This window comes from Rhipicephalus microplus, chromosome 7, assembly GCF_043290135.1.
Source record: "Rhipicephalus microplus isolate Deutch F79 chromosome 7, USDA_Rmic, whole genome shotgun sequence".
NCBI lineage: Eukaryota > Metazoa > Arthropoda > Arachnida > Ixodida > Ixodidae > Rhipicephalus > Rhipicephalus microplus.
In genome coordinates this window covers 31,695,469-31,825,657 of record NC_134706.1, presented here as the reverse complement: position 1 = coordinate 31,825,657, position 130,189 = coordinate 31,695,469, and the positions used below count along the sequence as shown (strand labels likewise).

Here is a 130,189-nt window from a genome sequence, read left to right as displayed (position 1 = left end):
TACGCCAATTAACTACAGAACAGATTTATTCAAGTATTCTTTTTTTAGTTCGGAGAATTGATGATTGGAATCGGTTACCTCAAAATATAGTAGAATATTCCTATCTACAAAGTTTTCAAAAGGCTTTGTTAGAATATTTGTGAACGACTTGTATTGCTTTAGAATTTGTTCGCTCTTAAATTGTCTTGTTGGTTACCCGTTGCCTGAACATGTTCAATGTACTATATCACTTCAAATATTATTTTTTTTACTTTGGCTTTTACTTTTTTTACTTTTTGAATTCGGCTTTTACTTTCTCCCACCGGCACCACCTTTGAGGTCATAGTCTAAGACTGGTTACACACTACGACTACGACTACGACTACGAGGGATGAACGGGTGCCATTGTAAGGAGCGTCGCCCCTAAAACAGAGGAGAAAATGAGCTGACGTCGAATAGTCCTGTAGTCACACGTGGTGCGAGTCAATGCATTGTGGTTAATGAAGCATGTTTCCAGGAGTCCTGCTACCTCACTTTCATTCCTTAGCCGGCGTCCGGGGCATAGCCAAGGGGTTATAAATGGGGGTTCGACCCCCCAATTTTTTCATTATTGCTTGCATATACGTCCACACTTATAAGCGTACGCACCATCACACATAAAAAGTATAATCGAATCCCCCTCTATACGAAAAAATTGGGTTACACCCCTGGCCAGCCTAGTCCTATTGTTTAGGCAAAAAATATACCTTGTCCAGCAGTGTTTAAGAAGCTCCGTCTAAGAACGCATTGCCTGTTTGGCATTAGCAACCTTTCCTTGCTGAGCCTTTCCTGGCCGTTTCGCCGATTTAATTCTTTTGCTTCGCTATCCCGGCATCGTACTTGTAGATGATCCCACACCAATCGTTTGCAGGTCTGTGTGGTCTTTGGTTGTCGCGAACAGGGTTTGTATGCTCAGCGGACGCAAAGCTATCCGAACAGTAGGGAGTTTTAGTGCTGGCTACCCAAGTGGCTTGCATACCCAAGACGCTGGGGCGGTGGTATTGCGCATGCGCGAAACGCCAAACATATGCGTCGCAAGATCGCTGGGGCGATGGGGCCATGCGTCCGCGCGGCCATAAACAACGCTGCCACCACTGGCCTCCTAGCGGAGATAAGCTGCCCCAGCGCACATGCTGGCGCATCATGTTACCTTTACGGCGAGCAAAGCCGAGGCTGGCCAGAGCCACTGCTTTGACTTTTAAGTTTTAAGCGCAAGTATTATAGTGGCTAGCCACTATACAAGTAGCATGGCACAAAGGCGCGAAATCTCGGACACCATGGATCGGCCGCCTTGTAAGGTCCACCTTTGCAAGAACTCACGGTATCCGCACTGCGGATACTCTAGCCGTCGAGTTAAAATAAGCCAAAGTGCGAGCACTTACAGCAATTACACGGGTTCAGCCAGGTTTCCAAAGGTAGAATGGCCTGGAACATAGAAACTAAAAAGCATATGCCAGCCCCCGACCAGCTGAATAGTTGGCGCCATCTAGCGTGGCCATAGGGAAACCGACAACCACAACATTGTTATTGTAGAAACATTGTGAATTGTACATCTGGTGCAAAAACTGTGCAGCGACAATATTACAAATGAGTAACCTTTTTATTCATTTTCACCTCAAAAAAATTACGCGTAAGCTAACATGTTCATGACTGTGGTTGCACGAAGTGTCACAAGATGACGACAGTATCGTTACAGTAACCTTGTATTTTTCACTTTATTGCGTATACCAGGATACTGTACAAAATAAAAAGTGTCTTTATCATTATTTATGTTTAATTTCACATTTTCAATCATAAAAATACTTAAATAATACTTACGCGACAAGACGCTATGGCGCTGCGAGCGCGTGTGACCTTCGTGCGGTTTGCGTTTGCGTGTGTGCCACCGTGGCGCCAACTAAAAAGGCATTCTGGTTGGGTATGGGTTGGGCACGCAACGCCGTGCGCTCTCATGTCCGCAACGCCCCAAGAGAATGCGTACCCAGCACTAAAACTCCCCAGTATCTGACACACCTTGAAGAACACGGGGACTAGACTCAATGGACGTCGTCTTTTTCGTGACGCACTTCCCGTTCCTCTACGTACGTGAACAGAATTTCACAACTTTCACTAACTGAACCTTCTGTGCATGTTGTCCACTGTAGATGAATATTCTGCATCTTATGAAACAAAGGTTTGACATGGAACAAAATTTGTTCTCTACTTTTTCTGAATGCAAAATAACAGAAAACAAAAGCAAGCACTGTTTAGATACGTTATTTTTGGCCATGCAACAAAGAATCAAAGGTCTAACCCCTCAGCATTGGCTCAACTCCCGGGATCTCATTTTCCCCGGACACGGCAAAGCTCCACACAGCTAGGTGAGGGAAGGGATCGAGATGCCCCTATTGGCTCGGGTTTGTGGTGACACCACTTACCGAACGACTGCTTTCGCAAACTACCTTGAGGGCTATTAAATGTTATAAGGGTTGTGAGAACTATTAAAAGCATTTTAAAACGACAAACGATATCAAACGGAAAAATGTGAATCAGCTGTAGCGAGAACACATGTATCACGAACCATTCTGTGCTAACGTTAACAAAGTCTAAGTGATATTTAGGAATGCTATGGAGTTTCACCCTGCTAGGTACAATGTCAAAAGCATATTGTTATTGCAAATGGTGGGAACGTCTCAGGCGATCTCTGACGCCAAGCAAAAATGATAAATCTAAATTTTCGTGCGCCTCGTGTTTAACCTTTTATGCTCACACCAGTTGCGATTTACGAAGCTTAATCATTTTGCTTCCTTCTTCGCGTTGTCACACAACTATTGGAACTGAATATGGTTATCTCGTGAGCGTAAAGAATGTCATTATGTAAGCAGAGACAAGTGGTAGGGAGACTAATGTAAGCTAGACAAAAAAAGTAAGAGACGTCGGATCTACTTTTGGCACACGCCAACATTAATTGCTCTTTTTTTAACATGATCTAGAGTTTTTCACATCTTGTTTTTAGTATTGTACCTCATGTTTAGTAGTGGTAATGAAGGGGTTATTGCGATGGCGTCAAGTTTATTAGGAACTATTGTGTTGTCGAATGCCTGAAATGCCTTAGAAAAGTCTATGAATATTCAGACAGTCGCCTTACCTTTGTCAGTCGTTTTTTTAGGTAATCTAAACAGCTGTACGTGCGAGATTCGTCGAATAGGTATAACGAAAATAAAGTTGAAAAGAGCGAAGAATAATACATCTTCAATCAGTTTCTAAGATGACATCATGCAAAATTTAAATAAGACAAGCGGCCCTATAATCTGTATAGGAGAGTTTGACCGCCCTTTTGAGAACCAAAATAACTCTGCCACACGCATAACACGTAGAATAGCACCACTACAAAAACTGAGGTTGCTAATGACAGGCATAAAAATAAGAATATGCTGCGCAGGTATTTAATATGGTGAATCTTAATGGGAACGAAGCCCACCCTTGTAATCTTAAGCGTTTTTAATTACCGAATTTTCCTTATTAAGGAGTAACAGAAAAACGAAAAGCCCGTTCAATGTGGTAGGCGGTGTACAGCATGGCGTGCAGTCGAAGGAGGGGTGAAATCACCGTAAAAAGCATTAGCTATGCGAAGCGAATTCTAACGCTATTGATTTGAGTGATTCTTGGTGTGATATTCAGGCAGTATTGGCGTAAAGAGGCTCTAGCTCCTTCTTACATCTTCCTAATTTTAATACGACGCTCAAATATTTCTGTTCGTTATAAATTAACTCTTCGTGTATATGGGTGAAGGAAGGAGGAAGTTGTTTTTTTATTCATTTTTTTAAACGAGCACGCAGTTAAGTATTGAGAGGTTGCATGCGCTCTTCTCTTACAGAAAGTTTATCGCGAATTCATTGCTTTCATAACGTTCCCTCTAACTCGGGGATTTTGCGGTGCTTCAATTTTCATCTGTATTTTTACTGTGAAAGTATTAGTTCTAATGTCACGAAAGTGCCATTAAGAACTGCGCAAAAATTGTGTCTAGGAACACTACGTTGCACACTTTATAACTAGTCAATCTCTGAAAGGCTAGCAAGCACGAAATATGTGTCTTTAGAAACTCTGCAGAACGACCTAATTTTAGAAGTCTAGCGATTGCGAACGTGTATGACAGACAGATCAGTAATATGTAGCTGTTGAAAATACCGGCTCCCGGTAGGTCGGCTGAGTTCTATATTGTTTCATCAATGAAGCTGCGCGTAGCGCTGTTGAGACCAGGCAGCCAGTAGAGCAATTGATCATTCATACTGAAAGCCATAAAGGGTTCGACAAACAGTAACTCGCTTTTGTTCACGCGAGAAGAAAAATGAGTTCCTTCGCAAAGCGCGTAAGGTGCGACTGCGTGCTTCCCAGTTAGGACTATCCGGAAGCGATGACAATCCAGCCTTTGTCAATTAACATCTTACCATTGCCAATAAAAAGCTGTTTAGTAAAGCGCTTGTTCTAAAAAAGGGAAATAAATGGCGGTTTCTCTGGACAGAGAATTGTCATATCAAGGCCCGAAAGACAGAGGACAGCGGAGTATTTTGGATTAATACGGAATCGGATCTCAACTTATTCACGTGACGTTGACAAATTCGGTTCGCTTTTCCCACCTTATAGCTTTCGTCTTGTATCATCATGTCGTTGCTTCCTCTTGAGGAAACTAAATCCCTACTTGCTAATTCTACTTGTTCATTGCTGCACATCAATGCGCGTAGTTTGCCAAAAACCTACGATAACATTATTGGATTCACTGACTTACTCTGTCATTCCTTTTCATTTTTATGTATTACTGAAACATGGCTAGGATCTTGTGATGGCAATCTGTACGGATTTCGATCGTTTAACTCTGAATATTGTCACCGCGATTCGGGTCGCTACGGCGGCTCGGCCATATTTATATCACGCGAGATAAAGTACAAGCGCAGGACTGACCTATCTTTGAATATTCCGAACTGTGAATCTGTATGGATTGAGGCTGCCTTCCCCGCCTCTGTTAATCTAAATAAAGTAATCATTGCTTGCATTTACCATTCTTCATCTTCGTCTATTCCGCATTTTCTACATAATTTAGCTGCTGTACTCGACATTATCACCGCAGAAAATAAGCAAGTTGTTTTGGTTGGTGATATCAACATTAACCTAATGGATACAGATAACAACAGCACCATAGCATATAGTGATTGTTTTCTTGGCTTCGGGCTTGAATCCTTAATTTCATCCCCTACTCGATTTTCACCCACTGGAACAAGCACGCTCATTGACCACGTATTAAGCAATTTTTCACCAACCCCTAGCGCAGGAGTCATCAATGTGTGCATCACTGATCATCATCCTGTCTTTGTAACTTTCGTCGTAAATCTACCTCGCCTTAGCACGTGCCATATCACGTCAACCTTCGATCAGGAAAACTTTATCAAGGCAATTCAAGGCTCTGAGTGGTCTTCCATTAGCACCTTAGAAAATCCTGAAGAAGCACTAGGCAACTTCTGCTCCCTATTTCTTAAAGTTGTGCATGCAAACACTAAAACTGTTAAATGCAAGAAAATATATAGGTTTTAACGTAATCCCTGGTTAACTCAAGGCTTGTTAACTAGTATGCGGAAAAAAGATAATCTCTACAGGAAAATAAAAAAAAACAGCCATTTAATGTGAATTTGAGACTTAGGTATAAAAAATATATTAAGATGTTGAATAAACTGCTGAAAAAATCAAAACGACTTTATTATGAAAAAGAATTTTGTAAAGCAAGAAATGACCCAAAGAAAAAATGGAAACTTTTCAATGACTTTTTAAACAGACCTCAGGTTAGTAATGTCATTGATAAAACTAGCTATAAACAGCAAATCTGTACTGAGTCCTCTGACATAGCCGAGTCTTTTAGTGATTACTTTTATGAAGTATACAATGATAGGCCCAAAGTATCTTCGTTCACCCTTACCCGCTGTATCCATTCATTCTTTCTATTTCCTGTTACCACTGACGAAGTATATTCTACAATCCTGAGTCTAAAGAACTGTAGCGCTGGACTAGACAATGTATCGGCGTTTCATTTAAAACTTGCTGCTCCAGACATCTCAGAAGTCTTAAGCAATATAATTAATGTCATTTTTAAGCATGGTATATTTCCGAGCTCACTGAAAAAAGCCAAGTTAATACCAGTACACAAAAAAGGTGATACGACAGATGTCCGTAACTACCGCCCTGTTTCTATTTAGTCTTTCATCAGCAAGCTTATTGAAAAATTATTTGTGAAACGTATTAACAAGTACCTCAATAAATTTAAGCTGCTAAAGCCTTGTCAGTTCGGTTTCCGAACTGGTAGTTCTACGAATTTAGCATTGCTATCATTAACCGATTTCTTGAAAACGTCCATCGACAACGGTAATTTCACAGGGTCTGTATTTCTTGATTTCACGAAAGCCTTTGATACCATTAGTCATAATATTTTATTTAGCAAATTAGAGTCCTTGGGTATCACTGGCCCATCCTTGACCTTCATAAAAAACTACCTTCTTGATCGTGAACAATCAGTCTGCATTGGGGGCGTTAATTCTAATGTTAAAATAATTAATCAAGGGGTCCCACAGGGTTCTATTCTTGGACCCTTTCTGTTTTGTATCTATAATAATTATTTGCCTGACTGCCTTGGAGATTCTAAAGTTATTCTTTGCGCTGATGATACGACCACTTCCATCTCGCATAAATCATTACCTACTCTGATCAATATGTTGAACAAAGAACTGACTAATGTCGTTGAATGGTGTCGCATAAACAACTTAATTTTAAACCCGCTCAAAACTCAGTTCATGGTTTTTAAAACATCACAAAAAATGCTACCTTTCATTTTACAAGTGTTCATTGACAATCATTTCATTCCTGCGTCTAACTGTGTGTTTTCTGGGCGTAAAATTAGACCCTCATTTAAAGTTCACCAATCATATTCTTTAAGTCAAACAAAAAACAGCATTTGGTATAAGATCATAATTCAAATCTCGTCCTTTTTTTCACTTGAAGCCTTATTGTCTTTATACTTTGCCTTCATACATAGTCACATCACCTATGGCATTACATCATGGGGAAATACATATAACATTCATATTTCGTCTGTACAGCACATTCAGAATCAGGCCATTCGCATTATTACCAACAGTTCATCTTATTCTAATGCTACCCCACTCCTTCAGGCTAACTGTATTCTTACTGTGTCTGGCTTATTCAATTTTCACTTAATCATATTGTTATATAAACAACTTAACAAACAGCTTGTGTTTGATTTAATCGCTGCTAGTTTACTTACTAACACCAATAGCACTACATTCGCCCACAGTCACAACTTCCTTTTACCTAAATGTAAACCAATTATGGCCAAATGACGTCCGCCTTCGTGGTCATTAAATTGTGGAATAACGTTCCCTATACACTAAAATCATCGTCATCTTTTCATGCATTCAAACATGATCTTAAAAACTTCATCTTGCATAACTAGGTTGACAACGATGATTACTTAACGATTCTTATGTATCCGGGCATGAAATTAGAAAGACTTTGCAAATTTAGATTATTGCTTTATGGCGTGATTGTGTTTTACTTGTATAACTTATTACTATTGTTCTTGTGTCGCATTCTGACTGCCTTTTTTGTTTTCTTGATGTTATTTTATGTAAGTTCACTGTTTACTTTCCACATGTGTTGCGTATTTTACGTGCCGTTATAATTAATAATTTTATTGTTATTGTTAACATAGGGTCCCACTGCAGTCGCTTGACTTTGGGACCCTCGTCTGCATACTACATTCTACGAATTTTGTATTTTGAATGAATGAATAAACTGAACTGAATAAACTGAGTGTTTTATACTGTTAATAAGATGAAGCCAATTCATGATAGAACCCATGGCCGATATTAGATATTGACGAAACCGTGAAATGGCTAGAAAAAAATTTTAGACGGCACTCTGTTCTTGCTAGGTGCACCGCATGCTTACGAGTTGTGCAGAGCACGTCCTTGAACAATCGTCAGACGAAATTGCGTGAAATCCCCCTCAAAAATTGACATTTATTTTCGTCTTATATAAAGCACTTCAGATTAAACGGAACGTAGAAAGGTTGTGGGCAGATTGTACGAAATGTCTTGTTTATCTCCTCTGGGAGTTCCTCCACATGCTGCACTGTCACCCAAAGCGAGCACCAGGATGGTACCTCTGCAGGACGTAAAAAAAAATAGAAATCACTGAGCACATGATCCCACAATGCTTCTGTAACATGCAGGACAGTATAAATTATTGACAAATAGTTACACATCAGCTGGTCCTCACTGTATGATCTAGTGTGTTCCAAACAGGTTTTCGAAACGTAACAGGTGATGTGTCTGAAAGTGAATGTGATATACATTATTGCATCTTGAAGAATAAGGTACACTTCAAGGTCGATGTGCGACCATCTGTGACATAGAGAGGCAATATGAATATACTGATGTGGTGGTAGTAGTAGTTTACTTCTCAGTGCGCCATGTTTGGTACGTTGGATTCTAATGAATTGTTTTTTTTGTTCAGAAATTGAAGAAAATGCTTCCAGAACACATGATATAATTAGTCATGAATCTAGCCTGGTAAAAAAAGTACGACAGTTCCCACAACATGCTTATTCTTTTCAACAACAACAACAACAACAACAAAAGAGACTGCTAGGATCATTCGCGTTCAGTTTGTTTGTAAAGATATGAATTGAAAGAGAGCAAATTTGTGGTGACACTATAGCGTAACGAAGCTTCAAACTGTAATCATCTCTCTCTTTTACTTGAGAAGCACTATTCTCGACAACGAAGAAACCGCGAGCGAGCTCTGTCAGGCTCTCATAAATTAAGGATGCACCAAGGCGTTTTCCAACCTCCAGTGCCGTCTGACAGCGCGTCCTACTATGCGCCACTCTAACCCTAATACAACAATCGAAGAATACACACCCGGCAGCGCGACTGACCTTGCCGCTAATCTTGTGCCAGCTATATTAAAGAGATTTCAATACTTGGCCTCTTCAGTGGTGTATCTGGCTATTGTGTGCGCAATCAGCAGCTGCCGACACGACCCCCAAGGTAGTCTTGTGACGTGGGTACTAGCTACCAGGCTCTTTGCAGATTTTCTCTTTATGAGACGTTCCCAGCCGAGGTCTATAGTCACTGCTCTTTCTGGAGGTATACTGCATATGGCGTGCAAATAGCGTTGCGAAGTATTATAACGACGATGATTTGTTTCTCTCTCCTCTACGAGTGTTCCGCCTGCAACACCACATCGTGCTTGACCACATCGATGACAATGCTCAATAAGCACTTAACTACTGTGAACATATGTTTCAGCTTCGTGTTGTACCGATTTCTAGGGCAAAGATTTCTGCCACATTTCTCTCTATGAGCAATAGCATGAGAAAACGCTGAAGCGACGAGTCACTGCCATAAAACAAACACACGTCCTTGAAAAGATCAAAAAGGCTGCGTAGAGCCAGCACTGGTCAGGAGACAGCCTAAGTAACGTCGTGAAATTGCTTTAAAATTATTTTTAAAAAAAAGTATAGATTTTGCAAAGAAAGCACTAACTCCTACCTTTCACATCTGATAAAAGTAACGTACTCTCATCGTACGTGCGTATCAGGTACTCCGGCTTCACCTTCAAGTTATATCTCACGTATTCTGCAATGATAACAGAAGATTTCTTCAGTGACTGAAACCCACGAGTATGCAACTAGGATTCCTTGTAATGGTAAATATACTTCCATAATCCAAGCAACAGTCGACATGCTCAAAGGCAACTCGCTGTATTGATACATAAAGCTGCCTTGGCGATTCGAATCACGCGAAGAACGTACAGTTTAACCCCTCGGTATGACATTGAGCGTGTTCTTGCAGAATAATTTTTAACTTAGACTCTTCACTAGTTATTGTGCTGATTTACGGGTATTCATCTTGCTTAATGTTGTTGTCATCATACAGATACGTTGAAAAGTTGAATATCTATACAGCATGATTTTTTTCGAACCTTATTAGCATTGTTCATTAGGAGTTTGTCACAACAGAGGATATAGAATGTGTGGGGCTAACATAAAAATTAAATGGCTGGTAATTTTGTCAAATAACCCTTTAGACAATATATATATATATATATATATATATATATATATATATATATATATATATTGTAGGCATTCATTAAGCACATCTATTATCTTTACACATATTCATCATCATGAGTGGTCGTCATCTTCATCTGCTGTGGGGACTTGGCTTGTCTGAGTTCTGTGCCTTGGGCGTGGTCGCTTCATCGTGTCTTTCGGGCCTAATAAAGGTTGCCTTCACCGTTACATCACAAGTGGTGGAGTGTGCTCTACGATCTTCCGTCCTTTCCCAGCCCGATCTGCCTCCTGGAGCTCCGCTCAGGTCGTCGTTTGTGCCAGGTGTCCGGTAACATGCCTCAGGACGAGCCAACCGGCGCTTCTGCGTCTACCTCCACGGTCCCGGCTACCGCGGCCTATCCATCGTGGATTATCACCACGCACCAGCGTGAGCCACCCACGTTCGCCGGACTTCGAGGTGAAGATGTGGAGGACTGGTTGGACCAGTTCAATCGAGCGAGTTCCACTAACAACTGGGATGATCCTACCAAGCTTCGCCGTGTTTCCTTCTATCTCACAGGCGTAGCGAAAACATGGTTTTTCAATCATGAAACGGACATTACGGACTGGACACGTTTCAAGCAACAGCTTCGCCCAATTTTCGGCCCCACGGTGGTTCGTTCAGCTCTCGCGAAGAAGACACTGGATGCTCGCAAGCAACAATGCGTTGAGTCCTACACATCGTACATAGAGGATGTGCTTGCTCTCTGTCACCGTTTCAGCCCGTCCATGTCTGAATCAGAGAGAGTTCGTCATCTATTGAAAGGGATCGGCACGGTCACGTTCATTGCCTTGGTCATTCAAAACCCGGCTACAGTCGCTGAGGTTGTTGCCACGTGCCAACGCCTAGAGGAACTTGAATCCCAACGGTTACCGCAGGACAGCGCTGAAAACACCACCACGACTGATGCCTCATTGCGTGCCATGGTCCGGGCGATTATACGGGAAGAGCTGCAATCTTTCGGTCTCTCAATGTCACCGAGTCCACCTCGCCCCTCCAACACTGCTTTGCGCAACGTTATCAAAGAGGAGTTGGTGTCCATGACCAAGCCAGCGTATGTAGACTCTCCAGTACCTCGACTCCAGCCGACGTGCGCACAAGTCCTCGCTGGCTCACCACCCGTCGTACAACCGATGACAGCACACTCGACGCCTGTCCCGCTGGCTTCGTTGACTCCGAGTGCACCTAGCCAGCCCTTTCACCCACCGTGGCGGCCACCTCGTCCGATCTGTTATTACTGCGGCTATCGGGGCCACATTGCACGTGTCTGTCGGAAGCGTCAGCAGGACGAGCGTCGTGAATTCGACACCTACGGATGGGATGATGGGACAAGCTGGTACGCTTTCCAACGTCGTCCTTATGATCCGCCGCTACGTCGCTCACCGTCTCCAACTGCGACATCTGAGCCAACCAGTTCTTACCGCTCTACTAGACGCCGCTCACCCTCACCCCTCCGCCACTCCACGTCTCCATTGCGACCTGTCTCGCAATTCACCAACCGACGCCCGGAAAACTAACCTCTGCAGCTTTTGGAGGAAAAGCTGCATCGAACGAAAAGACATAAATTCCTCCAGTGCGTCCATATAATACGATATCTGTTTTAATAGAAGGTGTGTACGTGGACGCTTTAATAGACACTGGTGCTTGTTTGTCTGTGATTGATCGTTCTTTGTGCTCACGTCTGCGAAAAGTCACCACCCCTTATGATGGACCTACACTGCACGCTGCTCAAGGGGACGCCATTAGACCTGCCGCTATGTGCACCGCTCGAGTTTTCATAGCTGGTCTTCTTCATTTTGTGCAATTTGCTGTGCTGAGTTCGTGTGCCCACCAGCTTATATTAGGCTGGAATTTTCTGTCTACGGCGAACGCTTTCTTCTGCTGTCGAGAAAATGTTGTTCATATGATGGAAACTGACTATGCCTTGTATGCGGATGACAAGCCCGTTCGCTTGCTCGCTGCTGAAGATACCGAGCTACCACCTGTTCATCAGCAAATAGTTGCCATCACTTCTAATGTGATCGACTCTGGTGACGTGTTTGTCCAACCATCTGCACGCTGTCTCGCAAGAGGTATAGCCCTTGCTTCAGGTCTAGCGCGATTCCTCAATGGCTCCGGACTTCTCTACGCTACAAACTAGACTTGTGAGAAAATTCTCATTCCTAAAGGCGCCACAATGGCTTGCGTTTCTGAATCTCAACCTGTCTCTGTTGTCCCGCTTATGCCAGCGTGTTCTGATCTTCCTTCTATTGGACGTTCACCAAGCGTTTCTGTTCTTGCTGCGACTATTAGTCCAGAACTGACCTCTTCACAGACAGATGAGTTGCTTGCCTTCCTACAAAATCATAGGAGATTGTTCGATGCCCATTCCTCATCTCTGGGACAGACGTCCATTATTAGGCATCGAATTCAGACAGATGGCACTTCCATCGTACGCCGTCGACCATATCTCGTCTCTTCGTCCGAGCGTGAGATCATTGAACAAAATGTAGCCGATATGCTGCAACGGAACATTATATGCCCCTCCGCGAGTCCTTGGTCATCCCCTGTTGTTTTAGTAAGGAAAACAGATGGCTCCGTGTGATTTTGCGTGGACTACAGACACTTAATAAGATTACCCACAAAGATGTTACCCCATGCCGCGCATAGACGATGCTTTGGATTCACTGCAAGGTGCTGAGTACTTCTCAAGCCTAGACCTGCGTTCAGGTTACTGGCAAATACCCATGCACGAGGATGACAAAGAAAAATCAGCATTTTCAACACCAGATGGGCTGTACGAATTCAACTTCATGCCATTCGGCCTTTGCAATGCTCCAGCAACGTTCGAGCGGATGATCGACACAGTTTTACGAGGCTTGAACTGGAAGACTTGCTTGTGCTATTTAGACGATATCGTTATTTTCTCGTCAACCTTTCTCAGCACTTGCAACGACTGGACGAAGTTCTTACGTGCCTTGCAAACGTAGGCCTTCAGCTGAACACCAAGAATTGCCGTTTTGCCAGCAAGACGATTAAAGTGTTAGGCCACATCGTAAGCAAGGACGGTATTCGTCCCAATCCTGACAAGATTTACGCTGTCCAACACTTTCCGCGTCCTGAAAAAAGCCAAAGATTTGCGCAGTTTCCTCGGCCTCGCTTCTTATTTTCGCCGATTCATTCGAGACTTTGCCTCAATAGCTTCACCATTGCACAAGTTGCTCGGATCAGGCGTCGCCTTTGTGCGGTCTCCTGAATGGGAAGCGGCGTTTGCCCAACTGAAGTGTGCACTCACATCCGAACCAGTCCTCTGCCATTTCGACGAAACCGCGCCTACGCTCCTGCACACAGACGCTAGTGGTCGAGGCATTGGTGGAATTCTCCTACAGCGAGACAAATCTTCACGTGAGAAAGTCGTCGCATACGCGAGCCGTGCACTGACCCCTGCCGAAAAGAATTATACCATCACCGAAGAGGAGTGCCTAGCGGTCGTATGGTCGATACAAAAGTTTCGACCTTATCTCCACGGCCACCACTTTACTGTGGTTACGGACCATCACGCCTTGTGCTGGCTCTCGACAATCAAGAACTTGTCCGGCCGCCTTGGTCACTGGATTCTTCGCTTACAAGAATACGACTTCACGATCACATACAAGTCGGGAAACAAGCATCAAGACGCCGACGCAATTTCGCGTTGCCCGCTCTCTTTGGAGCCACTTAACAAACCCGCCACTGCCGCACTCGAGAAGCTTTCGGCCGTCTCTTCCCTACATGTTTCGTCATTAGCTACTGTGAACCCAACTTCTCCAAGCGAGTGTGGTTTGTTCTTATCGCACCAACGTGCTAACCTTTACTGTCGCCGCATCATAGACCGTCTTGACGGGACTTGCCGACCCCTTAACGCCCGTCTTCGCCGACAGCTGACGCAATTCAAGCTCAACAACCACGTCCTGTACAGTCATATCTACCACCCTGATGGTCAACGCTGGGTGCCCGTTCTACCTTGCTCTCTTTGGGCTCAAGTCCTCAATACATATCATGACGACATGTCTGCTGGACACATGGGCTTCCAGAAAACGTATGACCGCATAAGATGTCACTACTACTGGTCAGGCTTGTCCACCTGTGTCGCGAAGTACGTTGCCTCATGCGCCCTTTGTCAGCGTCGCAAGCTACCTACATCAACTTGAAGTGGACAATTACAACCTCTCCCGTGTCCCCTGCATCCATTCGAGGTAGGCATTGACCTGTATGGTCCGCTTCCTATGACTGTCACGGGCAATCGATGGATAGTTACAGCTGTCGACCACCTGACCCGCTACGCCGAAACAGCTCCCGTGCCTTCTGCATCAGCTTCGGAAGTGGCCGACTTCATCCTTCGAGCAATAATCCTTCGACATTGGCAAAACACCGGAATAACGCATCGAACGCGTTATTATGTGTTATGGAATAACGCATCGAACGGGTTATTCGAAGGTCGTAGGTTCGATTCCTGCTCACGGCTGGTTATTTTTTCATCCACTTTTCTTTCTTCTTATTTACATTCCATTGGTTCTAATAACTTCCCCTGTACATTCCTTGGCATTACTGTCTGTTAGATCTCATATATATATATATATATATATATATATATATATATATATATATATATATATATATATATATATATATATATATATATATATATATATATATATATATATATTGTGAGACGACGTCAGGTACGAAGGAGCGACCGTTTTTTTTGTCAACCCAGACGCGCGAGCCAGCAACCGAACAAGCAGCGAGCCGCTACGATGATGATGATCACGGTGCTTTGTATGCGCAGGTGAAAGTGAAAATGATGAGCAACACAATCAGCGCTCACACTATTTCCCCCCTACACGAAAGCGGTCTGCAAGACGTTCATTTAGTAAGTGTATGAGCGCTGGATATAAGGTTTCAGGCGAGACACATGGACGATCTCGGTCCCGCGACGACGGCGATCAGAAGCCGAAGTAACCGGCGCGACGCGATAATTTACGGCCGATGTTCGTTCAAGCACGGTGTAAGGACCCAGGTATCTGTGAATGAATTTTTCACAGAGGCCGGGTGTGCGAACAGGTGTCCAGAGGAGCACTTCGTCGCCTGGGTAGAATGACACAACTCGACGTGTCGCATCACAACGAACTTTTCGCTGGGCCTGAATGGTAGAGGTGTTGGCGCGGGCGATTGTGCGGCAGTGGTTGACACGGGCAGCGAATTCTTCCGGAAGGGACGCAGATGGGACAGAAGGCGTGGACAAAAAGCTGGTGTCTAGAACAAAAGATGGTGCACGGCCATACACAAGAAAAAACGGGCTGTAAGTTGTAGTGCGTTGTATGGCAGTGTTATAGGCAAACGTGACGAAAGGTAGTATTGTGTCCCAGTTCTTGTGATCGGGTTGGACATACATAGAGATCATGTCTGACAAAGTTCTATGAAAACGCTCAGTAAGACCATTGGTTTGCGGATGATATGCCGAGGTGGTCTTATGGATTGTGTCAGAGGCCTGTAAAACTTCAGCGAGCACACGAGAAAGAAATGTCTTGCCACGGTCACTCAGGAGAACACGAGGGGCGCCGTGGCGCAGGATAATGGCACGCAGAACAAAGTCGGCTACTTCGCTGGCAGCTCCAGTAGGAAGAGCTGCCGTCTCAGCGTAGCGAGTAAGATGGTCTACGGCAGTAACAATCCAGCGGTGACCGGCGGCGGTAAGCGGAAGGGGTCCGTATAAGTCTATGCCGACGAACTCGAAGGGAGCGGATGGGCACGGGAGAGGCTGTAGAGGGCCGGCGGGAAGAGATGTCGAACGTTTTCGGTGCTGACATGATGAACAGGAAGTGACGTACCTGGAAACACTAGTGGAGAGGCCAGGCCAGAAGCAGCGAGTCTTAATGCGATCGTAGGTTTTATGAAAACCCAAGTGGCCAGCCGTCGGGTCGTCATGAAAGGCTTCTAAGACTCGGAGTCGAAGTGAGCGAGGTATGACCGGGACCCATCGGCTACCGAGAGGATGGTAAGTTTGTCGAAGTAGCGTTCCGTCATGAAGTTTGAAACGCGTGAGTTGTCGTCGCAAGCGGCTGTTGGGAGCACGAGATGAGCCGGTGAGCCGATCGATGATTGTACGGCAGTATGTGTCTGCACGTTGGAGCGAGGTGAGGTCTGCGGATTGAAAGAAGTCATCCGGTGCAGTGGGCTCGATGGGACTAAGACTGGTCATCTGCGTGGTCTCTTGGCTGGGAGGTGCTGCGCAGCAGGTAGATGCGTCATGATTTTGCAACAGCGGACAGCGTGACAAAGCGTCGGCATCTTGGTGTTTGCGGCCCGACCGGTATGTGACACTGTAGTCATACTCCTGCAGTCGGAGCACCCAACGACCGAGGCGTCCTGACAAGTTTTTTAATGATGACAACCAACAGAGCGCATGATGATCCGTGACGATCGTGAAGCGGCGGCCATACAAATAGGGGCGAAATTTTTGCACGGACCATACGATAGCGAGACATTCCTGTTCAGTGATGCTGTAATTGCGTTCCGCTGGGGAGAGAGTACGGCTCGCGTAAGCCACGACTTGCTCTTGTGAAGCCTGGTCACGCTGCAGCAGAACAGCGCCGATTCCGTGCCCACTTGCGTCAGTGTGTAATATAGTAGGGGCTGTGGGATCAAAATGGCGAAGAACTGGCCCTGACGTGAGGCATCGCTTCAGGGTCTGGAAAGCAGCTTCACAGTCATCTGTCCAAAGAAATGATGCACTTGTGGTCAGGAGTTTGTGAAGAGGAGCCGCGATAGTGGCAAAATCACGGACAAAACGGCGGAAGTAAGAGGCTAAGCCGAGGAAGCTGCGAAGGTCTTTGAGCGTGGTGGGCTTAGGAAAGTGCAGCACAGCGGCCACTTTGTCGGGATCAGGTTCGATGCCAAGCTTGCTGACAACGTGGCCTAACACTTTGATGCTGCGGCTCGCAAACCGACACTTCTTGGTATTTAGCTGGAGACCGGCTTTGGCTAGACATGTGAGCACCTCGTCTAGACGTTCTAGGTGTTGCGAGAAGCTGGATGAAAAGATGACGATGTCATCCAGGTAACAAAGACAGGTCTTCCATTTTAGGCCACGCAGCACCGTATCGATCATCCGCTCAAATGTGGCTGGGGCATTGCAGAGCCCAAAAGGCATCACATTGAATTCGAAGAGACCATCAGGAGTAGCAAACGCTGTCTTCTCTTTATCAGACTCATGCATCGGGATCTGCCAATACCCAGATCGTAGGTCGAGACTTGAGAAATATTCTGCACCCTGTAAGGTGTCAAGTGCATCGTCAATTCGAGGCATAGGATATACATCCTTGCGCGTAATTTTGTTTAGTGCCCTGTAATCAACGCAAAATCGCACTGATCCGTCCCTTTTCTTAACTAGGACAACAGGAGAAGACCAAGGGCTTGTGGAAGGTCTGATAACGTTGCGTGCGAGCATGTCATTGACTTGTTCCTCGATGACCTTGCGTTCTGAAGACGACACGCGGTAAGGGCGACGGCGGATAATACGAGAACCGTCTGTGGCGATGTGATGAGAGGTCACTGTAGTTTGACCTAAGCCATCCGAACAAACGTCAAAACAAGTCTTGTGTTTTGTTAAAAGGGCCATTAAGTCATTAGTTTGCGTTGGAGTGAGATATGGACTCAAAGTGGCTTTAAGCGCATTAGATGAGCCTCCTGGTGGCGTACACTTAGCGACTGACGGCGGAGACGATACAGTGACGACACATACCGGTGCTATGTCGATAAGGCTGGCAACAGTGGACCCCTCTGGCAGTAGTTGTGGCTCTGTTGTCGTGTTGTAGGCGGTGAGACTGGCATGACCACGCGAAAACCGCACTAGACAACATGCGATGGCGATTCCTCGGAAAATGCAGCGCTGATCGGGGACAACCACTGCGTCACCGTCAATGGTATCGCTGGATCTAATGGTGAGGATACGTTCTTGGGCCGGGGGCAGTACAAAGTCTGCAGCTGCAACAAGGTGAGGCGACGAAAAATCGTAAGCACTAGAATTTTCAGTGTCCGTAATGCGAATAACGGGCGGACCACACGAAATGACAGCGGAAGCGGCTGACAGGAAGTCCCAGCCCAATATAATCGGATGAGCACATGAAGAAAGCACAGCCAATTGTATATGGTGACGAATTCCGTCGATCAGAACACGAACAGTGCATTGTCCAATAGGGTAAATTCTATTTTCATTAGCACCACATAACACCGGACCAACATATGGAGTTTGCACTTTTCGTAGACGATGACATAGTTCGCGATCAATGACCGAAATGGCTGCTCCAGTGTCCACGAGTGCGTCAACCGAAATGCCTTCTACACAAACAGTTAGTAAATTTGCAGGGCGCGCAGGAGGAATTGGGACACTTCGACGACAGGCAGTTTCTCCTCCAAAAACTGCAGCTGCTAGTTTTCCGAGTGGCTGTCGAGGGGCATCAGGGCAGAACGTAAAGGCGAAGTAGTACGGCGGAAGGGCGATGGTGAACGACGGCGGGGTGAGCGGGAAGAACGAGGTTCACCGTGGGACAAAGGAGGCGAAGGCGAACGTCGTGACGAGGGAATGTAGGTTCCTGGAACGTAGGGGTCAGACCTCGCAGCCCGGTCACTCTCGTACGAAGAATAACCTCGTCGTTCATCTTGCTGGCGCCGACGGCAAAAGCGGGAGATATGTCCTCTTATGCCACAGTAGTAACAGACGGGGCGCGTAGGGCGCCAGGCAGGGAAGTGTGGTTGTGGTGGTGCCTTGGCTGCCATCGCGGCCAAATGGTCGTATACGACGTCCGTAGTTACAGGTGGAGTAGGTGGAGGAGGCCGTGACACGACTTCGGCATACGTAGGCACATGTAAGGGCACAGGGGGCGGGGCACGTGCGACGCTCGTCATCGACGCCAATTCGTCCTTTATAATTTCCCGCAGGTTAGGAGGGGGTGAGCGGGCAGGTGAAGTCGGTGCGCTGGCAGGAACAAGGCTGTGAAGTTCCTCTCTCACTATGGTGCGAATTAGAGCTCGCAGCTCATGCTCGCCAGTAAGACGAGTGTCATAGGAGGCGTGTGGAAGGCGCATTGAGTAAAGTGCGTCCAGGCGCTGGCAGGTGGTAATAATGTCCTGAACTGTTGTCGGGCTCTGCATGACAAGAGCATTAAAGGCGACGGAGTTGATGCCTTTCATTACTTGCCGAATACGATCGGCCTCCGGCATGTCCTTTTGGGCGCGGCGGCAGAGGGCGCTGATTGTGTTGCTCATCAGTGTGAGCGCTGATTGTGTTGCTCATCAATATATATATATATATATATATATATATATATATATATATATATATATATATGTGTGTGACGCTATGATGAATGGGCGACGTGGCCTGGCTCATACCCCTTGTTTATTCTAGTGTCACTTCTTCCTTCTCGGCTTCTACCAATCATCGCTTCATACGTCACACGGTTCTCCCTCCCCCCGAAAGAAGGCATGGATTACGAACAAGGAAAAGTACACAAGGAGAGGTTGAGAAGTCACAAATGTCAAAATGCACAATTGGTTTCATGGCCCCGTGGTGTTCCGTAAACTTGCAAAACTTCAGGAAAGAGTGCAGCAGTCCGGTTAACGCAGGAGTTCTGGTGGGCGAGGCTGATGGTGGCGTCCTGGATAACACAAGAATGCTTTGGACGTAGAGATAGCGGAAATCGCAGCCGGCATTCTTGTGAAGAACAAACGAGGTTTGGACGCCTTGCAGAATGTACAGTTCAGATATCGTAGGCATCGAATTCTTCGTCGTGGCACAGGTCGTGCAGGCAGCTTGCGTGCGCGTTGATCGAGGTTGATTGGGCGCTGCCTGTGTTTCTGCCGAGTACAAGGGGTGCTTTTGGAAATTTTTCTATGGCGATGTCGCAGATGGTTTGATGGAAGGCACATTCTTGATCTTTGGTGGAGAATGTGTCCACCATGATGGGCCTTTTTGCGATGTTCTTCAAGCCTTAAGAGTGCACTCGATGAAGTTTTGTTTCGCCGTTGACAATGTTGAAGTATGCGTTGACGTTGTAATTTCTTCGTTTCGTCAACTTTCTTGTGGTGTGACATTGATCGTGTTGCGCCAGGATTCTTAGCGAGTCCTCCGCAGGCTTCTACGACTCAAACCAATGCAACTGTTTCCGGCGCAAGATAATGTGGCCGGTTAGATGCACTTAAATCTTCTGTATTTATAAACCGTTCATTGTTGGTCGTTGCCTGAAGCATACTTATGTCATCAGAAGTCGCACCTGCGGTTTTGTTTTCATTATATGCAGTGAGGTTGTATACTGGATTCACGTCGCTTCGATCTTGTGATTGATGAACACTCGACGCTTCTGCAGAACACTTTTCTTCACAAGATGCTGATTGTGAATGCTTCTGTCTCTGTGGAACTGCTGAACTGAATACTTTGAACGAATGATGTTTCTGTGAACATTCGTTGTCTGGTTTGGTTTCATGTGGATTTACTAACTCGTCATACGTAAATGCCGTCACGCGTCCGAAGCCGTCTGGGCCATGGGTGCGACACGAAGCATCAAGTGATTCGGGTTGTTCAGTAATACCTGAAGTATTATGGTGCCGTAAACACATTGGAAATGCCGATTTATTTGCTCGTGAAAAATCCAACCGTAAGTCCGGTCTTTTGGCAAATTGGTCTACATTCCTATCGGCATACGGTGGCATTACTCTCTGCTGCGACGTGCAAGTCCCTAGTTGGTGTTGTAATGCGTGAAGTGTATTTGGACGAGTCATACGATGGTACTATGGTGGAATATTTACTCTGAAATCTTGTTTGGGAAATACGCTTACTGCGGGAAGACTTCGCGTAACTGTGATGGTTGAGTTGATGAGACTTCAGCTGATGAGGTATGTACAGGTCTTCATCGTATTCTTTGAAACGGGTGATCATTTCTTCTTTGATCTTTTTCAAGACTCATCGTTCTCGAAGATGTGGGTGAGGTAAAATTTAAATGCCTTACCTGAGATGTAGTCAGTGAAGTTGATGATCATCTCCCGTTCCGACCATGATGCAGCGGTGGCATGGAGCTCGAACAGGTTGAACCAGTCCTGTACGGGTCCGTCGTCCGCTGATCCGGTGTACTTGGGGATGTCGAGGTCAGCCGATGGTTCTGTCATGGTGCTGGTCGTTGTCCTTCTAGGCGATGATTCGGTAGTCAATGTATGGTCAGGGTGTCTTCTGGGGAACTTCGTCGATGATGAGTGACTGATGAAGTGGCAGGCAGGTCTCCATCCTGCCGACTTGTGTGACGCTATGATGAATGGGCGACGTGGCCTGGCTCATACCCCTTGTTTATTCTACTGTCACTTCTTCCTTCTCGGCTTCTACCAATCATAGCTTCATACGTCATATATATATATATATATATATATATATATATATATATATATATATATATATATATGTATGTGTGTGTGTGTGTGTGTGTGCGTGTGGTAGTAGTAGTAGTAGTAGTAGTAGTAGTAGTAGTAGTAGTAGTAGTAGTAGTAGTAGTAGTAGTAGTAGTAGTAGTAGTAGTAGTAGTAGTAGTAGTAGTCGTGTGCGAGAAAAGAAACAACACCCGTATTTTGGGCCAGCTGTTCTTATTCCCCCTTCGTCCACCTCTTTCGCTAGCTCTTCGCGCGTCAGAGCCACAATGCCACTTTTAATCGTCCCATTTGACCATGACTGCAACTGCGTATTTTTCGCCGTCTTTGTGCGCAGCCGCATCGCCGAAGCGCCGTTCTTGTTCAGTCGTTTCAGCCAAGACTTGACCCTGACTGTTTTTCGCCCCTCATTATGAATGGAATGGGATGTACAGGGCCTGCAGGCTAGGCCTGTCGGTACCCACGTGGGAATAAACCAGGTGGGCGCGGGGGACACTCTCCTCTACGTCGGTAACAGATCTCAATAAAATTTCTCTTTCTTCCTCTCTCTCGTGTGTTTGAGGTCTCTTCAGTGGTTTCAAAATTAAGAGTAATACTTGCAATGCATTGTTGAAAACCTACGCGCAAAACCGAGATGGCTGTTGTTGCATTATCAGGCATGTATTTAGCTTGTTTTATTTAAATGCTAAAGAAAGAAACAGAAGATCCCACGGGCCGGCGAATATTTTTTGGTGATCATGGTGCTCGTGCGATAATTGGCAGCTATCAAGTCAAGGGCATCGGTCAAGAATCAGGCGTATCGTATTGGTGGAAATGTTTATGTATACTTATTAAAGGTTTTGCAAGTATGCGTCATGTAAGAAAAACAGGCATCCTGACAAAATAACCAAAGTACAACACCGGTCTTTCCTTCCTTGTAGTAAAGCTATAGCGTTAAAGTGCAATTTCTTTTTCAGAATTGCTTGCGTAAGCATCGTTGGTGATGAGAGAAAAATCATCGTTGTGCGCCAGCTAAAGTTTTATATAGACGCAAAGTAATAAATTCTAAAGGAATTTTGGACATGGCAAAAATCCAACTGAGGTCTAGTGCGTGTCAAACACGTCTTCTACAACAAAGGCGCGTCATCACTTGAAATCTCTTCATAAGAAAAACAACTCCTGTAAGATTGTCATTTTGTCGGGGGAGTCTCCTTAACGCGTGTAATACCCCTTGACAGATTCGTAGCACAGCACCAAGCTTGCATACAACGGAATTGCCAAAAGAGTGCGTATACTAAAGCATGGCTTCGTCAATTACTTGACTTTGTCAATTTAGAAAAGGGAGAAACATCACCCCATGAGCACTTCGCGTCTGTACTTGCAGTAAATATACTGACATGGTTTGAAATTCTCAATGTAAGGCGCACAAACGTACCTTTTCTAGCGGGTCTTTTGAAAATAATGCGTACAGGACCAGATTATGCGATCGCGAAAAAATAAAGAATGAAACATCTTCCAAGTTTCTGTTGAGGAATATTGACTTCGCGTCGAAACATTATAAAGACGTGCGCAAAGAAAATGTTAGTTGAAGGTTACCTGAAGCCTTGGTATGCAGTAGTGCAGCATATTCTTTCCAGCTTACTTCGAAAGCTGCGGACCTGGATAGAGGCATGTGGACTTGAGAAAAGGACGAGTGGTTATATGAAGAATAGCGGCTCTCTCTGACCCTTCCCTTCACTCTAAGAAATAATGCCGTACTTGGGGAGTAGTTCTGTTGCGCAACGATAACCGTCATCTGACTTGCTCGCGTTCCCTTTCTTGAAAACCCGGCCCTGGGCACTTTTCTGTTATGAATGTTATGCCACACTGATAAGCGCACCGTTCGTGACGCGAACTACCAGAACCGTGGTGTTAACGCGAGAAAAGTACGCGACAAAGATGACGATTATTGTTGCGCGGCAGAAATACTCCCCAAATACTCTTTTTTTTAAAGACGATAGTCTTTCTTGGGGTACCTCGACACAAAAAGGTTTGTCTGTCTGTCTATCTGTACATTTGTCTGTTTGTTCGTCGTAACGATACCCCAAACGGCCAACCCCATTAGTGCGCAATTATTGCGCATATCTGAGGCACTGTAACAACACTTCAATATTCTGTATGTGTGTCTTTATACTAGGAAGGGCGTACATAAGTAATTATAAGGACCCTAGCATTTATAACACTACGCTGACAACACAACACTATGCTCAAAAAGGCAAGTGTTTCCAACGCTTTGCTAAGACGGCACGGTGGTGGCACCTACCCGTCACTTTACGTTCTACACCTTATCGCCTCCGAGACAGGCACGCACGCCTTCCTTCGATTTCGTTAGATAACATCCAGACAGCGCTCATGTCTTACGTGCCTCGATGCGCTCGTTCCCCTTTGCTGCACTGATCGAGGCACTCTAACACAGCGCCTCCAGAATACAATTGACCGATTTTATCGCGCAGAACATCAAATAAATGTTTTGTTCACTCTCCCCAAACGCAAGACTATCGTCTTTAGACGACATTTGCAGTGAAACATGCAGATATTGTGCCAATTTTTTTTAGAGTGTTGTTGAAATGCACATATATACCTTACAATGTGGACGGAGGCGTGATCACCGCCTTAGCTCAGCGGGAGAATGTGGGGCGCGTTATTCGAAGGTCACAGGTTTGCGGCAAGCTATAGCTTTTCAACTACTTTTCAATGTTCACATTTAGATTCGGATTACTATTGACAACATTCCCTGTACTTCCCTTTACCCCGCCGCGGTGGTCTAGTGGCTAAGGTACTCGGCTGCTGACCCGCAGGTCGCGGGATCGAATCCCAGCTACCGCGGCTGCATTTCTGATGGAGGCGGAAATGTTGTAGGCCCGTGTGCTCAGATTTGGGCGCACGTTAAAGAACCCCAGGTAGTCAAAATTTCCGGAGCCCTCCACTACTGCGTCGCTCATATTCATATGGTGGTTTTGGGACATTAAACCCAACATATCAATCAATCAAAACTTCCCTTTGCATTCTTGTCTGTCAGTTCTCAATAATAAGGAGTCTAACAAATTAAACAAGCCCTAAATTAATGCGTCTTTCATACAGTTCCCGTTGATACAGTGACAAAGAGCCCGACATTCTCGAGAATCGCCATTGCCGTAACTTTGCCGGGGAAAAGACTGGTAGCCAGTGATGTAAAGCAAGGCGCTCCTCCTTCTTTTTCACATCAAAAATATTTATGCCACTCTTCCTTAGCATTCCAGGAAGAATAGGAGCCGCACCTACAAGGTTTAGGAAAATTTAGAAATTTCGCAAAGACAGGGTGAAGACACGGAAACACAAAGGGGGCATTTTCGGACTTTTTTTTTTATTTCCGAGTTCATAGTTGCAGATTATTGCACTTGTGAAATCTATAGACTGACTATCCTGAGAATATTTCTAGAAGCTATAGGAGCGCCATTGTTGCATATAACGCTGTGTAGAACTTCAGAATTTCATAGTGGTGCTGAAAGTTTAATAAACTTCTTCAGATTTCAAGGAAAAGTGCGAATACTTGCATCTCCTTATCAACAGCGTTATCATTGCAGAGTCGGCTTAGAGGTTCCAACGCTATAGCAACAAACGGACGATAGATGATGCTGTGATCGCGGACTGCTGGATGCAGGAGATGAGGGTGGGTCACCACAGTGGTTAATAGTGCTTGGTGCAGCTTTATATGTGGATTTACCCGCCGTGTCTCAGTGCTACCACACACCTACTAGTGAAGCTTGGGGTTCCTGTACGATTGTCTGTGACCATGGATATTACCATTTAGAGGTTCATTGTAAATAGGTCATTATTCTATACATATAGCTTCCAAGATATGCTGAAGAGAGGTACTTCCTTTGTGAGGTCACTGATAAAAAGAGAATGGTATTCTCATGTCTGTTGTCAGTCATGTGATGTGACATGAAAAGCTATGTTTAGCTGTTTCATTAAACATTGGAGCATGAAAGCTTCAAGGCTAGATCATGCTGATGTATGTTTTGCGACTTGTACAGAGAAACGTTTGAAGTTTTTATGGTGGTAAGAAATTGCCGTGAATGTGTTAGAAAATAGTCTTAGAAAATGATAATGTACTTACTGCAAAACCCAAGGTCTATCTGCCTGTGAAACAAACGATTAGTCATGTATTAGCATGCAGCAATTTTATTTTATTTCAATTTTTCTATTACCATGATTAGTAACGTGCCGTATAACACCCGGTACGTTGGGCTTATTTTGAAGCAAACTGACGTGAAGCATTAATGACATCCGATGCAAGAAAGACTCAATTTCGCAATAATAAACATCCTTATGTTATGTTACAGGACGCTTTTGAATATCTTTTAAGCGTGACAATCATAATGAAAATGCTCGTAGACGCACTAAAGGCTGGTGTCCAATACTATCCAGGCATCTGAAATGATGCAATAACGCCATAGGGTCGCCATTGCAAGACGCGCGTGTACGGCCTGCAGGAGAAATAAGCCCAAAGAGCACTTCAACCCACAAGATTATTACACTACTTACTTAGAGGGGGCCCTCCAACACATTGAGGCATCATTGTTTTAGATGTTTCACTATCGGGTAGCGTATACTGAAAGTTCAAGTGTTCATTGCAGCAAAAACGGCAGCTATAAGGAAACGCAATTTAGAGTTATATAGCCTAGAAAATTCCAAATACATTAAAACGGACGCCTACCCTCGCCTCAATTTTCGTAGGGTCACCTGACCACAATGCACTTACCTTGGGATGTAGCGTGGCTCCCCAGTGAAACGAACTGAAAAATGTTACGTAAGAGAAGCTCGCGTACCATAGTGCCCGTTACTTTCAGCATCATTGCTCATGGGAACAAACAATATGGCGCTCAAAGACGGAAGCTACGAAACGGTAGCCCTCGCGAATGCTTCTAAAATGTTTTGTAGTTATACTGATCTTTCATGTTGCGATGGAGTCCGCATATAAACGTTCCACTCTTTACGTAAACGAGCGGTAAAATGTAATCCTTGGTTAATAAAAAAAAAACCAGAAGTGCATGAGGAGAAACAAGAAACGGCTGTATCATAATGCTAAGGGTCATCACTGTCATGACAGAATTAGACCAGGCCAAGGACAAATATTTTCGAACGGCCTTGTTGAACTACGTTGGAACAATCCAGCTAAGTTCTAGAAAGTAATAACGTTTTTTTCAATAATTGAGGGCATACTCACAACGGCAAACACGTAGATTAGACTTCTTAGCACCCATTCGCCTTTTTGGTGTTGGTATCTTGTTTTCACGCACTCCACATTCCTAATGTGTAGTTTTTCTGAGTATCCGACAAGGTAGAGAGTTTGTTTACTGACTCCTGGCTGGAAAAAGATTTCATATCCGTATAGTTTGAAGGCTGATGTTGGTATGTATGAAGTAATATGTATGTCACAAGTCAAAGCGTTAATACGTAAGGAGCTTTACAGTAAAATCTGTAATATATATATATATATACAATTCTCCGTGCCGACAGGTAACGCTAGTTGCTCTGATAGGCACAATATTCCCCACTATTCTGTCGGACAAGCGTAGAGTGTATTCAGGGCCTCAAGGTGAAATAAATTAAATGAATAGAGTTATAGTATACCGGGCTTACCGGGATACCGGGTGTACCGTGATACCGGAATCGAAGTGCGCATGCACAGATACGTACGTCACCCGTACCGCTTCCCGTACGCACGGTATTTTTCAGATTTCACGTTACTGTGGTATCGTAGGTGTACGTAGTGTACGTAAACATGGCGGCACTCTCGGACGCCCGCTTTGAAGTGATTTTGGCGTAGTTGTTGAAAGACTCACCTTGTTCACAGCAAACGACTGTTCAAAGGAGCTTCGCTTGCCTTCAGTTAGCTTCGATGACCGAGTATTACGGATAAGTTGGCGTAGTTTTTGAGATAGCTTCCCATTTCTAACACGTCTAGGCCTAACTACAAGATCGATGTAAACAAATCGGCAACATAAATGTTTTCGTGTTTGGTGCGTGGTTAATATTTTTTTTATTATTACTAAAATAAACTTCTCACTATGCTTCGCGGGGTGGCATAGGCAAACCTTCTCGTTTTCTTTTCATATTTACTGTTCTTTAATTTGTTAACTGTCTAACAGGTGGCGCCACCATTTCAGCGGGGGCACGTAAATCACGTAAACACCATCCCGCTAAACTATAAGACGCTGCCCCCAACGAACGTTTGTTGCATGGTAACACCATTTCTTTAGCCTACGCTATCACGCTAACGCTAAACAATAACTGTCTAATATGGCGTCCAGTCCACCAATCAAATTTTTAGGGGATAAGCTCCTAAAGCCGTGGATCTGTCATTCCTTGTATTTCTCTCGTGGTACGTGACCGCCTGCCTAGTTGTATGATGCACGTTTTTTAGTGCGTTCGGAGTGAGGTGGGTGGACGGACGGGTGGACGTACCGACAGACAAACAGACGGACAGACAGACGGACGGACGCGCGGACGGACGCGCGGACGGACGGATGGCTCATTGCACTCATCATTCACTCCATGGATATGGTGTTAATTTTTGGAAAATCCAACTGTTTGGGGCGCATCCCAGTGCCCCAAGTTTGATACATTATTGTGTCCCGGCTATCTTTTTATGTGGGCCAAGCTGCACAGTTTTCGTGGACGCTGTTTCACAGCGAAAGCTGTTATGAAATTACAAGACCCGTTTCTGGTGCCGTAGTTCTCCACTGCCCGAGGTATTGATAACCACTATCGCGCGAAATTACAAAAAAAATGAAGTAAGAACAGGATATACAGTACCCATCGGCGATCAAAACTGAGTCTTCTTCCCAGCATTCGGCCATGGGGCCATGCCAGTGCTCGAAACAACTCTGCTTAAAGATAAAAAAAATGGCAGCATATCCATAGGGTGAATGATGGAGAGTGGGGCGAAGCATCCGTCCGTCCATTCGTTCTTGCTTCCGTCCGTCCGTGCGTCCGTCTATGTGACCGTCCACGCGTTCATCCACCAGTCCATGCGTGTGTTTGTTCCTGCATCCGCACGTCCATCCATACGCCCGTCCCTGCGTTCGCACATGCATCCGTCGCTGCGTTCGTCCATGCGTCCATTCGTCCATGCAGCCATCCGTGCGTCCGTCCATGCATCTGTCTGTGTGTCCATTCGTCAATTTAAGTCAACACTCCAACTACCACCATCTGGCATCTTTCCATCATATTGTCACGGGGTCGTGACGTGGCCGAAGACAGGAGACTTTGTGCTGGGATTTAACTGTTTATTTGGGCGAACCTGTGCCCGGTAAACGGAAAGCCCAATTACAGCAGCAGTCTCGCACAGATAGCAGTCTCGGACTGATAGCGGCGAACGAAGCGTCGGCCTTAGATGAACAACTGACAAGCGGCGAAGCGCGTCGGCATTTATACTCTTGCCGTCGAATGTTCTAGCGTTATCGCTGGCGGTGGCGTAGGTTCCAGAACAATCTGTACCGTTCGCGCAGTGGGCGTGATCTTATCGAAATGATCTACTACAGTCCGGAACCTTCTCGAAAACTGCAGGCGCTGTTTGCGCTGAGAATTGTGTGGTGTTTTGGAACGATAACAAAAACTTGGGAAATGGAACGTGGCATTGCCCCCCTCTGAAAAACTAAAGATGCTTTAACTAAAGATGAAGGTACAATAATAATGCAAGAAAGTACAATGAATAAATTACGATAGATTAATAATACAAAAAAAAACACTGTTTCAGTTTGTTAACGCGCATGAAACGGCTTGAGGCGCGCGACATGGACGACTTCAGGTCGCGATCGGTGTCGTTGAGAGTTCGTGATGCCGTCGGGGACAACCTCGTAATCAAGTGGGCCGAGACGTCGAACCACCCTGTAGGGTCCGAAGTACCGTCGCAGAAGCTTTTCACTTAGTCCACGTCGGCGTATCGGCGTCCACACCCAAACACGTTCGCCGGGCTGGTATTCCACGAAGCGTCGTCGAAGGTTGTAACGGTGGCTGTCGGTCGTCTGTTGATTCTTGATACGGAGACGCGCAAGTTGTCGGGCTTCTTCGGCGCGTTGAAGGTACTCGCTCACATTGAGGTTTTCTTCGTCGGTGACGTTGGGTAACATAGCATCGAGCGTCGTTGCAGAGCTCCTTCCGTAGACCAATTTGTATGGAGATATCTGCGTCGTCTCCTGCACCGCCGTGTTGTATGCGAAGGTCACATACGAAAGAATGGCGTCCCACGTCTTGTGTTAGACATCGACGTACATTGACAGCATGTCGGCGATCGTCTTGTTAAGCCGCTCGGTGAGGCCGTTGGTCTGTGGGTGGTACGCTGTCGTCTGGCGGTGGTTTGTTTGGCTGTATGCCAAGATCGCTTGAGTTAAGTCGGCAGTGAATGCCGTTCCTCTGTCGGTGATAAAGACCTCCGGGGCACCGTGACGTAGGACGATATTTTCGACGAAGAACTTAGCTACCTCGGATGCACTGCCTTTTGGCAGGGCTTTTGTCTCGGCGTAGCGGGTGAGGTAGTCGGTAGCTACCACGATCCACTTGTTTCCAAAAGCCGACGTCGGGAACGGCCCCAGTAGGTCCATACCGATCTGCTGGAAAGGTCGGCAAGGCGGATCAATCGGCTGCAGAAGTCCCGCTGGTCTTGTCGGCGGTGTCTTGCGTCGCTGACAGTCCCGGCATGTCCTCACATAACGAGTGACGTCGGTGGTAAGACGTGGCCAGTAGTACCTTTCTTGTATCCTCGCGAGCGTGCGAGAAACACCGAGGTGCCCTGCCGTCGGTCGTCGTGCAGGGCCTGCAGGAGTTCTGGTCACAGAGCTGAAGGCACCACAAGGAGGTACTTACCTCGAAGCGGTGAAAAGTTTTTCCTTTGTAGAAGACCGTTTCGTAGAAAGAACGACGCAAGTGCGCGCTTGAATACCTTCGGGACTTCGGCGGTCCTGCCTTCGAGGTATTCTATTGGGGCCTTAAGTTCCGGGTCGGCCCGCTGTCGTTCAGCGAAGTCGTCGGTAGTTATCGTTCCCAAGAAGTAGTCGTCATCCGGGTCGTCGGGTAGCGGTTGGTCGACAGGCGCACGAGAGAGACAGTCGGCGTCGGAGTGTTTTTTGCCGGACTTGTAAATGACAGTAATGTCATACTCTTGAAGTCTCAGGCTCCATCGTGCGAGGCGACCTGAAGGGTCCTTCAAGGTGGCTAGCCAACACAAGGCGTGGTGGTCGCTCACAACTTTGAAGGGCCTGCCGTAGAGGTAGGGGCGAAATTTCGACGTAGCCCAGATGATAGCGCGGCACTCCTTTTCTGTTGTGGAATAATTTGCTTCTGCTTTGGATAGCGATCTGCTGGCGTAACTAATAACCCTTTCAAGTCCGTCAGCCCTCTGTACAAGAACGGCGCCAAGACCTACGCTGCTTGCGTCAGTATGTATTTATGCTTCGTTCATGTACCGGACGCCCCCGTCAAGCCGTGTACCCAGCACCTCCACCTGATGTCACGGGGTCGTGACGTGGCCGAAGACAGGAGACTTTGTGCTGGGATTTAACTGTTTATTTGTGCGAACCTGTGCCCGGTAAACGGAAAGTCCAATTACAGCAGCAGTCTCGCACAGATAGCAGTCTCAGACTGATACAAGAGAAGTTTATTAACTTCAAACTCAAAAAAACTCTTTACATCATTTATTCATACAGTGCTCGTTTAGACACCGCTCTTGTGATAGCGGCGAACGGAGCGTCGGCCTTCGATGAACAACTGACAAGCGGCGAAGCGCGTCGGCATTTATACTCTTGCCGTCGAATGTTCTAGCGTTATCGCTGGCGGTGGCGTAGGTTCCAGAACAATCTGTACCGTTCGCACAGTGGGCGTGATCTTATCGAAATGATCAACTACAGTCCGGAACCTTCTCGAAAACTGCAGGCGCTGTTTGCGCTGAGAATTGTGTGGTGTTTTGGGACGATAACAAAAACTTGGGAAATGGAACGTGGCATTATATTCCGCATATAGAAGCACCGCCATCCAGCGGACATTCCAAGGACTGAATGAGAGGTGGCACACGCACACTTTCTTACGGCTTGCGCTTCTAGTCTACCTCCCACCTTTAACCCCCTCTAGTTCATGGTATATACTAGTTCACTGTATTCATGGCACTGTGGCCCAACGCTCGCTAAACCTTTCGAAAACCAAGGAGGTTACGCCCAGCGAGTATAACATAGCAACCCTTTTTTTGTCAGATAGTGCTCAATGTACATGCCAATGGCTGCTAATGGGGAATGAGAGACAAGAGAATTCGGCTTTTAGTTAACGCGCACGCTGCGAATTTTTTATTGTTCAACGACGCACAGGACAAATCTCCCACCGGCACCACCTTACAGGTCAAAGCGTATGACTGGTTACGCACTACGACTCCGACGACGGACGAGCGGGTGCCGCTTTAAGGAGCTTCGCCCTTAAAACCGGCAGATCTGAAGTATCGTGGGGCTACATGTCTGTGCGTATAGCATATATATGTATCTTTAAGTACATTTAGTGACATCTAGCTCAACGAGAGAATTACGCCGCAGTTACCTTCCTTTCGCATGCTTCGCGTGACATCGATTCTCAAGGTAAGTGGAATCTGCTTTTTTTTTCGGCAAATTTGTTTCGAGCGCTGGCATGGCTCTGTGGCAGAATACTAAGTTAAGAAAACTAAGTTATGAACCCCGTTGGGTCAGAGAGATGTCATGTTCACTGAAAGCTGTGGGGAATGCGACACCCGAACTCATGATCGGGGAACCTGCAATGCACTATTTGTCTCTAAATACTTGTAAGAATCCTTACCATGATGATAGTGCTGGTTGACGTGGCTTTCATTACGTCACCGGGTGGACCATAAGGTAGACAGGAGCAAAAGATTTGAATTATAAGTTGCAAAACAAAACACCTTGGAACAGTACATGTATTTATTATTCTAATTATATTATTAGGTGTGTCTTCTAAAAATACCGATAGAAATAGGGCCTGCCATACGCATTTGTTAATGCTACATAGGTACGAGATCTGTTCTGTTCTGTTCTGTATTACCATGACAATTTGGCATAATGAAATGGCTTGAAAAAAAATTTTTTTACAAGAAGCAACTGTGTTCAGCACGAAAGCTTCCTTTAGTAAAACCACGTGAATCTCGTGGCATTCGCGGCAACTCGGAAGACGTGGCCCCCGAAGCCATGGCATTCACGATAACTGGGAATGTCAATATTGTGAGCTTTCAGTCATGCCTTCATGTACAAAATATGAGGGCAAAATATAAGTGCACCTGAGAAAATCGGTTGAGGTAAGGTACGCTAACCGCATATGGCGAAAGTTAATGCAGTGTCGACCCCTTAAAGTATACCTCACAGCCGTATAACTGTTCCGACGCGTGAAAAGTTGCAAAATATTTATTTATAGTGCTCACAAGAAAGCGAGGCGATGCTGTGTCGTCTACATCTTTCACGCAAAGGAAATGTTATGCCATAGCACAGCTTTTGCCATTCCACGATCGGCAGTGTTGCCTCTGTAAACGTATATACTGAGCCAGAAGAGAAGCCTATTATTACATTTAGCTGGGCTGGTAGGTAATTAATAAATTAATTCATAACACGACCTCCGTTATAGTATGTCGTTTCTCAAGTGGTTGTCCTTTGCCTGTATGCGCAGTCATTGTGCATGTTGTCTCGTATTATGTAGAGGCCATTTTATTTTCGCCCAGATTAGTACCATGCACCTTGAGGAATAATAAGGATTATAATTTTAACCGAAACCCATACCAACCTGCATAAATGTTGCAAAATCGTAAATCACAACCAAGTATCTTCTCCCAACACTCTTTTTCGAGTTCGAAGCCATTGCTTCCACAAAGCGCAATTTTATTTCATGTTGTTTAGTTCAGAAGACAATATCTATTACAGTGTTTCTTAGTTGCGTTACTATGAAACGAATTTCACAAGCACCCGAAAAATTTTGAAAAAGCATACGCATTGCACGAGCAAAATTTTGCTTTAAAATTTATTGTTTGCCGTGATCACTACCCTGATTACGATTGGCGACGACATCCACTTTACCATTACATGGCTTTTCACATTCATCACTGTAACTTAGTTATGTGGTACAAGGTGTGTGAGACAGAGAGACAAGTAGAAGGAAAAAATGTGCGCTGATAAATTGATGCAGGTTTCGCATAATCATTCTTTATGGTATCTTCTTCTACTTGAAGGTTCCGCGCACCATCATACATTCAATATAAACATCACATACACTAAATATATTTATTGAGGCTCTTTATCTTTGCTGTTACTCGATCAGCTGCAGCTATAAAGTATGACCGAAAAAAAAAGTTGAGCTTTGTCTTTAACAGTTAAACACCATAAGGACATTCTGTTCCAAGTGCGTAGTGCGAGTGCGTGGGAATTTATTAGAAGGCACACAGGTCGGCCTGAGCTAGTTCGCTCTAGCCTGCTACTCTACACAGGGGATAAGGGAAGGGGGAGGGAAAGAGGAATGAAGGAATGAAGGATGATGATGGGGACAAGAAGAGGTGGTGCGTACGTACAGTAGCCATTTGGCATAGTACCCTACAGTCTAGTATCTAGTCCAGTGCGTACTTCAAAATCTGAGTGTTTGAAATCTTTTCGAACCTGCTATGCACCCACTACGTGGATTTAAGTGTGCAGTAGAGTGTTTGCCTATTGCAGTGGGTTACTGGCTTCAAATTATAAAGTCATTATGATAATTCCAAATTATGACGACCGATGACAATGTAAGCTTGCACCACATATTAGTACGGCAATATTCCATGTTGTATTGTGAAGTACGTATACATAAAGCGTGTGTTTTGTAAATCATGAGTTACTTTCACTGCATTTCCTAGGAAAGGAAGTTATTTTCACGCTATCAAAAGGCAGAAGCGTGGCTGTGTGGTAGACCACTAGCTTGCCACGGAAACGCCCTGGGTTCGATCCCCACTGAAAGTCATAATTTTTTTATAATTTTTATCTTTCTCAATTTTTTTTTTCGCGCAAAGACGATTATTTTTCGCTCACAACCACCAACACCGACGCCGGAATTTCCGCGAAACGAGCTCTTGAACGCTATCACGTTAAAATATACAAAATATAAGATAATCCGTTAATGTTTTTACGGACACAAGCACTGATAGTATAAGAAATGCACATAAACCTGCCCTGCCTTAAAAGATTCATATCATCTATACAAACACATTCAACACAAAATCAACACTCTGCAACAAACCTTTCGCAGCTATGGGACTGCAAAGAATAAAAGTGTAATGCTACGAGAGAGAGAATGTGCGATACTCACTCGTTATGGCCGATACCAATAAATGAAATGAGAAATGATGACATCGAGAAAGCTTCATTTCAGTTCGAGTAATGACACTGCATCAAGGAATGCCAATGTGTACAGAAAACCTGTTCCTCACCACCTTAATACAATATTGGCACGTTCTGAAATAACATGTTGAGCGTAAATGAATGTTTCGAACTCGTCAAAAAATTTATTGCTGTTTAACGAGCGTTATCATTGTTTTTACAGGCCATCACCTGTTTTTTTTACCTTCATCATAATCATCATCATCATCATCATTATCATCATTAACAGCCTGACTACGTCCACTGCAAGACAAAGGCCTCTACCATGTTCCGCCAGTTAACCCGGTCCTGTGCTTGCTGCTGCCAATTTATACCCCCAAACTTATTAATCTCATCTGCCCACCTAACCTTCTCTAACCCGCTTTCTTTCTCTGGGAATTCAGTTAGTTACCATTAATGACCAGCCGTTATCCTGTCTACGCACTACATGCCCGGCCTATGTCCATTTCTTCTTCTTGATTTCAACTATGATATCCTTAACCACCGTTTGTTCCCTAATCCACTCTGCTCTCTTCTTGTCTCTTAAGGTTACACCTACCATTTTTCTTTCCATTGCTCGCTGCGTCGTCCTCAATTTAAGCTGAACCCTCTTTGTAAGTCTCCAGGTTTCTGCTCCGTAGCTAAGTACCGGCAAGATACAGCTGTTATATACCTTCCTCTTGAGGGATAGTGGCAATCTACCTGTCACGATTTGAGAGTGCTTGCCGAATGTGCTCCACCCCACTCTTATTCTTCTAGTTACTTCAATCTCGTGGTTCAGCTCTGCGGTTATTACCTGCCCTAAGTAGACATAGTCTTTTACAACTTCAAGTGCACTATCACCTATCTCGAAGCGCTGCTCCTTGCCGAGGTTGTTGTACATTACTTTCGTTTTCTGCAGATGAATTTTAAGACCCACCTTTCTGCTCTCCTTGTCTAACTCTGTAATCATGAGTTGCAATTCGTAATCATGAGTTGCAATTTTACCTTTTAGTGTGGTAATTTTGAAAACTTGAATCACAGAGCACACATTACCTGCTTTTTTTCTAAATGCATAATAAATATCCTTTTTTCGCACTTTCGTTCCTAAGAAATCAAAAATTAACTTGAGGTGTTTTGTGTGAAGAGGACAAACCTGCAAAACAGGGAAGGCGTTCCGATGGTCAGAGTTCGCAAGTGCATAGGACTTTACACATCGAACTGCTCAGTTTTGCACATGAGCATTTGCGAAAGAAGCGCACTAAATGACGAACGATATAAACTAACATTTCATACCGCCCCCCCCCCCCCTCCCCATTTCTTTATGGAACTTGGGAACGAAATACGTCACCGGCTCTTGAAACATCATACTATGGCCAAAAAGGCATGACATTTAGCGCTGTTTTTGTTAGTTTGCTGCTATTGTGATTGTGTTTTGAAACGCCGACGTCACTTGCCTTATGTTTTGCTGTTTTTCACTCTTCCGTTTTCCGAGTAGCAAAAATGCTGGCACGTTGCGGTGTCTTTATTTTATGTAAAATAAATTGTGCTTTTCCGCTTCATCCAGTAGATATTTCTCATGTATGGTTCACATTGAGTCTTTTGTTTAGTATAAGCTGGCTAATGCACTAGATAATGATGACAATTTATATGCCAGTATACAGGTGCATGACGAAAACTCAGTGACAGTACGCAAGTAGCAGTAACCACTGCGACTTTTACTTTCTATAAGCAAGTAATAAGAAAAGTGCTGCGTAAACTAAGTAATGGTCTAAGAAAGGTACCAACAGTTTCTCTTACTATTTTCTCATAAATATTTGTCCATCGTAAACATTTTTTGTAACGGCGTACTTTCTCCATTACTTCGTATCTGATTTGCGAAGTATCACGAATGTTTAAAGGTGTTACAGCTGACAGTGCAAAGAATCGCTTAGTACTCACGCATAAAACGGGACTGGTACACGGACGCCGTCTCGTCGCAGGACAAAAAAAAATGTGGTTGAATCAACAAACCAAACAGCAGTGCGACCGCGCATTAAGCGATCGCACTAGCAGCATTGAATCGATATTTGTCCCGGAATTCTCCTCGAGCTTCGTAACGTCAAGGAAAGGTGACGGTGCTCTGCTATTGTTTACGTTAGCAGTACACCTGGAGGACACATTTATTGATGACTCATAGTACGAGTAAATATTTATATACGCACTCTGAGCGGAATGCATGTCGCACGCTGTTTTGTGAACTTAGCGGCGCATTTGTGGTGTGTAGATGCTTTTGGTGATTTGCAGTGAAGCTGAAGTTTCCAGCGTTTGGGAGATGTGTCTTCATCGCGGACACTATGATGACGATAATGTGGGGAGTTCTATGGTGCAAGCGCCATTTCATGGCCAAACAGCGCCAGGTCATAGGACAACAGATTAAAAAAAATAGCCATGATATGTGGCTGTATAAGGGCCTTAAAATTCCTCGCGTTAACGTGGGTAAAAAAAAAACATAGAAGTAGTAAAATGATGACAGGGGCGTGAAAAACGGGTAGTGCATGGGGAAATGTCGTGTTAAAACCATGGAGGAGATGTAGCCACCACAGCAGCGACCTCACTTAGGAGGTCGTGCTACGGAAGGCCTTGGTATATGACATGGTATATGACCTACGTCTCTTAAAAATTCTTACGGTGATTTATGTTTAAGAAGTGGTTCCTTACCGACAAACATTGCAGGGTGAAGTGGAAACTGTCGTCGGTATAATAATGAAAAGTGTTGTTTTCTTGGCGTATCTAGCTTTTTGCACTGAATTAAAATGTGCGGCACTGTTAGTGCTTCGCGACGTCTCTCACCCAATGGCTGATCGCCACCGGACAACAGGCATGAACGTGTAGTGAATGTGTGTCCTGTCATCAGTCTTGTAAGTGTTACTTCTGTGCATCGTGATTTTTATAATGGCGTCCAATGACCAAGTAGCTCCTTGATAACCTGCATATTATTATGTGCGTGTCTGTCCCACGTGCTCCGCCAATAGGCCCGGGGCTTTTGTTTTTGAAAAGGTTTCGCTGAGAGAAGGGCAGGAGTCGCTATTGATGTACTGGCTGGTTTCGTTGCCAGTTGCAGCTAAGTGGTCCGCCAAAACATTTCCTTGTATCTCGCGGTGCCCTTTCACCCAGCATACTGCGGCATGTGTATTGAGTGATGATGATGATGATGATGAACCTTCAGCTTTGCTGGCACTCGCCCACAAAGGGGGATCGGCCAAGAACCGGGCGGCAGGATCATCAATGTGCTAAGTCAGGCATTCAGGTAGCCTCGTAGCCGTAAATAATAACAATAGACTAACATGGTAATCTTTTTGTTGCCATTATGTACTCACACACAGCAGAGAGAACCTCCCTGTGGCTATAACCTAATGTAATCCCTCCGAAGTATAAAATTAGTTCCACGTTTATTTTTAAACCTAGCTTCTCAATTGGTTAGACCAGTTATCTTTTCCTTTTATAAGCATATCGTTGACAGGATAAAAAGAAATGATCTATTGATTCTGATTCCTTGCAAAAGAGACACAACGGAGATGCTGTTATAGTCCAGCTTTATGTACGTAGTGATTCAGAAGAGGAATTGAGTGTGTACACGGTGCAAGAGCGGCACACGCGCACCATCTTTCGGTCTGCGCGCCCGTAAGAGAGTGCGCCCACCTGTTGTAAATGTTGCAAATGCAAGGGAGTTTAATAGCGACGTCAGGTAGTAAGTAGGCAGGCAGCCGGTACGGACACAAATGCTCCAGCAGTCCATCGTCTACAGCTCGTGCACACGCTTCACACTCAGAAATGGTCCCACTGGTCATTGCCTTGCGAATTCCCCCCTACAGTACCGTGGTGATGAAGACGAGCCATCCTCGTGACTCAAGGTGAAGAGAGAACAGGAGGGTCGTAGCAGTACTTGAGGCGACTGACGTGGACCATCTCACTACCAAGGCGGTGCTTGTCCGTGGACGGCTTGAGCGGTTCAATCACATAGGTGACAGAAGAAGGGCGCTGTATGACGCGGTAAGGGTCAGTATATGCTTCGGTGCAAACTTGGGAGTGAGTCCAGCAGAGTGAAAAGGCAGTCGTAGCCACACGAGAGAACCGACGGGGAATATGTCCTGAACAAGATCACGGTCGTGGCGATTTATTTGGAGGGCTTGATTATCGGCTGTGAAGGACCGTGCAAGCTGACGACACTCTTTGGCATGTTCGTCCATTTCCGAAACTGGACTGAACTCGGAGGCATCAGGATTGTATGGCGGAATTGCGTCAAGGGTGCTGCATGGGTCTCGACCATATAAAAGAAAAAATAGAGAAAAGCCCGTTGTTGATTGAATCACCGTATTGTAGGCGTACGTCACGGAAGGCCGAACGACGTCCCAATTGGAGTGGTTGGAATCAATATACATAGCGAGCATGTCTCCCAGGGTTCTATTGAAACCTTCCGTTAGGCCGCGTTCACACTGAGCATTCCGGCCGCCGAAAGTGCTCCGAATCCGATTCGGCGGCGGCGAGATCCGCCGAAAGGGCCCTCTCCGCGCCGATCGCTCTCGGACCGACTTTTGCGGCGTCTGCCGCCGAATCAGTCACTGCGGACCAATAGGAGCGCTAGTCAACGAATTTTGAAAAATGGCGGCCAAGCCCTACTCACTTGTTTTGCTGCAGTGCACGTAAGTGAATGTTGAAACCCAACGGGAGTTTAACCTACTCTGTGCCTACTTCGCGTCCGTATTTCGTGGAACAGGTGACCGAGCTTGCTGTTGGCGTGACCGAGCTTGTTGCGGTCTTGCAGAGCAAAACGAACCCACCAACGCCACTGGCGTCGGTGGTTTTTCTGCTCTTCGTGCATTACAAGACAGCCACTTGCCAGTAAAGTAAGCAGTACTGTCTTTTCTTGCTTCTTGCGTACGAGAATCGTCGAAGTATACACCACCGGATAGCGTAGTGGCGTTTGCGAGCCGCGACAACAACCGGGTGACAGCGCGTCCATCCCGCGTTCGCCCCGTAGTAGATGGCATATTCGGCGGCGCGGGGCGCGTCCAGTACGAACGACGCTGCGTTTCGACGGCAGGGGAATTTCGGTCGCTGTAGAAAGCGGATGTTTCAGTGTGAACTAGGCTTAAGGCCGTTCGTCTGAGGGTGGTAGGCTGTTCATGTGCGGTGTACCGTACGGCATGAATGCAGGAGCTGCTGCAGAAGTTCGGACAAAAATACGTGACCTCTGTCACTCAGGAGCTCCCGTGGTGCACCATGACGAAGAACGAACCAGTGCAAGATGAAGGTTGCAACGTCACGAGCGCCAGCCGAAGGAAGCGCTGCCGTTTCGGCGTACCTTGTCAGATGGTCGGCAGCCACAATCACTCATCGATTACCACCAACAGAGCACGGTAGCGGGTCGTATAGGTAAATCCCAACATGGTCAAATGGGCGTGCAGGGCATGGTAAAGGCTGCAGTTGGCCGGGTGAATGAGGAAATGTCTTGCGCTGCTGACACAGGGAACATGACCGAATGTGTTTGCGTACAAACGTGTACATACCCCGCCAGTAGTAACAGTGGCGGATCCGCTCATACGTCTTTAGCGCAACGGTGTGTGTGTGTTGCGGTTCAGCATGAAAATATTCGCAGATATCAGGCCATATATGCCTGGGTATGACTAGCAGCAATTTACGACCCGCCACTTGATAGTTGCGACGGTATAGCAGGCCATCCCGTATGGCGAAATGCGTTGCTTGGCGGCGAAGAGCACACGGGTAACAGGAAGTTGATGTATTAGAGAGCATATTCAAGAACGAGACAATCCAAGGGTCCTTCCGCTGTTCAGATGGCATGTCTGTGATGCTTACGGCAGAGAGGGGAAGGTCAAGCCAAGGGCTGATATTTCCATACCATCAGATTTCACGGGTGATCGTGAAAGCGTATCTGCGTGAGAGTGCTTTCGCCCCGATCGGAAGACGACGCGTATGTCAAATTCCTGGAGGCGTAGTGCCCAACGTGACCAGAAGGATCTTTCAGTGAAGCCAACCAACAGAGTGCGTGATGGTCAGTTATCACATCAAAAGTTTGGCCGTACGAATAGGGGCGAAACTTGTTCAACGCCCACACAATCGCGAGGCCCTCTTTTTCCGTAACAGTATAGTTGGCTTCTGCTTTAGTAAGGGCGCGGCTGGCATAGGCGACCACATACTCCGTAAAACCTGGTTTGCGTTGCGCGAGTACTGCACCAAGGCCGACGCCACTTGCATCCGTGTGTACTTCGGTCGGCGCAGTAGGGTCGTAATGGCGCAGTACGGGTGGTGAGGCAAGGAGTTGGCACAGCGTTGCGAAGAGTTCGTCACATGCTGCTGTCCAATTAGAAAGATCTGCAGGGCCAGCAAGGAGTTTGGTGAGTGGAGCGATGATGGAGGCAAAGTTCCGGACAAACCGACGAAAATAGGGGCACAGGCCCACAAAGCTCCGTAGTTCTTTAACGGTAGTCGGCTTCGGGAATTCGGCAACAGCACGAAGCTTGTCAAGGTCGGGAAGGACGCCGGCTTTCGAGACGACATGACCAAGTATGGTGAGTTGTTTAGCCCCGAAATGGCATTTCTTCAGGTTAAGCTGAAGCCTGGCGCTTGTAAGGCATTGTAGAATCTTACGTAGACGAGTGAGATGTGAAGTGAAATCGCGTGAAAAGACCACAACGTCGTCAAGATAGCAAAAGCATATGTTCCATTTGAGACCACATAAAATGCTGTCCATCATTCGCTCAAATGTGGCGGGTGGATTGCAGAGTCCTAATGGCATTACGGTAAATTCATAGAGACCATCCGGTGTGACGAACGCCGTTTTCGGACGATCAGACTCGGCCATTGGGACCTGCCATTAACCTGAGCGAAGATCAAGGCGGGAAAAGTATTCTGCACCTTGGAGACAGTCGAGAGTGTCGTCTATGCGGGGAAGAGGGTAAACATCTTTCCTCGTAATGTTGTTTAGGCGCCTGTAGTCTACGCAGAACCGGATTGAACCATCCTTTTTTTTTTGACGAGTACAACTGGGGAAGACCAAGGACTACAAGAAGGCTTGATGACTCCACGCTGTAGCATGTCGTCTACTTGTTCTGGAATTACACGACGCTCCACCGGCGACACACGATAGGGGCGCTGACGCAAAGGAGTACTCTTCCCTGTGTCAATTGTGTGAACGACGGTGTTCGTTCTTGCTAGCACCGCTTGGGGGAAGTCAAATTAACGCCTGAATTCGTGCAACAGGGTAACAAGCTGCTCTCGTTGAGCCGGGGTGAGGTGGCTGTCAATAGAATGATGGAATGCATCGGAAGACACGCTGTCCGAGGCAAGGTAAGGAACCAACGCGTTCAGCTCCATATTCGGCTTGGTGTCGGAGAAATTGACAGGCACGATAGTACCTTCATCAATAGGCTGAATGTGCTGAGCGTCTCGTTGCTGCGCAAACTGAGGGGGCATGAGTTAGGATTGGAAATAAATATTCCGGTGGTGTCTTGACAAAGCGCAAGAACGGTGAATGGCAGTGATGTGTGGTGGCGCCTACCGAAGATGTCAGATGGCGTGAATAGGACGGTAGCGTCAGAAAGTGAAGCACAGTAGGCAGGTACAAACTGGGCGTTGAAAGGAGGAAGGTCAATGTCCGTCGCGACGACAAGGTTAGCCGCACAATATACGACCGCATCAACAGAAGGCGCATCACGAAACGGTAACAGCTCCACTTCGGCCCGAGCGCAATCCACGACGGCGTGATGACGTGGTAAGAAATCCCATCCTAGGATGACATCGTGGGAACATGAAGCCAACACGTGAAATTCAATGGCGTACAACACGTCTCGAATTACCACTTTTGCTGTACATGCCGCGACGGGCTCACTTTTTTGGGCGCTCGCAGTGCTAAGAGAAACCACGGGAGAAAGCATCGTCACTTTACGAAGAGAGCGGCAGAGTCTTTGAATTTTCACAGATATCGCGGCATCGTTATCGATGAGTGCACGTGTTTGTACACCTTCGACGATTACATCGATAAGATTGGCGGGAGACAGGCGAGGACTTAAGCGATTGGACGATGACGCAGCTTGTACCTTCGGAGCTGCCGCAGTTAGTTTTCCCTCTCAAGGGGGGTGGCTCGTCGACACATAGGCGATACGGAATGATGACTTGTTGAAGGGGAAGGCGAGCGGGAAGTAGACTGTCGAGAAGTGGAGGTTCGGGTGCCGGAAGCAGCTTGCGCGTCGCCTTCGTGAACTTCAGGTGGCATGTTAGGTGCGTGGTAAGGAGGCCGAAACGTGTAGTCAGGGTATCTTGGTGCGTTTACTGCGAAGCGCTGACGACATAGACGTGCAACGTGGCCTGTAATTCCGCAAAAGCAACATATGAGCCGGTTGTCAGCAGTGCCCAAGGATTTCCGGCGTGCTGCTGTGTAGCTGGAAACGGTGCAGTGGACGGTCGAACAGGTTGTGGCGTATACAATGGCAGAGGAGGCGGAGGCATTGCCGCGACGGCCGCATAAGTCAGTGGCACGGCAACAGGTGTTGGTGGAGAGGCAGACGTAGGTAATGGCAACGCCTCAGAGACCTGCTCCTGAATAGCCTGTCTGATTGCCGGCGTTAGGCAGTTTGTTGGTGCTTCGGTAGTCGGCAGATACGAGAGACACGAAAGTTGTCGTGCGACCTCTTCGCGTAGATATTTATTTATCTGCTCCAGCAGGGTGCTGTCACCACCGACGCCCAGGGCAGCGAGAGAGTCGTCTGCTGTTGCCGACCTCCAAACTGATGCACGCTATTTTCGAATCTCTTCCAAGCTCTGGCACAAGGTCACAAGTTCGGATACGGTACTTGGGCCCTTCGCCAGCAACATTTGAAAGGCATCATCGTCTATGCCTTTCAATATATGCCGGATCTTGTCTTGTTCAGTCATCTCAGGAATGAAGCGCCGGCATGAATCGATAACATCTTCAATATAGCTTCTGAAGCTTTCGCCCTGCCTTTGTGCTCGTCCGCGTAGGCGCTGTTGAGCACGCAGCTTGCGCACTGCGGGGCGATCAAACATAGCTGCGAGGGTGGTCTTGAAAGTGGCCCAAGTGGTAAATTCAGCAAAGTGATTTGTGAACCACAGGCTGGCGACACCTTTGAGATAAAATGGGGCATACTACAATTTCGAGGGGCCGTCCCACTTGTTGGCAGCGCTCACCTTTTCAAACAGATGCAACCAGTCTTCCACATCTTGGTCCTGGTATCGAACGCCTAGCCGGAGCACAACGTCCTCAAGATCTCGGGCCTGGGACTATAGGACTCTATTAGCCATAGTCTTCATATAGGGAATACCCGCGCCCTGCGTGGCCGGTGACTTCCCGCACGCCGGATGCGTGAATAAATGTTGTTTCTCTCTCTCTTGGTGCCGCCGAAGAAGGGGGGATCACGTTGGCGCAGGGTTGTAGGCACGATGACCAGTTGAGATTGGGCCGTGCTTTGCTGGTGGCACCTTGCTCGGTCGTCTGATCAGGCATTGCTGAAGCATTGGGCAGCTTTCGGCTTTGAAGTTCAAGCTTTGCGTACCCAGCACCTCCACCACTTTGCAGGGGAGTTTAATAGCGATGCCAGGTTGTAGGCACACAGCCGGTACGGACACAAATACTCGAGCAGTCCAGCGTCTACAGCTCGTCCACATGCTCGCGCTTCGCACTCGGAGATGGTACCACGCATTATTACTGCGATATTGCACGTTTGTTATGTGAAGCATTTATACAGGACGCGCGAGTTTGTGGAGCATGCAAGTTACTTTCACTGCATTTCCAAGCAGAGGAAATGATTTTGACTGTATTTCCAAGCAGATGCGTGGCTCCACTACTACACACTTGATTCCGTGAGGGTCTAACGAAAATTCTCGTTTTAATTGTCATCGGTAATACAGCCCAAAAGTATACTCCATCCCAACAGTATATAGGAAAACGTGGTCCACCGTTTCCGTTTTGTTACAGGTTAGACATGTAGTCAGATCCCAATGGCATATAGAACCCATGCTCACTTATTGGTATGTGGGGTTTAACATCCCAACACCATCATATGATTATGAGAGACACTGTAGTAAAGGGCTCCGGACATTTCGACCACATGGAATTATTTAACGTGCACCCAAATCTGACCACACGGGCCTACGACATTTCCGCCTCTATCGGAAATGCAGCCGCCGCAGCCGGGATTTGAACCCGCGACCTGCGGGTCAGCAGCCGAGTGCCTTACCCCCGTATTCTAGAACCTCCCTTTACTGAACGCTTCGCCTACACTTGAGAAAGCCGATGGGAGCGCCATCTCTTGGTACGGCAAGTCACTGCATATCAGCAATAGTTTGCTGCAATTCTTCAGCATCGCAGCGTCATTTTTAGCCGAGTGGTGGCGCAGTGCTCAATTCTGTCAAGTGAAGGGTGAAAGTCGAGTCGAGGAGCGTTTGTGAATACGGGGGCTAGTCACTTGAACACCGCGGCGGCACTAAAAAGTCACGCTCATTTAGGAAGGTTTTTACAGGAATTGTTCCAGCGCGTAATTTATAAAATAACTGATGAGGGATTACTTTTGATTTAATCATGATGCCCTGCACAGTATATGGCGTTCTCGAATTACTGGATTTCACTGTGACCCTGACAGGAGACCAGCAAGACGGCATTTTAATGAAAGTTTATCAAGGTTTCTAGGTGTAGTAAGAACAGATTAATGTGTTCCTCTAGTTTAGGAAGGGTAGAAGCCCTACTGATTATAAAGGAATTTAAAGGCGGTGATATGTTTTAGCAGTGCTTAACGGCCGTATTAATTGTTCTGTCGTGTTTGTTGTGTACTGTAATATACTAATCTTGCCCCCCCCCCCCCCGAGTGTGAAGTTCAACAACAAATAAAAAAAAGATGCGTGGCTCTGTGGTGGAACACTTTCTTGCCACGCAAACGACCCGCCTTTGATCTTCACTGAGACCTAGAATTTTTTATCATTTATCTTGTTTGCATCTTTCTCAATTTTTCAGTCTCTCACAAGATGATTATTTTTCTCTCACAACCAGCGATACCAACGACAACGCCGGAATTGCGCCAAAACGAGCTATTAAGTGGTATCATGTGAAAATGCCTGTATGCATGCAGATAAATAATTTTCCCATGCATATTTTGAAGCTAGTGTTTCTAGGTAACGTCTGTCTTATCAAAATAAGAAAGAAAGCGATGAATCTTTGCGGAAAGTCTCGACCTAAAAAAAACTCCCAAGCATTTCCCCGAGGGTGAACATGGTTAAGTGCGAATACACGGGGTGATGCTATGAGGGGTATTTCTTAATTCGCACTATTATATTTATTAATCACACTATGGTGCCTTTATGGTGTAATGGTTCCTGGGAATCGCAATTTGACCACACGGGGGAGTTTACGTTAACTCACTGGCGAATGCCAACGGATTTTAACTTTACTCCCCCTCACGACCCGCTCTCGACAGGAGTCTGAGAGAGAAGGCGGGCGCGCGAGAGAGAGGGGTGCGCGCGCAGCTGCAGCGAGCGAGGAGAGCGGAGGAGCGAGCGAAGGGGGAGGGGGTATAAGGCGCGTTACTGACACCGATATCAGCGTCGCGTCCGTGGCTTATTCGGTAGAGCGTCGCGCTGCGGCCCGCCAAGTCCTCTTTCTTTTAAAGATAGAGAAAAGACTGCGGACGCCGCCGACGGCGGTGGATGGTTTGGGGTCGCTTATAAAGTGTATTCACACTTAAAATCTAGCTCGAGAAACCGCGAATAAGGCAGCCAGCGGTGTTGGAAAGATTTTCGCAGTAAACCAACAAACCAGAATGGCTGCTGCAGATTATAGCGTCAAAAGTTGTTACGTGGCTAAAATCAGTAGTTTTTTTTCTTTCTTTTTTTACAGTCTTGAAGGTATAAAATATGTAAATGACCAAAAGCGTGCGCAGGGTTCCACTTCAGGGGGGGCGGGGGCAAAGGTTCGACGCAGCACCCCCTTCCTATTATGTCATTGTGTGGGGCCATCTTTGCGCCTCTCTGAGTCGCAGCGCCCCCTCCTTAATATGTCAATGTACAAGGCTGACCATGCACCACCCCTTTCTTAGATTACTAGGGGGGGTGCCCCCCTCGTGCCTCCCGTGAGTACGCCTACGTAAATGACCCCCTTGTTACTATGAGTTCAGATGATATCATATAGTTATTCAGAAAGAACAATATGGCAATAAGTAAAACTCTCTGCAGACGTTAAAGAATTATTCCTTGTCACATTTTAAGCGATCTTAATTGCGTGCAAGAGACTAACGAGGCTTATGGTGAACATAAGTTTGTTATTTACGTGCACATGCATATGCGAGCTGTTAGACAGCTCCTTTCATTCTATCCGAGAATCAAGTTCTCTGATTGAGAAGGAAAAGTGCTTATACAGAAGCTAAGAATCGGTATCGGTTCCTCCGTAGCACCAATCTTGGGTCGCCTATTTCTTGCCAGCATGAGCAAGAAACTGAAAATTGAGATAGTAAACATAAAACGAGATAAGCGCTGCTTCAGATACGTGAACTGTTGTTCTCTTTCTCTTTCCTTGGAACTAAGTCAGGTGCGTTCAGTCATGACGCGTGCTTGATCTTTTCTTGGAGTGCCTAAAAACGTCAACAATGTAACATGCCTGAAAACCGCAGTTTGAGATTGCTCAACATAAAAATGCTTTTTGGGAAGGATCACGTCTGCCGAGAGACGATAAGCTCCTACCGCCATTTTGATCGGATCACCCAAAGCTGTTCTGATCGGGAATCGCTGAACTGACCGTGATGAACGCACTCCGGCGCTCCTGTTCCCATAAGTGTCAAGCCAGTTTTTTTTTTTTATATAGCGAACCCAGAACAGTAGCGCAGGAAATGACGCAGAAGACGACGATGAGAGAGCAAGACGGTACATGGCGCTAAACTGACAACTCATTGTATTTTGCGTGTGGTTACACACATATATATATATATATTGATACGTGTATGGAACTGTCGCCCCGACACAGCTGAATTGGCACCCAAATGAAGAAGATGACAACGTGGTTGTAGTGGGTTGGAATCCACTTTAAGAAGGCGACAATTTGTATTCTTTGCCGAGCCTGGTGTCTTTTTCAATGAGCATTGGTCCCGTGTATATAAACCCCAAGTGCTATTTGTTCAAACACTTCTAGATGCTTTAAATGTTAATATTTTCGAGATCACACCATCTGTCAAACTAATCGGCCAAGTGCAAATAGAATTTGACGATATCTTCCCCATGAACGCTAAACACTTGCCCTCTAAATATTTGATTGGTTTATTAGAACAACACCTGTCTCAATTAGGTATTAATACAGTAATTGCAACGGATGCATTTATGAGTGGCGAGAAGGCAGGTGTGGGTATTTTTTCTCTCTCATTATTCTGGTCATTTTCATTACGCCTCCCAGATTATACACCAATATTTGAAGCGGAATTAACGGCCGTTATACTAGCTATTCGTAAACTTCCTGCGACTCATTCGACAGCTGTGATAGTGACTGATTCCGTGTGTTCATTCTTATCATCGTCGTCGACATCAGCAGTACTAGAGATGTAGTGCCATCATCACCATCATCATTTTTTCCATCACCGCGCCGCGTCTCTCGCGCAGCTGGCGCTAGCTCGAGCTGCGCGAGAATGAGAACGAGCTCACGCACCTGGCGCGTCGGACGTGGACAGCCACCGCGGCTCCGCTTCAGGCGTGGAATAAAGCGGCGAGATCAGTACGGCCCCGTCTGCCGCCTTCGACGCCGTCTCACGTCTCTCTTCTCTCGCCGCTACAGAGACTTTTAAATCATTAATCCCAGCAAACATTCGTCTAGTGCGAATGATATGGGTGCCAGGTCATCGTAGTATATTAATAAACGAGATGGCTGACAAACTTGCGCGAACATCTCTTGATCTTCTAATTGTGCCAATCATGCCTCCTACAGCTTATGTAACAGCAGCGAGGTTTAGAAAACTTTCCCTTCTTGAAGACTCATCAAAAACCATGATACCGAATCCAGATTTCTCGCACCTGTACTTCACATGGAATAATAAATGGTGTCCCACGCGTAAATTGGAAGCCTTGGTAACAAAATTACGTTGCCGTGTACCACCTCTTAATTTCTACTTAAACAGGTCTGGTCTGGTGCCATCCCCACTGTGCTCAAGCTGTAACGAACCTGAACATATCGACCATTTTCTTATCACATGTCACCGATTCAAAAATCAAAGAAAAAACTGCTTCGAAATTTTATTCAGAAAATTAGGAATATCACTTAATACTCCCAATATTTTGTCTTTTGGGGCCATTTCATTGGGACATAGCGACAGGAACATCTGCGGGGCTCTCTGCGAATTCATATATAACACAAGAAGATTACCTTGCTGAGTCAGCCATCAGCTCTCGAATTTTACTAGTCACACTACCACTTATTATTTAGCTGATACACTGCAATGATTCAACTTTCAGGAGAATTTCATATAACGATTCCACCACAGATATTCAACAAATTCTATTATTTCTCCCCCCCCTTTTTTTTCTTTTTTTTAACATTGCGCCAAATTAATTTCACAGTTAAAACACAGTAATCATATTCCCCTAATCTAGAAAATCTATAGGTATTTACTTGCATTAACCACCGGCTTCTTGGCTAATCCCCCTTAGTGGGTGAGAGCCACAAAAGAAAGGAACAAGCAAGCAAGCAAGCAAGCTTGACTGTGCGCTCTCTAAGCCGTTAGCAAGACCAGCTCTCGGTGAATAAATCTTCCCCGTAACATCTTTTGGTGGAAGGTGCTGGGTCTTCACACAACCCGGCTCTGGAACTCCGCAGTGGACGCCAGCTTTATCCAGCCGCGATGCCTGAAACTGGCACTCAGGCCTCGCCATCCGCACCGGCTCCATCACCTGTGATTCCCCCCCCCCCCCCATCTTCTCGACCCTGGCACGTTTTCCGGGACGGACAGCACGGACGTCGAAGAATGGCTCGCATTATTCGAGCACGTCAGCAAGCACTACATGTGGGACGAAACGCTTACGCTGGCAAATATTTTATTCTACCTACGGGCACGCGCCTGGTATGAGACGCATGAAGAAAGAATTAACCAGCCGGGACACATGCAAGCAAAAGCTTCACGATTTGTTCGGTCGGTCAGTTGCTCGTCAGATGGCAGCCAGGCAGGAACTCGCGTCGCGTGTTCAATCATCGACGGAGTCGTACGTCACGTACATCCAAGACGTACTGGCACTGTGCCGGAAGACTGACAAAAACATGTCCGAGGCGGACAAGATCAGCAACGTGTTGAAAGGCATTGCTGATGATGCTTTCAACATACTAATGTGCAAGAACTGCACTACTGTCGATTCCATCATATCTGAATGCTGGCGATTTGAGCAAGCTAAAAGCAGGCGAATCACCCACCACATCGCGAGACTACCAAACACTGTTGCGACTTCGTCTTGCGAGGATTCTGCAGCGCCCCGTTCACTTGCGCCTCCTGCCAATATCGCAAGGATTGTTCGCCAGGAGCTGGAAGCCATGGCACCCGCTTCCTATCAGCCCCCTGCGGAAGACAACTGGGCAACAGTCTCGCTTATTCAAGCCGTCGTACGTCAGGAGTTTGCTAACCTGGGCGTCCAGGTTCCCCAGCCCGCCAGACTTATGCCGCAGCCCATGAGCACTCCCGTCGACAACGCTGACCACCAGTCTGCTCCACTTGTCGCTGCGGCAGATTCGACTCCTCGGTTTCCACCACGCTACCGAAATCCATCTGAGTGGCGCACGCACGATGATCGAACCATCTGCTTTTCTTGCTCTCGAGTTGGGCACATCTCTCGCCATTGCCGCAACAGGTAGTATTTCCGGCCAAGCTTTCGTAATGTAGATCGCCGTCAGGACCGCAGACACTATTCGCAACCCGGTTTTCCGGATGACCATATTCTGGACCCTTCAGCTCGCCGTTCATTTCCACGCTCCGAACCGTCCTACGCTGACGTCGTCGCCCAGAGAAACTGGTCTAGCCGCTCGCCGTCACCTCAGGGTCGGCCGTCACGCTCCCCTCAACGCCGCCGCTCTCCGTCACCGGCTTATTCTGCCCATTCCCCGGGAAAGTGACGAGTGCAGCTCCTGGAGGTGGCGCTGCGTTGACGACTCGGAACGAAAACCCTCAACCGGCTACAAATTCAAGACGCAATTTACTTCGGGTGTTCGTTGATGGCCACGCTGTTACTGCTCTAATTGACACTGGTGCCCAAGTATCTGTTATGAGTTCTACACTTCGATCTCGCCTGAAAAAGGTTCTCACACCAGCTATGTTATCTACTGTTCAAGTTGCCAACGGAAGTCGAACATCGGTGCTTGGTATGTGCACTGCCCGCGTTGCGGTTGCTGGCCACCACACTTCCGTTCTCTTCGCAGTCCTCGATGCTTGCCCACACGACGTCATCCTTGGAATTGACTTCTTAACCGCCCACTCCGCCCTCATCGATTGTTTTACCGGTATTTTACGGCTCGAATTGCATTTGTGCCCTGATTTTACTCCTCCAAGTCGCACTCGGCTACGATCCGTGGAGTCTCTACGGCTACCGCCCCAGGCTGCTATGTACATTCCTCTGTCGCCCTTCCCACCCGTTCCTGATGGAGACTATCTGGTAGCTCCCCTCATTGATTTGACCCTTACGCACCACATCGCACTACCACATACTATAGTGGTTGTTGCTAACAACACCGTGCTACCTCCAGTTCTGAACTTCTCTACGTCGACCCAAGTGCTTCCCCAAGGCATCACTTTAGCCGATCTTTCCACCCTTGATGAATATTCGATTTGTTCTTTTACACCTGACACTAAGACCATGACGAAACCTGTCATCACGTCGCAAAATAAGGCGTTCCTCGACAAAATGATATCCAGCGACCTCTTACCTTACCAAGTTGCGGCGCTCCGGGGTGTTCTATTTTCTTACCTGGATATCTTTGACGTCGACGACCGTCCCCTGGGCCGCACAAGTGCCGTAACCCACCGCATCGACACCGGCGACGCCAGTCCACTCCACAAACGCCCTTATCCCGTGTCACATGCTGAGCGCCAAGTAATACAGACGGAGGTCGAGAAAATGCTGAGTAAAGACGTCATTGAGCCTTCATCGAGTCCTTGGGCCTCCCCTGTGGTCTTAGTTAAAAAGGACAACACCTGGCGTTTTTGCGTTGACTATCGCCACCTGAATCGAATCACCAAGAAGGACGTTTATCCTTTACCTCGAATCGATGATGCGCTCGACTGCCTCCACGGCGCCAACTATTTCTCGTTCCTTGACCTTCGATCCGGATACTGGCAAATTTCGGTCGACGACCGCGACCGCGAGAAGACAGCATTCATCACACCCGACGGCCTTTACCAATTCAAGGTCATGCCTTTTGGGTTGTGCAATGCCCCGGCTACTTTTGAACGTATGATGGACTCTCTTCTTCGCGGTTTCAAATGGTCGACCTGCCTCTGCTATCTGGATGACGTAATAGTTTTCTCGCCCTCCTTCGAAAGCCACCTGTCTCGTCTCTCGGCAATTCTTGACGTTTTTCGTTGCGCTGGTCTCCAACTGAATTCGTCGAAATGCTCATTTGGACGTCGGCAGATTAGACTACTCGGCCACCTTGTTGACGCCACTGGTGTTCAACCCGACCCTGACAAAGTCCGTGCAGTCCGAGAATTCCCGGTTCCGCGTTCCACACAAGAAGTTCGCAGTTTTATTGGGTTCTGCTCATACTTCCGCCGCTTTGTCTTCGATTTCGCGGATATTGCTAGGCCCCTCACAGATCTCTTCAAAAAGAATGTGGCCTTTTCTTGGGGAAGGGACCAAGAACATTCCTTCGCGTCACTAATTACCGCTCTCACATCACCACCTGTGTTGGCTCATTTTGATCCAGCGGCTCGAACAGAGCTTCGCACCGATGCAAGCGGCCATGGCATTGGTGCTATACTCGCTCTGATACAGAATGGCACCAACCGTGTGATAGCCTACGCTAGCCGCCTTTTGTCGCAAGCGGAACAAAATTATTCCATCACTGAGCGGGAATGCTTAGCCCTCGTTTGGGCTATTGCGAAATTCCGTCCGTACTTATACGGACGTCCATTCGCAGTCATCACGGACCATCATGCGCTTTGCTGGCTGTCGACGCTTAAGGACCCTACAGGAAGACTCGGCCGATGGGCACTTCGATTACAGGAGTACACGTTCTCGGTTGTTTACAAATCTGGAAAGCTGCACAGCGATGCTGACTGCTTATCCCGACACCCTGTTGATCCACCTAGCTCCACTGATTTGGAATCCGATGCCTGCGTTTTAGCCATCACTGACTTTCTGAACGTGGCTGACGAACAGCGCCGAGATCCATCGCTGCTCACCGTCATTGACCGCCTTCAATCGCGTTATGCTGACCCTTCTCTTAGCAGATACCTGCTTCAAGACAACGTTTTGAACCGCCGCAACTTACAGCCCGACGGCGCGGAACTTTTACTCGTCGTACATCATCACCTGCGAAAGGATGTTCTGCGACAATTCCACGATGCTCCAACTTCTGGACATCTAGGAGTCTCCAAAACTTACGACCGCATTCGATGATGAGTATTCTGGAAGGGTCTGTACCGCTATGTTCGCCGTTACGTCACATCTTGTGACCTCTGCCAGCGCCGAAAGAAGCCTACGACTCCCCCTGCCGGTCTACTTCAACCTATTGAAGTTCCAGTCGAGCCATTTTATCGAGTGGGGTTGGACTTGCTAAGCCCCTTTCCTACTTCTACAACTGGAAATAAATGGATTGCAGTGGCCACAGACTATGCCACTCGGTATGCAATCACTCGAGCGCTACCAACCAGCTGCGCAACCAACGTTGCCGACTTCCTGCTGTGCGACATTATTCTTCAGCATGGCGCTCCGACTCACCTGCTCACAGACCGTGGTCGCTACTTTCTATCTCGTGTGGTTGATGATCTACTCCGATCTTGTGCTACCCGTCACAACTTCACCACATCTTACCACCCTCAGACTAACGGCCTTACGGAGCGCCTAAACCGCACATTGACAGACATGCTTGCCATGTACGTATCTACCGATCACACTGATTGGGACATAGCTCTTCCGTTTGTAACCTTCGCCTATAACTCGTCGCGTCATGAAACAGCGGGCTACTCCCCTTTTTATCTACTCTTCGGACGTCATCCCTTACTGCCCTTCGACACACTGCTTTCATCAGACCACCCATCCTCCACCTTGTACGCTCAGGATGCAATCACCCGTGCCCTCACGGGACGTGCGGTAGCGCGTGCTCGGTTATCGTCGTCGCAGACAGCACAGAAGTCTCTTTATGACCGTCAACATAGAGATGCCGTTTTTTCTGCGGGTTCTTTTGTTCTCCTGTGGCTCCCATCTCGACGTGTTGGCCTCTGCGAGAAACTACTATCGCGATACGCTGGGCCCTACCGAGTCATTCGTCAGGTCACACCTGTGACCTACGAGATTGCCGCTACCACAAACTCATCAGCTGCTGCACCCAGAACGGAAGTAGTCCACGTTTCTCGTCTCAAGCCCTACAACGCCGACTCGCTCATTTAACAGGCACCGAGACGGTGCCTTACGGGCCGGGGTGATGATACGTGTATGGAACTGTCACCCCGACACAGCTGAATTGGCACCCAAATGAAGAAGACGACAACGTGGTTGTAGTGGGTTGGACTCTCGAGCCTCTCCCGTTGGCCTGCTTGACTGTGCGCTCTCTAAGCCGTTAGCAAGACCAGCTCTCGGTGAATAAATCTTCCCCGTAACAATATATATATATATATATATATATATATATATATATATATATATATATATATATATATATATATATATATATATATATATATATGTATATATATATGACACCACGCCAAAAAAAAGAGGGGGAGGGGGAGGAGTGCCAACGAGCTTATTAATCGGCCCATACAGCATGTCAGACAAGCGACTGACGCGACATAAATAACGTTTCCTTTTCCGACAAACGCTGAAGCGCAACTTACCGTGTCTCTGTTCGCTTTTTCGTCGGTTTCAATATGGTTTCAATATTGTTACAGCAGCAGCACCCAAGCAACTTCCGGTCACTTCAATCATCCCTCTTTAAACGCAGAAACTATGTCTATTAAGTTGAGCCAGAGTAAGGAAAGACTTTTTCCCCCCGCTTTCAGATTACAGGCAGGCGCATATTGCAAAGGACTAATTGTAATGTTGTGTGAAGCTTAGAAAAATATTTGTTGGAAATATTTGGCCAGACACAGGGTGAAAACTGTTCAATACGAGCGGGTTATTCACCAAAGCTATTGTTTGTGTTTCATGCAGGAATTGGATCGCGGGCTTACCTCTCATCGAGCCATGGGATGGAAAGATACTTACATTGGCTGCGTAAGGAAAGGGCAGTTGAAAGAAGTTTGCTCGTGTTCCCTCGTTGTCGTCGTTAGCGTCTCAGGGCGTCCCTGGGCTGGCGGATGCCCGTAATGGCAAGCCAGCCCCCGAAGAAGGCGCTAGCCTTCGACGTAGTCGTCCCCGAGGGGACTAGTCCCGAAGACGTCGTTGACGCGACGTCTTCAATAGTAGGAATCGAAGCAGTGTACTGCGTTCAGCACTTTGGAGGCCGGAACTACCAAGTTACCGTCAACAGTGTGGCCGCACTGGCCCAAATCGTAGACGCGTCGCACCTTATTATCCGAGGAGAGCGCGTCGCCATCGTACCCCTGGGACCCCAAGTGACCGTCCTGTTCTTGCCGTGCCGCGTACCCAGCGAAGTCCTCGCACAAGCACTCTCTCCCTACGGGAAGGAGCTGCACATCACCAGAGGACTCATGGGATCACGCCCAACCGTGACCACTGGGACACGATACGTCCGCATGGAAATGAAGGCTTCGTCACGGGTGCCCAACTACCTCAAGGTCGCGGGCCATCGTGTAACCTGTGACTATAAAGGCATCCAGCGAGTGTGCCGTCGATGTGGAGACAGTGGGCACTTCCGCATGAACTGCACAGCTCAATTTTGTGGAAGGTGCGGCGTTTATGGCCACGACGGGAAAGGCGGCTCACTGCCGTGTCGCCGTTGTGGGGACCCGCATGCCACCGTGGCCTGCACCATCAGGCCATCGTATTCCGAAGTGGCATCCATGGTTTTCCCTCCACTTCAACCAGGAACGCCATCTAAGAACAAGTGCGATGATTCGTCAACGCGAGCCGCGGTAACCGACCACGACCAAGGTGCGCCAATCGCGACGCTGCACCAGACGCCCACTGCGTCCCCAACGATTTCGGACCTGGTAATCCCTCCAGGTACTGAAAACTTAAGTTCCCCGCGTCCAGTGGCCATTTCTGAGAAATCGCAGGCCAAGCCCTAGTCAGACGAAGCGCCTCGTGAGGACGGCGTCTCGGATGTAAATATTGCACCTGACGCTCCTCGCGTTGCTGCTCTGTCGACAACAAGTTCAGGTGTCATCGAGGAGTCTACATCTCAAGACGGCAACGCCTGCATCTACGAGGACTCCAACAGCACCACGAGTGAGGCGCCCCTACAAATTGACGAAGACACCAGCCCAAATGACATAAGCCAGGACAGTGGAGACGCCTTTGTACCATCCTCGCTCAAGAACCCGGACTACAAACGCCACCGGATAACTACTCGTGACTTAGAAGCCCCCACCAGAGACAGATGTCCCCTGCGGACTTCGACGCGATCCCGGAAGCCCCGAGCCTCCGGTGGATCGCCTGGCCGGAAAAAATGACTCAGCCACTTGCGGGACACCGGCTCCCGCACCTGATAAAGGTACCCCTGCATTTGCGTGATCCTATACTATTTTTTTTCATTTTCCCCATGGCTCTTACTCTAAAAGTTATTACTTTTAACGTTCAAGGTTTCCGCAATCCACAAAAACAGGCTGAGGTATTGGCTTTTGCGCGTTCAGTGCACTGTGATTTGCTGTTCGTGCAAGAAACAAATTTTTTCAAGCTTTCTGATGTACTCGCTTTCAAGCGCGCCTTCAATATTGATTGTTTCTTTTCGTACGCCAGCACGCGTTCGACTGGCGTCGGAGTCATTATTTTTAACCGAGGTCTTTTACGTGACCATCATGTTTCCTTCGATGCCTTCGGACGCGTGCTGGCGTTCGACTGCACCTTTTTTTCGTTAAGAATAAGATTTCGTGCCGTGTATGCCCCAGCGGCACGCGTGAACTCAAACGCGTTCTTCCAATCTCTTGATGCGTTTCTTTTAAATTCCCAACATGTGGTACTTTTAGGCGATTTCAATTGTGTCTTAGACTCACACGCAGACGTTTGAGGTCCGGGTCGCGGCCGGTCAAACTGGAATGCCAGAGAACTCGAACGTCTAGTGCAGCAATTGGCATTGAGTGACATTCATCAAAGTGCGCATGGCAGTAATTATGCCTATACTTGGCGTCGAACAACGTCAAGCAGCCGAATTGATCGCGTGTATGCATCCCCCAGTCTCATTACCTACGTTCACGACACCGGGGTAATGTCATTTCCACCGACACCAGTGTACATTAGCGCCCATCGTCCGGTTATGTTGTCTCTCCGACTGCCAGCGGGAACACCAATGATTCACAGACCATGGCGTCTCGATTGCCGCGTCCTCCAGGACTCTCAGGCTACTGAGAAATTATTCCGAGCGTTACACGCATCGCTCATTGGGGCGGATGTAGCTGATTGGGATCGCCTCAAAGAACAGTGGCGCCATCATTGCAGTGCGTTGGGCAGAGGACTTTGCACCCGTATGTCGAAAGATGCGTCATTGTTAATCCAGAAGATACGCATTGCCAATCGAGATCCCAGTCCTTCCACTGTAATGCGGGCAAGGCAAGAGGAGCTCGTTGAAAGGTACCAACGTATTATGCGCGCTTCTTCACTCTCGGCTGCAGCTTGGCGCTGTAGACGTGCACCGTGTGCTCACCCTGAGATGCTAAGGTATGCACGCAGAGCTCTGCTTTGCCCACCAGGCTCGCCTGCCCACTCGCTGAACTCTCCCGCCCCAGCTGCTGCGGGTACGCGCGACTTTCAGGAATTCACTCAACACTTTCAGTCAATAGCTCAATCTGGTGCTAATGTCTGTTACCCAGGATCCGTTTCTTCGCATCCTCTGCTAAAAGATTAACCTCATGATTCCAACATGCCAAAGGACGTCCTAGGTGCTATCACCGCCATCCGATGACGAAATCAAGGGCGCATTAGACGCAATGAAAAAGGGATCGGCCCCAGGGCATGACGGACTCCCTGCAGAGTTTTATGTATAGTTCTGGCCTATCATTGGTCCAACTATGTCACGCGTCATACGCAAGTGTTTCCAAGATATTACACTTCCAACCTCTTTCCACAAAGGCCGTATAACACTAGTTCCCAAGAAAGACCTAATGTCCACGGCACCAGAAGATTGGCACCCTATTACCCTGCTCAATGTAAATTACAAGCTCTTGGCGAACATTTTGGTGCGCCGAATCTGTCCATCTCTTGCAACATTAATCGCTCCCCACCAGGTCTGTTCTATTCCGGGCCGAGAAACACACCCATACGTGGTTAACGCGTGACATCATTCAATACACCACTAGCCGATGTGCGCAAGGACTGTTGGTTTCATTAGATCAAGAGAAAGCTTTTGATTTCATAGAACATGGCTACATACTAAATGTTTTACATGCATACGGATTCCCGGATAAGTTCATTGACCTCATCCACGTGATGTACACTAATTCAGAAAATACCTTTTACTTAGATTCCCGTGAGAGTCACGCATTTAGAGTCACGCGTGGGGTCCGTCAAGGGTGTCCCCTCTCCCCAGTGTTATTTATCCTTGCATTAGAACCCTTAAGGGCCGTTGAACATCACCCGCAGATTCGTGGCTTACCTCTACCCGGTAACACTCAAGTAAAGGTCGCTGCATATGCAGATGATATTACTCTATATGTACATAATGAACAGTCGCTGCAGCATGCTCTTGATACATTCCATGATTTTGGTATTATCTCCGGTGCAAGGTTAAACTTTTCTAAAAGCCAGTATTTTTTCATTGGCAACCCCAGCGGTCGTATCAAGATCACGTCGCCTTTACAGTAGTCTCCTGAGATTTCAATACTCGGAGTTACTTTCACTGCATTTGGTAAACAAGATAGCATCTGGTAATCCGTTGTACAAACTCTTCTAAGTGATATCAAAGCAGCCAGGTACTTCGAATTCCCCCTCTTGGAACACCGATACTTAACTCAAACGGTGTACCTAGGAAAATTTTGGTACCTTTGCCATTCTGTTAAACCACCGCTCCACGTCTGCAGGAAAGTGCAAAGCTGCATCAGTTCATTTTTTTGGTCTGGTGGCACAGAATTGTTATCGCTTCCAGCGTTAGCTCAACCGTGAGATCAAGGCGGTTTTGTATTCCCCGACGTTTCCGTCACGGCTTCTACATTGTGCCTCCACACTCTATTGCGAATACTAAGCAATGATGGCATGCCCGCTCAGACACTGGCTCGCTACCATCTGGGGCCATCACTACGTGTCTTCTTGCCAGATAGCCAAACAAACTGAATTACCATTTTTGTATCGAGCCCTTCTGGCATTTCACCGACGTTTGGAAGCTACGTGCCCAGAGATAGAGGTGGCCGATTCTAAAGTGGTGGACACAATGGCCGCCCTTCTACGGCCCTTGGTGTCCCAGCATCGTCAATCTGTAATGAACCGCGCTTAGAAACCAATAACTGCCGCAGTGTTTCCAGGGAATCTCAGAGACTTTGTCTGGAGGCTGGGCTGGGGCTTGCTCCCCACGCGAGATCTGTTGCAGCGATGGCAGGTGGTTCGCACTTCCACTTGCCCCAACTGCGTCATGGTAGAGACCAATCGACATGCGACGTTTGAATGTGTGGTTTCCCGCCTTTTTTGGCGTGCGGTTAATGCTGGTTTTCGGGGACAGGGTGTGCGAACTTCCGTGTCCAACGGCCGATTTCCGCGTAGCCGCTTCTCTGCTCTGTTAATAGTTGCGGGGCTGTTCGGCCTTTGGAGAAACCGATGTGAGGTCGTATAGCTGCCAATTGCCGCCGGCGTGCTTTGTGGCCAATACTGGGGAGAACGAGACGAGAGATCCTCGCGTTCCTCTCCGAGGAGCTTTTCTTCCTCAGGGAGCAAGAGTTTCTGCGGCATTGGTCATGCCCTTTCGTCAAGGTGGAACACGAAAGGATACAACTAATTTTTCGACCGACTTGGTGCTAAGCAGCGCCCGTTGAGTTGTTTTATATGATTTCATCTGTTACATATCGGGTTTCATTGCATCTATTGTATCGTTATACAATTGTATCATGATATCGCATTGAGTTCTTGTGTACATCTATGCCAACATTGTCATGTATATTAGAGCAAATGTCTTCACTGTAACGTAGTGATGTTAGTCGTGAAAAATAGATGTGCCGAAGTGTATGTGCCGTGTTACTGGAATGGTATGAAGCCTTTGTGTTTTGTACGTGCTGTAAATAAATTTTTTTCTAAACAGTACTCTAAATCGTTAACAATTTTTTTTCAAACGCTTGGCGTGTGTTTTTAAACAGCTAGGTTCTGCCCACATTGCGGCTTTGCTCAAACTCATGTTTATGCATCTGCCTGTATGACCCACGTACAGAAAATTATATTTGCCACACGCGAGCGTTATAGCATATACTACATCCCCTGCAAAGAGGATGTTTTGCGGTGATTCTTCATGTAACCACGTGTCACTAGCGTGCACCAGCGTTCACTCTATATAACGCACAGGCTCGACAGTTTTAACGGAGCAGATAGTGCAACATCAATACAGACACGCTATGAAATTTTCTTTGGATTTTGAGTAATTGAAGCTATAGGGCAAAACTAAAACCTTCTTTTTTTCATGTTCAATTGTATTACAGTCATCTTCCTTGGCTTTTTTCTGCATGCTACGCATTACAGCGGACAACACGTGCAGCGGCTAGCCTGCGTCTGACAAACGTGCAACTTGGTTGCCAAAGCTTTTGTGAATGAAGAGCGGGCAGGACTTCAAAAGGGTATTACTAAATCACAACTTGATAATAGCCCGCTTGAGTGCAGCTTCGATTGAGGAGATGAGTGGAAGAATGTTTTCTTTTTTTTTTTTGCTTCTCCGCTCGTAACACGCAACCAACTTTTTCTAGGATGCATTGGCGCAACATGCCGGCCTAATAACAAAAGTGAGGGTAAGATTTTGAAACCCTAATGGACCCGTTTACGGGTGCTTCAAACGTTAGAACAAGAGGCCTGAGTAATTCATTAAATACAAAGCGAACAGATGTCTTGTGCGTAGGGAAACCATTGTCAAAATCTATCAAAACCAAGTAGTGGTCAAGATAGTGGAATGCCTTTATTACACCTAGTCCCAGCAGCTCAGCGCGCATTAACAGGTCTTTATGGGCCAGAAATAATTCACTTAAATGAGGCGCAGTAGAAGAGCCTTTTGGTGCTGCAGTTCTTTGAATAAAGTCTGAGTACTTCCAAGGCGCGAACGTCGGAGAAAGATACCCCGCCACGGTGTTCTTGTGGCTAAGGTACTCGGCTGCTGACCCGCAGGTCGCGGGATCAAATCCCGGCTGCGGCGGCTGCATTTTTGAAGGAGGCGAAAATGCTGTAGGCGCGTGGGCTCAGATTTGGGCGCTCGTTAAGGAACCCCAGATGGTCGAAATTTCCGGAGCCCTCCACTGCGGTGCCTCTCATAATTATATGGTTCTTTTGGGATGTTAATCCTCACATATCAATCAATCGGCTTCGTTTTGAAACTTCACGACACCATGATCATGAATGGTGGTTTCCATTTTCCACACACTATGGGAGCTAATCTTGCGTAATCGAATAATACAAATCTTTTATATCTAACGAAAAGGCTGTGAAGCGTCCACTAGCATTATCCTTTAGATATTCTATCGCATCACAGAAACTGGAAATCAGGAAAGAATCATTGATAGCCAATATTTTTAGTCTCGCTTGCGAAAAACATGGAACAGTTTTTTTTTTTTTTTGCCAGCTACCGCTTTAAGAAACAATTACCCGGAATGGGCCGCTATCTTTATTGGTTTTGGCTCCAAAAACAACTTCTAGCTAAGGCCTGTGCTTTTGTCCAGATCCCGAGAGAATGTGTCTAACTCAAGCCTTTTACACAACTTGCATTTTTCTTTCATCCCATTTACCAGACACACATCCTCACGTTTAAGAAAAGAAGTGGTTACGGCATCTAGAGCCTTGGAATAGTATTGACTTTTCGTGATAACCGTGAAATTACCCTCTTTATCGGCTTGTAATAAAGACAAATATCTCGTCCTAAGAAAGTTCACTGTGGAGCGTACCTACTGACATGTGCAGCACACCACTCAAGAATGTCCACACCCTACAATATGACACGTTCGGCATCAGCTTCTAGGGTACCGTTGTGTACCCGTCTCATCAAGGATAGAAGATATGGAGGTGACTTGCTTGACTGTACGGTGAATTTGCGACCCCAGTTGAGAACCATGCTTAGCTGGACCGGTATAGATGGACGTTTCCCACCGTGTGGATGGAACTCCGGCTGCAAGCGGTCTTCCTCGGTACACAAGATCGCGCCGACTGCAACGCCTGCTGACACAAGGCTCTCAGTGCGAATAATTCGCAAGCATTCCAACCACTGAGCTCGTGTACTCGTTTTCGTATTGGAATGCTTGCGCATTCTTCACACCTCCACTGAAGCCTTGTGGTAGCAGGCGTTGCAATCTCGGTGGTCCTGCGTAAATTATTGCAACTCATACTTGGTTATTTTTTCAGTCCGTATAACTACAGATCATTTTAGTTCATTCAGCACTGATTTCAGGAATTCTTAGCCTTGTTTTTTGCGTGTTTCGACCACCATGTGACCATGTTACGTCGGCAGTGTACGGATAACAAACCAGGCCCCGAAAGTGCTTCGCACTTAACATGTGCGTGCGAACAGAAGGAACATACCACTTGGTCATCCACTGAAGTACTGTGGACGCGATCCCCAGTACGTGCAATAGAGTGTAATCGGGAGCGACTTGGCGCTAACTATGCGGTAGATTATCGATAAATCTGAGACTTCTAGCTTGTGGAACATTGACACACCATCGATTCCACAACAAGATAGGAATAGCAGTTTCTAAAAAAAACATCAGCAGCGACCCGACGCCGCTGACATTTCTTCGAACCTCGTCTTTCTGCATATCGCACTGTTGGCTTAATTCGTTGTCATTTTGCTGTGACCCACGGTGCATACGTTTTCACGAGGTTCTACTGTCTTCGTATCTCATCTTATTCTCTAGAAATGCTCGGGCATGTGCTGCTTCATAGCCTATATGTCAGGGTTCTCAAACACGTGGTCCGCAGTACACATGACTGTCGTCGTCTCAAACTTTAGTTGTTATTATTTTTTAATTATTATGTTTATGAGCTACAGCAGTCGTGGCTAAAATGAAGCTATTTTTATTTTTATGAGTCACTCCCTGTATACGGTCACCATGTGTCGATACATAACCGCGAAACAACTGTATCACGAAGAATCAGTGTTCAGATTGCATTCATTTTCGAGATCAGTACGGGTATGTTGCTTGAATCTTGGCACCCAATCACCTTCAATATTCACCCACATATGAGACATGCGAAAGATCATTTAAATGGCAACGTGACTGAAAGTTTATGCAAACAATAAACCCCCCTTTCCGCATTTTCATTTTAAAACTTTCATTGTCCCGGCTCTCGTGAGACTAAATGTCTTGCCTGCGACCCACCAACTGAGATAACTTATAGAACCCTGCTATATATTGACGTGAGGCTTTCAGACATAAATCAAATGTTGAAAGTTTGCGCTTTGTACGGGTCGTTTTTTTTTTGTATTCTTTTGATATAACAAGCGCGCAAACATAATAAATTAAATTGCCCAAAGTAAAGCATATTCCAGAGTCGACAACATGCATGGGCACCTCTAAAGAGTTTATTTAGGCATATGAAATCCGATTCCCACAGCGACAAATGTAGCGTTGAATTTAGGAGCCCCGTAGCCATGGCGGATTATAAAGCTTTCAGTAAAAAAAAAGGTCGTTAAAAGCCACGTCTTGTTTTCGCTTGCGTTTGAAACAAATACCATTAAAATGAACAGTAATATCAGGCAGTAGCTGACAGAGGTCTGCCCTCGTTGAGTGGAGATGACGAGCTGCAAAACAAATTGCGACGATAAGTGAAAACAGACATAATTCATCACTAAACTTCACATGAATTTCGCATCCCAGGAGTAAAATACAATCAGAGGCGTTGCCAATGTCACGGCTAATAATAAGGTGTCAGTGACTGTTAGGGCAATTGTGCAAAATGAATCGGTGAAAGCAAAAGGTCGTCGCGTTTTGAGCCTAAATCAGGATAGAACGGACTGGTATACAGTCGTCTAGGGAGCACTTCTTTTGAATGTTGTGGGCGAGCTCTAATACGATGAAGACATAGCTGGAACCACTTGACGCAGACAGAGCATACACTTCACAAATATACTGGTACACGTTTGTACAGCTCACTTTGAACACAGTAAGCGCACCAATAACGAAAGCCACCTCTGAGCGCTGCACAGGTTAACCCTTTTGCATCCCACTGAAACAGTCATCGCGTGGTTATCACCCGCCATGCTGACGAAACATGGGGTTCATTAGCTTCACGTGCATTCTGCATACTGCGGGATACAACATAACACAAACCTCTGATAGCACACCCATTGTTTTCAGTGCGGTACGAGCTCTAATCTACACCAATACAACGTACTGCTGAAAGACTTCAACGACGCACTAAAGCTAAGTATGGGGCAGGTGGCCAGTATAAAACGTTCCTTGAAAGTGGGCTATAACGGTGTTCTACAAACGTGTTGCACGCAGAATAATCTTGCTAACCTGGGCTAAAGCTCACTACGTCCGACACCTTCAGGTACGAGCTCTAATCTACACCAACACAAAGTACTGCTGAAATACTTCAACGACGCACTAAAGCTATGTATGGGGCAGGGGGCCATTATAAAACGTTCCTTGAAAGCGGGCTATAATGGTGTTCTACAAACGTGTTGCACGCAGAATAATCTTGCTAACCCTGGCTAAAGCTGACTACGTCTGACACCTTCAGGTACGAGCTATAATCTACACCAACACAAAGTACTGCTGAAATACTTCAACGACGCACTAAAGCTATGTATGGGGCAGGGGTCCAGTATAAAACGTTCCTTGGAAGCGGGCTATAACGGTGTTCTACAAACGTGTTGCACAGAGAATAATCTTGCTAACCTGGGCTAAAGCTGACTACGTCCGACACCTTCAGGTACTGCCTGACGTGCAGCCAACAGTCGTGGTTGAGCTTATCGAGCTGCATCCTGTCGTCCTGCCGCGCTTCGCACACGACCCGCTCTTTGACGACACCCGTAAGCTTCATGAACTCGTGGATGTCTGTGAGGCACGGAAGGCGCAGGGCGACCCCGATCATGTGCAGGGCGTCACCCTCCGAGGAAAGGTTCGCCTCGCGTACAACGTTTTTCACGAGCTTCGGGTGCCGCGAGACCAGCTCCACGGCACGTGTGCAGTAAGGATCGCGTTCGCCCATAACGAACCTGGTACCTCGGTGGACGAGGCTGCGGTTGCGTCGAACGACGTTTTGGGCCGCTGCGATCTCAGCGCTACGCTGTCTGCAAGTGGGGAGCCTGAGGCGAATGAGGCTGTAGTTTTGATCCAGGCCCGAATGGGGATGATCGAGGATCGCCACGCTGAAGGCCTCGTCAAGTGTCCGGAGCGAGAATTCGTAAAGTCTCCGGTTGGTTAAAACTGCGCGAGCGAGCACGCGAGCGTGATCGTCGGTCAGTAGTACGTTCCACTCGAGCGCGATCTTGGTCATTGCGTGGTTGGACGACAACCCTTCGAACAGGTCCAGCATAGACGAGTTTATCGTGCTCCTGTGCTTCTCTTCGCAGAAATCGTCGACTTCGGTGACGATGTCGATTTCTGTCAGAGTGGAGGAAGTCCTTACGTACGAAGTCAAGGACTCGTAAATGGACACGTTGAAGTAGTCGAAACGTACGCGAAGCGAGGTCACGTGTTCGCAGGTAGCCAGGACGTCGAAGGTAGCTGGGAGACGGACCGCGTCTGGAAAGAAGTGTTTCGTACTGACCGTCACGCTTGTCACCTCACTGCAAGTAGAAAGCGTTGGCACGTCGCGAGGACCGACGTGATGGTCCTTGATGCGGACTCTGTCCCACTCGTCGCACTCGCGAATGACGCGGCAAACTTCGGGCAAACCACCGTCGTCGGGAAGACTGCTCAGGACCAGTTCATCCAGACAGCGGTTGCTCGGAAGCTCTCGGAGCAAGTCGCAGCAGTTTGCTGTCGTGGACCATGGGACGTCCAGGACCAACTTCACTAGTACGTCGTTTCCCCTCAACGCCGACAGCCATGGGCCAACGTTGAAAGCTTCGGTGGCTTGAGTTCTGTGCTGAGGTATGGGCGCGTTGCAGCAGCCTCCGAGGAGCAGGATCAAACTACGGAGCGACCTGTTCTTCCTGACCACTTCCGCAAACACCGTACAGTCTCGGCTTCTGGCGTGCCACTGTGCGACGAGCTCTTGCAGTGTCGTCATGACGGAAATCGCTTCCACCAGCCTCCTCAAGCCGAACGTGTTGTTAAAGAATCGCGTTCTTAGAACTAGCTTTTGTAGCATCGACTTGGTCAAATACTGCGCGAACCACTCGGAAGGCCTGTCGACTGGACCCGAGGCGAAGACGGAAGCCCCGACTGCCAGCTCCGTCACGGTGTCGTTCGCATCGAGAGCGTCGATGAGAAGTTTGGACATGTGCGGGCTCATTTCCAGGTCCGCCATGTCAAGTTTCGTCATCCTACAACTTGGTCGTTGCAACGCTAAAACTGGGATCGCCATCTTGGCTTCGCACGGTTCATAACCGTCAAGGAACCCCAAATACGAGACGATGTCCATAGACGTGATCGCTCCGACGAGTGAATCGAGGACTTCCGGTTCGCTGCTAGGAATGCCGAAGATTCTGAGTCTTCGCACGCTCGTCGAAGGTGCCAGGGCTTCGAGCAAGTTGCTGTTCTTCGCGACGAAGTAGTTCACCTCTACCGAAACGATGCATCTGTGCGTTGCCAGAAGTCGGTATAGGAGACGCTCTGCCAACTTCTCGTCGGGCTCTGAGGAGCGGCAGCATTGAAAGCCGCGACAAAGTACCGGTACCGCGGCGATGCTAACTTCCCCGAGGTCTCCTGGAGCGTAGTCTTTCAGGTGTAGGCCTGCGTGCCATAGGATTTCGTTGCAGGATGTCAGGCGTCGCAGCAGTTGACAGACACGGTTGTTCTGGCGGGTGCAGGTCAGTTGAAGTTCGTCAGCGAGGTAGCCAGTCTTCGGCGCCACCTCATCTTCCGAAGTTGTCCCTGTGGGTCTCATACTTGCACACTGCGACAACTTCCGTCGATCGTAGAAGTTAATCACTAGTAACTTTTTCCCACTGCTTTACGGCTTTCTACAGATGTCACGCACAAAGCGCCTGGGTGATTAATCAGTCGCAGAAGTAGCCTTCAGGTTAGCGCAGCCCTCCTGAAAAGGGTAGCCTGGCCAGCCATATGACTCGGAACATGATGTGGTAACCTCGAAGTTCACATTTGTAAGCTGTAGTTTTGACCGCAGCTCCTGAGCTGGCGTTGGTATGAGAGTTGCACGGTTGAAAGAAACTAGCGTGGGAAATGGTTTCTCGAAATCTGCACGGCGACACTCAAGATAGACTTATGCAGGCATGCTATAATCTTTGCTCTCAACGCATCAAAAAAAAGTTATCATGTATGTGTAATCAAAAAAAAAGAAAGTGGGAAGATAGACGGAAAGTTAAGGATGTTAAACTCGGCAATCGATTTTCTAAAACGACCGCGATAAGTTTAAAAACGATATGTTTAGTCGCAGAAAGAGCGCCGCAGATAACAAAAAACTACTTGCTGTCCAGTCATTTCTCAATTGATTACCGCAGGAGGGTACACTTATTTTTACAACGCATCATGGTTTGGTCCTCTGACTGGCTGAGTTGCTACAAGGTCTGGCATGGCAATTTCACCTCAAAACGCTCGTCCGAAGAATGCGTACGGTTTTGCGTTCACTTTGTAGATATTCAACACCGAGAACATCTTTTCCTCTGCTTGGCCAGGCCACGCTAATGTCCCCAAAAATGACGAGTTAGGTTACCTTTGTGGGTACCTTCGGCCTGGCTAGACCAAACGATATCAGCTGAACACTCAGCATATCAATTTGGTCCTCAGAATAGCTTAGTTTTGCTGTATCGAATCTTCGTAAAAGCATCATCAATTTTCTTTCCTTCTGTTTTTTTTTTTTTGCACGCAAACGCGACAGATTTATATAACCCTAACTGTTGCTGCGCCACTTCACCGTTAAAGAAAAAACAAGTGTGGCGAAACAGCTTCACGTTTACAAATAATGTCAACAAAATCAGTTGAAGTTACTACACGGGCTTCGAATCTCAGTGTCTGATGCCTGCTTTACTTATAGTCGTGTTCGTAATTTCTGGGATATTCCCTGGATATTCCCTGGATGTTCGTAATTCCTGGGATAGCCATGCCGTGGGGGAGTGCTGCGGAAGCGTGTTCTTTAACGCCCACAGGCGTCGCACAAGACACGGGCTTCTAGAATATTGCGTCCATTCAAACGCGACCACCGCGATTGCGATTGAAACCGACACCTTCGGGCCAGTAGCCGAGAACCATAAACCACTGCATACCACCCTGGTGGACGACCACCTTTCAGTAACGGCGTCATGCTATCAAGGATGCATAGACCCTACAGTCCAAAGTCTTCACACCTCGCGCGGGCGCGCTCGCAGCGCATTGTAATAAGAAGGAAAGGTGGATGTCGCTTCACTCTTGGCCGATAAATTCCATGGACTGGAAGTTATCGCCTAAGAGTGAAGCGACATCCACCTCAAGATGAGATATGACTACAGCGGCAGCCCCCTTACTAGGGGCATCATAAACTGTGTTTAGAAAAAATGTTTAACAATTTCGAGTACTTCGTACTCAACTATGGGAGAGCACTGAGCCATTGCTAAAAGAATTGTTCTTACTTTAAAAGCGTTTTCCTCGCGCACACTCGCGAGCTTAACAAATTCCAAATCCGTTTTCTTTGCACGCCAAAGCCAAACGAGTTTAAAGCGGAAACTTACTTTCATGCCACATGGTGCTCGAAATTCGTCTTTGTGTTAGTAGTTTTCTTTAGTAAGCCTCGAATCTTAGCCAAGTTTTATTGGAGGTCAAGTCTCCTATACTCGTCTACGTGTATTACTTTGTCGGAGAAACAACCTTCTCATTTATACTTAACGGAACGATTACGCTAATAGATCAAAGCCAGCGGATCTCTATGTGGGCGCCACCAGAAAAGAGCATGTTTCGGGATCTTTGGTGAGCAAAAGTTGGCTTCACTTTTCCTGGCAAGACATGCGGGAGCTTCTACTCCAGAAGGTTGTTGTTGTTGTTGTTGTTGTTGTTGTTGTTATTGTTATTGTTATTGTTATTGTTGTTGTTGTTGTTGTTGTTGTTGTTGTTGTTGTTGTTGTTGTTGTTGTTGTTGTTGTTGTTGTTGTTGTTGTTGTTGTTGTTGTTGTTGTTGTTGTTGTTGTTGTTGTTGTTGTTGTTGTTGTTGTTTTTAATCCTCATTGTACACATGCCCTCACTAACTGTCTCGCCTCGCCAGTGGGAATCGCCTTTAAAGGGGCCCTGCGACAGAAATTGAGCACGTTGTTTTCATCTCTTCTTCTGGAACTGTGAAATACACAGATATCTTTGCGCAAGTGGCAGCGCCAAAAATAAAACTGTTAAAGTATCATTTCAAGGGTGATACCACGCTTTGCCGAGTGACACACAGCGGCTATTTTTGCGATCGGGAGCGACGCTTCATCACGTGGGAGCGACGACATATATGTCCCTGCGTTACGTTTTGATTGGTTCGACGCCACAATTCACGCGTAATATTCGTACGGTCACAAATAGGCCACACTATTGTGCACTAAAGGTTATAAAAGCACTCTTTGTACTTCGGACACAAAGTAATTTCTGTTTCGAAATCTTAAATGTGAAAACAATCGTAAAAGGATGCTAGGAGTGCTGCACAATGACCACCACGAAGGAAGGTGTCCGGTACGGCTCTGTAAGAGGCGTTCGGTGATTGGTAACTATGCCTTTGACGTCAGCGGCAAAGCGAAATGCGAAAGGGAACGTTTTTCTCCCTCTCTCGTGGTCTGCTGGGTTTTTTTTTTTTTTTTTAGTTTGGAAGTTAGTAACTTCCATTACCGAGCACCGATTTCAATCAAATAATTCTTGTTTAGTTCATATCAGCATTCGGCCCTAAACGAACTCCAGTGCTGCAGACTGTGATGCCGACAAAAAAGCGTCTCAGGGCTCCCGTTAAGACTAGGCAGTGATAACAATTAAGCTAACACCATATCTCAAGCACAACGTGAGGTGCCATCAACGACGTATTCCGTGATCACGGGTATATAAGTCGCCGGTTACTCACAGCCATCAATAGTATGCAAAACAATTTGCCAAATGCACTGTACAATGGCGATAGCAGACGACGTAATTATGATTCTGGTGTACTTTGACTCATCGTGAACGTAAGAAAGGCTAATTTTCAATAGTAGAAACAACCAAACGAAACCCAGCAGACAACGAAGCCAAATAACATATAGATGTCATTAGTTGGAGTTTTTGAGCTGCATCGTAATTACTTCAAATGAAATGTGAAACATAAAAGAAAAAAAACGAGGGGCCCTTTTTTTAAATGTTCGTTTGAACATTTCAAATGTTCGTTTGAACAGTGCTGAAATAAGACAAGGCTCAAAGAAGCTATGTTGTTATAGTAAGCTCTAATTTATTACTAGCTGTAATGAACTTGCAACTATTTATGTAATTATAACGCTAGAGCCTCGAGAGTCGTATTTACTATGTAAGTTTAAAGTCGTTAGATGAGGTATCAATAACAGTGCTGGCAAACTTTATGCCAATTTAGCTTCCTAAATGTTGTATGTTCCCCGCTGTTATGGCTGCTGTACTGGCACGCAGATAAATCTCTACATTTCATTTTTGTTGTCGGATCAGGACAAAATGCTGCACACGCGTTTACGTTTCTCGACACTCTACTCGCAGTCGAACCTGTGACGTGTTATCGGTAATGTTTGCAATGACGACATCAAATGTGGCTTTTTTTTTTTAACTCTCATTTCTTGGCCAAATGCCCACGCACGTATTCGCATTTCCCTCGATGACGCAAACTGTTTCCCTATAGCCACATTTTACCAATCGCTAGACAGCCAGTAAGAAATGTGATAAGTCATGGTTCGTTTTATAATATGCGGCCGTTCCACGTGTGGACCTCACACCGATGAAGGCCGGTCCCGCGGCCGATACATCAGTCTTTCCGGCACAATATTTTACCACGCGCTTCTCTTTTTTTTTTTTAACTTTTACTACCGAGTCATATGTTAGCACCTCATTACATATATATTGTGCCCGATTTTTATTGAAATTAACCACGCAAGGAAGATTGGTGAAAGCACGGAGTGCGTTTATTTCGGACTTTAAAATCTTCGCTATTGTCAATGCTAAAAGTGTCGATGTCAAATTTGGACAATTTGGGACGCCCAGTAGAGACTATAGATATAACAGTGAACACATCATACAAAAAAAGAATATTCATGGAATTGACGTGACGGCTGTATAGGAAATCCGGACGGCTGTAACAGAGTAGCTGCTTGCATCGAGAGCGAGCAATCAGCCTTTGCAGTGAAAGCACTGAGGTATCAACATGTAGCCTCCTTACCGCACTGGGTATCCTGTATGCGTGAATACGGTGAATACTCTAATAAAAACAAAATGACAAATGGAGTTTACAATAGCAGAAAGCACCTCGGCCTTCTTTGTCTAACTGCACATGAAATTCGCTGGAAGTGAACCCATTAAGAAATCCTCTATATGGTTCGACCTTGGGACGAACGAGATAAAATTAGTTTCTTCGCCTCAGCCTCGCCGACGTGGGCGAGTTCTTGAACCCTGTCGATCAGTGCTCGGCTCTTCGGTATGCACGACAGGGCTACCGAGCACCGCGTCGGATCCTTCTCCCAAGCCACAAATTGCGCGGCGCACGTGACATAGCCCACGTTGCGACTGATAACGGCTTCTATGCTGGCTCTTGTCCAGGCTTCCGTATGGCGAGCGGCGCATTCCGGAAGGACACATTTCAATAAGGTGCGATTGGTCTCGAAATCTGCGGCGAGGAGTCTCAGCAACTCCTCGTTCTCCCCTTCATCGCCGGAACAAACTTCGACCTCGCGCAACGTCTCGTTGGAAAGCACCGCGCCGACCAGAAAGCGCACGTTGACTTCACCGAGGCGAATCCCGCCAATTCTCAGAACTCGCAGGCCCTCATTGGAGAAGGCGGCGTCCAGGATAAGGCTGTGTGGTCCATCCTCAGCCACCAGGGAGTCGCCTAGGTGCGGATTGTCGCAGCCCGCCAGCTCGAGCTCCCTCAGCCGGGTAGCCGCCCTGATGTAGCTACTCAAGGACCAGGAAGTGGACACGTCATCGAGGGCTTCTTGCGAAAGGAAGAGCCGTAGCGTATTGAGGTGGCGCCAGGAAGACACGATCTGCACGCTCTTGCAAAACGAGTCCACGCTCGGGTCACTGCGCCAACTCAGGATGAGCTCGCCGATTTGCTCTCGGCAGTGGTCGAGCGTCCCCAGCTTTTTTAAATCGAGCAGATACTCGTTCTTTATGCGGACCTTTTCTCCCGCTCCGGCCTCGCGGATAGCGCGGCAGACTCGTGGTAGCTCGCTCAACGACACGCCGGTAACCGTAATCCTCTTGAGCGACTCAATGACGGCGGCGACAATGAAGAGAGCCGTGTAGTCATCCGGCTTGCAGCCCTCGAGGTTGATCGAGAGTGACGCCAGCGTGACCAGCGTGAAATCGTCGAACGGCGCCAGCCAGAGGTGAGCTGCAGTGTCGGCAGGGGATGCGTCCGGTTGGTCACAATCCGTCGCAGTGTCAACACTGGCGGGCGAATCGCCCGACGTCCATTGGCAGCCACTGACGTCCAGTTGCTGCAGTGGTCCATCGTGTCGGGCCACGAGTCGGGACAGCGCGCACGCGCAGTCCCCGTCCAACAGGAAGCCGGAAAGTCTCAGCGTCTGCAGGTTGCCGCTTGCTGCCAGTACCGCCAGCACACACGCAATGGCTTGTCTCATCTGTTCGGGCTTCGAATGCGTTCCTATTATGGCTAGATGCCACAGCGACGCCTTAGAGGCCAGGTAACTGCACAACTTGGGCACGTCGGCCGAATTACGGCAGCGTAGGACGCTGCCGGGCAAGGACAGGTCTAAGAGTGTGGTGTTCGTTTGGAGAGCGTCCAGTAGCCGCTCGGTGGCTTCTTCGTCGAAGGAGAGTCCTGGGATGGACAGGGTTGACAGACAGCCAGTGTACAGGAGGACACAGAGCGAGTCGACAAGGCGTGGGGTAACCTCTCCGGAAGCAGTGATCTCCAACCGTTGCAGATTCGTTGTCAAGCCAATCGCCGAGAACAACTCCTCCTGGATGAACCTACGAAAAGACAATGGAACTACGTGAACAGTGTTGTAAGGAAATAACGACGAGAGACCGGCAAAACCTGGGGCTCACTGTCAATTATAGTTTCCATATTCTACAAAGCGAACAATCACAAAAAAGGCCAAGAAAAATCGACGTGTCTTACGCGGAGAAACCCGAAAGAAACGAAAATTTATTCTCCTATTTCTGAGTACATTTCTATTATAACACAAATATAGTAAAATGTAGGGTTTAACGTCTCCGAAATTGAATGATTATAAGGGGTCACCGTAGTAGAGGGCTCCGGAAACTAACCATCTGGTGTTCTTTAATGTGCACTGCCATCGCATATAATACTAAGATCACTCAAGTACGAAGGGGAGTTGAAAAAAGGAACCAATTAGTTTGTAAATCGAAAATATGACCTATGAAAGAAAGCACATTTACTTTTTAACATTGCCCCGACACGATGGTCTAGTGGCTAAGGTACTCGGCTGCTGAACCGCAGGTCGCGGGATCGAATCTCGGCTGCGGCGGCTGCATTTCCGATGGAGGCGGAAATGTTGTAGGCCCGTGTGCTCAGATGTGGGTGCACGTAAAAGAACCCCAGGTGGTCGAAATTTCCGGAGCCCTCCACTACGGCGTCTCTCATAATCATATGGTGGTTTTGGGACTTAAACCTCACACATCAATCAATTATTTTTTAACATTGTCTCCAGAGTAGTATCTCCATTCGATTGAATGCATGTTTGGCAGTGCAGGAATAAGGCTACCTTCATTCCAGCAACGTACGTTTGACTTGAACACGCAAATGCATAAGGTCATTGGCAAACGCGTTATTCGGTGAACGTGATGACCACTAAAATAGATTTGCGGAAAAAAATTAAATAATCCTGAAAATCACGACAGGCAACTGGAAAATTCTACAAGTGAGTGCGCTTGTTAAAAGCGGTAGTGGACGTTCTTCTAACTTGCACGTGTCAACACGATATATGAAAAAAGAAAACAAAAAATAGCCAACGTGATCGTAGATAGTTCACTTGTGCGCGAAAACGGTATCAGAAACAATAGCGAAGGTACCCGCGAAATAACAGCAAAACAAAAAAACCTCACTTGTGTTTATAGGTTATGTGTGTGGAAGAACTCTGGTAATCTGCTTCTTTGTCAGAGCAATCGAAGGTTTACCTCGATTGCACTGACAATTCACTCAAAACAAGTAATGTCCCACAGCGACTAAATAAAAAGCTGGATGCATTTATCAACAAAACCCTTTGCCAAGGTACACAATTCGAGCTCACAATATGCTTTCTTTTCGCAGTTGCGAGGTCAAGGTAGACAACAGTGCGATATACGTCTATACGCCTGAAATAAAACCTAACCGCTTATCAGAGCTCCTAAGTTATGAACGGTATTGCCCCCACCCCCATCCTTTCAACTGCACTCCTACTTAAACTCTAAGGGGGTGGGGACTACTTACCTCCCCCTGCCCTATATTACGGGGTGCCTCGAAGGATGTCAACAGCTAGCCGCGAACACGAGTTTGCTTCTACAGTTTCCAACACGGCAGTATGCAATGTGCGAAGCGGGGGAACGCTAAGTTTCGGTGCAGATTCAATAGTTGGTGCAAAATGCGGCGAAGGTCCACGTGGAAGTAACCCATCTTAGTACTTTACGGTTATATCCTCCAGTCTAAATTATTGGAAGGCGTTTTAATCAGTCGGATAGCAATCTAGTCGCGGAGGATGCGAATGCGGCCTATTGGTCGCTATAACGTAAAGAGGACTGGGCAGCGATACGCAGAGAAGTATTCCACAATACAGATAAAGAAATACACGGGCTTCAATCATAAGGTACAGATACTGAGATTTCTTTGTTTTTGACCTAACAGGAAAAAGTATCTCGGATTACAGTGACATGGATACAGATGCAAGAGCACAAATACTTGAATACTTTTTTTAGGATGCCGATGATCTGCTAAGGAAGGTATTACGTGCGAGTTAATATTGTGATTAATGTTCCAACGTATTGATACTTGAAACATGAACATCACTCGAAATACTAGCGTACGCCAGTGCATTGAGAAACAGCACACATTTATTCTAGACACGACGTTGTTGCGATATTTCCACTAGAGCAACAGCAACTTCTGTCGTTTAGACAGCATAAATTTAGCCTAAAAGCAACACTACAGAAACCATGTAACGCCTTTTCACAAAAAAAAAAAACTCCGGGGTGCAATACCTAGCTCGAAAGACAGTTGCTTTCATTGGCAGAAAACTACAATACAACTTCCGCAATCACGCCGTCGGCAATGTCGGGGGGCGCTTTTACAACTGGTTCATTCTGTGGGTGTCAATTATTCGCGGCGGTGCACCTTTCCTTTGGTCGAGAACGAAAATTCTGCCTTGCCCCCTTCCTCTCCTCCTCTACCCAGGAAAACCGTCATGTCATTTCCGACAAAAAAAAGCAACGAGACACCCGGTGTCCTGCGCCCATCCTGAACAAACCTTTGCCCACCACCGCCGTCTCGAAAGATGCCGCAACGATTGTGCGAATGCTTACTTGTAGTCGTGGAATAGACTGCCGAGGATCAGTGACCGCACGCTACAGTTGCGCCAAAGGGTTATGATGACTCGGTCACGCCACTCCAGTAGCCCGCATCCTTCGACCAGGGCGTCGTCCAGGTGAATGCCCACAACGCACCGATGCTGGGACAGGAGGACGTGGACCAGGAGCCTGGCGTCGCGGCCGCGCACTTCCTGTTGGTCTCCCACGTGGGCGATGCGTACCAGGGACAGTTCACCGGGTGCCGTGAGCTCCTGCAGCTGCAAGCCGAAGTGGGCGAGCACCCGGTTCCAGATGGGCATCCACTCGATGAGTCTGCAGCATTGTTCCGAGGTCTTGCCAAGGCTGCCACTTGGCGCTGTGCAAGGAACGAAGACTTCCAAATCTGGGAAGCGAACACCGATGTCGTGGACGTCGCGGTCCAGGAATTTGCTGACATCGAATCCCTGGCTGCCCATCGGGCTCGTGTTAGTCGTGGGCGTTGTGCCTTCGGACGACGATCGAATATTCAAAGCCGCTTCACGCCTTGTCAAGTTCTTATATATATAAAAGAAAATGCCTTCTCATATTCTATCGGCTTATCAAAGGCGAATGCAGTCTGGATAAGATGTGCACGATTGAAACGTAACAGCACATGTATCACAGCATAATGTGAGGCGTTGCATCGGAACGCCTTTCCCTCTCTCTCCCTTGTTTTTCTGCTTTTGCGGGTATTGCCTTCGAGATCGAACGGAATCGGCACCCTGTGGTGATTCCGTAAATTATTTTAAAAAAATAATTTTTGGCCGAGCTAATATCCTGTGGTCTAGCTACAACAAACGAAGCCTGCTGAACACTTAGCATATAGTGGCACGTATATCTATAGATATAGCACATATATTAGCTGCGGGTGAACGCCCTGAAGTAAGTGCCTGGCGTTACTACCGACGAAAAAATTCGGCAGATCCCACGTACATGGGAATCCACGTTATGCGAAGCGTGCGGAAGAAAGGTGACCGTGTTGCATTTTTGTTCTTGAGCGACACGTCATGAAATGACCATAAGTTAATGTACAAATGTCGCACACACAGACATATGCTGAAGAGCTGCAGAAGTTTATATAACCAGTTGCTTGCACTTGTGCAACGATGCCAACTGGAACATGCGTATTATCAACGCCAGAAGCTGATATGAAGCGTCGATACTCGCGAAAATGCTTGCCCTGGACACTGCTACATAAATCAACTTCAGCGCATGGCAACTAACCACATCTGACGTTAACCCGACGTGACGGCTGTATCAAAATAGCACATATGTAATGTTTATAAGATCGGTTAGGTAGGCCTGTAACCACTATTAACGTTTCACAAAGATTAGCGTATACTTGAAAAGTAGTCCCGAGGCCTGGCGTAGCTCTATGCTAAAATGTTTCTTTGGCACCCAGAAGGCTTAGGTTCGATTCCAGCTGGGACTCGTCGGGCCAACGCTACCAGCGTTGGGTATTTCTTAACACTCGCGCGTTAAAATTGCCCGCGTGTGTTCTTGTCGTTCCTGAGCAGATACTAAGCTTCAATCTCCTGCGGCACATATCCGCATACCAGCGGCACATACCCGCCCGTGGGTATGAGCCACTGTCTGGCGGGAAGTGTTTGACGACGTACGCGACGGTATTGTGACATTATTCGTGTCTTGGCAAGCGCGTCGTATTAGTCAAACCATCTTACCCCGTCACGCTAATTTTGGTTCACGCCAAGTAAATGGGGTGACCACGAAAGCACCCAAACGTAAGCGGATAGATAGATAGATAGATAGATAGATAGATAGATAGATAGATAGATAGATAGATAGATAGATAGATAGATAGATAGATAGATAGATAGATAGATAGATAGATAGATAGATAGATAGATAGATAGATAGATAGATAGATACGCTCAAAGTTGCCGAAGTTCGCTAAGAAATGTTTCGCATTAAAAAAAACGCTTTCGCTATCAAAACCAATCGTCATATTCATTTCCTATTCATTTAGTCGGTGATAGCAACATTCCTAAGCCAGCATTCTGCCAAAATATTGGTACTTTGGCCTTGAACGCGTATATAGATGTGCTGACCATAGATCACGCTGAAAACATTTTACTTCAGTGCAAAGAAAACGGATTGGGTCACCATTCCAGAATTCCTATTACAAACCCTGCGATAGCCCAGGCCCGCCGAATGAGCGTCCAACCGACCTCAAGGGCGCCGTGCTTAGGGTGCCTTCCCCTGGAGTACGACGGGTGGACCGAAGGATTGGGGAGAGGGGAGGGAAGTAGGCAGTGGTGTACTTTACGGTGATGTGAAAGGTGGTGGGGATAGCATCACATCCTGGACAGGCGTCGGTATTGCGAGTCGTGTACACTTTATGCATTAAGTGCAGATTTCAATAAGTTCGCGTCTGCAGCCGTGGAACTGCGACAGGCGCTCCTCTTGTGTGTAAGACTCTTTTGGGGGTATGTATAGGTGTCGCTGGCGTAGAGAAGTTCCGACTCATGCAGCACAAGAAGGATGAAGCCTTACGGCACTCATGCCAGGCAAAATGACCTGTAAGAGAGAGAGAGATAGGGAAACACTGTTGCGAAACGTAAGGCGGAAAGGACGGTAGGTTAATGAGGAAATAAATATCCGGTTTGCTACCCTGTAATGGGCATGGGATAAAGGGATGCTGAAAAGAGCGTGTGTCGCCTTCAAGAAGTTTCTGGAAGAAACGAATATTTCGTGTAAATATGAACACACACTTCATGCTGCCATCGAATGCGTAACATTAATCTTGGTATATGTTCAGAATTATATAATGTTGTAGTGATCCTATGTCTCATCTTCCCCGGTGCCTTCATCGCTACGTATGAATGGGGCAAAGAACCTGACGGAACTTGCTGCCAGGTGCCATGTTTTTCAAGTGCCGTAACAAACGAACAATTGGTAAAGCGTTGAAAAAAAAAAGTAACGCGCACGTCACATGCTGGGTTCGCAAATATCCGTACCGATATTCTCTCCTTGTCGGATAAACGCTGCATGCTTGTTAGCCTTCTATTCATACCAATTGTTTCGAAAAATGTGGCTGAAATTCTCAAGAACCGGAGAAGTGCGATATTTGATCGACGCCAACAGATTTTTATTTGTAGCCACAGCCAATAAACAACCTCTGACAGCGAAAGTTCTGTTTGCGACTTGTTAAGGCGATGACAATTATATGGACCCTCTCGGCTTGTTTTTGCCGCCGTCATTCATCCTATATGTGTACGTATCTATATGCATAGAAACGCAAGCAAGAAATATAATCCAGAAAAGACTTCCCGGCCCGCGTAATCGAACGTGCGACCTCTCACTCCTGAGCGAGGGGCGTTAGCCCCGGAGACACTCGAAGGTGCTCGTGCGTCAACGAGCAAACGGCAAGTTATTTATCTACAACACCTACAGCTGGTGGTGCCGATCTTGGGGAAAATACCAGCGTGTTTTCAGCATTACCAGTGAGATGGCGCAAGGAGTGCTCTTCGCGACGCGCGCTCATCTTTGACCCGTGGGGAGTGTGGAGGGGGAGTAGATGCTTGTGCGTGCTCATTGCGGTACAGCAGAATTGTACGCCGCGGGACTCTCACCGGAACGATTACGTTGTAGTTATCGGGCGCGCAAAGGTCACTTCGCTTACTGCACAGGCCCCGTTTGCGAAAAGAGCGCGCTTTCCAGACACATTGAAATAACAAATGACACTTGTTAGTTTGCAGTCATCTGTACCTGTGATTACGTTTCGTGCGTCGTTTCAGATAAATGTCAAGCTGTAAACGTTGTTAGTTCGCTTTCACACTGCACGTGTTGTTTTCGTGCGTCATTTGTGTGTGAGCAGCTCACTGCACGTTTCGATCTGCTGGCCGTTCTCAGCGTGACATTCCAAGTTGTTGCTATCGCAATCGCTGCTTAGCCCTTGCAGCGAAAGTGTGACTTTTTTACGCTAATTTGTAGCTTTGCGTCAGGTAATGTCGAAATTGATTCGTCGGTGATCGTGTAATTTATGCTAGCGTCATTATTGTTCACAACGATTTAGCGTCAGTTCGAAACGCCCGCCTGAATTCCATAAGAAATTAGCGCCTTACAGCGGGAGAGTGCTTGGGACTACGTGCGCTAAGCTTATATGAAGCTGAACACGCTGTTTTCAAATCGGAGAACCCGCGGGCGGAGTAGAATGAAACGATGTGGGCGCTTTGAGTGTGTTCCTCCTCAGGAAAAAAAATGGCAGCATATCCACGGAGTGAATGATGGAGAGTGGGGCGAAGCATTCGTCCGTCCATGCGTCCGTCTGTGTGACCGTCCATGCGTCTGTTTGTGCGCCCGTCCCTGCGTTCTTTCATGCATCCGCCCCTGCGTCCGTTCATGCGTCCATCCATGCATCTGTTTGTGTGTCCGTTCGTTCATCTATTCAACACTCCAAGTCCCACCATCTCGCATCTTTTTATCATATATTCCCCATATAGAAGCACCGCCATCCAGCGGACATTCCAAGGACTAAACGAGAGGTAGCACACGCACACTTTCTTACGGCCTGCGCTTTGGGTCCACTTCCCACCTTTAACCACCTCGAGTTCATGGTATATTCTAGTTCACTGTATTCATGGCACTGCGACCAAACGCTCGCTAAACCTTTCGAAAACCAAGGAGGTTACGCCCAGCGAGTATAACGTAGCAACCTTTCCCTGTCAGATAGGGCTCAATTTACATGCCAATGGCTGCTAATGAGAAATGAGAGACAGGAGAATTCGGCTTTTACTTTCTTACGGCTTGCGCTTCGTATCTACTTCTCATTTTTAACCACCTTGAGTTCATTCATGGTATATACAAGTTCATTGTATTCATGGCACTGCGGCTCAACGCTCCCTAAACCTTGCTAAAACCAAGGAGGTTACACCCAGCGAGTATAATGTAGCATCCCTTTCTTGTCCGATAGTGCTCAATGTACATGCCAATGGCTGCTAATGGGGATCGCAGCGTGCGCGTTGACTAAAAGCCGAATGCTCATGTCTCTCATTCCCCATTAGCAGCCATTGGCATGTACATTGAGCACTATTTTTTATTGTTAAACAACGCACAGAAGAAATCTCTCACTGGCACCACCTTGGAGGTCAAGTGTTATACCTATTTCGGGTATGTGCCACTGGTGGTTACATACGAGGGACGCCCAAGCCACGCCATAAAGGCCGGGCCGGATGGGTTGCCTGTTGAGTTTTATTTAACGTTTTGGGACGACATTGGTGCCCTTTTCACCTCTGTTATTTGCCGCTGCTTCGAGAATTTTGAATTTCCAGATAGCTTTCGCGATGGTCGAATTGTTTTAATACCTAAACATGACCCATCGTCAGTTCGCCCAGAGGAGTGGCGACCAATAACGCTCCTCAACGTTGATTATAAAACTTTCGCGGCAGTTATCACTCGGCGTTTGAGAAGCCTGATGCCCTCCTTAATAGGTCATCATCAGGCGTGCTCTATTCCTGGAAGAGAAATCCACAGTCTCTCCTTTGTTACGCGCGATATAGTTGCGTACACGTTAGCAAGATCAGCTCGGGGACTCTTGGTTTCACTTGACCAGGAAAAGGCATTCGATCGCCTCGAACATAGCTTTATATTTAGCGTAATGGCAGCATTTGGCTTCTCACAAAACTTCGTCGAGCTTCTCAGAAACGCATACCGAAATATACGCAGCACGTTATTTCTTGATGGTTTAGAGAGTGCGCCATTTCCGGTTACCCGTGGTGTTCGCCAGGGGTGTCCTCTATCCCCTGCGCTTTTTGTATTCAGCCTCGAACCATTTCTTCAATCGCTAATCGCTGACCCTTACGTTAGAGGCCTTCCTCTTCCAGGTAGTGGTACCGTGACAGTGACAGCATTTGCTGATGACATCACGTTGTATTTGAAGAATGAGGACAGTTTATCCCGTAGCCTACGACTTTTTACTACGTATGGCACGATTTCAGGTGCTGCGTTAAATTTTTCCAAATGTAGATATTTATTCATTGGTTCACCAGACGCAAGTCTAAGTTCCTTTTTCGGTCTTCAAAAAAGTGACTCTATTCGCATTCTGGGGCTTGATTATACTTGCTACGGCATATCAGCCTCCTTGTGGAATTCAGTAGTCGAAGATGTAAAACGACACGTCCGGGAAGCACAAGAGTATGATTTACCGATGCTCGAAAGAAGGTACCTAGCACAGACGGTGTTTTGCGGCCGTGCATGGTATATATCTCATGTCTTACAGCCCCCATTACAAATCACCAGGTCGTTGCAATCCCTCATTGGCTCCTTTTTCTGGTCGGGTGGAACAGAGCTGGTTTGCCGAGCAGCTCTTGGGCAACCGAGAAACTGCGGTGGATTCGCATTCCCATCCGTCTCTGTTCGCTGCCGTCTACTTGCCCTACGATTCTTACTTCGGTTGTTGCATGGTGATCAGTGCCCCGCGCGTGATCTCGCCTGCTATTTCTTAGGCACCAAGTTACGCTATTTACTACCAGATGCACGGCTTAATTCTGCACCACAAACACTTTACGTACCTGCATTTTACTCAACGGCAGTATCTTTTTATCGACACGCGCAGCAGGTTTGTCCCGATGTGGACATTCTTGAAAGCCGCATTGTAGATACAACGGCGGCTCTTCTGCTTCCTCTGGTTCCTCCAGCCCGTCTAGCACGATCGAGACAAGTCTCGTGGAGCGCGATAACGGCATTGTTTTTGCCTGGTCACCTCCGTGACTTTATGTGGCGTCTTGGATGGAGAGTACTCCCAACACGGGACAGACTGGAGAGGTGGGGCATGGTCCCATCTTCCACTTGTCCTAACTGCCCGTTACAGGAGTCTAACCAGCATATGCTGCAGCAATGTGTCATTGCAAAGGTGTTTTGGAAGTCAGTTAACACTAGTTTTCGCGGCCTAGGTGTTAATCGCTTTGTAACATCTGGTCGCTCCCCGCGTAGTCGCTTTGCACGCCTTCTAATAGCTGCGGGAGCTTTTTGTTTATGGCGTAATAGGTGCGAAGCTGTTGCGGCAGATCATCGTCGTCGTGCTCTTTTTCCAATACTGGAACGCCTCTACTCTGAACTCATATCGTTTCTGTCGGAGGAATTGTTCTTCCTTGGGGAGGAAGAATTTCTGCGACAGTGGTCGTGCCGCTTTCTGTCCGTAGTTGACAGACGCGTTCAATTAGTTTTCCACCTGGTCTGGTTCCTATAGCCAGGTCACCTGTCAATGTCTGATTGGTGCATGTAATCACTATGTGCTTACTATTTTTATGTGTTTGTGTGTGTTCAATATGGGTGTTAGCTCTCCTATATATGCATTTCATTCGAACGCTGCAAGTTATGTAACCTTTATGAATATTAATACCTGTTGTACATATTTTCTAACATCTTCACCAAGTCTTGTAAATTCTGTACATATATCATCATGTACATTGTCCATATTGTGATTAGTGCATTTACGTAGTATATGTACAGTTATTAGTACAACGGACTATGGACATGCTACGGACTTGGACACTTTAGTTTAAATGTGTAGTGTATGTTGTGCTTTGTCTTTTGTTTGTTATTGTACCTGTTATACAGACGCTTGTCTCTTAGGTTTGTTTCGTCCTATGAAAGAATAAACTTTTTCTAAACAGGAGCTTCGCCCCTAAAATAAAAGCATTCTTGGCGTAAGCAACCGAAACCACATTGAGAGTAGCCCGACAACAGAGCGAAAAGGGTGACGAACGTTATAGCTCTCACCAGGTGCGAGTCCGGGTACTTTGTGCACCCGCGAATGTTCTTTGACGTCGACAACAGTACTTGTGGAACGTCAAACCAGAGAAGGTGTCGATCGGTGCGGATAACGCAGATGAGCACTCACCTTTACTTTAAAACCAAATTAAAATATCTTACAGGCAACGCTCATTACTAACAATTGCTCAGAACTGTCCCCGCATACAGGATTCTCCAAAAATACAAGCACCTCAAGTTTTCAAATTTTCTGACAGGAGTCCTTTGAGATGAGACGTGATTCTGAACAGTAATTGAGAAAGTTAAATCGATGAACTTTTTTTATTGATAGAGCTAGCGGATACGTCAAATCACAGAATTGCAGTCCTTGATGCGTAGAGCCCATTGCAGCTTCGATATTTCAAAAAAAAAAAATCTACTTCTAGTAATCGTTACGCAATGAAAGTCAGCTTAACTCAGCGCCGGAACGCGCAAGAGCTACAACAGCAACTGAAAAGACATTGAATTTTCATGAAATTGCGAGCTCGACGTGTGGCCTTCACTCGATAGCTTGGTACGCAGAAGCGCTGCAAAGTGGCGGGCTTGTGGCAACCGTTTTGAATTGAACACGAATCTTACTATTCAATATTACAGATATTCACTCGCCCCTCTCGCATTATCAGTAGCGAAACATTGCCAGGTCGATAAGTACACGTGGACGCAGAAAACGGGTAAACTAAGTTCATGTCACTGCTTGTTTTCATCAATGCGGGGGCGAGAATGCCCAGGAAGCTGATTGAATAGATCACCATGTCGTGAATCCAGGGAGAGCAAAATACGAAACTTGAACCTTCAGGATATTATGGTATTCGCAGGTACCAAAATTTTGCGGCTAGTGATGTGCCGGGCCTGTGTTATAAAGAAAAATGGGACTAGCTTGAGCGTACCGTGAATCGAATAAAAGCAGGGGCCGGTTTCGGTTTCGTTTTTGGATGTGTAGTTCAGTGACGTCATCATCTGCCCCTTGATCGCGGGGAAACAGAACACGCCGGCATTTGATGCTCGCATCAGGGAGGGGGTCTCGATCAATCTCGTCTTGCGGTGGACGGGTAAACTAGTTGGGTTGCGTGAGAAAAAAAAAAAAAGAGCAGAGAAATCAACGGTGTATTGTCGTGTGTTCAATAGCCCAGCGCACATCTGGAAACCCACTCAGCCTCTCACATTTGATTCCGAATGATGGTTCGCTGCTGTATGGTACGGAAAGCACGGCAGTTACAATAAGTGCGGGGCATTAGTGGACCACATAATTTAATGAAGGTGAAAAGGTTGTGGTGTATCGCAGTCTTTCGCGAAAATCACATTTGTCGGTCAAGCGAGCATAATTGAACTCAGAGTTGTCTAAAGGGTATGGCTAAGATTGCCTGTACGCGCTGTATGCAGCGAGAGATAGGAGCGTATTTTCGACATGCTGTACAGCCCTGTTCATGTAATTTATTCCATCATCCACCACCTACCTCATTACAACCGGTCATATACGACCCTCGCAGATACAGCAAGAATAATAAGGCGATAGCATTAATCGTACAAGGCGCTCTTATGGTCATTTGAAGTTATCGTCACCTATAAGCTCAGAACCCGCGAAAAGCACCCAGGGTGCGAATCGCATGAAGTGTAATTCACACAGAATCATACTCGTGGTTCATCATTGTTATAGGTCAATCTTTATCCTAATGATGACAACAAATACATGTAAAAAGATTCCACTCCACTCCAAAAAACCACATAAGTGTGCCAAGCTGTACGGCAAGCTTGTGTTAATGTGATCTTGCTATGTCTTAATAAAGTCACTTTCTAGTTACTGTTTCTCATAGAAACTTTCAATTACAAAATAGCTTTTAGTTGTAAGCTTGATTACATCATCAAAATAAAAGTGACTTGCTTATTCTTAGCTACACTTTTGCTATATATGTCCGAAGAAGCCACGGCGGTTGTCGTCGTTGCGTTTTTACGGTCATGGTCATAGATGGCGGCACGTGTCAAAGCATCTCGAGTGTTGGCGAGTTTGTATTACAAGACACACAATTTGTGATACAAGCACTGAGCACAGCAAATACAAGCATGCTCGTGCTGACAATACAGCCTTAGTTTATCCGATCGGTTTCGTGTTCAGTAGAAAAAGCTTTGTTTTTTCGGGCAGCTCATACGGTCAGCCGTAGACGACTAGCGTTAAGATAGCCGCACTCGTCTGAAAAGGACGGGCTTGTCAGCTGATAAAAACTCATGACGGCAGATAAAGCCGAGCGCACTCGGTCGTGTGCGTGCCACCATGAGGTCTTCGACGAATACTTGTTGAAGGCGCGCTTCAAAACGTCCGCTTCGAAATGAAGCGTGCCCCCGCGATCAGGCAAGCGTATCACGTGCAGTGCTCCGTAGGCAGCTGCGTCACGTTGCTACTGCTCATTCTAGGTAATTACTCGTTGTGCATGTACTGTTCGCGGGTCTGCGGTACACACGCGCACATTTCACGTTGCAGATGTCTCGCGGGCGTCCGGTGCCACGGTGCCCATGCGAGTCGTGAAGCAAGCGAGCGGCTTTGACGGCGCTTTCGCAGTGCATGGTCAACAGCATCGGCAGCAAGCCGGCCGCGCGACACCACGACCCTTCGCGGGGCCCGAGCACCTGAGACCCTTGCTGGGTCGGTGCTTCGGTCGCACGGCTGCTGGGTACGGTGTCAACCGCGCATACGTGTTCACGCGCCTTTTCGAGAGGTGTTGCACGTACAACCCCGCCTTGATTGCGCGTGACACTGTCCGCACGTTCTCGTGTTTTTTTCTTTGCCGCGCAGGTACCGTTACATTCTGTGTCCATTCGACAACGTCACGCAAGCCGAAGAGAGTGCCCGGTGGAACGCCTACAGTGGTGTGTTGGGGTGTGTTTCAGAGCATATGAATTCCATCGCCCTGTGCTTGCCTCGAAAAGCTTGTTTCTTCTGGCGTACATTGAAAAGTAACGTGTCTCGGTGCGGTGCTAGCTGAGTGTTGAGTATTTGCGTCTAATTACATGCATACTTTGCGAGAAACACGGGTGCAAACGCAAATATGCACGCACATGTTAAATAGAAAGATATCTACAGAATTATGTAACTTACACACCGATCTTTCCCGTAATCTACAAGCATGTCATCATTCAATGGCTATAATAACGGTGCACGTTGGTCGTTGAGCTGTTAGGCCAGTAGTGTAGCATACTGAAATCATTATGTCTTACAGATTTGGGATATCCTAATTACTTACCTTGTGCTGGAACCACATCTTTTAACAAACAAAACGATGATTCAACTAGCCCTGCATCACACTCTACTTGCATAATGTAAAAAACTATAATTATGGCACTCTCTTAAGCAGACATTGAAAGCATTTAACTACTGCTAAGGGCAACTGAAAAATCCCAACCAAAGTGAACAGTGGCCTGCTGTTAGAGTGTGCATGGCATACTGCGAATCCAAATCATAATAAACAATTGCCATTGGCATACAGTACACATTGGATTGTAACACAATTCGAGCTTTACCATGCCCAATTTGCTTTGAAATCTTGTATCCCTTTCTCCCAATAAACCGCGTGGCAGGCCATGTGGGTGTATTTATTTCCTGCATTACTGTGCAAATATGAAAACCAAAGACATTTCTGGCCTCTTTGATTTGCCTATGTGTACACTACACTAGCAGCACAATTTCCTAGCAAGCCCCACGCTTTGTGTGTACCGTAAAATGGCGACAACAAACACGGACAGTAAAACAGCAAAGAAGAAACGGGACAGAGCACTTCTTTCCTCTGTTTTTGTCTGTGTGCTACAAACTTTCAAAGACAGACTACCAACTAGTCCACCAAGTCATCCTTGTATGCACCTTCAGGGTCTATTCGTATGCAAACTAGTAAAAAATGACTAAAGATGTCATGCAGTCCTTATTCACAGCATTTCCAAGCATAGCGAATTTCTTAGTAATGTTTGGTTTACTTGAGCTAAGTTCATTGCCTCTCTTTAGGAGACATAGCCAAAGGCTAAGGGAATGACCGATTGGGGTAGCCGCACTGGGATGGGCATCTTTTTCAGCATCATCGTTATAAACAGACCACATAGCCGCTTCATGGAAAAGATTTATGCGACACACTTCATCAGTCGCTGTTCGTTTTGTCTGCATGGAAGGATCTCCTAAGATCAATTTCATCGCATTATACTATGTGACAATTGGGAGCAATACATTATACTAGTCTTGCTCAGCAATACTTACTTTCTATGCCGATCAGCTTGGTACGATTATTGGCACTGCAGAGTTAGTTGACAAAAACCGGAAAGAATAAGGTCTTTGCGATGTGCTATGCTTGTAATGCGTCCGATATTGTTGTGAGCTTTTCATTTAGTGCTAGCAGTGCATTTTTCAGCAACCTTCTGTGATGGAAGTTGTAGCTTACCTAAAGGGACGCTAAAGACAAACGATTTGTCTAATATTCGTAGAGCAGACTTTCAGTAAATGGAAATCTGTTTAATGGAACTGCTGCTTAAGCAAAACAAGATTGGTTTCCTTCTTGTATTCTGCATTCTTGGTGACCTCTCAGTAAACGGAACTTCTCCTAAACAGAAGATATTTTCCTGGCCCCTTCCGGTTCTGTTTAATGAGGGTCTACTGTGCATTACTTTCACGGTACCGAAATTGTGGTGAGCGGGTGCTTAATGACCGAGAAAACGCACAAAAAGAAAATCTGATCTGGTGACGCCACTTTGAAGTTCCCGCATCAATCACCATGACATCATAGATTTTGATTACTTTTACTAGGGCCTATGTTGTTCCTAATCGGTAAGACTGAAGTATACATTGTCCTCTGAGGTACCAAACTTTTACAAAGTCTCGGGAACTTCTGTTGAGCAAATCTCGCCAAAATAGAAAAAATTCACCTGGAAATCGATAATGTCACGTGTGGAAGTTCTGGCGCAAAATTTTGAAAATAAATCATTGACCTTGATTTTATCCTTTATTATTGAACCTATGATGGTGAATTACCATTTTTAGAGTACAATTTATCAATATAAATTGATGCATTTGTTCACTTTAGTGTTCCCATAACATGTTGCTCTAGAAAAACTTGCTCCTAAGCTAGTTGACGTCTAAGCTGAATGCCATCTTTTGGTCTAGCTGAGGGCCGCAGTTTCACATCATCTCGGCTTATGACCAACCCAAGTGCATGAAAATTTGCTGGGCCAACGAATGGTCACTAACGTGCTTCGCATTCTTTCTCTTGCAGTGTCTGGCAAGGATGGTCAGCCATTAACGCAAGCCTCAGCAGCATGCACTACGGCGACGGCGACAGTTGCGGGACGCTCAACCGCTCCGTGGAGGTGCGTGACGGTGAAGCACACCGAATACTTTTCAGACTGCATGGCAAGCGAAAAAGTGTGTTGTGCAAAACAAGAAAGCTAGCTTTTTAACCGAGACATTCATCATCCTATATATAGAAGGTGTATACGATCAATGCAGGACAGGGGCCTCTCCAAACAATATACACTTTAGCTCATCATGTGCAAGATGCTTCCATTTTACCCCGGCAATCTCCTTAGTTTCATTGCGCCATCCAACTGGCTGCCATCCATGGCTACGCTTTCCATCCTTTTGGGTCTGTTTCGTTTCTCTATCTGACCATCAGTGCATTGTTGCTGCAAAATAGATGCACCCTTTCAGGGTATCTTCCAGTCATGCAACAGTTATGGCCATCTGGCTCGCTCACGTGTCTCTTGAAAACTGAGCAACCCAGTGTGAGATTGCACGGATTAGGGAAAAAAGTTAATGAAAAGTCTTAGCTTTATCAGGAAAAAGTCGATCCAAAGGTGCTGCCACGACTATAGAGTGGTGTCTTGTGCACAACTTCTTAGAGCAAAACTGTATATAACTATGGTTCCTTGAATTATTTCCAGCATCTTACAGTGAAGGTCTATGTGGCTAGGGTTCTGTAGTTTTCTTGTTTTGATCTGTTTGTTGATGTTTTTTGTTTTTTTCATTTGTACGTCAGCAAATACATATGTGACACACATTGGGTAAACACCAACACTCATCACTGTTCCACTAAAAATAAGAGACAAAACACATGGGCAACGAACACCAATTAAGATCCAAGTACCAAGTGCATGTTGTAAGACAAGCAAGATGACACATGTCATGACAAGAAGAGGCATGTTGTTCAACTGGGAAACCGTGAAGGAGCAAACTGAAAAGTCAAAAAAGACGCTCTGGAAAGAAACTTCGGATTTAGTTTTACAAATAAGCTGCAAATAAATGAATTAATTAAGATAAATTCAGTGCACCTGCCTCGACCTTATGTAGAATATATAATCCATACCAGATACCGAGTAATTTTGGAACGTTTGCAACCAGCAGTTCTGTAGGTACACCAAACGTTAAAGCAGTCTTTCCTTGAAGACAAAGATTGAACTTCAAAAGTAGACATTACATATAATGCCAGTCTGTCTTGAAACAGTGAAAGTTCATTTATTGAAAGTTCATTGAAGGTTCGTTGTGCCCATATCTATTTCATTGCAGATCTCTGTTTTTGTCAAGTTCATACTTGTACACGCTCTTGTGCATCAGTATTTGCACCTTGAGTCAGCATAGATGACAGGCAGCATGGGCAGCGTGCTAGCCACGAATTCGCCACCATGCACGCAACTTTGCCACTTCGTACTGTCACGCGCACCGTGTGTTTTGATGGGTACCTTGATGAGGACCAGCCTGCTCATCGGAGAAAGATGTGAATATGCATCAGTGGGGGCAACAAAAAAGCTGGAAAACAGTGTACGTTATCTGCAAATAATAAAAAATATGGCTGCCTAATGCTTTGAGACAGAAGCCCAAGGTAACTAGAAAGTAGCCACAGGGTCAACCTGAATTTTTCGTCACCAAAAAGAGTCGTCATGTCGCGGATTCAGCACTGCATACCCACCAACTGCAACCTAAGTCTACCTATTTTGTGTTGTGTCTGTTCTCACTAACCGTTAATTTTCTTTTATTTCTTTCTCTAAGTCTTTCTTCTCTTATTCCCACCCTTTCCTCCATCCCACGCGTGGGGTAGCCAACCGAGCCTAGCTTGGTTAACTTCCCTGCCTTTCTCCTTCATTTCTCTCCTTTCTCTTAATCTACCTTCACAGTCCAATGGCTCGCACTTTTTCCGTAGGTGACTGCGTAAAACTGAGCGGTTAGTTTGACTGGCGCAGGTCCAGCTCACCTGTGGTCACCCTCGCACGTCTCTGGTGAACGTGAGCGAGCCCGAACGTTGCCGGTACGCCATGGAGCTGAGCACCCCGCTGGTGTGCCACCCGGACGCCCTGCTTGTGTGGCCCACACTTTCCGACCAACACAGGCAGCGGTGGAGCCTAGCAGACAGTCGGCTGTACTCCGAAGAAACCACGCCAAGGGTATGCGAGTTCGCCGGTTTTTTTCCATCAGGAGGCTTCACCGAGAGGCAAGGTCCTCACTAAAGCCCGCTCGTACGATTTAATGAGATATTTCATTTAATTAACGCTTCAGGCTATGTTCAAAAGCTTCGTTTTGACATTTTTTATACATCTTTCTGAATAATCAAAATCGCAAGAATTTCGGAAGGCTCTCGGTTGATCAGGAAGTTATGTCTGGTCGCACGAAATGCGAGTTCTAGACGAGAGCCCTCTACAGGGACCTTTTTCAATACAATAAGTACTGTGCGATGATGTTTAATGGAACAGAGGAGCGGCAACGAAGTCGCGACGGAAAATGGGCGAACAGCAAGTCTGGCAATGGCGGCACAGGTTCTCGCGCAATCAGAGCACGGGCTTTTCGTTGTCTTCCGAAGGCGCATACGCGTTGGTGCGTATGCTCCACTACAATACCCCCGGGGTGAAGGGTAGCCATCCTGGCGACTCAGGGAGTAGGCACAATGAGGGGGTCGTAGTAGGGCTTGAGCCGGTCGACGTGTACGGTCTCGCGTCCTCGACGGCGCAAATCTGGTGATTGTGTTAATGGCTCGATGATGTAATTCACCGGGGAGGTCGCGTCAATGACACGGTAGGGACCATGGTACCGGGCCAGAAGTTTTGAAGACAGGCCAGGAACGTGCGGGGGCACCCAAAGCCACACAAGGGAGCCAGCACGAAATGTAGGAGCTATGCGGTGAGCGTCGTCGTGTCGAGTCTTTTGTAGACCTTGAGCCTCACTTGTCAGAGACCGAGACAACTGGCGGCAGTCTTCAGCGTATCTGGCGACTTCCGAAAGCGGGGAGCACTCAGATGCATCAGGGCGGTACGGTAGTATAGTGTCGAGTGGGTGGGAAGGTTCGCGGCCGTACAATAGAAAGAACGGGGAAAAACCGGTAGTCGCTTGCGTCGCGGTGTTATAAGCGAAGGTAACAAAGGGCAATACAGCGTCCCAGTTAGTGTGGTCGGAGGAGGTGTACATCCTCAGCATGTCGCCAAGTGTGCGGTTGAACCGCTCAGTAAGACCATTTGTCTGTGGATGGTATGCGGTAGATTTCCGGTGGATAATGTTGCATTCAGCGAGGATAGCTTGGATGACCTCCGACAGGAACACTCGACCCCTATCACTGAGCAATTCCCGCGGAGCACCATGACGTAGAATGAAGCTGCGGAGAATGAAGAGTGCAACTTCGTGGGCGGTGGCTGCCGGTAGAGCTGCAGTCTCAGCGTAGCGTGTCAGATGATCGACTCCGACAATAATCCACCGGTTTCCAGAGCTACTATATGGGAGGGGGCCATATAGGTCTATACCCACGCGTTCGAATGGGCGAGCCGGGCACGGTAGCGGCTGTAACGTGCCAGTAAGGTGCCGCGGAGGTGTCTTGTTCTGTTGGCAAGTGGTGCAAGACTGAACGTATTTCTGCACAAAGCGATACATTCCTCGCCAGTAATAGCGTTGGCGCAGCCTTTCGTAGGTTTTCAGGACCCCTGCGTGAGCACTTTGGGGATCTGCATGGAAATTCATGCAGATGTCAGAGCGCATATGAGTTGGGACAGCAAGGAGCCACTTCCGACCACCAAGCATGTAGTTGCGGCGGTACAGAATGTTGTCTCGTAAGGAAAAGTGGGCTGCTTGCCGGCGTAGCGCTCTCGTGGAAGGGACAGCAGACGGATCGGTAAGGTAGTCGACTAACAAGGCAAGGTATGGGTCTTTACGCTGCTCCGAAAGCATGTCAGTCGTGTCGAGTGGTGACAAGGTGGTAAAAGGGGGAGACAAGGAAGCCACATCTGGTGTTAATGGCGATCGCGAAAGTGCATCGGCATCCGCATGTTTGCGACCGGAACGATATACGACACGGATGTCGTATTCTTGCAATCGAAGTGCCCAACGCCCCAGGCGTCCGGACGGGTCTTTCAAGGTGGACAGCCAACATAGAGCGTGGTGGTCTGTGACCACGTCGAAAGGACGGCCGTAAAGGTACGGGTGAAACTTCGTCAACGCCCAGATTATGGCCAAACACTCCTTCTCTGTCACGGAGTAATTCAATTCAGCCTTCTTGAGAGCGCGACTTGCATAGGCGACTACGTATTCAGCTTGGGTGCCTTTCCGTTGTGCCAAAACTGCACCGAGACCGATGCCACTTGCATCGGTGTGAATTTCTGTGGCCGCAGCAGGGTCGAAGTGACGAAGAATAGGTGGTGAGGTCAGCAGGCGGCGCAGCTGGCGAAATGCATCGTCACATGCAGGTGACCATGCAGATATGCCTTTGCTGTTGGAAAGCAGACTCGTGAGAGGTGCGATGATGGACGCGAAGTTGCGTACGAAGCGACGAAAGTAAGAGCAGAGACCGACGAAACTTCTTAAGGCTTTCAGTGATGTGGGCAACGGAAAGTCAGCGACAGCTCGAAGCTTATCGGGATCCGGAAGAACACCGTCTCTTGTGATGACATGTCCCAAGATGGTTAGTTTTCGTGCTGCGAAGTGGCACTTCTTGGAGTTGAGTTGTAGGCCTGCAGAAGTTAGACACGTCAGAATCTCGTGGAGGCGAGCAAGATGTGTCGGGAAATCAGATGAAAAGACTACGATGTCGTCCAGGTAACATAAGCAGGTTTTCCACTTGTGGGCACGCAAGATGGTGTCGATCATGCGCTCAAATGTGGCAGGCGCGTTGCAGAGCCCAAATGGCATGACTTTGAACTCATATAGGCCATCCGGCGTTACAAAGGCTGTTTTAGGGCGATCACATTCAGCCATTGGCACCTGCCAATACCCACAACGCAGATCCAAAGATGTAAAGTACTCGGCGCCTTGTAAACAGTCAAGAGCATCGTCTATTCGTGGTAGCGGGTAGACATCTTTTTTCGTAATATTGTTTAAGCGGCGATAGTCCACGCAAAATCGTACGGTGCCATCTTTTTTCTTGACCAGAACCACAGGTGATGACCAAGCGCTTTGAGAAGGTTGTATCACTCCACGTTTAAGCATGTCATCTACTTGCTCCGTAATGACGCGGCGCTCTTCGGCGGAAACGCGGTAAGGGCGCTGTCGCAGAGGCGAATGTGAGCCGGTGTCAATAGTATGAGTGATAGTCGTGGTGCGGCCCAAAGCAGGTTCTTGAAAGTCGAAAGAAGAACGAAACTTGTTAAGGAGAGCAACAAGTTGGCGGCGATGCGAGAGGGGAAGGTCTGCGTCAATAGCATTGTTGAAGGCTGACGAACTTGACGGCTCAGACGCATGAGTGATTGCAGCAATGTGACATGGCGTTTCGTCGGGAAGAATAATATCATCGATATGGTCGACAGGTTGCACATATCCTAACGTTTCACCACGAAGTAAGCCAATGGGGTAGTTGCAGTGGTTGGTGACCAGCATTACGGTTAAACCAGATGCAATTGTAAGAACAGCAAATGGGAGAACGATGCCCTTGCGTTCAGTAAAAACCGGAGATGGCGTAAACACCACCGTGCCGTCAGGTTGCGCCACACATGAAAGGCTAATAGGGACCGAAGCTTCAGGAGGCAAGGTGATGTCGTCATCAGCGGTGAGTTTGCAGAGCAGAGGAGAGTGGTTGGGTGGTGTAAATTCACATGTTGGCACAAGGGACACTTCGGCACGGGAACAATCAATGATAGCTTCATGACGTGATAAGAAATCCCAACCCAGGATAAGGTCATGAGAGCAAGATGGTAGAACAAAAAACTGTACGACGTACAAAACGTCTCGGATGACGACGCGCGCCGTACACACAGCCGAGGGATGAATGCGTTGCGCGCTAGCCGTGGACAGCACCAAGCCACTGAGAGATGTGGTCACTTTCTTCAGCTTCCTACAAAATTTTGCGTTCATCACAGAAACGGCGGCCCCGGTATCAATTAACGCTAATGTGGCGACTCCCTCAACATCGACATCAACAACATTTTGCGGCGAAAATGGAGGCCTTGGGAATTGCGCACAAGGTGCAGTTCTTGCCTCCGGAACTGCACTGATTAGTTTCCCTCCTCCGGAGGTGGTCGACGACGCATAGGCGATGGCGATCGGCGACGAGGTGATGAGAAACGAGCAGTCGATGGATGGTGATCCGAGTCGGAGTGCCTCTGTTCATATCTAGACGTGGTAGTCTGCTGCGGTGCGTAGGTAGGAGCTCCGAAGTATGCGTGCGCAGGTGTGGGACGGCGGCGGCAGAAGCGTGCAATGTGGCCAGCGATGCCACACGCGAAGCAGATGGGACGATTGTCTCGGGTGCGCCACTCATTAGATGGACGGAAAAAGCGAGGTGGGGGCCTGTAAACTGGAGGCGAGGCCGGAGGAGGTGGAGCTGATAAGGCGACTGGATGCGGTGGGGGCCGCGCGACCACAGCTGCGTAGCTGAGAGGTGAAGGCGGCGCAGTTGGTGCGTAGCCAGCAGTTGAGAGATCAGATGGCACCGAAGTGCATGGGTAAGAGGCCGGAACTGTAGGGAGGGCATTGCAAATTTCAGTGCGTATGGCCTGCTGCATATTCGAAGGGAGGCTTGTCGTGGGCGCGTCGCTATGCGGCAGCAGGGAGAGCTGTCGGGCGACTTCCTCCCTGATGAAGTCTTTAATCTGGTTCGACAGAGTTCCTTGGTGAACGTTGCCATTTGCGAGTGCGACGGCCGAGATTGAATCTGGTGATGGGACACTCTGTCGGGCGATGGAACGCTGACGACGCAATTCATCGAAGCTCTGGCACAGGCTTACGAGGGCTGCTATTGTGGTCGGGCTTTTCGCCAGCAACATCTGGAATGCGCCATCCTCGATGCCTTTAAGAATATGTCGAATTTTCTCTTCTTCAGGCATGGATGAGTTAACACGCTTGCAGAGGTCGAGCACATCCTCAATATAGCTAGTAAAGGTCTCGCCAGGCTGCTGGGCTCGGTGGCGCAGACGCTGGTCAGCGCGGAGCTTGCGGACCTCTGGTCGGCCGAACGCTTCGGTCACGAGGGTCTTAAAGGTGGACCAGCTGGCGATGGCGGTTTCGCGGTTGGTGAACCATAGCTTGGCGACGTCAGCCAAGTAAAAGATAACATAGGCAAGCTTAGAGTCATTGTCCCATTTGTTGCTGGCACTCACGCGTTCGTATAAGGAGAGCCAGTCTTCGACGTCTTGCTCACCACTGCCGCTGAAGATTGGTGGGTCCCGCTGACGGGTAGCACCGGGGCAGGTCGACGGGGCAGCCGATGGTGCTGGCTGTGCTGGGATGGGCTGGTTGGCGACTGCGTCAGTCATGTTGTACGGTGGTCTTTCGGCCAACTTGCGAGAGCGGAGCTCCAGGTCTGCCTTGGGATCTCAGCACCTCCACCAAATGCGATGATGTTTAATGGAACAGAGGAGCGGCAACGAAGTCGCGACGGAAAATGGGCGAACAGCAAGTCTGGCAATGGCGGCACAGGTTCTCGCGCAATCAGAGCACGGGCTTTTCGTTGTCTTCCGAAGGCGCATACGCGTTGGTGCGTATGCTCCACTACAACTGGAATACTATTCGAAACAGGTGTGTTGTAATTAGACATCTCAAGACCATGCTCTATTCTGAAATCCTTCACGCCCGTGCATTTCACACTAATCTTGCTTACACAAATGACACATTATGAATTGAGACATGTCCTCGACTCTTAACAACAGCAGTCAATCTGTCTTGCAGGTTGCATAATGCACAAGAGCCAGTGCACTCTCGATCTGTGCATTTGCTCCCGAGTCATGGTGTTGTGCAGTGTACCATTAAAGCCCCTTCAGCTGCAGTGTTATTTTTTTCGTGGTGATTGTACGGCTCAACCCCTTTATTCTTTTCTTTTGTATGAGGTGTCTCTCAACCAGAATACTACGCATGCATTTTCTTATCAACTGCTATTTTTATACAAGTATGCTGGTGTCTCTTATACTCAACTGCCATATTAGTGTATTTTACATATAGGGGCTGAATTGTGCAGTCAAACCTAATTACAAAAAAGCTTGTATCTTACACAAAAATAACTGCCTTATATCTAAAGATTCGCTATAAAGGCATATTTTTAACATTTATATCCATTGCATGACTAAATTTCCTTTACTCCATAGTAACCGATTATCTGTTGTAACCGGATTCGTTATGTCAAGGTTTGTATATTGTCACGGTAATAAATTGAGTACAAGTAATAAAATTGCAAAAAACAGCAGACTGAGGAACGCGAGTTTGTCCTCGTCTTTCTCCAGCCCGATTCCTTGGGCACGCACAAGTAATGATGAAACTAGCCACCCAACAGTCACAAACCCACTACATGCCCGTGCCAATGTGTTCTTTCAGTTGTAACCTATAGTCAGAATGACTGTAAACATGGTTGCAGTGGCCACAACATTTTCTCTTTCTTTTAAACAATGCATACAGTAAAATTTCAGTAGAATGAACACTACTTTAATGTACTTTACAGATTAACGAACTTTTAAAAAATCCTGCTTCCAACTGCTAATAGTTTCAATGTAAAATTATTTTACTACTACGTACTTCAGAATACCAAGCTTTTCAGAATAACGAGCGGTAATTTAGTTACACGTTATATTAACAACGCCTCAGTACTAAGAACTCATGTTCTGAAATCCGCCGCGACCACCGGAACGGTACCCAAGCAGACGACACGGCGAACGAAAGCCTTGCCTCTCGGACAGGGGCGGCGCCAGGATGTTTTTACTGGGGGGGCAACCACGAAAAGTGAGTTCCTCCGGGGGGGGCAAGCTAGCTCTGCTCCTACTAGGTTTTCAATGTATGCTTCCGGGCACTTGGGTGGGCATTGGGGGGGCAGGCGAGAATTTTGGGGGGGCTCCAGCCCACCCTTGCCCCCCTCTGGCGCCGCCCCTGCTCTCGGAAGACGCGCGACGGTGTGCAGGGGGGGGGGGGGGGAATGAAAGGACTTGTTTTTCTTTTTATTGAAACGCCGATGCTGCAGGTTTACAATTACAAGTGCAGAGGCGAGGGCAACACGGGAGGGCAACGTGAGCGAGGCAGAGGGCAGAGTTGGGGTGCTATTCTTGACATTGTTGAATTCCACCATGTCGTCATATTCCACTATATTCTGCCAAGTGAGTTGCTACGACCTCTATGATTGGCTTAAAATTCCGGCTTTACGAAATTTGACATTATGGTGGAATTGGACAGTGTCCAGAATAGCACCCTGGGAGTTGCGGAGCAGGAAGCACGGGCACGGAAAACCTGAGGCAGCGAGAGAGCAGAAAACAAAACGCGAGGAATTTTCTTGTCTAGCTCTTCCTTCTCTTTGGAAGAGGCGATGACAGCCGCGACGCTTCGAATTTTTCTTATCTTTGTCATTTCTGCTTAAAATTATGAGGCCAAAGGGGTATAGGTGTTCTCTAAGGAGGCCTTGTCAGTCATGTTAATCTTTTCTGTGATTACTTATCATGTCCGCATTAAAATTTCCACAGCCCTCCACTGTGCAGTCTCTCGAAATCGCACCTTGGTATAACAAAAGTGTATATAATGAATTATCAGTTATAACGGAGTAAGTGAATTGTTTGTTGTAGACACAGTGTTAAGAATAAACGTTTATAATGGACTTTTGTATATAACGAAGCATTTTTGTGTCAGACCTGACTTTGTTCTAACGACATTTGAGTGTAGTATTGTCGTTCTGGGATGTACGTTTGATTTAATTGATTAATATGTGAGGTTTAACGTCCCAAAACCACCATATGATTATGAGAGACGCCGTAGTAGAGGGCTTTGGAAGTTTCGACTACCTGGTGTTCTCTAACGTGCACCCAAGTCTGAACACACGGGCCTACATCATTTTCGCCTCTATCGAAAATGCAGCCGCCGCAGCCGGGATTCGATCCCGCGACCTGCGGGTCAGCGACTGAGTATCTTAGCCACTAGTCCACCGTGGCGGGGCTAGACTCCCAGTAGACTCTCATTAGACATAACTCTCTTCAATGAAATTGCTGCTTAAATGGAATAGCTCCCTTTAATATAATTGGTTTCGTAATTATATTCTGCACCCCTGTTTACCTCTCAGTAAACATAAGTCCTGTTAAATGAAACACATTTTCCTGGTCCCTTCAGGTTTCGTTTAACAGGAGTCTATTTTATTACTCTTTGTCTCAGAAACCAGAACAATTATTACTGTTATTGTGTACACGTCTCACTTGGCCTGACCATTTTACAAACGTGTCCTTGTTACATATGGGTAGTTGTTAATTTTCTTTTCTTAACCTTCCTGCCTTCTTGTGGGATTCTGCAGATCTTATTTGCAATACTCAGTGTCTATGCGCTTCAAGTTGTTGATTAGCATCTCTTATATTCATGTTTTAGTTTTTGGACGTAAAACCCCACATATTGTTATTGTCAAGTGGTCGATTATTTGCCCTTGCAGTGCCAATTGCTAGCTTACTAGATAGTTCAATTGGTAAACTGCTCCAGGGTACCATTTGTTCCAAATTCGATTCCCAAACGGGGACAAATTTTTCGGCAGGTAAGAGCCTTTCTTTCTGGGAAATCTGTATGAATGTCCTTGTGGCTTTGTGCTACGAATGGTTGGTTTTTAATCCCCTGATCCTAAAGGGACATTAAGGCAACTCTTAAGTCTACGTTTGAAATAGATGTCTAGAAACCTTGTAGTGTTACTTTTGTGCCAAGAAAGTGGTTATGTTGAAATGAAATCACGTTTTAGTGGTCTGCATCGGGTTAGCGCACTTCTAATTACCCACCTCAAGCAGACCGTCTCATGTCACAATAAACTGAGGAGAGGCTGTTATGTCACATTTTGAGGAGCCGGAAGTAGGGAAGAGTATGAGCGCTCCTCCTCGCACTTGTGGGCACGCTACAGCGGTTTGCGCATGCGCAATGGGCGCCAGCGAGAGGGAGGCGCTAGCGTGCCTGGCGGCTCGTCTTTGTATACTTGCTGCCCGGCGCCTCCCTCTAGCTGGCGCACGAGACGCCGACGTGCCCACATTGTTCTCACAACACCCAGCAAAAGCACGTGACTTCCGCCACACTTCTCGCTCTGCAGCGTGCATTGCGAGGGCCTCTCCTCAGCTTTCCTTCTTCCATGAGCCCCACTGTTGCCGTGCACAATGTTCCCGGCTTTACTGTGCAACCGTTCACACTAGTAGCAGCAGAACAAAATTAGCTGGAGCCACAGCAGCAACAATGGCCATTGAACAATTTCCTGCCATGGCCTCCAAGATGGCAGGCGTACTTGGTTCAACTGCGCCCGGCTAGATGGCACGACCTGTCCAGGCGAAAATTGAACTTTTGGACCACTCGTGCGATTCCCCATAGTAACGTTCGGCAGTTCTTTTTTTCATGAACATAAATGAACAAGCAGCATTTTATTGCATCTCTTGATTCATGGAAGGTACTTTATTTAGTGCAGCTGTTTCAATTATTAATGATCAGTTGTAGGCGGTACCTCTCACGTCATCGGGATCATCTAGCAAATGTCCTACACGTAGCACATGTGTTTTCGTGCATTAACCTTAATTTCTTGGCAAGTAGAGCACTGCTGTTGATATATTGTGGTTTTAGATGTTCTCATGCATTGAGCTTTCACTCTGACGTAAATTATTTGACTTTAGTGTCCCTTTAACCCTTCAGTCATGTTTTGGGACACAGCAGAGCAAGTTTGCAAGAAATTTTTATGTGAACAAAAAAAAACAAGACAAAAAACACAGGTCGGTCATGTCACAGCCCTGCATAGCATAAGGCCACATTTACTTCTAGTAGAAAGGGGCAAGTGGTACTGCCAAAGATGTGAAAGCATGGTTTTTGCTGCTGCTATCAAAGGCCTTAGCCGCCACACTCGCTGGCGACCGTGAAAGCCACGACAACGAGTCCTCTCTGCCACATCACAGGGCCACGCTGCCGAGTTGGCGCAGATCCTGTGGGAGTCCGGCCTCGGCAAAGCACCGCCTGCACCGGCAGCGCGGCCCGCCTTTGCCAGCCTGGCCGCCCAGTGTCACAAGGTGAGTTCTAGAGTTCGTTCTCGGTGGTCTCGGAATGTTTGCAGCGCTGAGGTGGCCTTTCACTGCAGGCTTATGAGGAACTGGCCTAGGAGTGCATGAAGGGCTGGTGCAGAACTTCGTGAAGTCGGCGAGCCTGAGAACAAGATACGAGACCATGAGTCAGCGAGAACAAAGCCGATGGTCGTTACAGCTGCTGCAATTACCACAGGATCTCATGCCTTAGCTGTTTGCGGGTTGGCTGAAATTGACTAAAACTTTATTGCAAATGTATATAGTACAGTCCGTTGTTAAAGGGAACACCGAACAAGTAATGAGTGTAGTGCGCTTGAACTTTGATACAAGAGAACTTTCAGCAGTAGTAAAGTGGCAGGAGGTCTAAACATGACGAATAACAGTAGCCCTGATTAAGGCTAGTCCTCTAATTGAAACATTGGTTTTGGCGACATTCCTTGTCTAACCCCCATATTCTAGGACGCCCCTTCACTCAACGCTCCACCTTCACTCGAGAAAGCCGATGGGAGCGCCATCTCTAGGCAGGGCAAGTCACTGCATGTCAGTGATAATTTGCTGCTATTCTTGAGTAGCGCAGCGTCATTTTCGGCTGAGCAGCGGCACAGTGCTCAACTCTGTCAAGTGAAGGGTGAAAGTCGAGTCGAGGAGCGTTTGTGAATACAGGGGTAAGTGATCTTCATCCTCTTAGGCTTCCAATTCCCTTTGGCTCTTATTTTTTTTCCAATAAGACAAGGGTGTTTCTAGTCAGATGCACCAATCATATTCTAAGGTTTAATTGAAATTTGGTATGTTTCGTCTAGTCAGCTGGAAATACGAAGACAAAGATGTTTGTTTGAAGGCATTATGTCGTATCTCAGCCACAATCAGTGGCACATTGCACGGACCTGTTTCCTTTCACAGTGGACTGCGCTGCACATTCACTTTCTCTATACATTGTGCATGCTGGGCTCGGCAGGCTATGGTACTGCTTGGGTGCAGCTGAGACGTGCAATACTGCTTAATTATAATTATTCCAGAGGAGAGTACAAAGTCGTCGCTTCAACAGGCAAGATCTTTCCGTGTCATTGCAATGTGCAACTAGTCGTAGTCCTGCACTTGCCATACGTCACGTAAACAAACTGCCAGTGTTTTGCATAAGGGCTTAAAAGTTTTTGTCACATTGCACCATCGGCCAACGGTCACGAAGTCATTTTTTCAATAAAATGTACTGTTCGCAAATACCGTTTGTTACTGAAACAAATGGAGTCACTGTTTCGCCCAAAAACCAAAGTGCCAACAGCTCTAGCAATGCATTGCAAAGCTATAGAAAGTCAAGATTCATTCACTGCTAAATATATTCACTCACTAATAAAAACAAAGAAGCTAGCTTTCAGGCGGGCAGCTTAACGTAAACACATGTGTGACGCTCGATTAACATCATCACTGAATTTCACGATGCTGACACTATGAAAAGAGCATTTGAAAGTAAGCTAGCACGCCGTTATATCACTTCCACCCGGGGAATGCTCAGCAAGCGGAGGCGCTGTCTGCGGCATCTTTGCCAATTGTTATCACCGAACTTTTTTTATATGAGTATTTTTCCAATCACCGAGGAATAACGGGAGCTACTGTTTTTTCCCTACAGGTGCTTGTTTTATCCCTAGTAGTGAATAGTAGTGCACGTACAGTGTGTGCACACAGTGAACCACAGTGCTTGTAAAGTCCACCTCACGCAATGTTTCTGTAGTGCACGAGTAAACAGGTGTATACTGGTTGGTACCTTGTGGGGTCCCAAACCCGGCTGCAAGATCAGCTCCTGCTCGGAGGCTGCGGCCAGGCGCTCAAGGCTCTGTGAGAGAGTGTAAAAGGCAGCAGTATGTTGGTACCAGTCTAGTACAGATATAGAAGTACTGTCTTGTAACTGCAAATTCTGGCATTGAGCCAAAATGGTACTTTCAGACCCAATCGGTCGTGGCACATTTGAATATCATCGAATCTCAAGCAAGCCCCCCCCCCCCACACACACACACACACACACTACGGCAAAGACTAATTCGACTAGATTGGGGGGAGGGGGGCCTTGCTCGGCTCTGGAGGAAAATTAAAGATGGCAGAGGAAGATCCTCTAAGAATAAAGACCACGAACCCTTGCTTCTAATGGTATGGTTTATTGAACACGCAAGCATTAACTATTTTAATTCGTCCGCATCGAGCGAATAAAAACTGTGAATGAAACAGTCAAAATGGTAGTAAGGGAGAAGGGGCTGCATATTTGAAATGCCCCGAAGAGAGGGGAGTAGAGCGCTTGCTTAGAATTGTATGGTACATCCAGATGGACAACATTTACATGCCACTAAACAACACACAAGCTCGCCAAGACAAGGCGATGAGTTAGAATTAACAAGGCTGTATTGTTTTGAATGAAAATTCAGCAGAGAATTAAAACTACAAAACAAGTGTGATAGTGCTTCCGGTCAACCAGCACATTTAACAGAGTGCTTTTTGGGGTGTCGGTTCATTCTGCAATAGATTTGAGTGCAAATGGACAACACACAGTCATTCTCTCTTTTTGTGTGCTGTTCATTTTTCACTCGTATCTTTTCCAGGACAAGCACACTACAGTGGACTTTCAGTAAACGGAAATCTGTTAAATGGAACTCCTGCTTAAATGAAACAACTGCCTCTGATATGATTGGTTTCATCTCTGCGTACTGCAGCCCAGTTCACCTCTCGGTGAATGGAACTCCTGTTAAACGGAACGCATTTTCCCGGTCCCTTCAGGTTTCATTTAATGAGAGTCCGCTGTACATTGCAAAAGATGTGGCCAACCACACAGTCTCCACATTCGCATGCATGGTGCGAACTCGGGAATACAAACAACAGAGAGATCATACGGCTGGCATGCTGAGACAGCAACTCACCCCAAAAGAACTGAGCAGGGCCACTGCATCCGGTCGATTTAAAGACCGCACTGAGGAGATTGCGTCCGTCAGCTGCAACAAACACGTTAATCAGTGGCATGGACAGTGCTCGTTGGTTGGAAAATTTTTAAAAACCTTCAGTATAACGAAGAGTAGGCTTGATTGCTCCAAACAACTGCACCATGTTTACTAAAGAGGGTAATGTTCATTTTGATGTGCCCATCGACATCAGCTGAAGATGAAGGTGTGTGCATTACTGCGCTCTGAGATATCGCATTTTGATCTATGACCACTGTAAATGCAAGCGTAGAGGATCTCGGGCAAGCATGCACGAATAAGACAAACAAAACCTGCTCCAATGCACCCTCTCCAAGACTGGGTGCGACACCCTGCCACGAAATATGTGGGCTGTGCATAAGACGAACCAAGCACTACCTGCTGTCATTGAGCAATATTCGTTTCATGAGGGGGAAAACGAAACGTTACGTAGATTTCTTATACAAGTAAACACCACAAGTCGCTGAGGAACTGTTAGAAGACATGTAATAGGTATTAGACTTTAGCAATTGAATAGAGAGCACGATGCAATTACTGCAACTTATAATGAGAAGGGCAATGAGACACAAATGCATCATTGGTGTTCACAGTAATCTAACTAAAATGATGGCACATCTGAATTTTGCAACAACGAAAATTTCAATGTCCCAGTGACCCGAATATCCCATCGTACACGGCCTCGATGCATAAGCTGTCATGAAACTCTTCATTAAATTCAATAATTTGATAGCACAGAGAATGCACAACAAGGACTTTTTCCTTTTTTTTTCACGATGTGTTGGCGGGGGCAGGTGCTGGCAGTGCATTGAAAACAAGGTTAATGCCAAAAGCTCTGTAATGGTTGGTCCTCCAGTTGTGTGATTATTGAAAGAATTAAACTGGCAGCCGGCGTCCATTACATTTTAAACAGTTGGGTGATTAAACTCTCCCCCACTCCCACCCACTCCTTAATTTTTCAATTTTGCATACGTAATACATGCACACATACAAAAACACACACTAGTATAAACTACCATACACAAATAAACTCTCATACACAAAGAAAACATTTAGCTGCAGCCACCAGTTAACAGAATGCATACTTTTGATAACGTGTCTCCTTCTTGCCTCTCCATAAGGGCGTCGGCAGGCTTGGCCTCCAGAGCCTTGTACGTCTCGAGATGGCGTCCGGCTTCTTCAGCACTAGACAGAGGAACACCGATTTAGAACGATTCAATTATGCCTGTTCAGCTGTTCCGTTTATCACATCAGTGATAAATTAAATGGCTGAAATCATTTCACTTACCACTGATGTGATAAATGAATGGCTTAAGTCATTCAATTTACCACTGATGTGATAAATGAGTAGGTGAAGTCATTTCATTTACCAGTGATGTGATAAATGAAATAGCTGAAGTCATTTCATTTATTTCATTTGGCACCCGTGTGGGGGCTAGACTTTTCTTTTTCAACCCTGACAAAGGGCAATTAATGCCACTAAGCCACCCAGTGGCCAAAATGTAGTTGTGGTGCGGAAAGTGTGCATGAGTAAACAACAAACACACTGTCATAAGAATTTTTGAAAAGGCACCATAATAGTGGAGTTTCGTGGGTTTGATTATCGAAATGTAGAGATCAGTAACTCTTTTTTTCACTACCCTGCGCTGGTCTCTTTTCGCAGAGCCACTTTGCCCTTCCTAATCTCGCATGGCATACATCATCACTGACCCACTGTTCTAAACACCGTGCACCTCCAGTTGCCGCGACTGTATCAACTCCGTGCTTGTCAACCGCTGTTGCCATGCCGGCCCGCGCTGCTACGAATCGTGCCGGTATGGACCCTGTCCTGCGCACATGCCTTCAAAGGATCACCAACATGATGGATCCGTACGGTGACACGCGGTGCCAGAGCACCTCTGTGCAAGATGAGAAGCCGCCGCCACCGCAGTACAACGAACAAGAAGCGCGGGCAGCTACTTGCAGACTAACCAAAAGTCAGGTTCTTGTTCGACCAATGGCAGCATGACTTGAGGCCTGCATCACAGATTCAACTTCGTGACGTCACTCACGTCACTATGGAGGCAGGAGGGATCCAAAGGGGAGGAGGGATTGTTTCTTTAAATGTGTGACGCGCCCGCGAATTGTAGCACTGTCACGTGTGGCATTGTTGATCGTGATGGCACTATGTACACGATGCACGCGTTTACTTGAAATGTTGAAAAATATTCGAGATCGTTTAGGAGCCATTTAAATGTTGTTCGAGTTTTTTGCCAGTGCACAAGTCCAACCATTCCTTTTTACCAATATATTAAGCACTATAGCCTCGCTCATTTGTTCACGCATTTTACAGTTGAAATAGAAAACGCTTCTCAAAGAAATTGTGCCAAGAGGAACATAAGAAGGGCATCCCACATGTTGGCAAGCTTTGTGAATAGGTGATTCGAGTTCTCATGAGAAAAATGGAAAGTGATGACGATAGGCTTTGACTGACCCTAGGGAAATAGAACCTCCAAGACAGATTTTTCAAAACTAGAGTACTAGACAACCGTTTCCTCCCAGCCTACCTCCATGCCAGCAACATGGTGCAGTCGGCCAGCAGGGACACCTGAGAGAGTTCACGAAGACTGGGATGTGGATCGGCCTGCAAAGTAATCAAAACATTGAGAGGGCTCACTGGAAGTGGTGAGCAGCATCAAACAACAGTAGGAACATAGTTCGACTATGTGCACAATGCTCAGTGACTGATGTGCCGTACATGTACTCGGCGTGCATGGAAAATGGCATTTTTGTCACTTCCAGTGGGTGCTGCAGTCATCAAGCTGTTGCATAGCATGCAATGACAGTAAGGAAAATTGCGATATGTTGTGATTCCATTTAGCACTCCAGTGATCACCCACCACTCACGAGTTTCGCAAAAAGTACTGTGTGCCGAATATTGCATTTTGATTGCTAAGCAGTGCGTGAGATAACAGGAAATGCTGTAGTATTCAAACAAATCTGGTGCATAAGGTTTTCTTTTGACATCTTTGGCATAACGCTTTTGATTCACACCAGCTTAAGAAGGCGTGAGAGGATCCACCACTGACATCGAAGTGCAGCATACAATTACCTCTATGACTAAAGAAACAGTTTCATTTATGTTCTCGGCAGGATCACTGGCCGGCTCATAAGTTCAAGAGCGCGCACCCTATGGTGTAAGCACATGCACATCCACCTTTGAGGTGGAACTGTCCCAGCTTTTAAAGTTGCCCCGACTATGCACAGACTGATCGTTCATAGTACTTCATGACTGCTTTCATTTACGTCATGGTAAAGCAAGCTCATTTTATTGTAAACCATTCAAACGTATTTGGAGAATGCCACAGCAAACCTTTGAGCACAAAACTGGGACGGGTCACGTGCAAAGCCATAATCTGCACCTGGTAATACCTTAGCCTGGATCATTTTTAACAAGTGAACTGGTTGGTTTCCTTTTTATCTTCCTAGTAGGACCATTACATCCTCTGTGGGCTTGAGATATGAGGCAGTTTGGTTTCAATGAGCACCAGTTGAATACAGCATTAAATCGGTTGGTACTAGTTGCAACCACTCTGGTTCTCAATCCTGGATTTTCAAAGTTTGAGATGGACTTAGAAGTGTGGCAGCTTGGCCTAGTTGGTATGGCATGACGATAGTTATAGCGCGAGAACAAAACGACACGTGTCCTTCTTATCTCTGTGTCGTCGTTTTGTTCTCGCGCTATAACTATCATCTTGAGATGGACGTCAACCAGTGCTGCCATGTTAGCAACCACGCATGTGATTCTTATGGCTGGCATACTGACCACGTCCACTTGTACCAGGAGCAGGCGCAGCTCGAAGGCACGTCCCAAGGAGCGCAGCCGGCTGTGGATGTAACCGGGGAACAGCTGGTGGTAGCGTAAGCTGCACACATTTTCGGTAATCGTTGAAAGACTGAAGTCGGTGGGAGGTTAGCGAACCTATGTATGCAGGAGGTATACGTAATACACAAGACGGGAGTACGCGAAATTGAACCCCCTTGGTTTGAGAATACCGCGGCGAACAGCACAGAGTACGGCACGAGAAGCACGCACCAAACTCGCTAACCTGAGGTACAACGCGCACGTCGTCTGGCCCAGAACGTAGTCGGGTTCGATGTCTCCAAACTCCCACGGTACGCTGCGAAGGCTTTTGAGCAGCGGGTTTCCCTTCTGCAAGAGCACGAACGGCAGTGCAGTGTGATCAGGTTACGCTGAAACTACGGCAGCAAAACATCGACAAGTCGAAGCAGCCGACGTTACAAGCGGACACTGGCCTGTCGAGAACTGACGATGAGAGCTCCCGATCGGCCCTTGCCTGTCGGCTCCAGAGGCCTGCGATCGAAACGAAACGGGCGTTGTTAAATCAGAGCAACCGCAACATAAACGGTAGTGACATACTTTTCAGAGTCGTCGGACATTGCGATGGCTCTCGCTGGCAAACGGAGAGGCGAATGACAGATAAGAGCCTGTTCTGTACCTCGCTCGAGCTACCTTTGCTACTGCGGCGGGCTTATGATGACCCGTTTCTTAATACTGATCAGTGCTTACAAGCCAACACCGCAGATCACAGAGCGCTTGTAGCAAGCAGACAAGCACGCCGAGGACGAACGCGCTACCTTCAAAATAAAAGTTCGGTTTTGTTTTGACGTCTACGTATGGTTCGGTGCCTTGTCTAAAGAAATGATCCGATATTTATTTAAACTTTGGCAGTTTGATTATAAGCATCTACATGGCAAGCAAACAGAAAGAGGATGTATTTCGTGGTACTCAAACAGTGACGAAAGAGACGTAGTTTCGGGTATCTCATATTGGTGTGTTTCGTGTGACAAGTCAAAAGAATAAGGCAGTGGGAAAGGCAGATGTTCTATCTACAAGGCAAACTTTTATTAAACAGTAGTTCACGAAGATACGCCGCTGTTCGACGCCGCCGCGGGGACCCTGGGAATTCGCAAACGAGCCGCCGCCAGTCTTTCGTGCTTGGCGCGCAACGTTAACCTCGTCTCCGGAATGTTTTCGGGCGGAGGTCGCGACACTTCGCGCAGCATGCATCGCAACATGTCCAAGCAGTCGGCCACGTTGACCGACTTCTTGCGAGTCTTGTCCGAGTGGAGCACTAGGTTGCCGAGACTGTCGATGAACGGCTTGCACTCTTGTCGCAGTCTTTGCTTGGCCTCCTGCGAAATCCACTGTGTCGAGTCCAAGTGCACGCGAATCTCCACCCGGTACGGGTTCGTCGGGTCGTGGTCGTAGATCTGAACGTCTTTTATGTTCACGCCTCCTTCGACAGGCGGCGACTGTATCGCGTTTTCTCCGCTTGATGGGTAGAGTTTGTCGAGGCTTATGTCGCTCTTGTACGACCTGCACCGTATCAGAAACGTCGGCCGCATTGCTGCGGAACACGCGAGCCGACGCAAAGCTGCCATTTTGCAAATTTGTAACGGCTATGGATTTGACTGTTTGTAGCTGCCGGTGGCTACGTAACGACTGCAAATTGTCTCAGTAGTTGTTTTAGCGCATAAGTTACCGCAAATCTTACGTAACGCATTGTTTTTGTGCAATCTTCTCGTTTTAATGCATGTTAAATGGCTGTTAAATGCATGTTAAATGTTGACTGCAGTATTGTACTGTTGATTTTGTTGTACTATGTACACCCACTCTGCTATGGCCCCATGTTGGGGCTCGCAGTATTGCTAAATAAAAATAATAATAATAATAAAAACGTGGCCTCTGTGACCAGTTTTAGTAGCTGCTTGTGTTGTTGAAGACTGACGTGATACGCTTGCTGATCATCATCGACATCACGCAGAAAATGTGGAAAATGTGCTAATGTAAACGACAATGGCAACGATTGAAGAAGTGAGCAGCGAGATCTTGCACCTTATTTACGATGTTATCAGAAGGTGAGATTTCTGCGCACTCCTTTTTGTCGGCAACAAAGCTGATAAGAGCTCCGCAGCAATGTCTTGTGCGGCTTGAGTTACAGCAAATTCGCGCACAACCACTGCAACGTTTATGGGAGTCCGCCGAACTTGCTTTCATTTGGCGTCACAAAGTGTGGCACCGGCACTCTGTTATTCCTTTATTCGCTGCCTCTTTTATTTGACGCGACGTTCCATTGTTCCGTAATACATTGACGGTGCTTCTGAGACTTTGGAAGGACCACTGGAACGCTGGACTTTGTCCTTCTCTAGATTGGCGGTTCGCCGAAATCGGCTCTCCACATGATAGCAGACGCGTGGGTGTCGTTTTTTTTTTTTTTTTTTTTTAGGAATGTGACTTTTCTTTGTAGCTTCTTTGTCCATGCACACAAAAACGTGATAGTTTGCATACGCGCCGCGTCGAAGTTCGCGTCTTGGTTTCCTAACTAGGACCTGTCGTAAGTAAAAAAATTCTTATCAGTTTACCATGGGAAATTTAATCCGCTGGCAGTGCCTCGTCTGTGTGGTGGGAAAGCATTCTGTGCACGCGTGGAAGGAAATTTTTCTCATTCGTGTTGAAAGTATACAAATGGAACGCAATTTCCTGGTTTTCGTAACAGCATGAATACATTATAAAGGTTTGGTGCGCACGATATGCCGTCTCTGGTCATCTACACACCTTGCTTTACTTCTGTTTTTTTTTAACAACCCCGAGAAATGTTACTCACTCCACCGAAGGGCCAGGACCGGCCGCCAGAGGCCCTCTTTGTGACGTAACTGAAAAGTGCTGATGGCTTCTTATGGTCACCTAGAGCAGCTATTCTAGTACACTCTACCTAGAGGAAAAGTTGGTGCTTCGACGCTGTTATACGCATAGAGGGGAGGAGAAAAAAAAGCAAGAGGGCGTGTCACGTGATAACTTTGAAGCCCAGACACAAAAAGAAACAGGGGCGTGCTGGGAAATGCGTAGAGTTTCGTATAGGTACTTTAGAGTGAACTCTGGCGCTAGTGGCGGTGAAAGCTGCAATGCACGGCGCCTCAGCGAGCATGGGAATGGTGGGTAGTACTCACATTTGTCTAATCTTCGTTCTTTCGGCTCTGTGTGGCCTGAATCCGCTTTGCCGCAAGAGGCAGTTCAGCAAAGGTTCGGCAGTTACGCTTCACCACCTTGATCTTCCTAGGCTCAGCCATTCAAATCGGCTTGTGAAGTTTGCAATGGTCCGTTCCTTTGTTTGAAACAAAATCAAAATGCAGCGATTAAAACAAAGTCACAGGTGCATTCGAGGCCCAGAAGCATGCAGACTAGGCAAATTCGTGTACTACCCATCATTTTCATAGTGGGCGAACGACTGGAGCGCCAGGGTCCCCCCCTAATTACTTTCAAAGAACTCCATAGAGAAATGAGCCCGGCGCATGGAGAACAAGGAGAGGAGCAGTGAATGAGGAAGTTGGCTTGTGGATACTAGGCACACACACTAGTCAGCTTTAGGAGATGATTTAGACTCCAACCAAAAAGTTTTGAAGAAACCCAACGTTTCGAAACCGACTTAACCTCAGGGGTGACTGTGGAGCTACGTAGCCGCGACGTCTTCAAAGCACTCGCGGGGCGGATAATGACCCCTCTCTCTCTCTCGTTTTGCCGTGGAGCGCAGTCCATGTGTAGTCACTCCTGAGGAAGGAACCAAGTCGGTTTCGAAATGTTGGGTTTCTTCAAAACTTTTGATTGGGGTCTAAATCATCTCCCAGTTTCATACCCAACCAGACAGACTTCTGTAGAATGTTTACATACTAATCAGTTTTTGCTTTTGTTCACGAGTCCACCAAAAAAAGGAAATGAAACAAAAGCATCATGGGAAATGAGCATGAATGCAAGGAGCAAGTGACTTCTGAGGACGTTGGCTTGTGGACACTAGGCGAGCTACGTCCTATTTTTTTTTTTTTCCTTTCCTCAGAAGGTTCTTCGCATGGGAATGCTTGGAGGTGTTGGATTCCTGTTTGCAGATTCCAATTCCTCGAAAAGTCAACATGTCTGGCCTCAATGCATTCTTTGCACCAAAGAGTTAGTTTCATACTCAAGTAGCGGGTGGTAAGATAGCCCTTTCCTAGCATTATGCAGAAACAGGCATTATTTTACTTTGAGAACTTCTGCTTCGATGTACGCTTTCATGAAACATAAAAATTATCAAGCACCCATTTAACTTTGAAGACAGGCGACAAGATCAGTGTTCACTCCGTGGCAGTTTGTCATTTGTCTCGTTCTTTCGCGATTTTACTATGCAGTGCAGGTGAGTGAACTTTTGTTTTAGAATATAATTTGAACGAGATACAACTGTGTGAAAGTTTCCATTTTAAAGAAGCCTTTATATGTACAGCCGTATCTAATTTTTAGCCGAAGCCTTATTCAATGGTAGCCAACACAAGCTTCACATATATCATCACTCACTTGGTGGCACAGAGCCGCTTAAGAATTCGCATAGACGGTGGCGCCGAATTTCTTTATAGGCATTATTGTGAGGAACAGTGGCAAGCGTTATGTTCCTGTGTCCCTTGCCATCGCAGTATCGAGAAGGACTCTCACGACCCGACCCAGAAGAGGGACAGTTACGATAGCGCTGCCAAGATCCAGGAGCTGCGGGGCAAGCTACAGCTGTGTCGCGACATGATCAACAAGCTTCCCGGCATCGAGCTCACGCGGGAGGAGCAGTTGCGTCGGGTTGATGCGCTACGGCGCCAGCTGGTGCGGAAGCGCGAACTGCTGGTGAAGTACAAGAGTATGTGCCATTTTGACATGAAATAGTGTCCGCACCATGACGAGTCTAGTGCTGCACTGCGTGCTACAACTGCGCCCCCTGGTGGTTGGCATTACCCGCCGCTGCTGCCATGGCTATGTGAGAGACCACTACTTCGGGTTCTTTAGGGAAAGCGAAGCCTATCAACGAACTGTGGCATCTGGTGCCAAGCTAGAGTTTGTGCCACCAGAGACGTCCGCCCTCTCTGCTCTCGCTGATGACCAGTTAGTTGGTGCTGTGCTGTCTTGCGGCTCTTCGTCGGCAAGAGGAGGGCATGTCCACGCCTTAGAAAGGGAGTGCTGCCGTCGAGTAGGCAGACTAGCACCTGAGCTTGCAATTCGTGTCATGGATGCCTGGGCCGCTAATTCTCCTCATTGCGGAAGCAGTTATGTGCGGCAACTGCCACATGCGGTCGATGTAAAGCAACTGCCCTGGCCGCATCTGGTTCACTTGCTGTACCTCTTGGCACTCAAGAAATGCAGCGTCCCGCCTCACTTTGCAAGCGCCGTTGAAGAGCGACTGTCAGAGTTCCAACTGGAAGGGGATTTCAAAGAACTCGCTGTTTTGTGCAGTAGCCTGTTCAAGTTGAAAACCAGAGTTTCCAACGATGCCTTTCTTCGCTTCATCGCTCAGCATACAGCTTGTGCCCTGTCATCACACGAGGACAGGTTCGACATTGTGGCGGCGTTGAAGTTCTTGCGACTCTGCGAGCACTACAGCCCCGAGGTTCTTCAAAACCTGGCGAGCTATGTTGCCATTCACAGCCGAGAACTGGTGGTCACCGAATGTGCCCACATGCTGGCTGCCTTCGCCAGCGTTGCTGCGTATGACAGAGGCACATTCGAGCACCTCGAGGACAGAGTGGTTTCCCTGCTTCGCGAATGCGTCCCGAGCAAACACAGTTCGTCTAGGCTGCACCCTTCTTTACGTCCAAGATTGAAAGATGTGGCCAAGGTGCTGTGGGCATTTGCAGCTGTAAACCACAGTGCCGGGAAAGAGAGCCTGGAAGTGGCAGTCCAGTTTATCGAGCAAAACTTTACGTCAAACAGAGATCTCTACCACATCCTAGATGCCTTGCAGTCACTCATTTGCCTCGACTGCTACCCATGGGACCTCATTGACAGGGCAACTTCGCCGAGTGCAGAGCGGGCGGTTTTTCTCGACGGAAAGAAGAAGGCGGTTCTGCGTCTAGTATTCATTGCCGCGTCTGCACAATTGACGAGAGGTGCTCCACTGACTGTGAAGCTGACCAGCAGCAGAGAGCAGCTCCCAAGGCGCGACGGCTTTGGGGAACTAGTAGCCGTGTTCGGAGAACGTCGACTGCGAGCCGGCTGTGTCCTGCCGCACATCCGCATCGCTGGCGTGACTTTTGCCGTGTGTCCGCGCTCGTTGCGCGCAAGCCCCGTGCTGGACGTGGAAGATCTGAAGCAGCAGAGGATGGCTGCCGGAAATCGCGAGGCTCGTTTTGTCAGCATAGAGCTCCTGGACCGCAGCGTGTTAGTGCGAGACAGTGAGGAGGGTCACCTCCGCGGCATTATGGCAGTTAAGGTGTACCAGCTCCAAGCATTGGGAGTGCGTGTGATTGGGGTGTCACCGGAGGAGATCGTGAGGCTCGCCGCACTCACGGATAGGCGGCAGTGGTGGAACGTTCTTGTGCGAGCATGTGCCCTAGAGGAGAGTCTTCCTGCAGGTTTTAAATCTCTGCTAGCCAGTGAACCTGCTTGACACCATTTGGCCCTGTAATTATTATTTAACAGTCTTATTAGTGTTTCTCAACTTTATGTTACTGATGGCTTTGTGTAGACCATCTCCAGTTGTGTCCTCATGAATGAGCGAGGACGTCTCCGATTGTTGTGTATAATGAAATAGACGTAAGCATTTGGTCACTTTCTTCTAACTAGTATTTTACAACTTGTAATAAAACCAAAAATGTAAGATTTAGGACAGTGTGTATTACTACGTACAATACTGGTTCATTCTCAGCTCAGTAGATGTACAGGCTAGTGCTTAAGGTAAAACTTTCAGGGGGTCACAGTGCAATCAGAGTGTATCCTCAAGTGTGAAACAGACACAGAGAGAATCTCGACATGACAAGCATGACTGCACATGCGCATCTTGGCCAACAACTTGGCTTGGCATGCTGGCTGCAGCCGCCAAGCCAATGCCTCGATCGCGTGTAACCACGCTGTTTGCGTATGATGTTTCAAGTGCACATGCACTCGAGTCGTGGCTTATACGGCGAACGACCCAAAACATCAACCGCTTTCTCGGACCCTTTCCCCCGTGTATACACACAGACTGCACTCCACGGCAAAACGGGAGAAAGAGAGGGGAGGGGGGCATTAACCGCCCCACGAGTGCTTTGAAGACGCCGCTGCTACGTAGTCCCAGTCTCTCCTGAGGTGGGAACCAAGTCGATTCCGATACGTCGGGTTTCTTCATGTACTACTGGTTGGAGCTTAAATTGTTTCATAGTAAATCAGAGAGGTACTCAACAGGTCCTCAAAATTGAAGGACTGCTTGTTGCACGTTGTGCTGGCATCTTTCTTGCAATCCTGATAGCATTTTCTTTATCCCTCTAAATTGGCCGTACCACTTCATTGCCCAGAAGCGTTGCTCACTTGTAACGAATAACTGAAGTGAGTAGAGGTGGCTGCTCGCTTCACTGTTCAATATATGGTCATCCGTCAAGAATATTCAAACGCAGGAGCAAGCCCAAGCTGTACGCCAGTATCATTTGGGTGATGGTTGCCCAACTCTGAATGCAAGTGCGAGGAATCTCCCGTCAGAGTGTTGAAATAGAAGCACATTTTTTGTATTAGCTTCTGTGTACTGTACTTTTTTTTTTCAGGGCATGCAGTGAATAATTTTCACATTGTAGTGCAGCAGAATAGTGGTGCAGAAAAAGTTACATCTCTGTCAGTGTGGTTCTGTTGAAAATTCTTTCACGACTGCCATCAAACCAAAAATGATGTTCAGAATACTTAACACTTGTTTTTCTCAAAACCCAACTTTCAGGCGTGTTTCGATGCACAGAAGTTCTTAGCTTTTGAAGAATTCTATATTATTGCAATATAAATTATATGGATAGTCTCGGCTGGTTTTTCGTCTTTGCCGCCGCCGTTATTCCCGCAGTATATGTATACGTTTATATATGTATACCTCCTACCGAATACGAGAAAACCGCAAGTGGACATGGAGGAGCCCTAATGGCGAAAATAAGAACGAAATAGACTTTATAATGACCGCACACCCAGGAATCGTGCAGGATGTGGAAGTGGTTGGCAAGGTACGATGCAGTGACCATAGAATGGTACGGTCTCGAATTCGCCTAGACATGAAGAAGGAACGACAGAAACTGATACGCAAGAAGCCAATCAATGAGCTAGCACTGAGAGGGAAAGTACAGGAATTCAGAGTGTCGCTGCAGAACAGGTACTCGGCTCTTAGTGAGGAAACCAACCTTAGCGTAGGTACAATGAATGATAATCTGACGAGTATCATTACAGAGTGTGCAGTGGAAGTTGGAGGCAGGGTAGTTAGACAGGACACTGGCAAGCTTTCCCAGGAAACGAAGAACCTAATTAAGAAGCGTCAAACCATGAAAGTGTCAAGTACAACAGACGAAATAGAACTGGCAGAGCTTTCGAAGTTGATTAATAGACGTAAAGTATGCGATGTAAGAAGGTATAACATGGAGAGAATTGAACACGCTCCGAAAAACGGAGGAAGCTTCAAAGTAGTGAAGAGGAAACTTGGGATAGGCAAAAGTAGGATGTGTGCACTAAGGGACAAAGAAGGCAAAATAACTACCAATATGGATAGGATAGTTAAAATAGCGGAGGAGTTTTACAAAGATCTGTACAGTAGCCGAGACAACCACGACCTTAATACTATAAAAACTAGCAGTAACCCAGACGACACCCCACCAGTAATGATAGAAGTCAGAAAAGCTTTGGAGAGCATGCAAAGAGGCAAAGCTGCTGGTGAGGATCAGGTAACATCAGATCTGCTGAAAGATGGAGGACAGATCGTGTTAGAAAAGCTAGCCACCCTGTTTACGAGGTGTCTCCTGACGGGAAGGGTACCAGAGTCTTGGAAGAACGCTAACATCATCTTAATACATAAGAAAGGAGATGACAAGGACTTGAAGAATTACAGGCCGATCAGCTTGCTCTCTGTAGTGTACAAGCTATTTACAAAGGTAATTGCTAACAGAGTAAAGAAAACATTAGAATTCAATCAACCAAAGGAACAAGCAGGATTTCGAACAGGCTACTCAACAATTGACCACATTCTTACTATCAATCAGGTAATAGAGAAATGCTCAGAGTATAACCAACCACTATACATAGCCTTCATAGATTACGAGAAGGCGTTTGATTCAGTAGAAATGTCAGCTGTCATGCAGACACTGCGGAATCAGGGCGTAGATGAAGTATATATAAACATTCTGGAAGAAATCTACAGGGGATCAACTGCTACCATAGTGCTTCATAAAGAAAGCAACAGAATACCAATCAAGAAGGGTGTAAGGCAGGGGGACACAATCTCCCCAATGCTATTTACCGCGTGCTTACAGGAGGTTTTCAGAAGCCTAGAATGGGAACAGTTAGGGATAAGAGTTAATGGAGAATACCTTAGTAACCTGCGCTTCGCCGATGACATTGCATTGCTGAGTAACTCAGGGGACGAATTGCAACTCATGATTACGGAGTTACACAGGGAGAGCAGAAAGGTGGGTCTTAAAATTAATCTGCAGAAAACGAAAGTAATGTACAACAACCTCGGAAAGGAACAGCGCTTCGAGATAGGTAATAGTGCACTTGAAGTTGTAAAAGACTATGTCTACTTAGGGCAGGTAATAACCGCAGAGCCTAACCACGAGATTGAAGTAACTAGAAGAATAAGAATGGGGTGGAGCACATTCGGCAAGCACTCTCAAATTATGACAGGTAGATTGCCATTATCCCTTAAGAGGAAGGTATATAACAGCTGTATCTTGCCGGTACTTAGCTACGGAGCAGAAACCTGGAGACTCACAAAGAGGGTTCAGCTTAAATTGAGGACGACGCAGCGAGCAATGGAAAGAAAAATGGTAGGTGTAACCTTGAGAGACAAGAAGAGAGCGGAGTGGATTAGGGGACAAACGGGGGTTAAGGATATCATAGTTGAAATAAAGAAGAGGAAATGGACATGGGCCGGGCATATAGCGCGTAGACAGGATAACCACTGGTCATTAAGAGTTATTAACTGGATTCGCAGAGAAGGAAAGCGGGTTAGGGGGAGACAGAAGGTTAGGTGGGCAGATGAAATTAAGAAGTTTGCGGGTATAAATTGGCAGCAGCAAGCACAGGACCGGGTTAACTGGCGGAACATGGGAGAGGCCTTTGTCCTGCAGTGGACGTAGCCAGGCTGATGATGATGATGATATATGTATGAACACTCAAGAAAAAAAAAAAAAGTCGCCCCTCACTCAGCACCCAGCTCGTTGCAATACACCGACACGCGCTTATCTCTCACGCATACTTTTCCCTGCAGAAACGGGGGGGGGGGGGGGGGGGGGATAGATACATGTGCGCGCGCGCTCATCCTTCGGTTGGGAGAATCGTGTGCCTTCGGCTACCGCTGGATCGATTGTGTTAGTTTCCGGGCTCACAAACTTCACTTCGGTCTATGCACATGTCCCGTTCGTGAAAAGAGCGCGCTTTTCATAGACAGCCAGGTATAACAACAGGGCACTTGTTAGTTTGCACTCATCAGTACCTGTAATTACGTTTTGTGCATCATTTTTGCTTAAACCTTAAGCAGCGCGTTACATGTCGAGCGGTATATTGTTGTTAGTTCGCTCTGGTCTTGTGTGTGAGCAGCGCACTGCACGTTTCAATCTGCTTGCCGTTCTCAGCATTCATTGCTTCGCCCTTGCAGTGACACTGTGTCTTTTTTTCCTCTTAAATTTTCATGCTTCTTGGTTAGACAATAGCCTGTGCAATTAACCAGGATTGCTAAAAACTAACAGGTTTTGAGGTTTCGAACTGTAAAGCAACCTTCTGAAATGACAATAATTTGGTTTTAAGCTCTGTACCTTTAGGCATTACTGGTAAAAGAGCGAAATTCTTAGTTCATTAGACAGCTATAATGCTGCTAAGCTGTTCTCTTTTCGTGCAGTTGGATAGGAATATTTGGCGTGTAGTGGAGCATACGCACTAACGTGTATGCGCCTTCCGAAGAGAACGAAAAACCCCGTGCTCTGATTGTGCGAGAACCTGTGCCGTCTTTGCCAGACTTGCCGTACGCCCATTTTCCGTCGCGACCTCGTTGCGACTCCTCTGTTCGAATAAACATCATCGCATTTGGTGGAGGCTGCTGAGATCCCTAAGCAGACCTGGAGCTCCGCTCTCGCAAGTTGGCCGAAAGACCACCGTACAACATGACTGACGCAGTCACCAACCAGCCCATCCCAGCACAGCCAGCACCATCAGCTGCCCCGTCGACCTGCCCCGGCGCTACCCGTCAGCGGGACCCACCAATCTTCAGCGGCAGTGGTGAGCAAGACGTCGAAGACTGGCTCTCCTTGTACGAACGCGTAAGTGCCAGCAACAAGTGGGACAACGACTCTAAGCTTGCCTATGTTATCTATGTTGGCTGACGTCGCGAAGCTATGGTTTACCAACCGCGAAACCGCCATCGCTAACTGGTCCACCTTTAAGACCCTCGTGACCGAAGCGTTCGGCCGACCAGAGGTCCGCAAGCTCCGCGCTGACCAGTGTCTGCGGCACCGAGTCCAGCAGCCTGGCGAGACGTTTACTAGTTATATTGAGGATGTGCTCGACCTCTGCAGGCGTGTTAACTCATCCATGCCTGAAGAAAAGAAAATTCGACAGATTCTCAAGGGCATCGAGGATGGCGCATTCCAAATGTTGCTGGCGAAAAGCCCGACTACGGTGGCAGTCCTCGTAAGCCTGTGCCAGAGCTTCGATGAATTGCGTCAGCGTTCCATCGCCCGACAGAGTGTCCCATCACCAGATTCGATCTCAGCCGTCACACTCGCAAATGGCAACATTCGCCAAGGAACTCTGTCGAGCCAGATTAAACACTTCATCAGGGAGGAAGTCGCCCGATAGCTCTCCCTGCTGCCGCATAGCGACGCGCCCACCAGAAGCCTCCCTTCGACACTGCGGCAGGCCATACGCACTGAAATTTGCGATGCCCTTCCTACAGTTCCGGCCCTTTACCCATGCACTTCGGTGCCATCTGATCTCTCAACTGCCGGCTACGCACCAACTGCGCCGCCTTCACCTCTCAGCTACGCAGCTGTGGTCGCGCAGCCCCCACCGCATCCAGTCGCCTTATCGGCTCCACCTCCTCCGGCCTCGCCTCCGGTATACAGGCCCCCACCTCGCTTTTTCCGTCCATCTCATCAGTGGCGCACCCATGACAACCGTCCTATCTGCTTTGCGTGTGGCATCGCTGGCCACGTTGCACGCTTCTGCCGCCGCCGTTCCACACCTGCGTACGCCTCCTTTGGAACGCCTACCTACGCACCGCAGCAGACCACCACGTCTGCATATGAACAGAGGCACTCCGACTCGGATCGCCGCCCATCGACTGCTCGTTTCCCATCACCTCGTCACCGATCGCCATCGCCTATGCGTCGTCGACCACCTCCTGAGAAGGGAAACTAATCAGTGCAGTTCCGGAGGCAAGAACTGCAACTTGTGCGCAATTCCCAAGGCCTCCATTTTCACCGCAAAATGTTGTTGATGTCGATGTTGAGGGAGTCGTCACATTAGCGTTAATTGATACCGGGGCTGCCATTTCTGTGATGAACGCAAAATTTTGTAGGAAACTGAAGAAAGTGACCACATCTCTCTGTGGCATGATGCTGTCCATGGCTAGCGCGCAACGCATTAATCCCTCGGCTGTGTGTACGGCGCGCGTTGTAATCCAAGACGTTTTGTACGTTGTACAGTTTTTTGTTCTATCATCTTGCTCTCATGACCTTATCCTGGGTTGGGATTTCTTATCACGTTATGAAGCTATCATAGATTGTTCTTGTGCCGAAGTGTCCCTTGTGCCAACATGTGAATTTCCACCACCCGACCGCTCTCCTCTGCTCTGCAAACTCATCGCTGACGACGACATCACCTTGCCTCCGGAAGCTTCGGTTTCTAAAGCCTTTCATGTATGGCGCAACCTGACGCCACGGTGGTGTTTACGCCATCTCCGGTTTTTACTGAACGCAAGGGCATCGTTCTCCCATTTGCCGTTCTTATAATTGCGTCTGGTTTAACCGTAATGCTGGTTACCAACCACTGGAACTACCCCATTGGCCTACTTCGTGGTGAAACATTAGGATATGTGCAACCTGTCGACCATATCGATGATATTATTCTTCCCGACGAAACGCCATGTCACATTGCCGCAATCACTCATGCGTCTGAGCCATCAAGTTCGTCAGCCTTCGACAATGCTATTGACGCAGACCTTCCCCTCTCGCATCGCCGCTGTAAGAGATGGGAAGGAAGATGTTGCAGGTGATGGCATCCGGATGGAGGAACTGAACGCCGACAAGAGGATACGAGAAACATAACAGAGGTTTATGACATTATTTACACTTATTTACAGAAAAGAAGGGATAGTGGTTTCACAAACCACGAGCGTGGTGGTTGAACACTACATAGTTCAGAGCGCGCTGTCCAGCACTCTGCCGCGTCGTTTTATGCCCTGTCGGGCTCCTCCTCTCAGAGTCGAACACCAATCACGCACACACAGGTGAGGGAGGCGAGCATGCAAGGTCCACGTGAACACTGCACTGTGGTGGCGCCAGCAGGGCTCTTCCGCGTCGTGGGTGTGCCGCCACTCGAGAGTTCCCACGATCCTGGCAGCATACTTCAAAGGGTCCGCCGATTTTGTTCGCTCAATTAGCGGGGTAATTTGCGGTGGCCGTTGGTCTCCTCCAGGAAGGTGTTGTCTCTGTTGGCCTCTCTCGAATGGTTAGCGGCGTCTTGGCGACACGACGTCTCGCCCTCCGGCTAGCACGTACAATGCCTGACGAGCATAGGCAGTCGGCCGGTCGGCTTGGTGATTGGGGATCAAAAGGGAGCGCCGCTCCTCTGTCAGCTCCGGCGCCGGCCACGCCAGCCCTCCTGTCGCCCGACGAGTCGATGAGGCCATCAGTCACGCTGCTGCTCGAAGGGACGACCAAAGGGTCCGCACTTGAAGGACGGGACTCACCTCTGCCCGCCGCCTGGTCTGGATAATCACTCAAATACTTGACAGCGTCCGTCAGACCTGGCGCCGAACGGATTGAGAGACGAATCCACAGGCCAAACCTAACACCGCCAACTTGTTGCTCTCCTTAACAAGTTTCGTTCTTCTTTCGACTTTCAAGAACCTGCTTTGGGCCGCACCACGGCTATCACTCATACTATTGACACCGGCTCACATTCGCCTCTACGGCAGCGTCCTTATCGCGTTTCCGCCAAAGAGCACCGCGTTATCACGGAGCAAGTAGATGACATGCTTAAACGTGGAGTCATACAGCCTTCTCAAAGCGCTTGGTCATCACCTGTGGTTCTAGTAAAGAAAAAAGATGGCACCGTTCGATTTTGCGTGGACTATCGCCGCTTAAACAAGATTACGAAAAAAGATGTCTACCCGCTACCACGAATAGACGATGCTCTTGACTGTTTACAAGGCGCCGAGTACTTTACATCATTGGATCTGCGTTCTGGGTATTGGCAGGTGCCAATGGCTGAATGTGATCTCCCTAAAACAGCCTTTGTAGTGCCGGATGGCCCATACGAGTTCAAAGTCATGCCATTTGGGCTCTGCCACGCGCCTGCCACATTTGAGCGCATCATCGATACCATCTTGCGTGCCCACAAGTGGAAAACTTGCTTGTGTTACCTGGACGACATCGTAGTCCTTTCCATCTTGCGTGCCCACAAGTGGAAAACTTGCTTGTGTTACCTGGACGACATCGTAGTCTTTTCATCTGATTTCCCGACACATCTTGTTCGCCTCCACGAGATTTTGACGTGTCTAACTTCTGCAGGCCTACAACTTAACTGCAAGAAGTGCCACTTCGCAGCACGAAAACTAACCATCTTGGGACATGTCATCACAAGAGACGGTGTAACCGTGTTCTTCCAGATCCCGATACGCTTCGAGCTGTCGCTGACTTTCCGTTGCCCGCATCACTGAAAGCCCTAAGAAGTTTCGTCGGTGCCTGCTCCTACTTTCGTCGCTTCGTGCGCAACTTCGCGTCCATCATCGCACCTCTCACGAGTCTGCTTTCCAACAGCAAAGGTATATCTGCATGGTCACCTGCATGTGACGACGCATTTCGCCAGCTGCGCCGCCTGCTGACCTCACCACCTATTCTTCGTCACTACGACCCCGCTGCTGCCACAGAAATTCACACCGATGCAAGCGGCATCGGTCTTGGTGCAGTTTTGGCACAACGAAAAGGCACCCAAGCCAAATACGTAGTCGCCTATGCAAGTCGCGCTCTCAAGAAGGCTGAATTGAATTACTCCGTGACAGAGAAAGAGTGTTTGGCCATAATCTGGGCGTTGACGAAGTTTCGCCCGTACCTTTACGGCCGTCCTTTCGACGTGGTCACAGACCACCACGCTCTATGTTGGCTGTCCACCTTGAAAGACCCGTCCGGACGCCTGGGGCGTTGGGCACTTCGATTGCAAGAATACGACATCCGTGTTGTATATCGTTCCGGTCGCAAGCATGCGGATGCCGATGCACTTTCGCGATCGCCATTAACACCAGATGTGGCTTCTCTGTCCCCCCTTTTTGCCACCTTGTCACCAATCGACACCTCTGACATGCTTTCGGAGCAACGTAAAAACCCATACCTTGCATTGTTACTCGACTACCTTACCGATCCGTCTGCTGTCCCTTCCACGAGAGCGCTACGCCGGCAACCATCCCACTTTTCCGTGCGAGACAACATTTTGTACCGCCGCAACTTCATGCCTGGTGGTCGGAAGTGGCTCCTTGCTGTCCCAACTCATATGCTCTCTTACATCTGCATGAATTTCCATGCAGATCCCCAAAGTGCTCACGCAGGTGTCCTGAAAACCTACGAAAGGCTGCGCCAACGATATTACTGGCGAGGAATGTATCGCTTTGTGCAGAAATACGTTCAGTCTTGCACCACTTGCCAACAGAACAAGACACCTCCGCGGCACCTTACTGGCATGTTACAGCCGCTCCCATGCCCGCTCCCATGCCGCTCGCCCATTCGACCGCGTGGGTATCGACCTCTATGGCCCCCTCCCACATAGTCGCTCTGGAAATCGGTGGATTATTGTCGGCGTCAATCATCTGACACGCTACGCTGAGACTGCAGCTCTACCGGCAGCGACCGCCCATGAAGTTGCACTCTTCATTCTGCGCAGCTTCATTCTCCGCCATGGGGCTCCACGGGAATTACTCAGTAATAGGGGTCGAGTGTTCCTGTCGGAGGTCATACAAGCTATTCTCGCTCAATGCAACATCATCCACCGGAAATCTACCGCATACCATCTACAGATGAATGGTCTCACTGAACGGTTCAACCGCACACTTGGCGACATGCTGAGGATGTACACCTCCTCCGACCACACTAACTGGTACGCTGTATTACCTTTTGTTACCTTCGCTTACAACACCGTGACGCAAGCGACTACCGGTTTCTCCCCGTTCTTTCTGTTGTACGGCCGCGAACCTTCCCACCCACTCGACACTATACTCCCGTACCGCCCTGATGCATTGGAGTGCCTCCCGCTCTCGGAAGTCGCCAGATACGCAGTAGACTGCCGTCAGTTGGCTCGGTCTATGACAAGTGAGGCTCAAGTCTACAAAAGACCCGGCATGACGACGTTCATCACATAGCGCCTACGTTTCGTACTGGCTCTCTTGTGTGGCTTTGGGTGCCCCCGCACGTTCCTGGCCTTTCTTCTAAGCTTCTGGCCCGGTACCATGGTCCATACCGTGTCATTGACGCAATCTCGCCGGTGAATTACATCATCGAGCTCCTAACACAATCGCCAGATTTGCGCCGTTGAGGACGTGAGACCGTACACGTCGACCCCCTCATTGTGCCTACTCCCCGAGTCGCCAGGATGGCCACTCTTCACCCCTGGGGGGGCGGGGGGGTATTGTAGTGGAGCATACTGCTGCGACAGGTTCGCCACGTTCAAGTAGCCCGCCACAGTCATCGTGGCACCAGCACCAGCAAGACCCGGCTGGCATGCGCCACGCGTTCGTGCGCTCCGGCAACGAGGAAGAGGAAGATAGTTGGATCTGTGCCACTCGGCTACTCAGACTTGACGACCATAGTCTTTAGAATCGTGGGCACAAGTTCGCCCTAATAAATACGCTTGTTTTTTTAACCTGTCTGCCTCAACATCGCTACATTTCTGGTGGAGTTGCTGGGTTATGAATCGAAGCCCCGCGAGCTCAAGACAGCGTAGCCCCGACGACCAGCGTATCAACCCCGTGGAAGTGACTCCTGTACACCAGAGGGCAAGTCGCCGTCTTCGAGGTGACTCACCTGAGTTCGGTCCTCTTCACTTCACACCAAGGTGAATTCAAACGATGGATGCCACCACTATGACTAGCCAGGTAACACCAGCACAAGTATTCACTAGCCAACCGCACCAGCCGCCAGTATTCCACGGCGACTCGTACGAGGATGTTGAAGATTGGTTGGACCTGTTCGAGAGAGTGGCGAGCTTGAATGGATGGGACGAAAGAGAGAAGCTCCGTCGCGTATACTTCGCCCTGGAAGACTTCGCAAAGACATGGTTTGAGAACCATGAAACCTCGTTGTCTACCTGGGAGGTATTTCGACGACAAGCGGTGGCTACGTTCGCGAACATAGACCGGAAAGAAAAGGTGGAGGCTACTCTTCAATCGAGGAACCAGCTCGCGAACGAGAGTGCTGCTATGTACATTGAGGACATGGTCCGTCTGTTCAAGCGTGCGGATTACAACATGGCTGAGGATAAGAAGGTGCGCCATCTAATGCGCGGAGTGAAACAAGAGCTGTTCGCCGTTCTTGTCCGCAACCCTCCAAGCACAGTTGCTGAGTTTTACTGGGAAGCGACAGCCATCGAAAAAACACTGGAACAGCGGGCTCGGCAGTACAACCGGAATCTTAACTGCGCATCTGCACAGGTATTCTCCGGAGGCATGCGAAACGACGTTGAAGCCCTGCGAGAGCTCATTAGATCAGTTATTAGAGAAGAACTGAGCAGACTGCAAATGCCCCAGACTCCAACTGCACTATCCGTTACGGACGTTGTTCGTGATGAACTGAGGCAGGTGATACGAGAGTCAGAGCGTGAGCTGCAGCCGGTTCGACCTATCGGAACATACTCTGAGGTTGTCAGACAACCCACGGTACACAGCAATGCAGCAGTTGCGATGGCGACGACTCCTCTCCCACCTGCGGCACGCAGCGCACCTCGTCCACGGGAACCAACAGCTACCTATATGCCCCCAGGAGCGCGTAGCATACATCACTATGTGGAGCTTAGGCCCAGGAAAAGTGACGTCTGGCGTGATCACGAGCGCAGGCCTCTGTGTTTTCATTGTGGGGAAGCGGGTCATCTGTACAGATTCTGTCCTTACCGACAGGCTGGATTGAGAGGCTTCTCGTCGTATGCACCGTGCCCCCGAAACGGCGAACGACCAGCGGAGATTGAGGAGTACTTGTCCACGCGCCAGAACTCGCCAACTCTACGCCAACACCGGTCACGGTCACCATCGCCTATGCGCTACCGGTCATCCAGCCCACGTGGACCTTCAAGGCAGCCTGGTGATCACTCTCCAAGTCCACTCCCGGAAAACTGAAGCAAGCGACCTGTGGAGGTGAGGCCGCTGATAACGTCAATTACCAAGATCCTCCAATATGGTTTGAGGGTGATGACGGTGTATTTCCGGTAGATGGGTGCAGCAACGAAAACGTTCGTTACTTCAGATTTGCGGTTGAGAATGGAAGGATGGGAGCTGAATGCCTTAGTCGACACCGGTGCTGATTATTCAGTGATAAGTCACAAGATGGTGAAAAAGCTAAACAAAGTTGTGACACAGTGGAGTAGATCGCAGATACGCACGGCAGGCGGTCACATTATTACGCCCCTTGGCAGATGCACTGCAAGACTTGAAATACGGGGCTTTATTTACGTGGCCGATTTCATTGTGCTGCCAGAATGTTCAAGGGAACTCATTATAGGAATGGATTTTTTGCGAGCTAATGGTGCCGTAATTAACCTGCGTAGGTCCAGCGTGTCGTTTTCGACTGAACGAGCTATACCTGTGGAGGAATCTGAGGAACAATGTCTAACTGCTCTACGCGTTGTTCATGATGACGTAACTGTGCCGCCACGCTGCAGTATAATGGTGCTCGTAGAAAATGACGCATTGTACAACCGCGAAGGCATAGCGGATACAAATGCAGGGCTGTTTTTGAACAAAGGTGTCTGCGTAGCTAGGGGTCTTGTTCACTTGACGAAAGGCCGTGCAGATGTCCTACTCACAAATTTCTCCAATGAACTTCAACACATCGCTCAAGGCACGGCTATTGTCTATTTACACGACTTCTGTATGGCGACTGAAATATGCAGCTTAATGACATCAACCACTCGACCAGTGGCCTGCAACATCGACACATCCGTGACCGTCAATCAGAGCCTTCCGGACAGTCAAAAGAAACAGATTTACGCCTTGGTAAAAGAATTCTCTGATTGCTTTTCAAGTGCCTCGAAGGTCCAGCGCACGTCAATCACGAAACACAGAATTATAACGCAAGACGACACGAGGCCTATATGCCAGCATCCATATCGTGTGTCACAGAAAGAACGGGAAATTATCAAGAAGAAAGTGGAGGAGATGCTTTCGGATGATGTCATCCAGCCTTCAAATAGTCCATGGGCGTCCCCCGTAGTGCTCGTTAAGAAGAAAGACAACACACTTAGATTCTGTGTCGACTACAGAAAACTGAACAGTGTAACTAAACGAGATGTCTACCCCTTGCCACATATCGACGATACACTAGATCGGTTGCGATCCGCAAAGTTTTTCTCCTCCTTATATCTGAAAAGCGGATATTGGCAAATAGAGGTCGACGAGCGGGACCGTGAAAAAACGGCATTCGTAACACCAGATGGCCTCTACGAATTCAAAGCGCTTCCATTCGGCCTCTGTTTCGCACCAGCGACGTTCCAGCGAATGATGGACACTGTCCTTGCCGGATTGAAATGGCAGTCATGCCTAGTGTATTTGGATGACGTGGTGGTATTCTCTGCAACGTTTGACAAACATCTAGAGCGACTACGCACAGTATTGGAAGCCATCCGGTCAGCAAAATTGACAATCAAACCCGAAAAATGCCACTTCGGCTTCGAAGAGCTGCGATTCCTTGGACATGTCATTAGTTCCGATGGTGTTCGTCCTGATTCCGAAAAGACAGCCGCTGTTCAGAGGTTCCCTACACCCAGAGACAAAAAGTCAGTGCGTCGATTTTTGGGTTTATGTGCCTACTATAGGCGATTTGTTGAAAATTTCTCAAAGATTGCGGATCCTCTTACAAAACTGACAAAAGACGACGTGCCCTTCACATGGGAAAGCGAACAACAGAAAGCTCTTGACGAATTAAGAAAACGACTACAGGGTTCACCAATACTTGCCCATTTTGATGAGACAGCCGACACTGAAGTCCATACCGATGCCAGCAATGTCGGCCTCGGCGCCATCCTTGTCCAGTGGCAAAATGGTCAAGAGAAAGTGTTAGCCTATGCCAGCCGCAAACTATCAAAAGCTGAGGCTAACTACTCTGCAACTGAAAAAGAGTGCCTCGCAGTCATCTGGGCAATAAACAAGTTTCGACCCTACCTCTATGGTAGACCGTTCAGAGCTGTCAGTGACCACCATGCTCTATGCTGGCTGGCAAATCTCAAGGACCCGTCAGGTCGACTAGCAAGATGGAGCCTCAGGCTGCAGGAGTATGAAATTACGGTCGTGTACAAATCTGGAAGGAAACACAGTGATGCCGACTGCCTGTCACACTCTCCCATCGATCCAAGTGTACCTGAAGAGGAAGACTTCCCGTTTCTAGGCGTTGTCGACGCATCCGAAATAGCTCAACTACAACGAGATGACCCGGATTTGCTGGCGCTTATACAACACCTGTAGGGTCTCGACGTTCAAGTCCCTCGCATATTCTCCAGAGGGCTCTCCCCGTTCTGCTTTCGAGGAAGCGTCCTTTACAGGAGGAACTTCGAACCTAATGGTGAAACGTTTTTACTAGTCGTGCCCACAGCCATGCGAGAGGAAATTCTGCACGCATGCCACGACGAGCCAACATCTGGACACGTGGGTGTGAGCCGAACATTCGCCAGGATTCGCCTGAAATACTATTGGCCTAAGTTGCTCGCATCAGTGCAGCGCTACGTGAAAACTTGTCGTCAATGTCAACGGCGCAAAACTCCACCCGTAAAACCAGCCGGCCTTCTCCAGCCAATAGACCCTCCAGATGCCCCATTCCAACAAGTCGGCATGGACTTCCTAGGACCTTTTCCGACATCGTGTGCAGGCAAGAAATGGATAGTCGTAGCCACAGACTATTTGACCCGTTATGCTGAGACTGACTCTCTGTACAGTGCGACAGCTGCCGAAGTCGCCAAGTTCTTTGTGAACAACACAGTGCTCAGACATGGTGCGCCCATTGTCGTTATCACGGATCGGGGCACCGCATTTACTGCAGACCTCATGCAATGCCTGATGCGCATGACAAATACCGATCACAGAAGAACAACGGCGTATCACCCTCAGTCAAATGGCTTAACCGAACGCCTCAACAGAACTCTGACCGACATGCTATCAATGTATGTCGATGTTGAACATAAACAGTGGGATGAAATGTTACCCTACGTAACATTCGCATATAATACAGCCGTTCAAGAAACAACCCACGTTGCCCCTTTCGAACTAGTATTCGGCCGAAGAGTGACCACCCCGCTGGAT

At 47.4% G+C, this 130,189-nt stretch overlaps 8 protein-coding genes across 12 annotated transcripts; 3 read left to right on the top strand and 5 right to left on the bottom strand.

Moving 5' to 3' along the window:
• Window positions 1-8,058: 8,058 nt before the first annotated feature.
• LOC142766888 (japanin-like-RS) lies at window positions 8,059-37,076 on the bottom strand. 3 transcript variants are annotated; one of them, XM_075868093.1, is made up of 9 exons: window positions 36,932-37,076; window positions 34,962-35,107; window positions 32,445-32,470; window positions 26,839-26,979; window positions 25,729-25,751; window positions 23,187-23,248; window positions 9,615-9,701; window positions 8,320-8,390; window positions 8,059-8,223 (listed from the first exon to the last, which is right to left on the bottom strand). In XM_075868093.1, the coding sequence occupies exons 2-8, from the start codon at window positions 35,017-35,019 to the stop codon at window positions 8,323-8,325; spliced, it is 465 nt and encodes a 154-aa protein (XP_075724208.1). In that variant the 5' UTR covers window positions 35,020-35,107; window positions 36,932-37,076; the 3' UTR covers window positions 8,059-8,223; window positions 8,320-8,322. The 3 variants fall into 3 exon arrangements, with proteins under 3 accessions (XP_075724208.1, XP_075724206.1, XP_075724207.1); XM_075868091.1 differs by having other exon boundaries at window positions 8,338-8,390; XM_075868092.1 differs by lacking the exon at window positions 36,932-37,076 and adding an exon at window positions 36,147-36,257 and having other exon boundaries at window positions 8,338-8,390.
• A 26,936-nt stretch (window positions 37,077-64,012) lies between these two features.
• On the bottom strand, window positions 64,013-67,890 carry LOC142767388 (uncharacterized). Its single transcript, XM_075868940.1, has 2 exons — window positions 65,356-67,890; window positions 64,013-64,253 (listed from the first exon to the last, which is right to left on the bottom strand). The coding sequence occupies exons 1-2, from the start codon at window positions 67,511-67,513 to the stop codon at window positions 64,123-64,125; spliced, it is 2,289 nt and encodes a 762-aa protein (XP_075725055.1). The 5' UTR covers window positions 67,514-67,890; the 3' UTR covers window positions 64,013-64,122.
• A 3,776-nt stretch (window positions 67,891-71,666) lies between these two features.
• LOC119179676 (uncharacterized) lies at window positions 71,667-76,921 on the bottom strand. The gene is made up of 2 exons (XM_037430798.2): window positions 76,267-76,921; window positions 71,667-73,719 (listed from the first exon to the last, which is right to left on the bottom strand). Exons 1-2 carry the CDS (start codon window positions 76,725-76,727, stop codon window positions 72,093-72,095), a joined length of 2,088 nt encoding a protein of 695 aa, XP_037286695.2. The 5' UTR covers window positions 76,728-76,921; the 3' UTR covers window positions 71,667-72,092.
• A 9,112-nt stretch (window positions 76,922-86,033) lies between these two features.
• LOC119180356 (N-acetylglucosamine-1-phosphotransferase subunit gamma) lies at window positions 86,034-106,654 on the top strand. Of its 2 annotated transcripts, none has more exons than XM_075868930.1 (7): window positions 86,034-86,466; window positions 86,534-86,723; window positions 86,846-86,929; window positions 89,301-89,394; window positions 91,261-91,461; window positions 101,350-101,460; window positions 106,090-106,654. In XM_075868930.1, the coding sequence occupies exons 1-7, from the start codon at window positions 86,382-86,384 to the stop codon at window positions 106,432-106,434; spliced, it is 1,110 nt and encodes a 369-aa protein (XP_075725045.1). In that variant the 5' UTR covers window positions 86,034-86,381; the 3' UTR covers window positions 106,435-106,654. The 2 variants fall into 2 exon arrangements, with proteins under 2 accessions (XP_075725045.1, XP_037287443.2); XM_037431546.2 differs by lacking the exon at window positions 106,090-106,654 and adding an exon at window positions 101,529-102,690 and having other exon boundaries at window positions 86,045-86,466.
• On the bottom strand, window positions 100,813-108,985 carry Ercc1 (DNA excision repair protein Ercc1). The gene is made up of 9 exons (XM_037431547.2): window positions 108,847-108,985; window positions 108,723-108,780; window positions 108,515-108,618; window positions 108,232-108,331; window positions 106,973-107,049; window positions 105,512-105,611; window positions 104,373-104,444; window positions 103,232-103,300; window positions 100,813-101,593 (listed from the first exon to the last, which is right to left on the bottom strand). The coding sequence occupies exons 1-9, from the start codon at window positions 108,864-108,866 to the stop codon at window positions 101,546-101,548; spliced, it is 648 nt and encodes a 215-aa protein (XP_037287444.2). The 5' UTR covers window positions 108,867-108,985; the 3' UTR covers window positions 100,813-101,545.
• A 325-nt stretch (window positions 108,986-109,310) lies between these two features.
• Window positions 109,311-109,901, bottom strand: LOC119180358 (large ribosomal subunit protein mL62-like). Its single transcript, XM_037431548.2, has one exon. It carries the CDS (start codon window positions 109,869-109,871, stop codon window positions 109,347-109,349), a length of 525 nt encoding a protein of 174 aa, XP_037287445.2. The 5' UTR covers window positions 109,872-109,901; the 3' UTR covers window positions 109,311-109,346.
• Window positions 109,902-110,171: 270 nt separating this feature from the next.
• Window positions 110,172-113,163, top strand: MED9 (mediator complex subunit 9). Of its 2 annotated transcripts, none has more exons than XM_037431281.2 (2): window positions 110,172-110,348; window positions 112,926-113,163. In XM_037431281.2, exons 1-2 carry the CDS (start codon window positions 110,287-110,289, stop codon window positions 113,161-113,163), a joined length of 300 nt encoding a protein of 99 aa, XP_037287178.1. In that variant the 5' UTR covers window positions 110,172-110,286. The 2 variants fall into 2 exon arrangements, with proteins under 2 accessions (XP_037287178.1, XP_075725054.1); XM_075868939.1 differs by lacking the exon at window positions 110,172-110,348 and adding an exon at window positions 110,360-110,683.
• A 10-nt stretch (window positions 113,164-113,173) lies between these two features.
• Window positions 113,174-115,096, top strand: LOC119179299 (uncharacterized). Its single transcript, XM_037430366.2, has one exon. The coding sequence runs from the start codon at window positions 113,174-113,176 to the stop codon at window positions 114,878-114,880; it is 1,707 nt and encodes a 568-aa protein (XP_037286263.2). The 3' UTR covers window positions 114,881-115,096.
• Window positions 115,097-130,189: the final 15,093 nt, after the last annotated feature.

What these genes read in the sequence shown, in the direction of transcription:
- MED9 (XM_037431281.2), top strand. Translation starts at nt 110,287, where the DNA reads ATGGCAACGATTGAAGAAGTGAGCAGCGAGATCTTGCACCTTATTTAC. An exon ending in ATTTACGATGTTATCAGAAG is followed by an intron (nt 110,349 to 112,925) that starts GTGAGATTTCTG and finishes TTGCCATCGCAG; the next exon opens with TATCGAGAAGGACTCTCACG.
- LOC142766888 (XM_075868091.1), bottom strand. Translation starts at nt 35,019, where the DNA reads ATGAAGCTTTCTCGATGTCATCATTTCTCATTTCATTTATTGGTATCG. An exon ending in ACTTTTATCAGATGTGAAAG is followed by an intron (nt 8,391 to 9,614) that starts GTAGGAGTTAGT and finishes ATTCACTTTCAG; the next exon opens with ACACATCACCTGTTACGTTT. An exon ending in GGAACACACTAGATCATACA is followed by an intron (nt 8,224 to 8,337) that starts GTGAGGACCAGC and finishes TACGTCCTGCAG; the next exon opens with AGGTACCATCCTGGTGCTCG.
- LOC119179676 (XM_037430798.2), bottom strand. Translation starts at nt 76,727, where the DNA reads ATGGGCAGCCAGGGATTCGATGTCAGCAAATTCCTGGACCGCGACGTC. An exon ending in AGTCTATTCCACGACTACAA is followed by an intron (nt 73,720 to 76,266) that starts GTAAGCATTCGC and finishes GTCTTTTCGTAG; the next exon opens with GTTCATCCAGGAGGAGTTGT.
- LOC142767388 (XM_075868940.1), bottom strand. Translation starts at nt 67,513, where the DNA reads ATGAGACCCACAGGGACAACTTCGGAAGATGAGGTGGCGCCGAAGACT. An exon ending in CGTAGTCAGCTTTAGCCCAG is followed by an intron (nt 64,254 to 65,355) that starts GTTAGCAAGATT and finishes TTTGTTTTGCAG; the next exon opens with CTCGTCATCTCCACTCAACG.
- LOC119179299 (XM_037430366.2), top strand. Translation starts at nt 113,174, where the DNA reads ATGACGAGTCTAGTGCTGCACTGCGTGCTACAACTGCGCCCCCTGGTG.
- Ercc1 (XM_037431547.2), bottom strand. Translation starts at nt 108,866, where the DNA reads ATGTCCGACGACTCTGAAAA. An exon ending in TCATCGTCAGTTCTCGACAG is followed by an intron (nt 108,619 to 108,722) that starts GCCAGTGTCCGC and finishes GTGCTCTTGCAG; the next exon opens with AAGGGAAACCCGCTGCTCAA. An exon ending in CCCTGCTCAGTTCTTTTGGG is followed by an intron (nt 103,301 to 104,372) that starts GTGAGTTGCTGT and finishes ACTCTCTCACAG; the next exon opens with AGCCTTGAGCGCCTGGCCGC.
- LOC119180358 (XM_037431548.2), bottom strand. Translation starts at nt 109,871, where the DNA reads ATGGCAGCTTTGCGTCGGCTCGCGTGTTCCGCAGCAATGCGGCCGACG.
- LOC119180356 (XM_075868930.1), top strand. Translation starts at nt 86,382, where the DNA reads ATGAAGCGTGCCCCCGCGATCAGGCAAGCGTATCACGTGCAGTGCTCC. An exon ending in CGCTCAACCGCTCCGTGGAG is followed by an intron (nt 89,395 to 91,260) that starts GTGCGTGACGGT and finishes TGACTGGCGCAG; the next exon opens with GTCCAGCTCACCTGTGGTCA. An exon ending in CCGAAGAAACCACGCCAAGG is followed by an intron (nt 91,462 to 101,349) that starts GTATGCGAGTTC and finishes GCCACATCACAG; the next exon opens with GGCCACGCTGCCGAGTTGGC.